The sequence below is a fragment of the Lampetra fluviatilis genome, chromosome 51, assembly GCF_964198595.1.
Source record: "Lampetra fluviatilis chromosome 51, kcLamFluv1.1, whole genome shotgun sequence".
NCBI lineage: Eukaryota > Metazoa > Chordata > Hyperoartia > Petromyzontiformes > Petromyzontidae > Lampetra > Lampetra fluviatilis.
The window spans coordinates 3,608,790-3,752,968 of record NC_136325.1 but is presented as its reverse complement, the minus strand read 5'-3'; the positions used below and the strand labels follow the sequence as shown (position 1 = coordinate 3,752,968).

Genomic DNA, 144,179 nt, shown 5'->3' with positions numbered 1-144,179 from the left:
ACACGTCACGTAAATAACCCGAGTTTAATTGAATACAAATGCATGCGTGTGAGTTGACCAACCTGTTACATAACAATGGAATGGCTTCTATGCTGGCGTCGTGTGTTGCCATTTATAGCATGCTGCGTCTTGCGGTTATGTTTCCGAGTATAACTGTATGTGATGGGATACAATGTCACAGCTGATTCCGACTTAAAACTCGGTCAAAGAACCTGTGCATTTGTGCTGTACAAGAAGCATTTAGAGATCCATTATTGGGATACATCGATACTCCATTTCCACTGGCATGCATCCGAGTCGAGCCAGACAGGGGCCCTCAGGGTATGTATGGGTGGTTGGTTTTCCAGAACCCGTCACGTATCTCCCCACAGCCTATAACACCTGTTCACTATGAGACCTCCTTTACCAGTGGCAAAATATAGTAATATGTTTTTACCCTTTCAACTGGTACAAAAACTGACACCTTTATACAAGGCATCATGTTTGCAATAACCACAACACAAGCAGGCTCTAAGAAAAGCTGTCTCGGGTGTGGACCAATCAACTTCAAGGACAGTACATATCATTATCATCATCAGAGTTGTTTCTTTTTGTTTGCATTTTAACTGCTTGTGTTGTGGTTCTTGCAAACATGATGCCTTGTATAAAGGTGTCAGTTTTTGTACCAGTTGAAAGGATAAAAACCTATTACTATAACACCTGTTATCCATGGGAGTTACCCATCCAAACACAATGCAGGCTTAGCTCCTGCGATCTTACGAGAGCCAAACACATTCCGGGTGATTGGTTCATGGGTTCAGGTGATCACGTAAAACACCGGCCAAACGTGAACATTTGCCACATCAGGAGCTGTGGGGCCATTTCGTTGATCTGTAAGCACATCGCTCAACTGTACTGCACAGTTACTTTACTTAGTTGAAAATTGCTTACGCGATTAGAAAATCAACATCACCATCATCGCCCCCTGATGGAAGACTCACGGTCACCCGCATGCCAGTGCTGCGTTCGCAACTGCTAAAAACAACTGCGTGCTCTGAGACGTGTGTTAAGCCAGTCCCTCCAGAAAAACGCGGAGTTTTTTGGTGATTGTTGCGGGCAAAAATCGTTGATTATGCGGCACGTTTTCTTAAAGAATGCGATGGAATATGCGGGATATTTATGCTATTTTATGCGATTAAATTGCGGGAACTTGCAAAAATTGCGGGAACTTGCAAACATTGCGGGAACTTGCAAAAACTGCGGTTTGATGAAAAAGAGAAAAAAAAAGTGATTCCCCCAACACCCTATTCACTAGGCTACTACTTTAATGTAAAGAGTCATTTCTTATTACTTCCTATGATAAGCAAGCATACTACATCACAGAAAGTGCTGGGAATATTTAAGTTCTCATTTTGTTTTATTTAAGACCTTAACAAACAGATGGCTCAAACTTACAAAACATTGAGTCGAACAAGTTCTGTAGCTTTACAAAATGAATATGCTACAACTTCTGTAAAAATGAATAAATAAAATATTAAAAAATAAAATGTGTGCTTCCTGTTTTACAGAGGTAGCTATGCAAAATAATTTGCCCCCACTGTCATGTAACACACTGGGGAACTGCTTTGCGCGGTCTTTTGCGCTTATGTTTGTTGGCAAATGAGAAAGATTTGCGGGCTTCATCATGGTTTCATTGGCATCGCGGGGTTTGCAGCTTTTCAATGATGTCGCGTAATGAGTGACGTCACTTCATAACGTTCCCATGGCAACAGGGGAAATGGCTGCGCTTGTGTGAAGTAAACGCAACATTTTTCAACTTTCTGCTAAGATATATGTGACTTTTTGCAACGAAAATGCGGGGATTATGAAATCATGCAAGCCCGCATATTTTGCGCGCGGAAATCTGCAATTTATGCGGCGAAAGTGCGGCGTATTTGAAAAAACGCGCCCCCCGCATAAATATGCGGACTTTGGCTGATTTTGCGTGAAATCTTGCGATCGCATAATCGCGTTTTTCTGGAGGGACTGTTAAGCGATGGACGCGCAATCTATATATCTCTAAATCAGCTCAAGCCATGGCTGTCAACCCATACGGTTTACCCGTATTCTTGTACAGGGAAGCTGAGTTTTAGATTTGAAGTTTTCGTGACTGCAAGTATTCATATTCTTAGGTTTTCGGTAAAGTCACGTAGGTAAATTTTTTTAATTAATATATTAATTTTCATATATTAATATATTAATTTAGAATAGGGAGGCTGAGTTTTCAGGTCCATACGGCATACAGCCGTTTCAATCCGGGCCACGTTTTTGTTGTCTATTTGTTTGTGTTTCTCCCTTGTTCATGGGACTTTGTAGGATGAACGTCGAGATTTATAAGAGCACGGGGTGACCAATGGTGTCTGAATTTGTCTGTAATAAGGTAAGGGCACTGATAAGGGGTTGACAGGTATGTGATGATTACTGGAAACCACGTGACTTCTTTGTGGGCCACCCCTACGCTGAACCCCTCCCCTCTCCCCGCCCGCTATGAAAACAGACGCTCTTCCGCGTAAGGGGCCATCCATTGAGTAGGTACGCAAAAATCTGTCCAAACTTGACCACTTCCCCCCCTCCCTGTACGCATGCGTACTTTTAACACCCCCCCCCCCCCCACCGAATCCTATAGAACGGCCGATATTTAATCCACGCAGAAACGATCGAGGATCAATAATATTAACGCGTTTAAGCAAACAGTCCACCGCCGGACGATCTAACTCATTTGGAGGCCAATGTCAACAAATTATTATCGAGGCTTCACCCCCCCCCCCCCCCCCGTTTCCTATGCGTACACTGTCAGTAGACCCCCCATACGCAAGCGTACGCATTTGGGTTAACCCCCCTGCCCCCTCCATGCGTACGGACTAAATGGATGGCCCCTAACAGCTTCGATGCCATGATGCAGCATCGTCCTCCTCCTGCTCCATATTCTCATCTCCCCTGGAGCCTTTGGCGCCCGTTTCTCCGCTCCATTTCCATCCATCTTCCTCTTATTTCTCCCCATTCTCTTCCCTTAGGGGCCGTCAATAAATGACGTCACGCGATTTTGGACGATTTTTGACCCCCCTCCCCTTTGTCACACGTACAGAGTGGTCCAGATGTGTTGTGACCCCCCCCCCCCCCCCAATTAAATGACCCCAAACATTTTTCTCCCTTTACATATTAATTATAATTTTTTTAAATATAAACTTTACTTTCAAAAATATATATTACATTTTGGAGAATTAAATGTGCGGGTCACATGACATCTGGACCGCCGTGGACTGCGTTCCCTCGTTATTCGCGAGGGACGCGTTCCGAAGATGTTGGTGAATAGCAAACTTCGCGGATAATGACATTGGCCTACGAGTCTCGTACGCGCAACGTCTGCAGATGCTTCCAACGCTTCAAGATGTTCTCTCTCTCTCTCTAAAATTGGTTCTGATATCATAAATTAAATAAAAAAAAATAAAGTATTAAATCATCGTTTAAAAATGAACTTACCGCCAATGGTCGCTATTTCTCATCAGTGTCTTGTCTCATCACTGTATCTCGTAGTTTTATTTCAGTCCTGTGGAGTTCGAGATGCGATTCGCGGATAGCTAAGATCGCGGATTGCAAGTTAGCGAATAGCGAGGGAATATTGTACAGTGTAGCCGTTAAAAGGTTGGAAAGACCGAATTGAAAGCCACTGGTCACTAGGTGGCATCAAAGGCCGTTAAAATATACACACGCGAGAGTACTCGTGTCCAACAACCTTCATAAACCCGCTCATCATAGTTGAGGGGCCGTCCATAAATGGCGTCACGCGATTTTGAACGATTTTTGACCCCCTCCCCTTCGTCACACGACGTCAAAAAAAGTCAGACCCCCCCCCTCAAATATGACGTCACAAAGCTCTGCCCCCCCCCCCAAAAAGTAAAATATACTTCAAATCGCTTTCAACTATTGTCATTGTAGTGCGTATTTAATGTTGTCTATATTTACTTAAAGTTGCGCATTTTGATGTGACGTCACATTTCTCAAACCCCCCCTTCGTCACACATCGTCACATATGTCTGACCCCCCCCACCCCCCAGGTGCGTGACGTCATTTATGGACGGCCCCTGAACTAAAAACATGTAAACTGTGTTTTTTTGCTACGAATTAACAACACCGCGACTGGACGGAGTGGCATTCCTTTTGTGCACCTCTTAATGACCAAACCACATGGAAATACGCGTGATCTCCAAGCCAGGCCATTGTTGTTCTGCACTCCCACCCCCCACCTTCAGTAATCCCCACTGACCAGCGCGGTGAAGTATGGTCAAAATATCCACACAAGGCATGGGAAAAAAACCCTAACACCTTATTGGCAGTGGATTAACAAAAACTAGCTTCACATGTGGTTGCTAATGCTTACTCAGCAAGGGTAAACACATGAGCGTGCTGGCATGGATTTTACTCCGGGTTCCTCCGGTTTTTTACCTCCACCACGTTTAGAATCAACAACACCGCCACGCGTTTTAGAGTATTTTGTGCTGCTGTAAATTTCCACACGACGATGAGCCACTTCTTGAGCGATCATTTGTAATGGCCAGGTCGCTCATGAAAAAGAGCTACATATCTTCTTGGTTCTTTCGGTAAAGTCACGTAGAAGGGAAGTAATAAAATAATAAAAATGCATTTCCGATAAATATGCTAAATTCCTCTTGATATGCAAATTATTTTGTCAAGGCGCACTTCCCCCCTTCCAACCCAGCTTAAATAGACGCTCCAAGCGTGGTGCTGTTTCATTCAGACGCTGTCTCCCCGACAGACCTGGTCTTCACCTGAGGACGGCTGCTTGCGTTGTGGCCGAAACGTCGTGAGAATTATTTTATTATGTTTTATTTGTATTATTTTATTACTTCCCTTCTACGTGACTTTACCGAAAGAACCAAGAAGATGAATCCCTGCAGTCACGAAAGCTTCAAATCGAAAAAGAGCTACACAGATCAGTGGGCCTTAGCTGTTAAAATAAACATAGCTTAGTAAGGTGCTGGCAATTACAGGTGCAAATATAAACCAATAATGATCATAATAAAAAAGAATTGCCCGATGAAGCTGGATGTAATTACCAGCGAAACGTCGAACTACTCAAATTGTAAATGATGTTGATTCACTCTTCAACACACCGGTGGGCTAAGATAGTGAATTTTTTGTCCTTTGAAAACGTGACACATTTTTTTACTGTTTGGCCGTGTCGGGTGGTGGAAGGTTACGACACATTTATAAATAACGCGATCTAACCCAAAAACCTTTATTATGAATAATATTGGTCGCGAAAGCCTACGTGTTGAACCAATAATGATCAGTTTACAGTAAAAAAATCAATACATTAATTATTACTTAACTGCAACAGATCGTTTTGATGGCTGTAAAACCACCTTCATTTGCGCAAAAAAATTCAAGCATAACCCAAACGCAACGTAACATCATCACGTCTTGGTTGCCCTGTATAGGGTTGCAGGGACCTGGAAAACTTCATCGTTTTCACTGCGACTCAAACCCGCCGTGGCAATTCTATTAATAGGCGATACTAATCTCCACTTGCGGGGAGCCACCTTTAAATGCTCTCAGAGCCCAAGAGATTTTTTTTTGTCATGGACTTGTTGAGAAATGCCAACGAAGCACCAGAGTGTGAAATACCCAATTAATTTCATCGATCCTGGGAATTGGCAATTGTGCACGTCTTATTTTGTGGAAATTAAAACAGTTGCATTGGAAAACGGGCCCTATGTTGAAGCCAGATGAGCTTAGTTCGTGGAATAGCATTGTCAGGCCTGTGAAGCCTCCCATAACGCGGAGGCGTGCGACGTGCATTTCATTTCCCGAACACACGCCCGTATGTGTATAAAGACAAAGATCGCAAATTGCTGTTAGCGAGCAGCACCTATGAAGGCCGACACGGCACACGAGGGGGTGGTTAGCCAGCACCACGCGCGGCCGCCATTGTCTCCCCAGTGGCGATGTTTACTACACACCGCACCAGGTTCTCATTTGAGGCTGTGTTGACCTACGTGAACACCCACACGTCATCATGGGACCTCCTTTGCCAGTACCAAAATATGATAACAGGTTTTCCCCTTTTTTCTGGCAACAAAACAGCTGTTAAGATGTTAAAACACCAAACTGAAACCTTTTACAAGGAATCATGTCTGCATTAACCACAATACTTGTGGTCAGAATGCAAACAAAAAACATACTCTGATAATTGATGCATTGTTTTTAAAACTGATTGGTCCACACCAGAGACAGCTTTCTAGGCTAAGGCCCACTGATCTATCCAATTTGGTGAGTGAGATAGTGTAGGGATGCATGTTGAACTTCTTTCGCACCGTACGGAGCCAACGGAGCTAATCGGAGGTGGACGGCCTCGTGGGGCCAATCTGAAGCGCTGCCGGCGAAAGGTAGACGCGAGCAAGTCGATGCAACACACATGGCACATGGTTTGAGATTAGCGACAGTGATAGCACACTGGGAACACCCCCCCCCCCCATATCCAAATTTGCTCAAAATGTCCCCCCCCCCCCAATATATTGATATAAAAATGTGTTTTAATAATTATTGCTATGCTACGACAGGCAACCACGCACCGCCGTCCGAAAACACATTCTTGCGGAGGGAGCTGGTAGGAACGTTGGGTTGTTCGGTCAATGGCCAGGGTCAACGGCGGCGTGGTGTATTCCGCAAATATGCCCGACTGTGAGGGCGGGCACAAGCCGACGTGAGTAGGTTAAATGTTGAGTTTTATAAGGGCACCACGGGGTGACCAGCCGCTCCCCACCCAACCCCACCCCTCCCCACCCAGCCCCACCCCACCCTCCCCCCACCCAGCCCCGCCCCGCCCCGCCCTCCCCACCCAGCCCCTCCCCATCCTCCCCACCCAGCCCCTCCCCACCCTCCCCTCCCCAACCAGCCCCTCCCCACCCAGTCCCACCCTCTCCACCCAGCCCCTCCCCACCCTCCCCTCCCCAACCAGCCCCTCCCTTCCCACCAAGCCCCTCCCCACCCTCCCCTCTCCACCCAGCCCCACCCCTCCCATTTTGGATGCACGACGGACGGACACAATAATCCCCTGTGGGCTGGTGTAACCAGGAGGTTCCTACCAGTATAATCATTAGCAAATGTAATCATAATCATAACTAAACTTAACAAATTGCCATTATTATTACGACTGGTTCGAGTATCACGGTGTACTGCAGTTCTGCGTGTGGTTTTATCCAAGTTGTGTTGCCGTACCCCAGGTTATGGTTGCACTTTATTAATCCCTAATCTCTGCCATTACATACAATGAAACAAGAAAAGGTAAAAAAAGGAAAAACAGAGCAATGTAATGCAGTACACTATTAGACATTATTCTAAAAAATAAATAAAAAGTCCATCCCATGTGTTAGTGAATACTTTAATATTTTAGGCAGGAAATTAGTTTTCAAATTAATATTTTTTTTCGGGGGGGGCTCCAGACCCCCTGGAAGATGTGGTCCCCCCAATGTTGACCCCATGGCTACGGCCTTGATCTTAATTGCTCGCCGAGCGTGAAACATAACAGGACCTCTTCCTGAATTTAGTTTTAAACCTCTGGGTAAACGAATTTTATACTTCTACTACTAACAATAATACATACACAATGGGCACTATTCAATGTCCGCTGCCGGAAACAAGACGACCCGGTCACGTTCACCGGCAGCTGCTGCTTAGCTCAGTATTCGCGTCCTTATTCGTGCAACAACAGTCAACATGAACAGGTCCATCCAGAACAAACAAACAAAAAACAACCCCACACAGCAGGAGCGACATCGCGTGATGCGTTGCAACCGGACCGAGTTTCAGTTTGTGGAGGCCTATTTCATCGTTCAATTCGCTCGATTCTATTATTGCAAACTCGCACAACCGTGTGTATATATATAGTTTACACAACAAAGGCTCATTCCTAACAGCGTGCTTCAGCCGCACCGAACCTCACAAACAAAATATTCAGGGCCCACCTTGGCTCCTCCCACCCTCAACCAGTATATATACAAGGACTGTTTTCTTGGAATTTCTCTCGTTTGATACAGCTATCGTGCTGTGACGGTTCCACCTGAAGACGGAGGCTTGTGTTGCCTCCGAAACGTCGTGATTTTTATTTTATTTTTTATTTTACTTTTATTTAAAAAAATGTACCTACGTGACTTTACCGAAAAAAACCTAAGAATATACATATATACTACAACGAATCCCAGGAGTGCCAATGGGGTGGAGCCGAGCACTTTTTAATTTCCCCGGCGCAGCGCTTGCAAACACAGGGCTACGCATTTCTTTCCAAGGCTCCCAACTCGATCCTCTCGCAGCAGTGATTATTGGATACACCAAGTCGTCGGCAGAGCCCACGCGTTGGTGCGAAAAGGCGTGGGTGCTCTCACCTCTTCCATTCAAACCCCCCCCCCACACCAACCGACTGCACTAGACATTAACCAAACAAGAACATTGTGCATAACAAGACAATTTATGAAGCTCACCCGCAGGGGAACCCTATTTCTACTATGCACATGTCACTTTTGTCATCTGCACAGCGATTTTACTTCGTTTTTAATACATTTGTAGTGACATCGCGGATGTCACTGTGTGGTGCCGGCTTTAGCGAGGCACGGAGTGCCATGCATCGTCATCGCGGACACCCCGTAGGTGGGTGCAGTACCAGCCCTAGAGGGGGTTCGGTGAGTGCTGGGAAGCGCTCAGTGGCACCACGCGTGGCGTGCAGTGCTGACCCCTACAGGAGGGAGTGTGAGAGTGTCAGCCAGGGGATGAGGCTACCCCAGGCCATGGCACTCTGGTTGACCCTGTAAGTCACGTGACCGGTAAGATCTACACAGGGGCCCCAGGTGGGGGCTAGGGGGTGGTCACGTGTCAGGGTGAGATCCTACGGGAAGGGTCGAGAAACGACGAGAGGGTTCTCGAAGGTGGGCGTGGCCAAGGGCGGGGCCAGCCACGACCCGGGAGAATATACACCGGGTCCCCGAAGGGACCGGGGTTCAGCATTGCTGTTGTCATCTGAAGATCTACGATCTGCGTCCAAGAAGAAGTCAAAAACACGTGGACAAGGACCCAAGGCAAGGGTCCTGTCCGTTGTAGCTACTCCCAGTAGCTAGCGTAGTTAGCCTGGTGGTACACCACCATAGGTTATCTGCTAAAGGGGCAGTAACCCCTTTGTGTTAATGTGTTAGTGTTAAAAAATATGTGTTGCCTCCAAAGAGTACGTCTGCGACTCAGTTGAATCCACTACACATTTTAAATATATATTTTAAAATATTGTTGCTGCTGTTTACATTGTTGTTAATTTGCACAAGCTGAGAGAGCGACACGGGGACAAATAATCTCACTGCCATGTACCTCACGTATGAATGGGTCAATAAGGCTGACTTGACTTCCAAGTCTTCCTTGCCAGCGTGGATGGGGCGAGTTTATTGAATGTTGTACCACCACGCCCCCCGGCCCACCCATCGCTCTCCACCCAGCAGTATTAAATGGTTAGGGGCCGTCCATAAATGACGTCACGCACCTAGGGGGGGGGGGGATCAGACATTTGTGACGATGTGCGACGAGGGGAGGGGGGGTTGAGAAATGTGACGTCACATCAAAATAATGCGCAACTTTAAATAAATATAGACAACACGTTCTACTTAATTAAATAGACTTTTTAATAAATGTTTTTTCTCCTACAACATCAGAGTGCAGCGCCATATTAAATACGCACTACAATGACAATAGTTTAAAGCGATTTGAAGCATGTTTTATTTTTGGGGGGGGGAGGGCAGAGCTTTGTAACGTCATATTTGAGGGGGGGGTCTGACTTTTTGTGACGTCGTTTGACGAGGGGGGAGGGGGGGTCAAAAATCGTGCAAATCGCGTGACGTAATTTATGGACGGCCCCTTAGACCAGAGTTTGTCAATCGGCAGGTCCGCCTGTAGTGGGGTGAAGTGCGGGTACTCTCAACTATTCAGAGACGTCTGGCAGGTGTGGAAGAGTAGGCCAAAATAAATATTGACATAAAGCTTTCGTGACCGGAGGAATTCATATTGTTTGGGTCTTTCGGTAAAGTCACGTCGCTTGATTTTCTTTGAGCCTATCCCCGTGACTTTACCTAAAGACCAAAAGAATACACATTCTTAGGTTTTTTTTCGGTAAAGTCACGTAGGTAAAAAATTACAATTAATAAAAGTAAAATAAAAATCACGACGTTTCGGAGGCAACACAAGCTTCCGTCTTCAGGTGGAACCGTCACAGCACGATAGCTGTATCAAGTGAGAGAAATTCCAAGAAACAGTATTGGTATATATACTGGTTGAGGGTGGGAGGAGCCAAGGTAGGCCCTGAATGTTATTTTTTTTGTGAGGTTCGGTGCGGCTGAAGCACGCTGTTAGGAATGAGCCTTTGTTGTGTAAAAACCTAAGAATATGAATCCTTGCAGTCACGAAAGCTTCAAATTTAGAACCCAAAGAATAGCCCAAAATACCCTCCAGAGTGGCTCTCCATATCTAGTGGAGGCCCTTCCACCAGCAGTGACGTAAGGCAAGACATTGCAGGGCTGCACCTTTACCCCCGTTTTTACTGTTGGTAATAATTGAACAGCACCGCACAAATGTTTAAGACGCGTGAACTCGGGCATCGGACTCCCCTGGTGCCAAGCACTGGTGACCACCAATTAAACATGTGCAGCGAGTCAGCCTCACTGCGGACAGCTGGATGAACAAACGTTCAGTGGGAGGTGCTTCGTCCGGAGCAAAGCGAGCAGCTGTCAGCAGCAGCTCACGAGACTGGCCCACGGCAGAGGTCGCAACCGGGCACCCGATACCCGTACCCTACCCGATACCCGGCTACCCGGCCGGGTACGGGTACAGGTTCCCGTTTGCGACCCTGGTGCGGCCGGGTACGGGTACGGGTAGGACGTGAGTCACTGGTGAGTAACCGTTTGTCACTCATTTCCCAACGTCTTGTCCTTTCTCACAATTCAAGTTCCTAGAATCAACCCACCCGCGCCTGCAACATGGCTTCATCCCAGAGGTCGCAATCGGGTACCCGTACCCTACCCGATACCCGGCCGGGTACGGGTAGCCGGGTATCGGGTAGGGTACGGGTACCCGTTTGCGACCCTGGTGCGGCCGGGTACGGGTAAGGAATCAAAACCCATTTACGGCCTCTGGCTCACGGTGCTTCGTGCCATCCCTCCTCTGCCCCGCCGCCGATGATCAACTCCCCTGGCACAGAATTCCGCCCAGCTCAAGAGCCATCGGGGGACTCTTGCGCAGAGCGTGGAGACAGATTTGCGGGTAAATCGATCGGAGTGTGTGCAAAATTGCCACCGACATTCCCCGTCAATAGCCCAACTTCAGCAGCTGTGCTTACGATAACTGCAGTAATTTCCGGCCACGTAAGACTCTTAGATTGGTCGTTTTCCGTGAGAAATTACTCAGTTACAGGTGCTAATTCCCAGCAGTATAGATGGCAGTAAATGCCCCTACTGGCAGTATGTAAATCGTGTCCAAATATATGACTGGATGGTGTCGTGGTGTCATGGCTAGCACACCGGACTTGCAATCCGGAGGTCGTTTGGATAAGCGTGGGCTCTTGCCACCTCTTCGAAGGCACCTGGCGAGAGTGGAGGAGTTGGCTCCAATACCCTCCAAATGGGGTTTCTAGAGCTCCATCTGGTGGAGGTGCCCTTCCACCTTGGAGTGGCGTGAGCCAAACCTTGCAGGGGGGGATGTACCCTCGAGAGAAGAACCCGTCACTCTGCGATGGGAAAATAACAGACAGCTGTCGTTTTCACGCTCTTCTTGCAATGTTGCCTTTTTACGTCATAAAATGTCAAGATAATACATATTGATTTGAAGCTTTGGTGACTGCAGGAATCCATACTCTTTGGTTGTTTCGGTAAAGTCACATAGGTATTTATTTTATACCTATTTTATACCTACGTGACTTTACCGAAAGAACCAAAGAGTATAATATGTATTGAGTTTTTTTTTTTATTATCGAGGATTTATAGAATATTCTGGCGAAATAATTGCGTTAATAGGAGTATAAATTTAAAAGTTAGAGCAATTTTTAATTCACCTTGTAAGTCGTCTGTATTCGTTGCTCCCACCTCTTCAGGTGTTGGTATCTGTGATGCGTCTTCTACCATTTCAATTCAATTCAATACTATTTGGTTATTTCGGTAAAGTCACGAAGGTATAAAATAAAATAAATCACGACGTTTCGGGCGCAACACAAGCGTCCGTCATCAGGTGGTAAAGCATAGTCTGCTGCTGATGCAGACTGTTTTAAAAAGGTTTGAAATGGGTGTAGCCCAAGGGTCATAGAGAAGTGACTGGGTCTAGTGATGTTAATGTGAGAAATTAACATGATGTTAAAGTGAGAAATTAGCATGTAACTAGGTACGGAAGTGGCTATGTTAATATGAGAGATTAGCATTATTTTAATGTGAGAACTTAGCATGTAACTGGGCACGGAAGTGGCTATGTTAATGTGAGAGATTAGCATGATGTTAAAGTGAGAAATTGGCATGTAACTGGGCACAGAAGTGGCTATGTTAATATTTGTGACACGGAAATCCCGTGTAGCCAGTTACCCGGATAGTTTCTGTGGCAACGGCCCGCAGCCACTAACAACAGAGTTCTAGGTGGGATGGAGGGGAGCCCAGCCAGTAGCCAGCCAGGAAATTCAAGGCATACAATATTTTGAATAGTAGAATGATACTACTTTATTGGAATAAAATCGGGAGAAAAAAAACATGACAACATTTTTTTTTACATATGTTCATTTAATAGCTTTTAAATGAAGTTGTTTTAATGTAATAAGATTTCACCTCAAAACATGACATGGTATAAAAACAATTGGCCATTGAAACATTGCAATTTACAAATTCAAGATTCAGATTATTAACAAAAAAATAAAGGCAGGACCATGTTAAAAACAATTACTACAGAAGCACATTAGATTAAGATTAGGAGCTTATAAATATGAAACGAGCAAGTTAGATTGTCAATAGAAAAAAATACATGATCTGTATCATTCGTAGATTTAAAGTGTCATGCCAAAAATATTACATTATTACTGCGTGAGCAAGTACTGGAGGAATGGTCGTTTGCGTTCGTGCGTGTCTGCGCACATGTATGTGCGTGTAACAATCACATGATTTACAATACTGCAATTAGGCCTTTGCCACAATGCTTAATAGGCGACGACACGCCTTTCACGTTACGTTTGGGTTTGTGAAAAAGCCATTGACGACCTCTAAGATGAATTAAATGTAAGCGCTGCCTTCAGCAGGAGTTGGTGTACTAGCTGCACAATTGTTACATTATATGTTTATTCGACAGCCGTTAGAATTTTTTATATATAAAAAAAATAATCATGAGCATCATCTAGAGTATTGTGTAATACAACTTAAGAGTTAAGGAATTTATTTGCCAGTGGTGTACAATCACAAGAAAACTCACCGATGTCAATCAATAACATTGTCTTATGACACAAAACTATCCAGGGTGCTTAAGAAAATATGTTAACACTTACATGGGACGGAAAAAGAACGGATAATACACTGTAACATGATAACAAATGTATGTTTATAGCTTCAAAAAGTCAGTCTCCCACTTGTTCGCCATCATTGTCAACACGTTGCCTGGAATCTTCTCCAGGTGGTCTCCAGAGCTCGGAGGCACACTTCTTCTGGTGTTGTTGCAAATTCTCAGAAGTGTCAACATTTGATTGAAGCACCCTGTATAATGGGCGAACATTGAGGACAACGGGACTTCGTATTTACTCTGTAATTCCAAAGCCATTTGGTGGAAGAAAAAAAAAGTCACCGATTTCCCTGCTCAAACGATCATTGAGGCATTGGTGATCATCTCCTGTTCACAACCGAATCAGGGGGTGGATATTTTGCATTCCTATGGTGGGAGCGAGTCGATTAATAGGACAACCACTGTTGTGACTTTCCACGGTGGTACTCGTTTTATCGACCCCAGAGGGATGGTGGGCCGAGTCAACCTTCAACCAGGATTTGAACTTGCAATCTTTAGATTGTTAGCCACTCACTCTACTGCTGAACCACGTGGCTGGGTAACTGTTGAAAATGTTAATCTATTGGATTTGTCCCCATTAGAAATATTCAATGTTGGAACATTGCTAATATGTATTTTTACCACAATTGATCAAACCATGACACTAAACTCTTTTTATTTTACCACTAGATATTTTTAAGAAGAACCTGGCCACAAATTATCGGTGAACGAAGTGGCTTATGCGGGAATTGATAGCAGCCAAATAGTCTGAACGCATGTTTCTAAATGTGGAGGGAAGAACCGGAGGACCCAGAGAAAAATCCACGCGACCACGGGGAGAGATACATGCACGCTCCAAATACACAGCGGGCGTCAGGGCCGGGATCGAACTCACGACCTCCTGCATACCAGGCAAGGTAGCTAACATCTCTCTACCATGGCACCGAATCCACTGCCGAATGAAGGCCTCTCCATGGAGTGTCATTCACGAAGGTTGTTTGATCATCGCTGCAGGCTGGTCAGCGCGGAATTATGAAGAGGGCCCTCGGGACGCGTTCAGGCGGAACTTGACGTGCATATAAGAGATGGCAAGGATACATTTCGATTTAAAGCTTTCGTGACTGCAGGGATTCATCTTCTTGGTTCTTTCGGTAAAGTCACGTAGAATGGAAATAATAAAATAATAAAAATAAAACATAATAAAGTAATTCTCACGACGTTTCGGCCACAACGCAAGCAGCCGTCCTCAGGTGGAGAGCAGGTCTTTCGAGTAGGCAGACTCAGGTGGAGAGCAGGTCTGTCGAGTAGACAGAGTCTGAAGGACCTCCTCTCCACCTGAGGACGGCTGCTTGCGTTGTGGCCGAAACGTCGTGAGAATTATTTGATTATGTTTTATTTTTATTATTTTATTATTTCCATTCTACGTGACTTTACCGAAAGAACCAAGAAGATGATGGCAAGGAGTCGAACAGAAGTCGCCAAGCGCATAGCGCAGTTCATTCACCGCCATTGCCAAACCTCCATAATTGTCCGTCATGGGTGGCCATTTAATAAAAAAAAATTCGTTCGGATGCAACAATCCACACATATTTTGCTAAGGGGGGGGTGGCACTGGTGGTCGTCTTGCAAAACAATTGCCCCTCTGAAAAAGCCATGGAAGTACAGAACCAAAACCTCCGCAGAAGCGCCCGGTGTTGGGATGCCGTGGCAGTGTGGTGTGCTCGTGGTGTGAGATAGTGTTCTCTGGTTTGACACGGTAACTTGAACACCATTCACGCCGACGTTTAATTAGAACGGTGGGCATTGTGGTCACTTGTGAAATTGATATTCTGTTATAAAATGCTGCCAGTATATATATGTGTGTGTGTACGTAGAGCAATCTCTGGCATTGTCTTAATTGTATTTTCGATTGGCGCTCGAGCTGGCAAACCTTTGGGTTGCAAGTCCAGTGTTAACCATGACAGCACGAAAGCACCCCATTAATTATGGGTAACGCACAATAAATAATTCAAACAGACTGTAGTCTGCTTCACCACCAAAGAATAAAAAAATGTCACATCAGCCTAGAATCCTGAATCAATGTTTCCCCGCAGCATTTGTTTCAACGGGAAAAACTGTGGACTGTTTTTTGACATTCTAGATTTTAAGTTTTCGTGACTGCAAGGATCCATACTTTTTGTTTTTTTTCGGTAAAGTCACGTAGGTAAAAAATTAAATAAATTAAAATGATAACAACTAAATTAAACGTCGTGATTTAATTAAGTTGTTTTCATTTTTATTTATTCATTTTTTTACCTACGTGACTTTACCAAAAAAAACTAAAAGTATGGTTTTTGACATTTCGAGTTTCATCAGTAAGCCGGGTACGTGACCTGCTGAGTTGATTTCATGGGCGAGAGCCAATCATAAGCACCACGGATCCATTCCATGCAATACAGCAACAACGTATAACATGTATTCCACACTGCCTTTGTGAATTGTGGTTATCAATGCCTTACGCTGGCTATATCTAGTATAGCCTAAAACCCTGTCTAAACTGGCGATTACATTTCTTGCTAATCATTATTATGAAATTAATCAAGTGCCCATTTCATATTCACATTAACCTTCATCGTTTGTAGACTAACAGTTTTGTTATGATGCGGTAAAGACAGCACGGTATTCAATGGCGCCCGACGCATGTTGAACCTCTTTCGCACCGTACGTAATATTGTACAGGGTGATCCGCTTATAGTCAACCCACTGGTTTCCAACGACCTATTCGCTTTCTTCTCAAACAGGTGATGGCCGACTGCGCTTGCGAAATAGATGGCCCCATATCTCACGCACAAGAGCGACAGAGAAAGGCTGAAGGTGGGAGCATGGGATGAAAATTCAAAGATCCGTCACACACACGCACACACAGCGTCGTCCATTGTAGGAAATACCCGGACGTAATGCCCACCCACCGCAAAGGAAGCCGGTTTTGCATACTGCAAATGCAATTTCTCTGAAACGCGTTGAGCATTAAAATCATCCGAGTAGAAATAAAGGAACGCGGACTGCACGAGCCGAGCAGAACACGCTGCGTGTACGAGGTTGCTCACGCTTAACAGCCCCCAATCGTACATTTACGATTGCGGAATTCATCCCTGTTGTGTACGTGTGGGGTATCTCGAAATGGATCAGCGTGCACAAACCGAGCAAAACGAAAAGTTAGCGAAACGAAGCAAACCCTGGTGTCGCATAAGTCGTGACCCTTAACGGTTCCGAGATTAAGCGTTCTTATTACCCGAAACATTCCTGGGGAAGTTTGTCTAAATCAACATCAGCTGTCTCTATTCCTCTCATGTCACTTGGCAATTGCCACGCTGGCACGCTTGTGTGTGTGTGTTTGTGTGCACCACGTCGCCCTTTATAACCTGCCCTGACATGCAGCGCAGGCTATGCAGGGGATCTTTGTCTTTATTTGTTTAGCACCATGCAACTATGATTCCAGAACAACCCGAGTTCCATATTCCTGGTTTACGGTTAACATCAGTGGCGAATATTTGAACCGGTCATGGGCCTCCCCTAGGTCCACTCAGCCTAAAAAAACGAGTACACAGTGCCGCGTGTAAACTTCGGCAATGTTGAGGCAAGGGAGACGGCGCGGGTGGTGATCTGAGGCCACACCGACCCCTTCGTGCCGGCCTTCGTCGGCGTGCTCGCGAACATCACTTTGCCACAGTCATCCTTGTGTAAACCATTACCGGGGATACGTCTTTGTTTTGTGTTGTTGTTTGTTGTTGTTGCTGCTGCTGCATGTGCACGGAAACAAGGAGGGTTTCAGAGCTCGTTCCCGCAGCAGTATAATAACGGCTGTCGGGCGCATTCCATCAACAACAACAACAACAGAATTGGACCGTGCCCGAACAACTTCACGCGCTTGTGACCGCAGCGCCAAGGCAAAGCGTTCGGGAACGAGTGGCACGGACTTCAGCGCGTCCGTCCCAATTCCCTCCGTGCTTTATTAAACGCCGCGTGCACACGCCCAGCTGCGCACCCTGTGCCATTACGCAGAAGCCACTCGGGAAAGAATCGACGAGTGAGCCTGCTGCTTAAAAAAAAGGAATATATAAGAAAAATGCCAATGAGGTTTCGACTGCTCCACCCGCTGATTTTTTTTTTTTACAGTTCTGTGCACAACGCAAAAAATGAACGGCGGCAGAAAATAAAACCCTCCGATGCCATCATCGCCGCCGTCGTGACGCACACATCACCTGGCATGTACCCCCTCGGCGCACGTTTTACCGCGGTGCTGACTAAGAGAGAGGGGGGGGGGGATATCAATTGGTAACGATTTCTGTCGGCTCTGAAAGTAAGACGGCCAACCATTAACGACAGCCCCGCAAACGGCCGAAGACTTTTACATACACACACTGCGCCGTTGCTTAACCTCAACCTAAGTACTTTATACGGTCGATTTCACCTCCCTCTCAGCACTTTCCACCATACGAGTTGCCACCTCGGGAGGTACAAATAAAACCGGAGCGTATCATGCGAAGACGAATATCTCACACGATAAATTAATAGGGGAGAGGCTGCAGGTGGATACGTGGCCTTGAGTTACGCAACTGACAAAATAACTCCAGGGCTTTTAATATGTAGGTGCATTCTTTGGGTCTTTCGGTAAAAGTCACGTAAATAGGTTCTAGACCCAAAGAATATAAATTCCTGCAGTCACGAAAGCTTTAATGTCAATATATGTTGGTGTGTTGAACGTATTTCGCACCGTGCGTACCCAAACGTGATACGTGCGGGATATCCCAGCAAGATTTTAAATATGTATTCGGGGAACTAGCTTCAAAATAGTGGGATCCTGGAAAAGAGATTGCTAATGGCTTCTGGCAACCTGCTCGAAATTGTCTGTAGCCGGATGAGGTGGTGCTGGCTTGGAACTTGAAGGTGAAGATGAGATGCAGAAATAGTGATAATTGCTGCAAGCGTAACGACTTCACACTTAACGCGCAATCACACACGCACGGAAATAATATGGCACATTACACTGAACAGAGCATTGAATAAAGTCGCGTGCAGGTAATGTATTAAACGACGCCGGTATTTAGAAGTTAAGCGTGCGGTTAACGTGGTGCGTAATGCGGCAAGGGCAGTGGCGAAGAATGATTGATTCATTAACTCCTTGCTGATCGTACAGCAAGGTCCGTAAAGCAGCACACCTCTCTCCCAGTCTCACACGAGAATTTTAGGAGGCGATTGCCAACACTACCAATGCAGGCCCCCCATGATTTGCTGTGAGATAATGGTAGCGTGAAATTGACCACCGGATCAATATTCACAATTGCACATTTAAAAAAATGCGGATAAAGGAATTTTGTGAATAAAGGAATACTACATTATTTTTTTACCAGTAGCATCTCCATCATCACTGCCATCAGATTGAGGCACAGAACAATGGCCGCATGTGAATGCTTGCTCTTAGGTGGGCACATATCTCATTCACACGCCCACGGGTAATCCAACACCCATCCCATTAAATGTTGACTTAAAGCTTTCGTGACTGCAGGAATTCATATTATTTGGGTATTTCGGTAAAGCCACGTAGATAGGTGCAAAAATAATTTTAAAAAATAACAACAAAAAACTACGTTTCGATCGCAACACAAGCGGCCGTCATCAGGAAGATGACATCACTTGTGTTGTGATCGAAACGTCGTAGTTTTTTTGTAATTTGTTATTTTCTTTGAACCTATCTACGCGATTTTACCGAAAGACCCAAAGAATACCCAGCCCGTTGTCTTGAACTTCTGTGACACAAACACCATGGAAATTCCACAGCAGGTATCCGTCCGACTTGACCCCTTGCAAAGAGCAACAACAGTTGTCATTTCCACTCTGTAACCATGATGCTGCCATGGTGATCGTGCCAGGCTAGGTGCACTTTGAGGCCACATGAAGTGGTGAAGGCTCTATGGCATGACACAGGGCAGGGCCAGGTGTTGTGGGTTGACAGATGACTGGCAGATGCACGACTTACGCCCCCCCCCCTCTGTGCCCAACTAGTCGCATTTCATCCGCATGGCACTCCTCTCACTGTTCTGAGCACCGCTCCTCCGCCCTCTGTTGTTGTTTGAGGGCAACTGCCCCGAACTGTGCAAAAAAACACATTTCACGAGCTTCCTCCACAGAGGCTGATCTTGACACCGCTTGTACCAGTCCTCGACAAGTCCCATTAACTGCACGTCCTCCGGTACTACATCAGTACATTTCCTCTCCTCTTGGGTCTTTCAAACGTGACTTTACAGAAAGATCCCAAGAATATGAATTCCTGCAGTCACGAAAGCTTTCAGTCCTCTCCAATCCTTGCCACACCTCGTTTGTCCTCCTCGACATGACCAAACACAAGCTGCTTGGGCAAACGGTGGCTGGGCATGCCGGCAACATGACCCAGCAAATGCAACGCCGTTTACTGAATTCACAGGCACACACCCACACACAGTTGCCACATCAATAAGGTAAGCCAGAGAATCGAAGAACTGTAATCTGAGCTGCAAAAATCAATGCACAGACTTGTTCACCCTAGCGTGGGAGGAGGAAAGGAAGACGTAATGGTTCGAGACGACGCAACTCCCCATGCAAAGGTAAAGGATATGGTTTTAGTTATCGTGTTTGTAGATTAATGCAATATGATGCAGACAGATAATGTGCGCGCGCTTGCACGTGCGTCCGTGTTTGTCCGAGTGAAATTATATCCGGCCAGATGGCAAATTGGTCGTAGCATTCACACCCGTGATTGGTCGGCGACACCCCTCATCATCCTTCCGGGGCCAAATGCAATAGCGAAGTGTCTGTGGGGAATCAAAATGCGTCTGCCATACGAATGTGGAATTTTCACCAATGGCACAGGGACACCATCGGAGAGAAACTCTAACCACCCCCCCCCCCTGGTTCATTTGGGCAGCGAGACATTTTTTTTTACTTGAGTTCATGTCGGTCATCTTCGGACTCACAATGGCCAGCTCCGTATAAGCCGTGCTGCTGTGCAACGTTTGAAATACAATTATGCCGATGACCGTAGTGGCCACGAGGAGCTTCACCGTAATTATGCCGGTCATTGTACCAGGCATAGGTCAAGTGTTCATGGAAAAATGACGGCACAAGCTCTCTAACGGCCACTGTCACTTTAAGATGTCCTTTGTTCGTGTTTTTGTTTGTTGCGGTTGCACCCGAGTCAAGAGCCGCAAGGCTCACAGGGCTTTACTTAATAACTGCAACTAAACTGAAACTGTGAAGCAAGGTGGCGCGTCAGATTATTATGAAAATACCCCGCAGTATTAATCAGGGCGGCCGCTGGAGTTGAACCGTTGGATCCCTCTGCAACGAGCGGCGAACTCGCTTACCGCTTGTCCGCATCACCGTCCGCGTTGTGGTGCTGATGGTATTGGTGGTGTGAATACGAACAAACAGAAATGCGTATGCCTATACGCGATAATAATAATAAAAATCACACGAGGTTTTAATATGGTGGATGTAAACTCGCGAAATGAAAACAGAAGAATGAACAAGGTTCATGACAAGCGCCGTTAATTGCAATGTCGCCGTTCAATCACTGCGATCATCGTTATTGAACAGTTCACAATAAGGCTCACAAAGGTCGTCAATTTGTGCAAACAAAAAGAGTTAAAAGCTTTACGGCTGTATGCCAAACAATTGTATCTGTTTTATAACATATTCATGTGGAACATTTCCCGTGGGTGGGATTATGGCTCATTCACAAATTAGGGGCCGTCCATAAATGACGTCACGCGATTTTGAACGATTTCCCCCCCCCCTCGTCACATGGCGTCACAAAAAGTCAGACCTCAAATATGACGTCACAATGCTCTGCCCCCCCCCCCCAAAACCATATTTCCATTTTGAAAATAAAACATGCTTCAAATCGCTTTAAACTATTGTCATTGTAGTGCGTATTTAATGTGGCGCTGCACTCTGATGTTGTAGGAGTCTTGTTATAACAATTCTATATTTATTTAAAGTTGCGTATTTTGATGTGACGTCACATTTCTCAACCCCCCCCCCCTTCGTCACACATCGTCACAAAAATCTGACCCCTCCCCCCCCCCAGGTGCGTGACGTCATTTATGGACGGCCCCTTATGACAAATTCTCAACGTGGCACGCAACACAATCCGTGGCAAGTGACTGCGCACAGGCCACACGGCTGTCCACTGTCACAACGAACGCATTTGGACTCCAACGTCCGTTCGTTGTACGCAATGCCTCGAGGAGAATCAAACAAAAAAAGGTGAAAATATTTAACTCGCGTAAGTTTTTTTGGAAAAAAAAAGTACGTCATCATTGCGTCCGTGAAATTGTCATTTTTCTGCTTTTCTTTGTCGCCTGCCATTATTCACTTCGGCACCCCCCGCACCCCCATCTAAATTTCGAGCGCGGCCCTCTTCGTGGCTAGTCTGTCTCAAGCATCGCGTTTCATTAACGCCACGTGACAGTTTCCTAACTAAAGCCGCGCACAGCAGCTGCTGCTGTCGTTACGTTTGTCCCCCCACCCCCGCACCTCCGATTAGCACGGTTGGGCTACGTATGTACCGGCGCTAAAGAAGGTCAACGCACGTACAAACAACACACTGCCACAATCACGATGCCACCATTTCACTGCCAGCCAAGAGAATGCGCAGTTTCTGTCGACTCCCGGAATGCCGATGCCCTCCGTGGAACGCCCAGACACCCAACTCCTGATTTACACGTGTGGTGTACTTCTCTGCAAACAAACAAACAATCGGGATTTTTCACAGCGCTGCCACGTGGAGACGATGCAACTGCAGTGCTGGGCAGCCAGCATCAGCTAGGCCTCCTGTGCAACAACCCTCGTCAGATTAAATCAGCAGTTCTTGAGCCCCCATCTCGAAGCCACGAATCTATCATTTAATTGGCACTTTACTTCTCATTATTGCTTGGGAGAGGGGAGGGGGGTTTCGTTGTTTAAGCGTTCGCTACTCAGGACATCGATCATCGGATCAATCCTCCAGGTTCAAGCTACTCCTCGTCCCTGGTTACAGGGGGCGTCTTGTGAAGTGGCACGAAATTAAATCAAATAAAAAAAATGACCCCGTCGAATTTGAATACGGAGCACAAAAAGCAACACTGCCAGTTTCGCCGCTGTCATCAACGCTGTTGCTGTTTCTCAGTTAGACCTCTTGTCCTGTTGCGGGGGGGGGGGGAGAGTGCAGCCCTCAACTGTGCAGGTCAGAGGTCCCTTGAAGGGGCATTTCAGAGGTAGCTCTGTGAAACCCGCTTCCGTGAACCGTTCTCTCACACGGAGGAGGGTTTCGAACTGCCCTGCGACAGGTCCGAATTGGGCCCTCCGTGTCATCACGTGACCACCGGGTGCATGGCTTTGATCTGCCGAGAAAACTACGGTGCTCCATCAACCGCTTCAGAACAACAACTTCTCCTCCTCGACACGTGGAGAATTAAAGGCAACCCACACAGTGTGACTGTGGCCATCCGAACCGGAACGATGGAACCACCGTACCGTGAACAACTTCACCCGACGCCCGCTCTCCGGCGGTTCGAGCAGGGCTCGTAGACTTAAACAACTTGGACGCGTGATCTTGCACGCACTTGCCACAACGCTGAGAAGAAGACCGTGAGCATGATGAGGATAAAATTGGACAACAAGAACTAATATCATTTTAGTCCGTCTAAACCTATGACCGTGCTGTCGGTGGCACGGCAATATTCCTGTGAGCTGTAAAACAGAGCGAGGAAAGTGCTGGGAAAGGTGATTTTTTTTTGTTTGCAACCGCTAAATTTATTGCATCGTGTCCGACCGATATATTTACTTTCACAGAGATCGATGATACGGGCCTGAGAAACCTAACGGGAATGTCTACGCGGGAGGGGCAATAAGGATATGTCAAAAGAGAGAGAGAGAGAGCAAAAAAAAGACGATCATGAATTTTTAAAAGGCTGAGGGAATTTGGAGTGGTGAACTTGCAATGGCGGTTTTTAAACTGTGGCTTTTAAACTGTCAATCAGAACCAGTACTTTGATTTCTTTATTGGAAAAAAAAAGAATCAGGCAACGGGTTCACTCGAGGGACCTCATATAATGTTCAGGCGAAATCTCCCGAAACAAAAGTTGAAATATGACAATATAAGAAATGAAGGTGGATAAGCTCTCAATTCTCATATCAGCCGTGCTCATTCGCACGTTGAAGCGAGCGCTGGTCTAATCGTCCACTGCTCGCGTCAGCAAAGTAAAACGATTACTTAAAGAAGCAAAAAGAATGGCACATCATACATCTTCACCCCCCCCCCTCCCGACAACCATTACCCCAGATAATTCATAGTTGACTGTAACAAAACCTTGCGGCACACCAAACAGATCTAAAGAAACTTTAAAAAGATGAGGAAGCTGTGTACGTATGCATGTTGACCTTTTTTCGCACCGTACGTAGCCAGCCGTGTTCATCGGAGGTGCAGGGGAAGGACACCAAACTATGGGTCTCTGCGTGAGTATATGGGACTCTGTCCGAGTAGTCTAAGTATGCATGTTGAACTTCTTCCACACTGTACATAGCCAATCGTGCTCAACGGAGGTGCGGGGGAAGGACAGCAAACTAAACACAAAAAAAGAAATGGGTTTTCAATTCAGAGGCTACACCAGGCAAGCAAGCAGTATGCTGGCTGACCTCAACAGTGTATCTATTGTCCAGTGGAGACACTGACCCTGTCCATGCCACCAACTCATCCGGTGGGAGAAACAATCAAAGCCTTCTTGTTCACGATCCGCTTAAAGATGCAAAACGCGAGTGCGGGTGGGATGGCGCCCGCATCTCACACTGCGCTCGCAGTCAAACGAAAACAAAGGAAATCGGGAGGGGGAGGCTCCCGAAAGAGTTCAACTTGGGGGTTGACTTGGGGGCGGGGGGGGGGATGTGGAAGCTGGACAAAAAAAACCCGAGGGGGTGCCTACGGAACGAGCGACTTTCCCGGCGACGACTCGTGGCAAAAAACGGAACGCTGCGAAACAAAAAATCATCGACGTCGCCAACCGCATGAGTGCATGGCCCAAAACAACAAACGGCCACCTGTATTCTAAGGGGATTAGCAATTAAAAGACGCTCTCCAGAAAGTAAAGACACGCTCGAAACGTGTTGCCGCATGTCAATAGAGTTACACAAATCTGGCACGCACGCACGCACGCGACTACCGGATTATAAGACGAAAACACCCCGACTGTTGCTTTAAAATACAGAGGGGGGGGGGAGAGAAGCGGGTGATAAGCAGAATTCGACGCGTAAAATATTACCGACAACAGCCAGGCTAAATAAAATACCGTTAAATTCTTGCCGTTTGTCATTCATGAAAAATTATGTTTTATTGTTTCCCCCCCCCCTCCCCCTCTCATATGCATTCAAATCGTCTTGCAAGTTTCATCTTTTGCGTGGGGAGCAACGTGTGTGTGTGTGGGGGGGGGGGGAGGTTGTGTGTGTGTGTGTGTGTTTAGGGGGCGGTGTGGGGAAAAACCCCCCCGAACAAATGGTGACAAGGTTTTCTCATCATCAACGGAAGCTTCCACTTCCTCGGCATTTGAGCAGCCCGGCAAGCGAGCGCAGGAAGCGAGGTCGTGACGACGAGCTGGAGGTGGAGTGAGGCCGGAAATAAAATGTTCGCCGTCGACACACACGGCCACACTTGTGAAGGGTTCCCCTCCTCCTCCTCCTCCTCTTCCCCACATGCCGCTCCTCTGCCGATGGGTTTGGCTCGTCCAAACTGGTCCCGTTTACTTCCCTGCCTGCATCGCACGCACACACACGTACACACGCACACGTACACACGCATGTACAGGTCGAAATTAACACAGGCACAGGGACGCGGGCATGTGCAAGTACACGCAAGGTAGACATGGACACGCGCAGATTGGCACGCAAATACAAACACGCGTATGTACGTTGAACTTTTTTTTCGATTTAAAGCTTTCGTGACTGCAGGGATTCATTTTCTTGGTTCTTTCGGTAAAGTCACGTAGAAGGGAAATAATAAAATAATAAAAATAAAACATAAAGTATTTTATTATGTTTTATTTTTATTATTTTGCGTTGAACTTCTTTTGCACAGTACGTAGCCAAACGTGCTAATCGGAGGTGCTGGGCGGGAGAAGGACAACAGCGCTTAACACACAAAGCAGCTCTGCTAATGAAATCAGTTTTCAATTTAGAACAAACAGCCCTGCTACGATCCGTGTGTGACTGCCCAAGTCAGTTGGCGACGGTGCGTTGGCGGTGGTGCAGACGCGCATTTAACCGAGGTGCACATGCAACAACAGCTGCCCATTCACCAAGTAAGTGACGCTGATGTCACCACAGCCTTGCGCCAGGCGAGCTGCACTCTAAGGTCACGTGAAGGGTCAAAGGTTCGCCCACAGGTCACGGGACAGACTCGGCTGTTATGGGTTGACTGGCGGATGGCACATAGAGGTCGCCAGATCTGACCACACACCCATGGTCAGATGCACGCACACGTGCATAGACACAGAGTGACATACCTATACAAGTGTATATATATACACACACAAAAGCAAATATCCCGCCCCCTGTAGCATTTTAAGACTGTCAGGATAAAGTGCTGTAAATGAGTCACTTGTTAAGGCCAGCACCGGGCACAAAGGAGTGGTGTGGCCTAAACCATGCCCGGCTGCCTGTATCTCCCCCGATGCTGATATGTAAACACTGCCACATACTCCATTGAAACTGTGTTGACATAAGGGAGTCCTAGGACCACAGAGTTTGGCTGTGAGAATCGAACTTGGGTCACTGGGTTCGTAACGCAGTGCACTAACCACTACACTACCACTCGCCACATGTTTAAAACGCATACAATGACAGATGCAAAGACAAAGATGCCCCATATAGCCTTTAACAGACTTCGGGCAAGTGCTGCTCGTGGCACACGAGGGGTTGGGTGGCTAATACCACTGCCGGCTGCCTTCGACTCCCCAGTGGCGATGTTTACACACCACACCAGGTACCTAGGTCAGGCCCAGGAACCATTCCTATAATCGTTACTGGTGTTGTAGCGCAGCGCGCTATAGCCGCTACACTAGCGCACACACACACACGCAGTCCCATGCGTGTGTGCAACAACAACCGCCGTTCACCACTAAGTGATGGCGATGTCACCACGTCGCTTGTGCCATAGACATGTGGCTATACAACCTAGACGCACGTGCATACAGCAGCACACACAAAAAAGCCAGCACACATATACCACGTAAGAAAATAATGACAATTATACATCAAAATGTACCCCTTCAGGCACTCTGGGCTGCCTTAAAATCAGAATGTACATCAGGGCAAGATCGTGGGGATCTCCAAGAAGATGCCTGGAGGCTTTGGCCAGAGAGCGAACGGGTGCGAGAGAAAGTGGGTGGGTGAGTAACAAGAGACTCAGTGTAACCTAATTCTAGATTTGAAGCTTTCGTGACTGCAAGGAATCATATTCTTAGGTTTTTTTTCGGTAAAGTCACGTAGGTAAAACATCAAAATTAATGAAAATAAAATAAAATAAAAACAAAAATCACGACGTTTCGGAGGCAACACAAGTCTCCGTCATCAGGTGGGACCGTCACAGCCGAATTAGCTGCAGTGTAACCTACTTACTAACCTACTTTGTGTCGAAGGCCTCTTACGAGCTCAACTGTAATATCCCTTAACCCGAACCGCACAGTTCAAGTGAAACAAAACAAATCCATCTTCTTGGTTCTTTCGGTAAAGTCACGAAAGCTTTAAATCGAAAAACAAATCCAGTCGGCGTCCCGTGCGCGCTCCCGGCTCCGCTTCGCTCCGCGCTGCCCGTCTCCCAAGGGGTGAGAGGCAGGGCCGGATGAAGATTTTGAAGCCCTCTGGGCTCCAGCTACTGTGAGGCCCCCCAGTAATATTTTAAAAAATGAAAACAAAGTTAAAGAAATAATTTTCTTATTTTTACAAGGCTAACAACAAATAAAATTCAGCATTCACAAACGAAATAACTTTTCACTTCATCTCTGGAGGCGCCTGGGCTACAGTCCTTTGACCCGGCCGTGGCGTGAGGCTTTCGAGGAGTGGCCCAGCAGCAATGTGAGAGAAACGTCGGTGGGCCATTGAATGCGAATTAAAATGGATTCGGGCTCAAAGCACAGGGCACAGTCGCGTGCTGGCAGCGGTGTGCGGAAAGCAAAAGGGGTGAAAACAGCTAAAGGTGCAGCCCTGCAATCGCTTGCTCACGGCACTGTTGGCAGAAGGCGCCTCCACTGCAGGGGACTCTACAGAGAGTCGTTATAACGGTGTGTGTGGTACCTTGGCCTACTCTTTCTACACTGGGTAGATGTGTGGGAGGCGGTGGAGGCACTCGCGTTTTACCTCACCACACGTGACCCACTGATGGACTAACTGTGTTGTACCCATTTATACTTCTGGGTGGGCAGAGCTGGAAGAAGGGTGGGATTTATAATACTTGCCCCACTGTTTCAACTGTAAAATTGGTGTAATAAACTAAATTATTATTTTACCAGGTAAAGCTCACCGAGCTATGTAACTCTTTTTCATAACCGATCCGGCTACAATTGATAGCTCAAAGATGTGGCTTATCACATGGGCATTTATATAAGCCATATACTCTTAAACGCATGTTGGTTCTAAATGTAGAGGAAAGAAAACGGAGGACCCAGAGAAAAATCCAAACGACCACGGGGAGAAAGACACGCAAACTCCAAATATACAGCAGGCGTCAGGGTCGGGATCGAACCCACGACCTCCTACATACCAGGCGAGGTAATCATCTCTCGTAGCAGTGCAGAAGAAGAATATTTGACTAACATCTTAAACAAACATTGTGTGGTTGGCATGGGCCCTGGTACAAGGAATTTAATATATTCGCCACGAAAATAACAGGAGAGAATCTTGAGAGAATACATTTCATTCCAAAATCTCTGCGCACCTCCCGATCAATCGCAATACACCTTATTAAAATCTCTTAACACTCCCCTCTGTAATATTTGGAGCCATTGCTTTCACAAAATTAGTCTCTTGAGAAGAAAGTAAAATAGGGTCTTACGAGTGGTAAATAATTACAGTCTGTTCTCCTATGCCGCGTGCTTTCATAACGCGAATTGGATAACGCGATTAATGTATTAGGGAACACATTTTTTCATAACGCGGATGTGAATTGTATATAACGCGACTGAGCGAACAGAACTACGTCGCACGAGTAGGAATAAGCGGTCGTGCGGCGTCATCGCACGAGACGGGATGCTGCTGGATGCTTCTAGATGCTACCCACGCGCCCCAGTCTTTGTTCAGCCTGCGTGCACATCTCCTCGTGATATCGCGGACTGTGCTGTGCCCTACATTATGTTTTACTCATCATTTTTAGATCTTTACAGAACGCGGTGTTCTTCAGGAAGGCAACAAACTACCGCGCTATCGGAGATCAGACTTTGATGGGATAACCTTGCAAGTTGCGCACTGGTCTGGGACTGTTCGTTGACACGAGGCGGTGGTTCTCAGTGCAATAACTCCAAGTGGAAATATCTCCATGTCGTATAGCATGACGGCGACAGCACAATTGCAATAATAAATTGGAGAGAAAAAAAACAGCCAACGCTGTTCAAAATATAAATCGTCGAGTCACAATGACCTTTTCCCATGCACGAGTAGTGTACTTTAAAGGGCAGGGCGTGTGTGTGTGTGTGAAACTGCTTTCGATTGAGCATACGTTTAATTTTTTGCTCTCCTGCTCTGGGGCATCTCAACCACGAAGTTCACGATGGCACCGTTGCCCACTTGGGAGCTGGGGGATCGCAAATGATTTCATGCACAAACAGGTCATTTTACGCCTTCTCCACGGAGGATAATTTAATTTACTGCGACATCTACACACAGCTGTGTTTTTTGTGGGCTCAACGAAGTGGAACGAGGGAAAGAGTTCGAGAAAAGGTCGATGTTATGCCCCCGTCTCAGCTTCTGCAACGTGGCGGTCATCTCCTCTAGGTCCACTCAGCCCGAAATGAGCTCACGGAACTGTTAACAAAACTGGATAGGCATGCTGCTGACTCCTCACCCAGGCAAGTGCACCTACACCAGATGTTCCTGCTTATCCTCTTCGTACCTGTTTACCAATCTGGCGAAGCAGACGTCGACCAATATTCACTTTCACGACGTTTTGGGACGTAGGACAACATTTATTCGCGGCTCCTGCGCTGTACGCACATTCCGCAGACTTGGCTCGCGAAGCCGAGCATTGCGCTGCATCTCAGCGAGAGAAACCCCAGCGCAAACCTGCCTTTGTGGGACTTAATGTCACCCGGCAAGTAATGAGCACGACGCCGCGGACACAAAGGGGCTTACAGATAATGTTCTCGGAATGCGTTCGCTCGAAAAAGACGCGGAAGAGGTGTTGGCGATGGTCGCGACGGCGGCAGTCGAAGTGATGAAGGGGTTTGGAATGAACTCCGCTCGTCGTCATTGACCCTCCGAGATCGGTAAACGGCGTGCCGCTTGGTGGAAAGTGAAAGATGGAAAGATGGCTGGTCTCCAGCAAAGGACTGTGGAATTTCAGCCACTCTCTGAGGAATACCGACAGAGGTTAGCGGCCCCAAATGTTCGTTTGAACATCGAGGCACACTTTGACTTTGATGTTGATGACCCTAATAAGTTAAGTGGGCTTGTGTTGGTGATGATGATTATGATGATGTTGATGTTAGTGTTGGTAAAAATGATGCTGTTGTTGACCGTGGCAATAATACAAATAACATTTATGTAGTGGCTTTTCATCAAGGATCTCAAAGCGCTGTTCAGGACACAGCAGCAGCAGCAGACCCTCGGCATAAAAATAATATTATGAATACATTTGAAAAATCCTGATTCCGAAATTGATGCTTGTGTTGTCGACGGTGGTAATGATGATGACGGTACCGTAGCAAGCATTAAGCAATATCCATCCGCCGCACCTCCGATTAGCACGCGGTTGGCTACGTACGGTGTGAAAGAAGTTCAACATACGTACACATCACAACGGAGAGTGACCTGGGGTTTGAAGTTGGGCCAGACACAGCCAGCCGAGTTGATAAATCATCACCAGATGGCCTCTGGTCTTCAAGGTACGCTGGAATTTTCGCGAGCCAATTCTGGAATGTGGTGGGCCATACCTGGACTCTGTTCAAATAACCAAGTGGCACCATATTCTTTATTTATATTTTTCAACTTTGTTTTCAAAGCCAACCAAACTGATTGGCGAAGGGGTTTTATGGCACTTCTCTTTCAAGAGTGACTTTAAACTGGAACACGAAAAACTCCTCGGTGCGCAGGAAGCCTGCGACTTTACAACCCACGTTGTTTGTACATGTGGTCACACCATGCTGCTATGCGCGAGCATATATACCGCATGTGCCGATGTATAGCTATGTAACGTATATAAATAATACATATACTTACGTATATAATTTAATAAGGAAAAATAATGAACGTCCCTTTATCAATCCACTGCTGGATGAAGGCCTCCCCTGATTGTGTCGGCTCAAGGGGTTGTTTGACCATACTTCACCATGCTGGTCAGTGTGTGGGGCCGGGTAAACGGTCAGTCAACCCATGGCACCTGGGTCTGTCCCGTGACCTCCTCCCGCCAGCGAGCCTTGGACACTTCACGTGGCCTCACAGTCCACCTGGCCTGGCACAGGCGCCGTGGTGACGTCACCGCCACTTCGGAGCGAATGGCACATGTACCAGTTCAGATGTCACCAGCGACGTTAATCATGGCCGGGAATCGAACTGAAGGTGGCCAGGCTCAGAGCACAATGCGATATCCACTGCGACACCGTTCCGCCCAATACAATACCAATATAAGCCTCGCGTAGATTAAAGTAACGTTTCAGTAGTGTTTCTGATACCTTCATGTATGCAACACAAAGTTTCTGTGCGGTTTCATGGAATTCTATCGACGCATATGTATGGAAGCGTATCTGTACGTTGGAATTCAAATGCAACTTCATATATTCCATTCAGTAAGTGAACTAATTCACCGCAACCCAAACCAAATCTGAATTACAAATTCAAAGTGTATTAATAAATGAACGACAACAAATTGAACGACAACAAATTACCGCCGATTTACTTCAGAGAAAAGTACGACTTCATAAACTAACGCAATCAGTCACTTGAACAGAAGAAAGAATGAAATGCATGAATGACCCGAGACGGGGAAGGAACTCCGTTTAAATGTGAGGTCAAGCCACAGAAGGCGTGTTCGGGAATCGAGTGAGCTCTGCTGAGAAGTAGCAAACACGTCCCACGTATGGTTTCCTGCCCGAAAACAAATACACGTAGCATAGCCAACACTCACCAATTAACCATCCACACCCAGTGCAGTATCTGCCGTGGGTTATGACCGTGTTTCTCTAGAAGTTCACATTTCCCAACTATGTCACGTCCTGCAATGCATTCTTAACCTCGCCTACCCTCACACAGTCAACCTTGTTCCCTGTATATATATATGTTGAACTTCTTTCGCACCGTACGTAGCCAACCGTGCTAATCGGAGGTGCGGGGGGAAGGACAACAAACTAAACACGAAAAACAGCTCTAAAGAAAGAAGCGTGCAAAGCAGTTCGAGTTTAATTTTTGCCCAGGAACCTATTCCGGGCATCGTGTAACCGTCATGGTATACTGGATGTTGTACTGTACCTCGGTCCCCAGTCGGCTGTGCATGTGACGCACTTTCATTATGTATGTTTGGTGAACTTCTTTCGCACCGTACGAAGCGAATCCTGCTAATCGGAGGTGTGGGGGAAGGGCAAAAAACTAAACAAATTTTTTTCCGTTTTCAGTCAAAACGTACAATCCTTGCTTTCGTTTTAGAACATTCAGGAGACAATCAAGATAAAGGGATTGTCACGGCCAAAGCCATCGATGCCACCACCACACCTCCCCATCGCTTCCTTCCCTCCTGCCCAATTCCCCAGCTGTTGGGCCCAGTCGACATCCAGCCACCACCAAGGTCTGCTTCGAAATTATCAGCGCCACCATCTGGCTTGCAGGTCTTCCTCAAACTCCCAGACTATGACCATTTTGGAACAACAAGAGGAAGAGCGCTGGTATGCGGGGGGACAAAAAAATAAAATAAATAACGGGACGGTCACCAACGCGACATGACCGGGCAGATCGTTTATAAAAGCCGGGGAGTCTGAAGCGGTAATTGCTGCGTTTATTTGTTTCCTCCCTAAATATGGGAGGCGAGATTATTTCAGACCGCGCGAGATCGTTCGTGTAACTCAGAGGGGATCCGGGAGCCGAGCGTTTTGGTTTTATCACACACACACTTTACGCAGCGTGTGCTACCCAGATCAAGCAAAACGGTAACAGGGTGCAAGTCAAGAAAATAGCTTGCTTAAGCCACTACCGGTGGCATAAGCAAGCTAATTTCCTCCACGACGGTGGCTAGGAGATGTTAACTACCTCGCCTGGTATGCAGGAGGTCGTGGGTTCGATCCCAACCCTGACGCCTGTGGTCGCGTGGAATGTTTCTCCGGGTCCTCCGGTTTTTCCCTCCACTTTTAGAAACACGCGTTTCGAGCATTTTGCTGCTGTAAATTTCCACGTGATAAGCCACTTCGTTGAGTTGCCATTTGTGGCCAGGTCGCTTCTGAAAAAAGATCTATACAGCTCAGTGGGCCTTCAGTGGTAAAATAAAATAAAATATCGATTTAAAGCTTTCGTGACTGCAGGGATTCATCTTCTTGGTTTTTTCGGTAAAGTCACATAGAAGGGAAGGAATAAAATAATAAAAAAATAAAAATAAAACATAATAAAATAATTATTATGTTTTATTTTTATTATTTTATTACTTCCCTTCTACGTGACTTTACCGAAAAAAACCAAGAAGATAAAATAAAATAGTTTAAAGGGAGCCTTAGAAAGCCACTCTGGAGGGTATTTTGGCCTACCCTCCCACACTGGGCAGACTTCTTGGAAGAGATGGGAGTACCCACACTTTACCCCACCACGTGGAGGCTGCTGATCGCTTCACTGTGGTGCACTTATTTATACTGCCGGGTGGACAGAGGGGGTGGGATTCAAGAAAAATGTTTAATTGTTTTAACTGCCGTGCCAGGAGAAATAACTCTTGATCTCTGGATTGCTAGTGTGCTAACCATTTACACCATGGCAACGTACCAGTGCTACAGTACAGTATTAAAATTATATCCCAGTCATTGAATTGAATCACCAGTTACTGTGCATTCCCAGTCATTATCAAATGCAATTATTCATAGTTGGGCATGTAATCAATGTGTCAGCTCGGTTGATTAACATATCTTCATGCTCGAGATACATGCACCAAATCTTGTGCGTACTTACCAACGATTTTCGAGTCAGTTTTGCCGAAATAACAAGATATTTCCACCACGGAAACAAAAATGTGACGGTGCAACGGTTGACGGAGTTGCACTAGATGTGCACAGATGGCTCCGATACAAACGCGATGGCGGAGGCAACAGAGAGAACAAATGAGGGCGCACAGCACAACGAGGCGTTGCAACACAGTCGGCTAAAGGAGACTCCCCACATGAGCGCTGTGTCACAAACGGAAAGAAACAGGAAGGGAAAGTCAACTGCGGCCATTGCAAAGCGGGGCGGAAGAAGGGTGGCACAGTGCTAACGCTCGCGGCCACCACGCGGCAAGAAACATGGGTTCGATATCCAACCCGGGCACCACCTCTCTCCATGGAGTTTGTATGTTCTCCACCATGTTCTGCGAGGGTTAGGGTCCGTCCATAAATGACGTCACGCGATTTTGGACGATTTTTGACCCCCCCCCCGCCTCGTCACACGACGTCACAAAAAGTCAGACCCCCCCCCCTCCAATATGACGTCACAAAGCTCTGGCCCCACCCCTCCCCCAAAGCCATATTTACATTTTGAAAATAAAACATGATGCTTCAAATCGCTTTAAACTATTGTCATTGTAGTGCGTATTTAATGTGGCGCTGCACTCTGATGTTGTAGGAGTTGTTATAACAATTAGTGTTGTTATAACAATTCTATATTTATTTAAAGTTGCGCATTTTGATGTGACGTCACATTTCTCAACCCACCCCCCCTCTCGTCACACATCGTCACAAATGTCTGACCCCCCCTAGGTGCGTGACGTCATTTATGGACCACCCCTTAAGTCCGGGTTTCTCCAGTTTCCTCCCATAGTTAAAAGTAAAAAATCACACGAAATCACTGAAAATGGCCAAACATCCCAATGCTGAAACACGCCCTGTAAATTACTCAATTCGCATTACACGGAGTTATTTTAAAACGTAGGCTGACTAACGCAACCGAGAATAGGTATCCATTATAATTTATATGAATACATTAACCCCCCCCCCACCCCGCGCTCTGGTATTCGCATCTGATTGGCTTCCAAGTGATGACGTCACATTTCTCCACAATTCTGGCTGACGCCTGATGCAGTTGGTTGTAATTACCAGCGAAACGTCACAGTACTGGAATTGTAGATGTTGTGAGTTCAACCACAGCGGTGTACTGAACTAGTAACTAATTTGGTATATTTTGTTTAAGTGATAAACCTTAGTAATTGGCTGTGTCGGGTGGTGGCGGGTTGAACGACACATTTGAATTTACGCGAACTAACCAAAAAAAACCTCCATTATGGACATGGAGTTATGTCAACCCCCCAACTGTGAAAATATGTCTGGGCCCTGCTGACAAAGTCTTGAAATTCAGTGAGGCTTTCCTGCATTCACAAGCTTGAATAATGATACAAAATAAAAATGACAAAAAATAAATGAGTTGCTGAATGGAATCACACACCATGACAACGTGAAATTAAGCATGAAGGCAAGAGGAGTTATAACTGTACGAGTCCTCTAAGGATATGATCAAATAAAAACAATCATCGATAACCTCACACTGCCAGTACAGCATCATATCGCGCCAAGGGACAGGGCCCTGGAAGGTTACATCCCGAAGCCACTTCAGTCACAATGCAACATGCCAAGCACTACTTGATGGTGCACTTGTTTTTAATACAGTGAAGCCTTAATATTCGCGAGGATACGTTCGTGGCGAATGGTGCAGATGTGAATACTTGAAGCGTATAAAGGAAAATAGGGATTTGTGGGGTGTAAACATACATTACGTTTAAACATATAAACTGTACGAATGTTTGTACGAATGGAAACATATATTGCATAGTATTAATCTGTGGATGAACGTACGTTTAATTATGACGGGCATGAAAGTATTCGAAAGCGAAAATATCAATAAATGTCGACCATACGAGCACGTGATGAAAACAACATTTGTCACGTGGGCAACTGTCGCGCTCGTCACTTGTCCACGTCGCGCCCGTGACGTCACGAATTCTTGTCGAATCGTCGCCAGCCACAAGCCACGAATATACAAATAAACACAACCTCGCGAATTTGAAATAGCACTGCAATGAGAAGTAAATGTTATTCCTCGCAGTTGAGATTCGCTGACGTGAATTGAAAATGAATAATAATAATAAAAACCGGATGGCTTCGAGGTCAGTGCTGAGCTGGCACCAATGAGATTATGGATATATTGAAACACGCGTTTAGATTGTTTAGATTACTTTGCTGCTATACATTTCCACGAGATAAGCCACTTTGTTGCGCTATCATTTGTGGCCAGGTCGCTTCTGAAAAACAAGTGAATGCTTCAATGAGTTTAATCAAGTAACATAAAAAATGTTTAGCTTAATTTGCTTATACTCTTAGGTTTTTTCGGTAAAGTCACGTATAGGTAAAATAAATAATAAAAATAATAGAAATAATAGATACAGTAAATTGAGCTGTGACGGTCCCACCTGATGACGGAGACTTGTGTTGCCTCCGAAACGTCGTGATTTATAATTGTATTTCTATTATTATTGCTATTAATTTTATTATTTATTTTTACCTACGTGACTTTACCGAAAAAAGCTAAGAGTATGAATCCATGCAGTCACGAAAGCTTCAAATCTAGAATTTAATTTGTTTATTGCGATTTGTTTACCGTTTGCACTCCTAAAGTGGCTTTTGCATTGCTTGTTGTCGTCACGTTCTGACCCGTCCCTACTGGACATCTGTGAATAAAGAGCTTCATAGCTCATCGGATTCCTCCCGTATAAATAAATATTCTGATTCTAATGAATCCAATCAGCCCACCTGTGATTAAACCGAGTTCTCAAGTGTCGTGAGTTGAAACTCTCAGCCCAGTAACCAATTACTGCACACACACAAAAAAACCTCATCACGTTAAATATGGCACTTCACATAATTAGCCTAAATTGCAGCTCTGGAAAAATTATAATATAATCGGTTTTACTGCCATGCGAGTATTGATATGCAGAATGGCTGGGAAAGCGCTGCCTACCCTTGACTATATGGACCCAAAGGTCACTGCAAGGAACCACAACGGTGGCTCTGTTATAACCGCTTCCGTGGGTCGTTCTCTCACACAAGGGGTTGCACTGCTGTGTGAGAGATACGAATTATCATTTCTTATTCAGATATGATGCCGATGATAGCACCATCGAGGCAAATAAATGTACAGTCTGTTCTCCTGTAAGACATGTTTTCAAAACGCGAATTGGATATAACGCAATCAATGTAATAGGGAACACACTTTTTGACAACGCGGATGTGAATTGGATAACACATTCCTGCGGAGGGAGCTGGTAGGAACGTTGGGTTGCTCGGTCAATGGCCAGGGTCAACGGCGGCGTGGTGTATTCCGCAAATATGCCCGACTGTGAGGGCGGGCACAAGCCGGCGTGAGTAGGTTAAACGTTGAGTTTTATAAGGGCACCACGGGGTGACCAGCCCCTCCCCTCCCCACCCCCACCCTCCCCACCCAGCCCCTAACCACCCAGCCCCTCCCCACCCAGCCCCTCCCCACCCTCCCCCTCCCTCCCCACCCAGCCCCTCTCTGCACGACGGACGGACACAATAATCCCCTGTGGGCTGGTGTAACCAGGAGGTTCCTACCAGTATAACGCGATTGAGTGAACGGGATGCTTGCTGCTGGATGCTTCTAGATGCTACCCACGCGCCTCAATCTTTGTTCAGCCTGCATGCGCATCTCACGTGTTGTCGCGGACTGCGATTTACCCTATATTGTAATTTATTATATGGCGATTTTCCCATAATGCGGTGTCCTTCAGGAACGAAACTACCGCGTTATAGGTGAACAGACTGCACTGGCTATACTACTCACTACAATGAGAAGCTGGCTTAATCGTTGCGTGGCTTAAACCCGGATTCAAACTCACAATCTCAGCAGTGCCGATTGAAGCGTCCTGGCAGGACCATTACGAGCTTGCGAGAAGATATTCACAGTTACGTGGAGCGGAGAGTTCTGCTTCAATTTGCACGTACTGTGTGGCAAAAAAAATATCTCAGATTATAAGGAGCCGATTAGACAATCCGTGTTGTGCCACACGTACATTTTTGTTTAAATGACAATAGGAAGTGTGTGTCTTGTATGAATCTGGCATGGTTGCAGAGTGAAGATTTCGCATCCAAACGGGCATTAAGCATTGCTTATTTAATTACAGCTCCTATTTTTTTCCCCTCAGCAGCCCAGCCAGTCTGTGGCCAGGATTTGATGTTATCTGGATACAGTGCAACCCCAAGCAACACTTACCACCTTGAAATGTTACATAAAGTTTTAAGGACTCCATTCTAAAGACTCGATAATGGCTCAGATCCTTCGAGAAGTAACCCACGAGAAACACGTGCGTTCAAAATAAAAATTTACGGAAACTGATATTGTGACAATTGTCATTTGGGCAAAACGTACAGGGTGCTTCATAAAAAGTTAACACATATGGGCCTATCGTTTTTAATGGAAAAAAGAACAGATAATACACTGTAACATAACTAATGTATGTTTATAGCTTCATTGTCAACACATACATGGCATCTTCTCCAGGTGCTCTCCAGAGCCCGAAGGCTCATTTCTTGTGGTGTTGTTGCAAATTCAGAAGTGTTCACATTAAGCACATTTTTTTAAGCACCCTGTATATCTTGGCAACCCCCTACTGTTAACCAAGATCACATTGAAACTCACCGAGATCCCACGCACTTGTGAACCCTGTATAATACAGGCATACATCCGACAGCGCCCAGGATGCGCTGTATGAAACAGCGCTATAGGAAGTCACTTTAACACAGCTCCAATGGAGATGCGTTTTCGACCGCGAAAATTATTTTGGCCTCTGAACGGATATGAGGGCATCATTTGGGGTATTGCTAATACAGTTAATAATGATACTGTACACATACATTTATTCACAAATTTTATAAATAAAAGTGTTGACTCTTAATGATGACATTTTAAAAAATATACAAAAAGTGATGTAGTTTCCAGTGGATTCGTTCGGAGCTTGTGTAAGAGAAACCACCGTCTGCCGTAAAGACGCGTTCTGCTGGAAGCCACACTAGCCAATGAGATTACTCGATCCACGGACAGCTTGCCAATGAGTCGCTGCCGTGATTAACCCTCGATGAAACGCTAATTAATCTACTGTGGCTGCTGGATCGACTGAGCTGAATCTATACAATAGACACCTCAATCCAGGTTCCACAAGACCATATATGGGCAGAGACATGCCCCTTACGGGCAATGCCAATGCCTACTTATTTACATATAAGGGAGGGCTTCATCTGTATAGGAATTTTCCTCCAGGACAAAGAGCGTTATAAGGAAATGGCGTTATCGGAGGCGGTGCTACAGTTGGTATGCATTTAATGAAAACCTGGATGGGTGGCTCAAAAACAGCCATTCATGGGCTACAGACTCGGCATCCCACATTCGTGTCAACAAAACCCGTTTCCAGTCCAAATTTGATTCATACGCACACCTGTCAACCCATACGGGTTGCCCGTATTCTTGTACAGGGAAATTGAGTTTTTGGGTCCATACAACGTACAGCCGTTTCAATACGGACACATTTTTTGTGTCTATTTGTTGGGATTTTGTAGGATGAACGTTGAGATTTATAAGGGCACGGGGTGACCAATAAGGTCTGAATTGGTCTGTAATAAGGTAGGCACTGATAAGGGGTTGACAGATATGCGTACATGTTTATTTATACTACTACTACACTGGATTCCCACCATGGCAATGTTCTGTTAGCGAGTAGCACCTATGAAGGTAGGCACGGCACGGCACACGAGGGGGTGGGTGGCCAGCCTAACCCTCGGCTGCCTTTGTCTCCCCAGTGGCGATGTTTACTACACACCGCACCAGATGCTCATTTGAGGCGGAGTCGAACTAACACAATACAAACTACACAGTAATACAGTGCACCACGGAATACACAGCGACTACTTTTTGCTGTATATCGTAAAATCCACACGCACTGGACACGGACACATGTAACACATACACACGGGGCTTTAATTATATGGAATGCCATTAGGTTTAGCAGCGGAGCTGGACTCTCCAAGGGCTACTACCCCTGCACTAGTCCGGCTAGCCGAGGTTCGTCTGTCCTCCCTTGTGGCACGGCGAGTGGGGGACGTGCCACTCCCCTACCGTGAGAACCGAGAGGTGTCACCTGAAGGGATCTCAATACTAGTTCTGTGATATCCATTTCCGTAGTCCCATTCTCTGCCGAAAAGAGGGGGCTCGGTGGTTGCAATACTCCTCCTGTCAGATATCTCAACGGACACAATGTCCATCAGTGAAAATTGTGGAAAACAAAACTTAATTTGGTTTAACACGTAGGCTTTCGCGACCAATATTATTCATAATCAACGTTTTTGGGTTAAATGATGACGTCACCCTGCTGCTGCTCCATTTAAGACCGGGAGCAAGAGCAGAGCCTCACCATTCTGGCGAATTGCCCGATGATGCTGGATGCAATTACCAGCGAAACGTCGTACTCAAAAATTATAAATGTTGTGGTTTCACTCTTCAACACACCGGTGGGCTAAAGTAGTGAACTATTTGTCTTTTGTCAACGTGACACTTTTTTACTGATTGGCCGTGTCGGGTGGTGGAGGGTTACGACACATTTATAAATAACGCGATCTAACCCAAAAACGTTATGAATAACAAAACTGAATGCAAAACATACATACACACGTTTGCGTGAAAACACGCAGTTGCTTGAAACATCCCACTACTTACTACGAGTTCGCCGAAGATGAAGACGTTTAAAAAAGTGGCAACTCTTGCAGTGGGGAGTTTGTGCGCGCGTACATCCCAACCCCTCTAATCGGACCACATCGTTTCCGCTCGTCGAGCGTTGAAGGCCGCAGACGGAAATGCCCATTTTATCAAAAACTCTCAGCAGCCAAATACAGTTTTGGGTTTTTTTTCTCTCTCTCAGCCACCCACAGAGTGGCAGCAATGGCAACTCGGCTGTGGGATGCACGGGCAGCAGAAGAAGTGTTGTTTGTTGTTGTTGACCGAGCGCCGATGATGACCTCACACCGCAACTTCATTCTTTTTAAAAACGGAGATAAATTAACAAGTCGACCAAGTCACTCGGTCCGTATCGAACTTGGGTAGTCGTTGAAATGTTCTAGAAACGCTAAAGCAAGGATTGTATGCCCAGGCTGATTCATTTGAAAACGGCGTGCACACACACACACACTGCACTGTATCTGTTTGAGGAAACAAATGCAATATTTTTCCATAAGAGAGGTTTTTGTGGAATAGATCACGTAAATATAAATGTGTCGTGAAACCCGCCATCACCTGACACAGCCAATGAGTAAGGTTTGTCAAGTAAACAAATCGTACCAATTCGTTCCTAGTCCAGCCCACCGGTGTGTTGGAGAAACATTTACAATATTTTTCCATTCGTACCTTTCAGTGCCTGTGACCAAATCGTCTGTAACGCGTCCTCAACCACGCCAGCCCGCGCTGCCTAAGCAGGGTTTAACACGTGGGTGTAATGCTCGGATGGGCGACCACCACGTTTGTACGGTAGGTGCAGTTAAGCGCTATGGGGCAGTAGAGTATAACCCCACTTAACTCTCTCTCTGTAATGCCCCCCCCCCCCACCGCACCAATCTTCACCAACTCAGACTGGCCGGAGCGGTGAAGTATGGTGAAATCACCCTCACTGCCTGCACGGTGTAGCGGATTGTAATACGCGTGCTCAAGCACGTGGTAGGCGGGAGAAAGCAAATATCGTGCAGTCAAAAGTCGATCAGTCTCCCGGCTCACACATGCGAGGGGGGGGGGGGAGGTGCCCCCGTTTTTGCTGGTAGCTGCGATCTCGTGGTGGAAATTGTACGTTCCATTGGTGGCGGCGAGGTCGTCCGTAGAATGACCACTGTTGACATCCCACGAAACGATATTCATTTCTTCTGACGGGAGGCAATTTGTACCACGCCGTGTTTCACGTGCCACCCTGCAACATCCACGGTGATCCATTTAGAGATACGGCATGCTTTTACTGGTAGGAACCTCCTGGTTACACCAGTCTACAGGGGATTATTGTGTCCGTCCGTCGTGCATCCAAAAATGGGAGGGGTGGGGCTGGGTGGAGAAGGGAGGGTGAGGAGAGGCTGGGTGGGGAGGGGCTGAGAGGGGAGGGTGGGGAGGGGCTGGGTAGGGAGGGTGGGGCTGGGTGGGGGGTGGGAGGGGTGGGGCTGGGTGGGGAGGGGCTGGTCACCCCGTGGTGCCCTTATAAATCTCAACGTTTAACCTACTCACGCCGGCTTGTGCCCGCCCTCACAATCGGCCATATTTGCGGAATACACCACGCCGCCGTTGACCCTGGCCATTGACTGAGCAACCCAACGTTCCTACCAGCTCCCTCCGCAGGAATGTGTTATAGTCACTCACTTACAGCAACCGGTCGTGTGCATTGTGTTCAACCAGTTGAGTGAACATTGTACGAGCGATGTTGAGCCCAGGTGTCAGGAGAGTATTGCTCAGGAGTGTTCTGAGATTGGTGGGAGTTTTGTAGAGGTTTTGAATGAAAGCGGTGGTTTTATCTCGTTTCTCCCGATTATTTCCGTGGGTTATCTATACATGGATCACAGGCATTGCTGGGTTCATCTGATTTGACCAAGCCCGGCTTGGCTTCAAATTTGGCAAAAAACTTCCATCCATATTTACACACGTGGCTGTTTATTATGGAACTTAGTTATCGAAACAGGAGGGGGATTTCTCCACAACTCCGGCTCTCGCCTGATGATGCTGGTTGTAATTACTGGTGAAACATCACGATACTCCAACACACCGGTGTGCTGTACTAGTAACAAACTGGCACGTTTTGTTTACGTGACAAACCTTACTAATCGGCTGTGTCGGGTTTAACGACACACTTATATATACGCGGTCTAACCCAAAAACATCGTTATGAAGTTAGTTACCTTTTGACTCTTTCTCCTTAGCTAAAGAATCGATTTCTTCAGTATAGTTTTTTTCTTAAAACTAACAATCAGCTACATTATTAGCCCTCTGATATACTGTATATGCATTCTCTTTTCCTGTAACAATAGTGACAAGACTAGAGTCCATGAACAGGTCTTTTGTCCAACGGAATGACGGATTGGTCACTGATAGGGGGGTCTTTGTATATAATAGACGGACGGACAAAACCGGTCTCTGATCGTTTTTTTTTAGACAATAGATCGACCTAGGGGAGGGCCCCAGGGACAGCTACAGATCATTTGTTAACTGGTGGTGGCCACGAGCAGGAATTGGAACTCAAGACCACCGGGGTTTGTAGCGCTACGCCGCTGGCTCCACACAATTAAACAACTTTCAGCGTTGTTTTCTTTTTCCCGACTCCCAATTTCTATTTGCTCCAACGCAGTACTTTATTTCAATTGCTCTCTTGCTTTGGCCACGTCGGTGACCCGGGTCCCTCTTGCGCTAACCGCTACACTACCGTGGGGGAGCGGGAGTGCTGCGGTTAGCGCTACGCTGCGCTACGAACCCAGCAAGCCAAGTTCGAATCCTGCTCATGGCCAATACCAGCGACGATTATCTGAAACGGTCCTGAGCCTCCCCTAGGTCGACTCGGCCTCAAATGAGTAGCTGGTGCGGTGTGTAAAATCGCTACTGGGGGGACAAAGATGGCCGGGCGTGGTGTTGGCCACCCACCGCCTCGTGCGCCGTTCCAGCCTTCATAGGTGCTCGCTAACAGCACTTGCCCCAACAGTCTGTTAAGGCTACACGGGGGATCTTTGTCTTGTCTTGCTCATGAGACTATCCTGGTCTCTTGAGTCCTCACCCTGCTTAAACTGAAATGAACTTGAACTTGTAGAATACTTACACGTTTCAACCGTCCACAAGGTACTGGATAACGCACTGCATTGAGACCTGGGTGGGCTATATTTTGAATGGCAGTGGAAGAATGAAGGTATTGGATGAATGGCGAGCGGTGAGAATTGGTCTCCTTTGTGGCTCGGGCCAGTTTGAACCAGGATATTCCCCTAAAAGCTTGCAAAATAAATAAATATAAGAGGACGTTTTAAAAAAAATTGAAAAACACACACACTGTGCGTACGTAACTTAAATTGGTATTGACTGAAAAGCCAAACAGAAATCGTTCGTGCGTTGAGCGCCACGATGTTCGCTGTTCGTGTCCTGTGAAGTTTTCGTTTCCACAGGCGCCCGCGGACGTGTGGCAAATGTAAAATGTTATGACACCGCACACACACGCCACCACCACCACCATTCGCTCGGTTGGAATTTTGGTGCAACGATGCCTTGGGTCCACTTAGCGAGCAAAAACCTTTTTTTGTTACAGGTTTGCAGGTCTGCGATTTAAGCACACAGAGTCACTGGCTAGAGTAAGCAATGTGGCTTTTACTCCACCTGAGTTGATAGTGGGAACATTACCCTTTATTGAATTTTTATTTTAGTGTGCTCACGAATTTACTCTCCTGACCACGGTTTTTTGTAAAGAATAGTTCGTGTTGCTTGTGTGCGGTTGCGTTTGCGACGCGCGCATGCTTGTGCGCGTGGACGATGTGTGCGCACGCGTGTGTGCGTGCGTGTGTGCGCACATTTCCGAGAAGCGCGTAAATTATTAATCGTGAAAGGAAGTGTGCTTTGTGGCACAGCAATTAGCAAAAGCAAAATATCATCACCAAAAAATGCCCTTTACTTTGTTGAAGACCTGCTTGGCTCTCCCTCTGGGATGTCGATAAACACTCATGAAGCCCCAAGTGTTTGTTTTTGCTAAGGGCCCTGCCCCCTTATTATTTTGTCACGCAAACAAGGAAGTTCCATGCCCCCTGATGTAAGAATTCCCTCTCTTCTACCGAGCTGTCATCACAACGAGGAGAGACTGTAATTGACTGCTCGCAATGGATTGTGGGGGCGGGGGGCATCAGGCCGACATCCTGCAAATGATAAATAAATAAAATACAACTGAAAGATAATTCCATGAAAAAAAGGTTAGCAAATGCCTATCAAAGTGGCCAACGTGGCACAGTTATGAAGGGAGTGGTGTGTGGGCAGCAGTGTGCACGCCTGGCTAATTTCAGACTGCGTGTCAGTCATCCGATATTTTTGTAAACTTTCAACCTCAAAGCCAGGTTACGCTGAATTAAGTTAAATGGATTTTTGTGCAGTTTCTGGTGACTGGACAACATCAAACTCATTGCAGGTGGACCAGAAGGTTTATATAAACGCCCATATCAGACCCTTGACCTAGGGGCGAGATCGAATCTAGGTTACAGGCAGCCTTATTTAAAGTGGGTTTCTCAAGTGTACTTAGCTGATGGTCTCTCAGCCTGGCCACCAATGACAATACAATTCAAAACAAAGCATGATAGAACATTTATTTTTTTATTCCTTCAGTAAATCTCAACCTCTGTTGACTGCCACGTGGAGAACATTTCTATTAGAAGGGCATTTTCAGAAGGTGCAAGGTAGTCCCATTCAAGTGACTTCAAAACTTAATTCTGTGAATTTGAACTTTCATGGCGATTGTTTGACACGAGGTTGTGTACCGCAAACTGTGACAGTTTTTAATGTGAATCACTTTACCTTCTCTTTACACGAACGCGCGTTTCCCAATTGATAAATAACTGGAAAATAAACCCCTCGCAAAATAAAATCCAACAACTGATTCTTATTATTATTATATTTTTTGACATTGTGACAAATGCAGTGGGCACCAGTGGCTGCGTGCGTGTCATATGAACCCCGGTACATACAACGTAGGATTGTGCCGTGGAGTAATGGTTATTATGACACTCAACTTGCAATTCAGAGGCCGTTGGTTCGGTCTCCCGGCTTGGCGGTTCAAACAATGCTGGAAAGTTTCTTAATTCCCTTGCCTCAGCCCACCCGGCATCGTAAACGCGATGCAACAGCAGAATCCGTCAACTTTTTCCACGATGTTTGCAGAACCAGTGTGGAAGAGGAGGCCAAAATAGGCCCTAAGGGGGCACACCTATTGGAGATTTCCTTCTCTTAGAGGGCCCTTCTGCCAACAGCGGCACGAGCAAGAAACTGCAGGGCTGCCCCTTCCCCTCTGTACGGTGCGAAAGAAGTTCAATGTACGCACGCACAACGTGGATTTCAATTGAAAATAAACACCATCCATTTTTTGCACGAGCATTGACGTGTCGTCGCGCCCCCCTGCATTAGCCGTGCTCTCGCCACGCACGTGCGGGGAATGTGGCGCTGGCCACAGTGCCGTGTGAGTGGCGAGGGACGACGGGAGGTATTGATTTGCCTCTAGGGCTGCGTTCGGTGAGAAAGAAACCCACTTTTCAGTTTGCCTGCTCGCATCCCTGGACACCGTCAAAATGGGTTTATGTCTCAGGCAGCTTTATTGTTTTTTTTCCTCTCTCCTCTCTCCCCTGCTGCCCGCAACCCATAAAGTCTTGGTGGCAGGAAGCAAAGGGAGAATGGACAAAAGGGGCTGGGTCGGAAAAATAAATGCACTTCCATATCAGTTGAGAGCCAGGCGCATTAAGCCAAGGCATTCACAGTCCACACACTCATCGCTCTGTGGTCCTGATACATTTCCACCTCGTAGGCACCAAAATAATGTTTGTTTAAAATGTGTAACCATTGTGCCCGGTTATTGCCAACGGCTATGCAAATGTGGAATTTCAACAATGGTCTTCCTGGCAAAGCTTTCGTGACTGCAGGAATTCATATTCTTTGGGGTCTTTCGGTAAAGTCACGTAGATAGGTTCAAAGAAAATAACAAAAATAACAAAAACGTATTCATGTTATTTTCTTTGAACCGATCTACGTGACTTTACCGAAAGACCCCAAAAAAATGGTCTTCCTATAGAGAGCCTAACTGTCCCCCACCATGGCAATGTGGAATTTCCTCCACTAGCTAAAAGCTGCCAACAGAGATGAGTGCCGCTCCCCTTTTTTTTTTCTTTAAGTGAAAGCTGTCACAGAATCTAAATTCAGAAGCTCCCAGCATGCAAAGCAACGCGCGATACAGCCCCGAGTGCCCTCTTCAATCCGTGCTTATTAACTCCGTGAGCAATGCAGGACTACTCGCCTTACACCTTTCGCAAGGCGCGACGTAGCGAAATACGTCACGTCGATTGCGATTTACCCCACCATGCAAATGCCTGCCAAAAAAACCCAAAACAAATCAGACGTGGAACTCAAATGGGGTGAGTTCTGATCGTGATCGACACACACGGCGACAACAGCACAACTACCGCCCCCCCACGTCCCCACCCCCCCAACTGAAAAAGGCCGCGGACCTGAACGTTGCTCCTACGTTAGTAAGGGCCGTGTTCCCAGCCACCTTTCCCCTGCCCCGAGGGCACCTGGCGGCCTCAGGGGCTTGTCGTTCGCGGAACATCTGTAACTCCCATTGCCCGTCGTCGCTCGCACTCTGTAGCGGGCTCTTGTTTACTGCTTTTTGTGTTTAGTTTGTTCTGCTTCCACCGCACCTCGAGCATACTGCTATATACTACACTATACACTACAGACTATACACCACGCTGCTACACACTACAACATTATATTGGTAGGAACCTCCTGGTTACACCAGCCCACAGGGGATTATTGTGTCCATCCGTCTGTCGTGCAGGGAGGGGCTGGGTGGGGAGGGGAGGGTGGGGAGGGGTTGGGTGGGGAGGGTGGGGCTGGGTGGGGGGTGGGAGGGGTGGGGCTGGGTGGGGAGGGGCTGGTCACCCCGTGGTGCCCTTATAAAACTCAACGTTTAACCTACTCACGCCGGCTTGTGCCCGCCCTCACAGTCGGGCATATTTGCGGAATACACCACGCCGCCGTTGACCCTGGCCATTGACCGAGCAACCCAACGTTCCTACCAGCTCCCTCCGCAGGAATGTGTTACTAAATAAAAAAACAAATTTCTTTAGAACTGCTTTTTGTGTTTAGTTTGTTGTCCTTCCCTTGCACCTCCGATGATCACGGTTGGCTACGTATGGTGCGAAAGAAGTTCAACATACATACGTACATAACATCAGTGGTGATTGTTTTGAACTCGTCCTGCATACCCCCCCCATCCACTCCACCAACCCACACTGAGGAACTTAAGCAGCATGGTGGAGTATAGTCATACAAAATATAACCATAAAACATACGAATGTGTGCGAGTCTATGGGTGTCTGTATGTATGTACGTTGAACTTCAATTGCCCCGTACGTAGCCAACCGTGCTAATCGGAGGTGCTTGGGGAAGGACAACAAACTAAACACACAAAAGGAGTTCTAAAGAAATGAGTTTTCAATCTACAGGGTGGCCCAGGTGTCTTGTGACACCCACTTAATTCTATAAAACATTTAAAATGTGGGGTCACAAGACAGCTGGAGCACCCTGTATATTTAAAAGTGTATTGCTCCAATGTGTGCGAAAGAAGTTCAACATACCTCCATACAAAAAACTATAAACTATTTTTATTTTATTAGGTAAGGCCCACTGAGCTACATAGCTCTTTGTCAGAAGCGACTTGGCCACAAATGATAGCTCAACAAAGTGGCTTATCATGTAAACATTTATCACAGCTAAATACTCTGAACGCGACCACGGCGGAGAACATCAGGGTCAGGATTGAAGCCACGAACCTCCTGCATACCAGGCGAGGGATTTCACATCTCGCCACCGTGACGCCCCGCAAAAAAAAGAAAAAAATCGGTGAGAAAAAACAAGAACTGAAAAAAAAAGTCCGCCACCACCAACCTGCAGGTGTGTGTGAGCGCACGCACGCACGCGCCCTCCCCGCGCGTGCGTGCGCCCGCCCGCGCCCCGGCGCGTGCCGCTACTGCAGCGAGCACTGCGCGCAGCGCGCCCGCGACTCGGACTCGCCCACGCAGCTCATCTCGCGCACCACCTCGGCGAACAGCTCGTCCACGCCCTGCCGCGTCTTGGCCGACGCCTCGAGGAAGGGGCAGCCCCACTCGCGCGCCAGCGCGCGCCCGTCCGCCTCGGCCACCTCGCGCTCGCCGCCGGGGCCCGCCAGGTCCGCCTTGTTGCCCACGAGCACCAGCGGCACGCGCTGCTGCGACCGCTTGACGCGGCCGATCTGCTCGCGCAGGCCTCGTACGTCCTGCGGCGGCGGTGGGGGGAGGGAGAGACGGGAGGGGGGGCATCGTCCAGTGTGATTGTGATGTTGCGCTCGCGATGAGCTGTGGATGTTATTGACCCTTTCCACACTGAAGGTGGAGACTCGGTTTGCAACGGCGTACGCGTACGTACGGGAATCGGAAGAAAAGTCGAAATGAAATTATTTTATATCAGTACAGGTCGGAAGACGTACCGAGGCTCCCACAAGATCATGCGGAAGGGCGCGTGATTGGAAATGTTCCACTCGCGTTGAACTGGGGATGTTATTAACCCTTAAAAAAAACTTCTTATTTTATTTAGTTCCGATGACGTACTTGTACGTACGGAATCAGAAGAAAAACTAAAATAAAATAAAGGGAACCGATCGGTTACTGATTGTTAGGTCAGTTAACCCTTTCTCAATCTGATAAGAAAAAACTCAGACAAAATAACTTTATCGATACCGAAGCTCCCACAAGGAGATGCGGGAGGGCGTGGCACAGTTTGGCGCCAGCTATCGTAGAGTGCGGTCGTGTCGCTACAGTTCTCCGTGGTGATTGCAATGTCTTTTAAAAGCAACGGCGCTACGACGCCTCTCTAAATAAAATGAACGCCGAGCCGCTCGCACGTTCCGGGATCCAGCGGTGAACAGGACCCCACCCTGCAACTTGCAGACGTCTCCTCGTGGGGGAAAGGGCGAACATGGGAACTGCCCATTGAGGCCTCGGGATACCTGTGGGAATCACGCGTGCGAGGTCCTCGCCGTGGCGAATGCGGAATTTCCACCACTGGCTTAAGAGCGACCAACGAGGATGACCACTGCCCCACAGCTCAATGAACGTGGAGCATTACCGTCAACGAACGCTGCTGTGTGCATAGCAATTTCGCAAAATATTCGCCCGTTACACAATAGCCGTCGCCATCGAGCACGTAACGTGGTGCGTCTGCACCGGTGGCCCACGTGCTGGGGCACATTGCGCAACCCCCCCGCCCCCCCCCCCACATTGAATTCCTTGCACCAGGGGCCCATGCCAACCACACTCCAGCACCAGAGGACTTGCAATGATGGTGGATTGACCATGGCCGATGATGATGATGATGACAATGGTGATCAAGGTATTTCCAATGCGAGCAAAGCCGACGGGAATAGTGCAGAGTGGTTGTGCATTGCAAGGGCATTAAAGTGATGGATTGTTATTACATATTGTGGCGGTGATAATGGTAGTTATCGCAGTGGAGGGAGTGCTGATGGTGCTTGCGGTGGTGATAATTGTCGTGGCGGCAGCGATGATGATCGTGGTGGTGGTGGTGGCGTGATTTAAAGTGATGGTGAATATGATGATGATGGCAGCGTTGACAATTGCGGTTGTTTACGTGGTCCTGACCATGATAGTGGACAACATTTATTATTAATGCGACTTTAAAATGATAGATTGATATAAAAAAAGATGATAAAGCAAGGGATGAATAACGAAAGGCAATGGGGGGTTACACATTCGTCGACAAATTATAACGAACAACACGACCACAAAACGCAGTCACGCAGGGCGGACGAGACATTTTGATCGCACAAACGAGCGGCCACTGTTACTTTTTGCCGAGCGAGCGCGGCACACGCTGTCCCCGGGCTCTTGAAAAATTGCTCGCAGGAGCCACACAACCACCAATTCGCCCCCCCCTACCCACCCCACCACCGGCTCATCGCAGCCCACACGAATATCAAATTCACACATTCAAGCCACCCACTCGGTTCGCCCACACAAAGAAGGGCGGGGCGTGGGGGGGGGCGTCGGGGGTGGTCGATGCGCTCGCCGCATCGTCATCATCGTCGTCTGCCGCTCGAGTGAAAAAAAACATTATCATGCGGACCCCAACGCCCGTTGACCACGGGGCATCCAAAATTTGAATGCGCAGCGGCGAGTTGGGGTTTCATCTTCAAAATAGTCGTGTTGCTTATTTCAAAGCTTTTTTTTACATAGGCACAATGATACATTGTCAGCACAATGGGGCTACCAGCTAAAGTGCTCCCACGCACGCAAATGTGCTCGGCCCCCCAATGCCCGCCCGCCCGCACGAAGGAACACAGGGCGAACAGGCTCAGGTTTAAACGATGGTAGGTGCCGCTGAGATGCGGTGTTGCAGATGAATGGTAAAGAGTAAGCTGGCATGAGAATAAAGAGTAAGAATGAAGATGTTCTCAAAAAGAATTGCGACGGGCTGGAATTACTGAGAGGTCCAACGAGAAGAAATGTGCCTTGTGTGGGGCATATCCTAAGAAGGTTACAACTGGAGATATCACAAAGATGATCCTACAATGGAAAATGTTAGGGAAGAGGGTCGTGGAATAAGAATATGGATAATTTGGGCAGAGAATGCAAGCGGCTGGTCAGGACTCTTTTAGAGACCACGAAGATCATGAAAGATGAAAAGCATCTATCATGGACATCGACCCTCAATTATGAAAAAGACACTTGAGTTTCACGATGACAAATTTGCATTTTTTTTTTTAAAGAGACACACGGGCAGAGCAGAAGTGAGAACGCACAGCTGCGTGAATTCCCCGGTGAGATTAATAAACACATCCAAAATCGGGCAGCTTTATTCTTAAAACATTGCCAAGAACCGGCGGTGCGTTGGGGGTGAAAGCAGATTTTTTTTTATTGTCTCGTTTTCCACACGATGAATAAATCAGAAAAACATAATAACCAAGCGGGGCAGACAGGACTGAGTGGGAATCTTGACCTCTGCACAATGCCAATGTCTCCTACGCTATCCATAGCGTTTGACAGTTTCTCATTTTTCCATGTGTTTCACTAAGGAAGCGAATGCTTTTCCATTAACAGCACCCGGGGTCATATCCTCTTATCGTTACTGATGAAGACAGCACCCACACCACCACCGGCTCCCTATGGTGCCAAGATGAAACTATTCCACAATAACTATTTTTTTTTATTTTACCAGGTAAGGCCCACTGAGCTATAATAGCTCTTTTTCAGAAGCGACCTGGCCACAAATGATAGCTCAACAAAGTGGCTTATGAATGTGGAAATAAATATCAGTCAAATACTCTAAATGCATGTTTCTAACTCCAAATATAGAGGCATCAGGGTCAGGATCGAACCCACGACCTTCTCCATCTCACCACCATGGCACCTCAAGCTGCCCAGTCTAAATAAACATTCTGATTCTGAGTATTGTCCCCCTGTATGCCTGGGTATGTTCTGGGCGCACACCGGTTACCCACCCATCGGCCAAAACACGCAAACATGGAAATTGCCAAACATCCAGAAATGCAGGACCCTATTGAAAAGGACTCTCCATGCCGTGCTAGTCATTGCGGTTGTATGACCGTACTTCACCACACACTAGCCAGTGTGGAGAGGCAACAGGGTGGGAGATTCAAGAGAGGTTCAGATTTGACTTTCCACCGATGTTCGCCATGGCTGGCAATGTAACCCAGGCTGGCGGGTTCAGTGGTGCAGAGCACTAACCACGGCACCACCGCCGTGCCTCCATCAGTGCCGGTGTTCCCTCGTTATTCGCATCGAGGGATACGTGCCGGAGATGCTCTTGAATTAGCAATACTCGAAGGATAATGATATTGGCCTACGAAAACCTATATATTGTTTTATGCATTGCCATAAATAAATAAGCTATTAAAACACATGAAAATGATAATAACGCAACTACATAAAAATTGGTAGCAATAATCATAAAGTAAATAAAAATTAATATTAAAGCATTAAATAATAGTTTATAAATGAATTTACTTTAAATTCTCACTTTATCTCATCACATTCTCGCTCTCTCTCTCTCTCGATGCAGTCGTGCAGAGTTTCAGATGTGATTCGCGGATCGCAAGTCAGTGAACAATGGATAAATTCCACGTTCCCATGACGAGGCCACATCTCTCCACAGGGTGAATCATTTCTGACATCTCACAAAGTAGTCATTGCCTTTCGGACCCATTTGGGGGAAGCTGATGATGGGCCACAAACCGGAATCTGAATATGCAACATTCTACTGCGGACACGTTTGTGCGTTTGTGCCGCAACCGCTGTCCCGCGTGCTTTGAGCTTGAATCACTTGTGGCCGGCACGATGTCCGACAATTCGCACAACTTGCTGGGAGCGAAATGTCAGACATCACCGACACGAAAACGCATCGGAGAGCTATGCAACCTTCCGACTGTTCCACCGCCTTGCCAAGTACATTATGATATAAGGGCTTAATAACCCACAGTAATAATACCAGGTCGTTGCCAGTGGGCCTTGAATGGGGTTAAGGGTGTGAAAAGGCACTACCCAGAGGAATTGGAAGGATGGGGCCCAAGTTGTTATGGATAGTGTGTGCAGGAACACCCTAATGCAACTCTGATGAAACAGCTTAATCATTAGTGTCCACACAGCAGTACTGCTCTTCGTACTGTGTGCTATTACCAACGGCACTTAAAAACATGTCAACACGTTTTCATTATCACCAACTTATAGTTTTATCATCCCCATCATATTCCAATTATTATCCTCTAATAGTTTCAAAGTATCTTTCGTCATCATCAGAAATTATTGTAATATTTCCAGCTTCATTGTATCATATCACATCGAATGCGCATCACAATCTTCATTGTCATTATCTCATATTCATCATCGTCATCCAAATGTATCATCGCCATAATCCTTCGCCTCATCAACACCACATTCAAGTGGGTGGTGCACGTACGAACGCATTAAGTTGTCAGCGCTTGCCTGCTTGTGCAATTTTTTTGTCGTTTTTGCTGCGTGCGCGCGCGCGAGCGTTTTTACGTCCATACGTATGCAGCAGAGCAGCACACGAAACTGAAAGACCCTCAGAGCTGCCCTAAGCTTTTGCCTTTATTAAAACCACTTCAACAGCACGCGAATGAGAGCCATGCATTTATGCTAAGGAGCGCATGGGTGCACGTGTTGGACAGCAGCCTTTTGTGTGCCCTTTGTTCCTGCACGTCTGTCTCCTGCCTGCCTATCTGTCTCCCACCCAGCTCTCCCTCCCTCTCTCTCTCTCCCCCTAAACCCTATCATTACACGCGGGAAGGGAGCCTTCATTTTTCCACAGGAACGTTTGTGCAATGACTCACGCTGTTAATATATTATTAATCTTTTCGCAGGTTTTCTCGCGTGTTTTTTTTCGTCTTCATCCCAATTTTATTACATTTGTGCTACTGGTGCTATCAGCACTACGCCAAAATAAGAGGCTTTTTTGATAGATGGTGCACCACCGGCCCCCCCCCACCACCACCATGTAGAAGAATAGCCCGCTTAAGGAGACACCAAAGAACCACTTCTGAAATCCCTTCTCGCGACTTCTTATCCACACAAGGGGCCAATGCAGTTTGCCCAGATCAATGCTGCGGCAGAGAAATGCTCCAGAAATTGCAGCCAAACATCTTTTGTGTTGCACACATTCGAAATCCTGGGGTTCCGAGGGTGTACATTTCTGCAAGAATGACACGAATGACAGCGAGCAGCCGTGCGATCCCGCCATTACTCTCCGCCGCCACGGCCGCTGGAAGGAGAGATCTCCCGCGGTTTGCAGTTGTGTTCGAGCAGTCACCTGTCTGCATGCGTGTGCGTCTTCTTCGAGGCCGGGTGGCATCGCCGCGCTTTCGCCGTTTCGTTTTAGGGGTTACATTTCCACGTGCAAGTTTCGTGCGGCGCGCTTTTTGGTGACCTGACGATTCGTGGCTCGAGTGGTTTATTTGTGGTCCTTTGAGTCGAGTTGAGTGCTGTGGTGTGTGGGTTGTCTGAGCGGTCGTTCACGGTTTTGTGGTCGTTGGCGTGCTTATTTGGGACGGACAGTTTGTTGATTGTTTTCGACGGCTGCTGTGGCGTACGGTTGCGGTCGCTTGAGTGGTTGTTGACATTCACGTCATCTAACGATACGATAAACTATCATAACATTAACGGTGCATTCCACGATATCAACTTTTATGCAATTTTGAACACGAATAACATTATTTATAATGGCGACTCCGCCCCTGCTTCCCTCTCCCCACTGCAAATACGACGCTCTCGATCGCACCTCCGATTAGCACGGTTGGCTTACCTACGGTGTGAAAGAAGTTCAACATACATACATCAAATAGGGACTCAACTTCAGTACGATATCGTCGTTTTGCTAGTAGGGTCCGACACCATTGCTCACTGGCCAACATTTCTTCGGAACTGCTCTTTGTGTTTAGATTGTTGTCCTTCTCCCCGCACCTCCGATTGGAAAGGTTGGCTACGTATGGTGCAAAAAAAGTTCAACATAGACACACACGTTAATATTGGCGAGTTCATAGCGCAGAACATTAACCACTTCACCATTGCTCCAGCGAACCAGGCTGCATTCTGAAAACAATTCATGACAATGAAAATGAAGAACTTGACAACTTCACGTTTTGCGTAACGTTTCCCAACACCGCACTGTACCCAAGGTTCGCTCAATCGATGTTGAATGTCACGGTACAGCGTCGGCCGTGCATTCACGCATGCGTTGCGATAGAAGCCTTTTGCATGACAAACCGATGGCAAAGACCGTGGCATGCATCTCGCATGTCTCTCTACACAGATAGCCACACGTTGCCCCCCACGATGAAAGGGGGGGGGCACAGAGAGCCCCCAAGAGCCCTCCGCGATCGTGACCTCCGCTCCCTCTCGGATGTCTGCGTTGGTTTTTTTTGGAGGGAGGGGGGGGGTTCTTGAATAGTGTAAATAATAATAATAAACACACATTATTTATAGCGATGCAATAAATTACGATGACGTTAACAACATTGCTGTGCTCACCTCCGCCACGCGCTCTCTCTCTCTCCTGCGTGGCTGCTGCTGCTGCCGCCGCCGCTAAGCGCTGGAGTTCAGCGTGTACAGCGCCCACGTAATTCAGAAACATGCAATGGTGATTATTGAGATGATTTTGCTGCTATGAAAGTCCAAACGATAAAGCCACTTTGTTGAGCTTTTATTTGCGGCCAGGTCACTTGTGAAAAAGGCGTTAATGCCTCGGTGGAGCTTTCCCTGGTAGGATTGGGATGGTGAAGTTGTCTTTGTGCGTGTGTGTGGGTGATTCGTTTACCTTCATTGCACTCCAATCGTATTTTTCTATCGCTTGTTGTTGAAGCATTTATTCCTGCCCCAACCCGACATCTGCGAAAAAGAGCTTTATAGCTCATCGGATTTCTCAAGTATGAATTAATATTCCGATATAAACGAGCGTTTTCCACTTTCAAGCTTCCTGCCCTCCCTGAGAAGACGAGAAACGGAGCCCCCTTCCGCTGCTCCGCCCGCGTCTGCCAAACGCCTCCTCGCCACGAAATACATTGGCGGGGGCACGAACGGTACATCGCTTCCTGCCTAGATTCACGCAGTTTTTTTTTCTGTACTCCGGGGTCCCTGGCGGGGTGTTATTTTTAAAGCAGCCATTAGCATGTTCCATCCACCGTGGACTTGGCCGCACCGCCGCAGGCGTTCACCCGTATTCTGTCGATGGTAACAAAAAAAAACTGCTCTGGGGGCCACCACCTGCCACTCCCGGAGCCCCCCACCACGCCCCTGCATTACCACGCATGTGACTTGTTCCCGTACCAGAAGCCCCCATCGGTGATAATATAACTCGGAATTATTATTTTTTAAAACCAGAAATATTTATCCTGGGGAAATTCGATGAGCTACGAAGTTTTTTTCACACATGTCCACATAGGTGGGAGTTTGACTTCTATATTTGGGAGGGGGGGGGGCAAGGGTTCGCTTTGTCCCGCACATTAGGAATCACGGGTGCATATAATCAACTTGTTTATTTTTTTTCTTAATCGTACACTACTGAAAATAAATTAATAAGGGTGTTCAGTTTTGGCGGGGGGGGGGGCATTGCTCCTCCCGTGCCCCCCCACCCTGCACACTTCACCCATGGATGTCCAGTAGACCGACCAAGATGCCCGATTGGCCATAGACGCGGGCCGATGCCATCGCACCTCGCCAATCTTCCTTCTGCCAGATCCCGTGGCTGCTGCTGCTGCACAGAGGACACGCGACAACCTCCAAAGCTCTGCCCACACAGTATCCCCGGCAATGTCGATGCTTATAACAAGACAAACAATCCTGCCTTCTCCCGGGGCAAACAACGCGAGCGAGACGGACGCGATGAACGCAACACAAACAATCTGACCAACATCCTGTAGTCGAGTGGGAACATGCCGATTGGGACGAGTGCGAACGCAGCTGTACACTTCGGTAGACGTCACAACGTCGCCCCGTACATCACGGACCGGTAACAAGAGCAGTTCGGGAGATGGGAGCCACACAGCCACCTCTGTTCGCTATATGAAGAGGACGGAGTCTCGATAACGTGGATCCTGCCATTGTAATCACCCAGCTCAAACTGAATGTAACGGCGCTGCAATCCTTCAGTGAGTCGCCAACCTCATTCGCTGTAGTCACAGTGCCCATCCCCCCCGTAAAGAGAACTTCCCCCATGGTGCGTTACGAGACGATGCTAAAAATCCTGCGTGGGACCAGCCACTTGCGTGCACAATACCACAGACGTTAACACCCGACTTCACACCCAGCACGGAAACACTCACCACACCACAGTTTGCGCACACACAAGCATTATGGCAATGTGTTGTTGTTGTAGTCAAAGTGCTTCTTATTCGTACACACGTGGAGAGGGGAAGGAATTTCACGTTCCTGTGACAGGTGCAAGTCAATCATCAGCACAACTCTTTGTCTTCGCACGAAGCGATTCAGATTGTATCATCGGCAGCAGGGTGATGATGGGCTGAGTTGATATGAAATGGTGATCTGTTAACTGTGTGATGTGCATTGTATAAGGGTATAGTATTCAGGGTTGTTGTATTTAAAGTATACAGTACTGTACACGTCTGTGCTAAATACAAAAAGCAATTCTAAAGAAATGAGTATTCAATCTAGATGATTTAAAAGTGCATAGCTCCAGTGGCTTCCTAATGTCGGAAGAGCGTTCCAGACGGTCGCAGAAGTGCATCTGAAAGGGCGCGATGCAGTGACCGTCTTTGTTTGACGGGTCAGCCAGAAGCCGCCGCTGCTGCTGCGAGGGTGATCGGAGTTCGCGTGATGATGGTTGATTTTCTTTGACGAGATCAGCGGGGTAAACGACAGTTACACGACTTGCCATTCTAAAGTGCCGCACTATACATGAAGTTGGTCCAATGCACATTTAAATATATAAATGCAAATATATAAATATATCAATGCTGATGAGCGTGACTGACGAGTGGAAACACCTACGGTGCTCTGGAAGAGTGCAACGATGCATCGATTGAAATCCAGTTTCCTGAGCTCAAAATACACGCAATGTATTTTGAATCTGAACAGGGATCTTGGTCACCAACAGTAACGTTTAACGGGTTACACCGGCCGCATAACTCAAAGATGCTCAAGTGAACCTTATGGCAGGACCCCGGGGTCCCATAAGCCCCCGGCTCTCACACAAACTGCGTTGCGACGTCATTTCATGTCCGTTGAAGGCGAACGATACGGCAATCTATTCCTCTCGACGAAGCTCTACACGATACGCTAATCAAAGTTTTGTTTCTTCTGCGTATTCATCCTCGCAGCTGCGCTTTGACGACACGACAGCAGAATGATCCGCGCCAGGTGGGTCGCGGCGTTTACGTGCGCTGTGGGATGGAGTCGCCAAAAACAAATAAATTATTACGATTTTGACTTCTGTTTATTCGGGACCCCAGAGTCCCGCGATAAGGTTCAAGAGCTCTAAACTAGAAACTAAACTTTCTACTTTACCAGGTGAGGTTCACTGAGCTACCAAACACGGTCGTCTTACCCACATTGTGTTCAACCACCACAATGCAAGCGACAACGCTTTACTTTTTGCGTCTATGTTTTTACTTTATCAGGTAAGGGGCCCACTGAGATACAATAGTTATTTTTTTAAAGTGAACTGGCCACAAATGATAGCTCAACAAAGCAGCGTATCATCGTGTGGACACTTATAGCGGCCAATCACTCGAAGGCGCACGTCGATTGTCAATGTGGAGGGGGGGAAACTGGAGAAATATCCACTCGACCACGGCGAGGGAGAACATGCAAACTCTACACATACAGGGGTCGGGATCGTACCCACGACCACCTGCATTGCAGGCGAGGTAGTTAACATCTCGCCACCGCAGGGCTCTTATGGTGGTCAGAGGTCGCCGGTTCGATCTCCAGGCACAACAGTTCAAACAATGGGGCAAGTTTCATTAAATTCCCCCCCCCCTCAATCTCTGTCCACCCAGCACGACAAATGGTTACACCAGAGACTGTCGACCGGCAGTTCACGTGTGGTGTTGGGGTAAACGGTGGGGTAGTCTCAACTCTTCCAAGGCGTCTATAACCCCGTCTGGAAGAGTAGGCCAAGCACCCTAGAGAGTGGCTCTCTAGGGCTCCCTCGAGCGGAGGCCCTTCCACAGAGGTCGCAACTGGGTACCCGATACCCGTACCCTACCCGATACCCGGCTGGGTACGGGTACGGGTACCCGTTTGCGACCCTGGTGCGGCCGGGTACGGGTAGGCCGTGAGTCACTGGTGAGTAGCCGTTTATCACTCATTTTGGGTAGGGTACGGGTACGGGTAGGGAACGGGTACCCGTACCCGGCCCTGGTGCGGCCGGGTACGGGTACGGGTAAGGAATCAAAACCCGTTTGCGACCTCTGCCCTTCCACCAGCAGTGTTGTCGAGCAAAATTAATTAGCAAGGCCGCACCTTGACCTGTTACTGCCATCTGTGATTCACCCGCAGGGGCAGCGCTGCGCATGTGGTCATCTTTGTAGCAGCATTGCTCAAAAAAGCTTTGGCATGTTTGCGACGCAAGGGTGATGGCGTTGTATTATTTTTATGATCATCACATTCACAGAGCGAGTGAGTCACGCCGCTGAGCGTCGCTTTGTGGGGGGAGAATGCCGATTACGCTGCGAGTCCAGGCTGACGGCCCCAAGGCTTAAAACGCCACCCTGGCAGGTTTTTTTTAAATGGTTTATTTTTTTTAGGTGTGGCACAGAATAACTCCAGAAGTCCTGTTGCGCGCAAAATGAATCTACGTAGAGAATTTGTTTTCTCCCTCTCTCTTTTCTTACCTCGATAGTTTTGTAATTTCTCTCGAATTTAACTCCACGGCGTGTAGGATGTTATCGGTGTTGATGGAAACCGTTTGACATTGTCATTCTACTTCCTACGTACAGTGCCCTGTTCAATGGTGCACCCCCCCCAAGGGTCACCAGTCTCTGTTCTATACTTGTGCGAGGCGTGACATCGGGCAATACATAATGATGATGATGATAACTGTAAAAGGAATGGTGCTTTGAGAGAAGTTAAGAGCGGTTGTCATTGGAGAAATTGGCCCACACATGGGAATGGCATTTCCACCACAGAATGGGCGCCGCAGTGGCGAGATGTTAACTACCTCGCCTGTGATACAGGAGGTCGTGGGTTCGATCCCGACACTGACGCCTGCGGCATATTCGGAGTTTGCGTGTTTTTCCCGTGGTCGCGTGGATTTTTCTCCGAATCCTGTGGGTTCTCCCTCCACATTTATAAACGTGTGCTTAAAGTATTCAGCTGCTAGACATTTCCACGTGATAAGCCACTTCGTTGAGCTATCATTTGTGGCCCGGTCGTTGCTGAACAAGAGCTACGGAGCTCCTCCGATTAGCACGGTTGGCTACGTACAGTGAGAAAGAAGTTCAACATGTATTCAGTGGGACACAAAGTTTATTTTAGTTTAAAAGAGCATCACCTATTGTTTGCGCAAGTGGAAAGTCACTGACTTCATCTTGTTTTTGCGTATCACAGCAGAAAATGTAAAAAAAAATGTTGAACTATCCCCATTTTTTTTATGTTAAAACAGGTGTTCCCCGCGAACTGATACAAAGGGCTTGCTTCATAAAAAATTTATGTTCTTAAATGCAGCGATTGTGTTAACTTCCATTTTTATAGAGCGACAGGTGGATTTAGACGATGCCTATTGCCGATACGACACACCGACACCATTCATTCATCCCGCAGCACTCGTGCAAAATATCTTCCGCCTAAAAAAAACAACACTTCCTCTGTTCTGATGAATGGACACTTCCGAAAGCATCATCCGCTTTCATTATGTCCCACACTTTTCAATAAAGAGCTCAAGATGTAATCGGCATCGGAAGATTGCGATGAGCGCGATATGTGTGCGGGGCCGCAGGAGGGCTGGCTACCGAGACAGACATTGGATTGGTTAACCACAGGCTGGTGACTCAGAGGAAAACCCCAAAGCCAGACGGTGGTGGTCGTGCTGATTGGACTTTGATAGGAAGTAACGATGAGGCATAGTGACATCGTTCGTACCACTAGAATCTCTCTTCACCTATTTAATTTTAGCAGGTAAGGCCCACCCCCGAGCTGTATAGCTTTCTTTTTCAGAAGCAACCTGGCCACAAATGATCGCTCAACGAAGCGGCTCATCGCCATGTGGAATTTTTTTAGCAACCAAATACTCTAAACGCACGGTGATTCTAAATGTGGAGGGGAATATCGGGAAAAGCCGGAGACAAATCCACGTGACCACGGGGAGAACATGCAAACTCCAAATATACAGACGTCAGGGTCAGGATAGAACCCACAATCTCCTGCATACCAGGTGAGGTAGTCAACATCTTGCCACTGTGGTGCCATCTTGGATCCCATACCTAACACAGCTCTAACAGGGAAGGTGTTCCAATAATTTCGGTCTGTATTTCAAGCTTCTAACCCCTGCTAACATTGGCATACCCATTTAGAAACAATTAAATTGCATACGCGTTTAGAAACAATTCTTTTTTTTCATCCAGATTTGACGACGTTCTCCAACCTACATTCTTGGCTGCTAATTTACAATCTACTCGTAATCTACACCGGGCATTTATTTTCGACAGAAAATGTCTTCTCCACCAATGACACGATTCTGGTGGTGGAACGTTGGTGCAGTGGTTCGCGCACTGCACTAAAGAACACAGCGACCCGAGTTCGATTCCCTGCCACGGCTCACATAACTGGCCCCCCTTCACCCAATCCTCTCACAAACCGGCACTGACCAAGGCAGTGAGGTATGGAGACTCCATGGTGGCAAGATGTTAACTCCCTCGCCTGGTATACAGGAGGTTGTGGGTTTGATCCCGACCGTGAAGCCTGTATATTTGGATTGTGCATGTTCTCCCCGTGGTCGCGTGGATTTTTCTCGGGGTTCCCCGGTTTTTCACTCCACATGTAGAAACATGCGTTTCGAGTACAGTTAGACCTTGGATTGCGAGCATAATTCGTTCCGGAAACGTGCTTGTAATCCAAAGCACTCGTATATCAAAGCACTCGTAAATCAGTTGTGATCACGTGACACTCGGCAGACAAAGCATATACACGTACTACTCGTATTGCAAGACCTCGCTCGTTTATGAAATTAATATTTCTATTAAAAATGTGCTTGTCTTGCAAAACACTTGCAGACCAAGATACTCGCAATCCAAGGTTTTACTGTATTTGGCAGCGATAAATTTCCAAATGATAAAACACTTTGTTGAGCTATCATTTGTGGCCAGGTCGCTTCTGAAAAAAAGCTATATAGCTCAGTGGACCATACCTAGTAAAATTAAAATCGTTTAGTTTAGTATTCAGTTTATGGTCTAACAACTTCTATGACTGAGACTGCGTGGGGAGGCCTGCATTCAATTAGAAAACAGGTCTGTCCGTTTGTACATCACGACAATTCACAAGCACCTGGTAAAAAAACGTCGGAATGTATATACTCGTAAACATTCGTATTAAATAAAGCACTAACCGATTTCGTTCCGATGACGTGTGGGAGGGCGTGGCACAGTTTGGCGCCAGCCATCATAGTGTGTGGTCGTGTCGCTAGAGTTCTCTACGGTGAGTACAACGTCTTTAAAAACAACAGCGCTATGCCCCTCTAAAGAAAATTTACGCTAACCTCTTGCGCGTTTCGAGATTCAGCGGTGAGCGGAACCCACCCTGCAACTTGCAGATGTCTCGGAACGGGAAAGGGTTAAGATTAAGCACAGAGCCGGTGTGTAATTGGATGTGTGACGTTCCTCGCAAAGTTATCCATGCGATGCGCGGACCTGCAATAGGAAGGTCGCGGGGTCGGCAGTAACGTCGTCACACGGGACCTCACTGGCGGCAGAAGAAAAAAAAAAGCACACGCAATTTTCGTGCTATTTCTCCCTGGCCGGGAGCTGTCTAAAAAAGGTCATCCGAGACGGTTAAATAAATACTTTTGGAAAGCCAATCACCAGGAACCTCTGCCGAAGCACTTGTGGCTATTTGTTGTGGAGAGATGTAAGATGCAGGCCACGGTCTTTACCATCTGTTTGTCATACAAAAGGCTTCTAATGCTAGGCCTGCATGACTACACAGCCAAGGCTGTATAGTGAGATTCGGCATCGATTACGCAAACCTTAAATACAGTGCGGCGTTGGGAAACATTACGCATAACGTGAAATTGTCAAGCTCATCATTTCCATTATTTTGAACTATTTTCTAAATACAGCCTTGTTCGCTGGAGCAATGGTGAAGTGGTTAATGCTCTGCGTTATGAACTCGCCAAAATTAACGTGTTTGTACGTTGAACTTCTTTTGCACCGTACGTAGCCAACCGTGCTAATCGAAGGTGCGGGGAGAAGGACAACAAACTAAATGCAAAAAGCAGTTCCAAAGAAATTATTTCCCAATCGACATAGCTCCAGTGGCTTCCTTATACCGGAAGGAGGAGCGTTCCAGACGGCCGCAGAAGCGCACCCGAAAGCGCGCGATGCGGTGACCACCGCCTTCGTTCATTGGCCATCACCAGCAGGCGACCGATATCTGAACCTGGGCCCCCCTGCTTCACCAACATGTGCCGGCCAACGCGGCGAAGTGACCTTCATCCAGCAGTGGACTGACCAAGGGCCGTAAATTGTCTTTGTGTGTTATTACACAGCCTTGTGAACACGAAGGGTCCTCAATTGTTCACGAGTGCCGTCGGGCGAAAACCACAGCCATGATCTGGTGTTTGCCCTGTGGGGTGGTGGTGTTGGCTTTTTGTTAAACATCACCAAAGTCACCGTGACCACAACCCGGGCACAACGACCTGTCCCTCAACAAATTGCGTTACGTGATGCGCGTTCCCAATAGGCAGGCATGCAAAGGTAAAGGTGCAGCCCTGCATTTTGAATGCGATTCAGAAGCACGCCATTTAATTTCATGCATATTCAGGTTATCATACGTTGATTAGCTGTGACTCTAATGCAAACAGTAATATGTACTGCATATTCTCAGACGAACATAATCCATTGTAGTTTCTATGATTACAATAACCCCACTCTGATCTTCACACCTCATCGTGATGACATCACCCTACTCGAGTTTAAGACTGGAAACGGCAATTCTGGCAAATCGCCCGATGAAGTTGGTTGTAATCACCAACGAAACTTCGTACTCAAATTGTAAATGTTGCGGCTTTACTCTCCAACACACCAGTGTGCTGAAAGAATAACTATCCACAACAGAGGTTTAAGGGTTAGATTGCGTAAATATAAATGCGTCGTTAAACCCGCCACCACCCGACACAGCCAATCAGTAAGGTTTGTCATGTGAACAAAACACGCCAATTTGTTACTAGTTCAGCACACCGGTGTGTTGGAGAGTAAACCCACAACATTTACAATTCGGAATAACGAATGGGAAAGTTTTGTGTACGTGACAAACCTTTACGAATTGGCCGTGTCCGTTGGTGGCGGGTTTAACGACACGTTTACACTGACGCCATCTAACCCAAAACACTTTACTATGCATGCTCTTGCCACTGTTGCCGGAAGGACCTTCCCCCAACCCCCACCCCCAGATGGTATTTTAACTTATTCTTGCACACTGGCCAGATCGACGTGTCTTGGGAAGAGGTGGGAGTTCCCCCACTGTTTCACGTGCCACGTCGGGAAATCCTATTGAGTCAGCGACCTCTGGATGGCTGGGTCCAGTGTGCCGACCATCGCTCCGTGGCAGCGCTGTGGCAGGAAAATCCATTCCGTGTAACATTTCATGAGCCGGGTCTCTTTGAGAAAGACACTGTCGCAACATTTGTCAAATCCACCGCTGGACGAAGCGGGGAGCGGGGGACGGAGGGCCCCTCCCCAAACTTTGCAACCTCGAGGGTGTGTTATGGCCATGCTTCACCACGCTGGCCAGTTCGGGTTGGTGAAGGTGGGGAGCGTGGGAACATAGACGTACGGTATAACAATGGCTGTTGCTGCATTCTCCTCCAGCGTGGGATACAACCTTGGGATTGGGATACAGCCTTGGGATTTGAACCCCGCCAACCCCCACCAACGCCCCCCCCCTACCTCCCACCCCACCACCACAACCCCCACCCCACCACCACAACCCCCCCCACCACCACCACAACCCCCCCCCCCCACCACCACAACCCCCACCCACCACCACCCCCCCACCAGCACCACAACCCCCCCCACCAGCACCACCCCCACCACCCCCTCCACAACCACCCCCCCCCCCCCCACCGTGGAAGCGGTAACATGTTAAATATCCCAGCTCGTACTGTGACCTGACGTAGTGGCAGTGCAACTGTAAAGCAAAAGGGGGGGGGGAGGGGTGTTTTAATGCTGCTCTTGTGACTCGGCGAATGCAAAAAGTGCCCCGGCGTTAATATTTTAAAAGCAGCGCCCGATAGCGTTAACAAGACGATTAGCACAGCGGCTCATGCGCTCGCAGCAACAACAGCAGCAGCAGCAAAGGCAAACATAACAAGTACACGCCACGCACCGACCTGCCCGAACGTGAACACGGCGTCCTGGGAAGAAAGGAAAAACCTCGGACTGGCCGTACTTTCGGTGGAAATGTAAATATTTATTTTTTAAAATGTTTTAATAATAGGAAATGGGCCCTTAGATTTGTGATCGCTGTTTCGCTGTGCTCCACTCGTTCGTGTTTACATTGGTGGCAAATTAAAGTAGGAATTAATAAGAAGAAAATTGGGCTTGCGAGTCTCTGCGTGTGCGTATGCTATTTGATTAGTATTTGAAATGTAAGCAAATTCACATTCCTCTCCCTGTTCAAACTATCACCGGAGCAGCAGTGCTAAACTCCGAAGGTGGGAAACCCCCTGCAGGCCACGCCCAGTGTGATCCAACTGACAATTCTGAGATGTCACCAAGCATCGCCCATAACCTCCCGTCCAGTGGCACAGTTGGTAAGACCAACTATATACACGTCATCCAATTCGTTGAGTTATGAAATGAATACAAATTATAGTAATTTATTACTCTTAGGTTTTTTCGGTAAAGTCACGTAGGTAAAAATAAATAATAAAAATGATAATAGAAATAAAATAATGTGATCTATTATTAAAAATGATAATAGAAATAAAATAATGTGATTCATCATTTTATTTCTATTATAATTTTTATTATTTATTTGTAATATAAATCAAATGTGCTTTATTATTTTATTTCTATTATCATTTTTATCATTTTCATTATTTATTTTTTATTTTTACCTACGTGACAATACCGAAAAAACCTAAGAGTATGAATCCTTGCAGTCACGAAAGCTTCAAATCTAGAATTATAGTAATTTATTACTTAAATAATCATTTCGCTCAGCTATCTGATTCTTTAAGACCCAACTTACGGAAATGCTCCCATAAATCACATGTAAAAAAAGTATATGTGGAAACGTTTGCATTAGTTACGTAAGCGCAAATAGTGCAGCACGGTGAGATTGCGGATGAATACGGCAGAGCGAGGTGTGAGGCGGCCCACCAAAACGCCGCCTTCACCGAGCCCAAGCTTTACGCGGATGAAGGTAAATGGAATTTTTCGTAGCGTTAATTATTTTCCTTTTGTAGCATTACATAATTGTTTGTTTTCTACACTTAGAACACATTTTTTTCCCCCACGCTTCTATTGCTAGTTTTCTTCACTTTAAGTTGATTTCATGAGTTATTTTACTCAGCCTTAAATGAATACCTGGTGCGGTGTGTAAACATCGCCACTGGGGAGACAAAGGCGGTCGGGCGTGGTGCTGGCCACCCACCTCCTCGTGTACCATTCCAGCCTTCATAGGTGCTCGCTAACAGCACTTGCCCCTACAGTCTGTTAAGGCTATACGGGGGATCTTTGTAGACGAGGCTACTACACCTTTGTGTGCGTGTGTGTGTGTGTATGTCAAGGCGAGGCCAAGCCTAATTCATGGTAAACGAGCATTCGGAAGGGACTGCTTTCTGTCAACAATTAATGTTAAAATGTTTCGTGGTATTCATAAACGATTGGATACAGTATATGTTCCATTGGTGGAATTATGGGTCGTGTTAGGGTAGATATTTGATGAAATTAAAGAATCGTAGGAAGTGCATACAGTTAGCGATATAAAATGGATGACAGCGCTCAGTTTCCGAAATACGGAAAATTCGTGTTACGGATCGTTATCGGGAACCTAACCCTTCCGTAACCCGGGGAATGCCTGTACCTGAAACTATTTATACACCGAGACCATTGCTTATATTTTTATCAGTTGGAATATTTTATATTTCAGTGCCCAGTAAATGTGAGATGATTCACGTAGGTGGCTGACGAAATATAGATGTTATATTTGAGAAATATTAAATCAGCAATTCTACACAACGCACAGAGGCCCTGTGATTAGTCCATCACTTACAGCTCGTTGCTCCGGTGACAACTTGTTATTTAAAATTAACCAGAAAAAACTCGTCTAAACTTAGAAAAATATATTAATATATAGAGTTTGGTGCGTACATGTGTAGAAAAGCAGGCATATTGTCAAGGCTATGATAGAATGAAGCGTGTTGGCTGAGAAGTCCGTGTAATACAAAGAGGAGGCATTAAAATTCCGTGACAGCGTTCTTGCCTACAATCAAATTGTGCCCGATCTTGTCAAATCTCAGAACCCAAGCAGGCCCAAGCCTGGTGAGGACTTTGCTGGGTTAACAGCGTGCACAACACAGGTTGCCATGGGCGACTGTGGGCCTGTGCTACATATGGTGGTCCGTAGATTGTCAAGTTCTGAGCCAAATTTAGCAAACCACAATTAATTGATGGTATTTTTTTTTTATCAAGTTTTCTGTGTTATTATTTTGAAATTTGGGAATTTGCTGTGTTTTTACACTTATTTAAACCCATGAAGAGAGACCCTGGCTTTAAATGGGCTCTTACGTACATATATACACAAAGGTCACCTATCTATCATCTATCTATTCACTTGTCAAGATGAAAAATGTCTGTGCTTAAGCAAGCTCTTCCCTTGGGGCCAAGTGGCCTCAGGGAAATAATTGGCATACAAATGATGACCAATTTTAATGACAATGAATGATGCCATCATTGCTTGCCCGGTTAAAAATAATTTGACCGTAACAAAAATACATTTTCTTTCTCTTCATTTAACAAAGGAAATCCCAAAAGCTCACTTTTAAGCAGGGTCCTGGCTTTGATATTCACATTTTATTCCATTCAGTATTTGTTTTGTTTATGCCGTAATATGAAGGGACTAGATGCAAGATTGCAACACAAGCTCGTTGCGAATCTACTCGCCGTGCTTGCCTTGCAAAGCTTCGCCGAGCCCGGCGTCAAAGTCACAGGATGTGGTACATATCAGGCAGGTAAAACGAAACTCAGAAAAACACGTAACTATTTTTATTTGACCAGGTAAGTCCCACTGAGCTGTATAGCTCTTTTTCAGAAGTGGCCACAAATGATGGCTCAGCGAAGTGGCTTATGTGTGGAAATGTAAAGCCGCCAAAATACTCTTAAATGCACGTTGATTCTATCTGTGGAGGGAAAAACCGGAGGACCTGGAAAAAAACCACGCGACCACGGGGAGAGAAACATGCAAACTCCAAATATACAGCAAGCGTCAGGGCATGGATCGAGCCCAGTTATGATTCACCCCCCTCCCCCGTGCAAGCGGATGAATATTCATGATTAAAGGCCACGATTAAATAAAAAAAATCGATTAATTCACATCTAGTTCACATTTTTTCCATCTCAAGTGCAGTTTTTTTTACTTTCCATAAAACAGGAATAATCAACTCTCACACGTAATAACGAACGAGTGTAAAAATGCATTCGAATCGAGGAATTGTTGCGTTGTTACATAGCGTACAAGATGACAGATGGTCTATTAACGTGAATGTACAGGCACTAAGAAGATGCCCATGGAGATTAGTTGACTTTTGATGCAAGTGGTGTTAGTGAACACCTATTAAGATCTGCATGGCACATGAGAAAGTCGCGTGGTAAGGACCAAAGCATGTCTCCCCAGAGCCAATGTGGGGAAAACTTCATCCAGCAGTGGATAATCACTGGCTTATAACGATGAAGCACCTCCGATTAGCACGATTGGCTACGTACGGCGTGAAATAAGTTCGGCATAGATACATCCCAAGCCTCGTTCGACGACGTGTCAAATTTCAGCTTTTCGCCCCTCGTGCTGAAAATCATTACAATTTGCATCATTCGCTCAGCCACTCAATCTCTCACTCACGACGGGCTCCGTATACATCATTGTGGGGGGGGGGGGGGTGAAGCACGGGGGGGGGGGGGGGGCTCTCCTCTGCCTGTGTTCGCGTGAGACTGCAGCCCAAGCGACCGCCGCTGCAAATCCACCCGGCGCAGTGGAGGCCAAGGTAAAACAAACATCGCCGTGGGAATTGAATGGCCTTGTGGCACGATGTGGTTTTGGCGATGAACATCGATTGGCAGACAAATGCAATCCTGCTGTTGTCATTTTCTACGCTGCGATCAATTGGGAGGCGGAAAGTATTTTTTTTTCAAACAACATTGTCTTATATGTAATAATATACGCATGTATTTTTATTCCAAGGTGGCTCATATTCCAAAACTAACTGCTTACAGTTTCAGTTTTTTTTATATTTATGCTACGTTAACAGATCCTGATATGTAATTGGATAATGCATAATGCACATGTGCAAGTGTGTGCACATGTGTTTGTGTGTGCAAGTGTGTGATGTGGTACAGGAGGACGTGGAGCTGAGTGGACTTGCCGATGACTGGTACCAGCGGTGTCAAGATCGGCCTCAGTGGAGGAGGCTCGTGAAGGACGCTACTGGGCAGTTGGAGGCAGTCGCCCTCCAACAACAACGGAGGGCGGAGGAGCGACGCTCACAACAACGAGCGGAGCGCCGGGTGGCTAAAGCACAGCAAGTTGGTACAGTAGGGGGCACAGGTGGTGCATCAGCCAGTCATCTCGGTCAACTCGGTCAGTCGACCCGTGGCACCTGCTGGGTCTGCCCCGTGACCTCCTGTCAGCGGGCGTTCGACACTTCACGTGGCCTCAAGGTGCACTTGGCCTGGCACAAGCGTCGTGGTGACGTCACTGCCACTTAGTGGCGAATGGCGGTTGTTGTGTGTCAGGAACGTGAGCATAATGGTTTGGGCATTGTGGAGGATACTCTGCCGTCCGAGTTCGATTCCTGGCCACAGCTAACATGGGTGGTGATACATCTGAACTGGTCCTGGGCATCCCCTGTGTCGACTCAGTCTTAAATGAGTACCTGGTGCAGTGTCAACAACATCAGTACTGGGGAGACAAAGGTGGCTAGGGGTAGTCCTGGCCACACCACCCCTTCATCTGTGCACCATGCTCACCCATCAAAGGTGCTCACCAACAGCACTGCCACAACAACCTGTGTAGACCACGTGGTGCGTCTTTGCCTTTGTGGGTGCGTGTTCAGGTGGGCAGCAGGACAGGACCTCTGATTTGTGCAACCGCATTACAACCCTGCCAACATAACTTCAAGTCCCAGCCATGGATAACATCTCTGGCAAATGTCGAGCGTAAACATTTTGACCGTCTTAACACCTGTATTTACTTCGCAAAGAGTAAAAAATAAAAGCCTTTTTTATCATTCGGTATCTTGATACTGGCAAACGGGTCCCAGAGTTGGAAATGTCCACATTGGGAAAATAAAAGGTTGCTTGGGAGTATGGTGTTGGCCCCACCACCTCTTCATGTGCCATGCCAGTCGAAGTCGGTGCCCTCAAACAGCACTTGGCCCCGTAGTCTGGAAGGCTCAATGGGGAATGTTTGTCCCGTAGCATTAAGAGCGATGGCACAAATATTCAAGAGACAAGAAGTCTAATGCCTGGCCATGACTGAATACAGTCAAAGGTACGGACGGGGTGGACATCACGAATGGGGAAGCAATAGACTGAATTCTAAAACTAAATCTGAGCATTTTTTTTTATTTTACCAGGTAAGGGCCACTAAGCTATAAAACTCGTTATTCAGAAGCGACCTGGCCACAAATGATAGGTTAACAAAGTGGCTCATGAATGTGGAAATAAATATCGGTCAAATACTCTAAATGCCTGTTTATAAACGTGGAGGGAAAAACCGGAGGACCCGGAGGACCACAAGGAGCGAGAGACACACAAACTCCAAATATAGAGGAGGCATCAGGGTCAGGATCGAACCCACGACCTCCTGCATACCAGGCGAGGGAGTTAACATCTCGACGAAGTGGCTTATAAGCAGGACCCTCCTGAAAAAAGTATCATGAGACCAGGTGGGCCTTTTCTAGACAAGAGATCTACAAATATTAATATTCCTAACAAGGTACCACTTTATTTGAAAGTCAAAATCGGCAATTCTAATAGCGGCCATGCTCCCGGTCATGGAAATGTGGAATTTCCAACATTGACTTAACAGACACCCGATGGAGGGGAGTGCCTCCCAAATTCGTATGAGCGTGGAGGCAAAGTTGTGTGTCTTAAGCGAACGTGGAGAGGCTGGGTTAAAATGAATAGTGCTAATTATAATAATAATACGATCATGAACCGGTGCCCTTTTCCACCCGCCCGAGAAATACAAACTCTCACTGGATTTGCGAAGTGCACAACCCGCCGCGGCCGTGTCAATGCAACCACAGCCGCGTACAGTCAGAGCAAAGGCTGCGCGAGTGAGGGGGTAAATATAGAATGTCTTGTTTGTGCTGCAGGAAGGGATGCTATAAACATCACACAGATCCCCCAGGAACAGTCCTCTCCGTTGTTTAATGGTCTCATTCACGTACCCGTCGTTGGCCCGAATGGTTCGACATCCTATTTGAAGGGCTTACAAAAGGAAAATTAACTGTGGCTTCACATCACAGTTTATAATGTAGCAGAGGATTTCGACTCATGGTCTCTGCCCATTTAACAGTCAACAAAAATTGAAATACTGCGTGAACGTATGTATGTTGAACTTCTTTCGCACCGTACGTAGCCAACCGTGCTAACCGGAATACAAATATAAATACTGTTCTATCAATGGGAAGGTATCGTGGTGCAAAGATTAGCACACTGGCCTTGCAATCCAGAGGTTGCCGATTATATTCCATCTCCCTCTGTACGGTAGTTGAGACAATGGTTCATGTTTCATAAATCCCCCAAGGGGAGACGTTACAGAATACCACCATTGATGAGTGCATGACCAAGAATCGAACCCACGTCACGGGGAGTTTTGCCGCAAAGCACAAACCACTTGCACAAACTCAATCACAATGACCGCCATTCACCACCATGCATTGCCAATATCGCCATGGTGCTTCTGCCTGGCTAGGTGCACTGTGAGGCCACGTGATATGGTGAAAACTCACTGGCAGGACATGGGACAGAGCCAGATGTTTCGTGTTAATTGACTGAGAGGACTGGCAAATGGACAACATGCACTTCAAACCCCGTGCCTGCTCGCTGTGTTTTATCTAATCAACACTCTGCTCGGTTTAGCAGTATCCAATTGGATTTGTATGTATGTATGTTGAACTTCTTTCGCACTGTACCGTGATAATCTGAGATGTGCCACATCACAGGGAAACCCTTAATATGAGAGAACGACCAATGGAAGCAGATATCAGTGCTCTGAGATTTCTTCAAAAGTTGGCCTCTGGTACACACAGTAGGAGGGGGAAGCTCCTTCCCACCCAAATCTGTACACGAGAGGTCAGTTTGCCGCATGACACTCAAACCGATGTTTAATTCTTAGCCGAAATTTGTCCATATTAAGTGCCGAACCAAATTTGACGCGACGGTTTGCTTTTTTTGTGTGCAGTCATTGGTGGCCGAGCCGAGACCATCAACCCCTCACTACACTTTGAGCACAGGCGGCTGACGGGGTTTCTACCCAGGTTCTCAGCGGTGTCAGCTCAGTGCCCTGACCTCCGAACCACCCAGCAACCTCCAGCATTCCACTTTGTTGTTGTGGGCGTCAATCAATCACACTCTCTCACTCACTCACAAAGGGGAGGGGGGTAACATCTCCCGTCTAGCCTACATCCAGTGTTGTTGGCGTGCACCTATGAAAGGCCAGTACGTTGCACAAGTGAGTGGGGTTGATGTGGCCACCACCACGTATGGCCACTCTATCTCCCCAGTGCTGATGTTTCACACAGCCACCCCGCTCACTCAGTTTAGGTCGATTCAACCAAGGAGGGCCCGCGGAAAGTTCTCAATACACGACGTCGGCCGTGGCCCGGAATCCTACTTACGCCCTCCACAAACACATGTACCCACACAGACACGGCAATGACAACCACAGCCGCGATTCATCACCAAGTGGCGGTGACGTCGTCACACCGCTTGTCCCAGGCTAGGTACACTTTGAGGCCAAGTGCCAAAGGCTTGCTGGCAGGATGTCACGTGGGACATAGCCAAGTGTTACGGGTAAAATTAATGAGATGACGAGCAGATGCCACCACCTGTGCTCCCCACTGTGTTGGCAAAAGACAAAGAATTCCTGTATAGCCTGTATTAGGCTGTTGGGTCAAGTGCTGTTAGCTAGCACCTATGAAGGCTGCCACAGAACACGAGGAGGTTGATGGCCAACACCACGCCCGGCCGCCTTTGTCTCCCCAGTGACGATGTTTACACACGGCACCATGTACTAATTTGAGGCTGAGTCGACCTAGGGGAGGCCCAGGACCGGTTCAGATAAGCGTCACCGGTGTTGGCCATGAGCGGGAATCGAACTCGGGTTGCTGGTTTGTAGCGCAGTGCGCTAACCACTCCACTACCGTATACATACAAAGACAAAGATCCCCCCCCCCCGTATAGCCTTAACAGTCTGTTGGGGCAAGTGCTGCGAGCGAACACCTATGAAGGCCGGAACGGCACACGAGGGGGTGGGTGGTCAACACCACGCCCGGCCCCATTTGTCTCCCCAGTGGCGATGTTTACACACCGCACCAGGTACTCATTTGAGGCCGAGCCGACCTAGGGGAGACCGAGGACCGGTTCAGATAATCGCCACCGGTGTTGTTGGCCGTGAGCGGGAATTGAACTCGGGTCGCCGGGTTCGTACCGCGGCGCGCGAACCGCTGCACTACCGCACACATGCACACACACACGCGCACACACACACACAATCGTGCGTGCGCTGGTTGTGACTGACCTGGAAGGACTGGTGGTTGAGAAGGCTGTATACGAGGATGAAGCCCTGGCCGTTCTTGATGTAGAGGTCGCGCATGGAGGCGAACTGCTCCGTGCCGGCCGTGTCCAGAATCTCCAGCACGGAGGGCGACGAGTCCACCTCAATCTCCTTGCGGTAGAAGTCCTCGATGGTTGGGTCATAGCGCTCGGGGAAGCTGCCCGTCACGAATCGCACCGTGAGCGCCGACTTGCCGACCCCGCCGCTGCCCAGCACCACCACCTTGTATTCCCGCATGGTGGGGGCAAAGGGGCTCCGGCTACATCATGGTCTCTCCCCACCCACCGGCTAGTGTGGCTGGGATGACTCGAGCAGCGGTGACCGACGTCCCATCGTCCCTGGAGACGAGAAGAGGAACGGTGGGCTCAGAGGGGGGTTATCGGTGAGCAGTGGCGGCCGTGCTGGGAGCAAGCGAAACTAAGCAAAGGCTGAGTGTCCCCAAAGAGCTCAAGGCCCCCCCCCCCCCCCACAGATTACAGACCTTGCAATATCAGCTTGAAATGTAAAATCCTCATAAACATAACAACAGTCGCCGTTCGCCACTAAGTGGCGGTGATGTCACCACGGCGCTTGTGCGAGGCTAAACGTAACAAGCTCATAAACATAGCAAGCTAATTCGCATGCGAATACGATTTCATCTCCGTTTCTCTCATCTCACTCCGTGTCAATTTGTGTCCCCGTCTACATGAGGAGCAGGAGACGAGGACATTAGAATCGACAGGCAGCAAGAACATTATGTAGACCTGAAAAAGTCCATCAAATGGAAGTGGGGAATGACAAATCCAGGAATTTGAAGCAAAATTCCATTGACAACGCCCAGATAATCGGAGATTTCTGAGCACAGCAACATTTAACAAAGGAAGTGATAAGAGGTTGATGAGATGCAAGTGGCACTTCAAGTGTCATCAAAGAGAGGGCAAGCACAGGGCAATTTAACATCAACGATGTAATTCACTCTGAGTGAATGGAATTTTGACAGGTCCGAAGGCAAACCCGTTCAAATTTCCGAGAGATGCAAAACGATTGGATGGATGTTACCACGTTGAATGACAGATAAACAGCACTGACGTTTTCGTTAACGGTACACTCAAAGTAGGGGTGGCAAACGTTTTGGAAATGGGGGACAAAGTTACCCGAAAGCACAAAACACACGGAGAAAAAAACGAAGGGAGATTAAAAGGTGTTTAAAAAAAGGTGTTCATAAAACACTACACTAAACACAGATTTACTCGGAATTGTAACACCCATGAGGAAATTAATCACACAACAAAAAAATATGATGCAAGATATCGTGACAAGCTATGTGGGGGGGAGAGAGAAGCGGAAGCTCGTTGGTAAATTACCAAAAAAAATGTTAAATCACAAACGGTGCAATTGGTCAACCACGAATAGTTGACGGGACCACGATGCATTATGGGAGGCAGAATAATAACACTCGGACAGGGGTGAACTATATGCTTAGTTTTATAGCATTAAAAATCATTTATAACGCAGGAAACTAAAAAAAGCTGAGTTGAGAAGGATGTTCCAGATGTCACACCTGAAGCTATAACCGCCACCATCACCACCACCCTTTGCAGTTATGACAAAAAAAAGTTGGGGATCTCCCAGACGAGATGGGCGCCATGATGGCTAGGAGATGTTAACTACCTCGCCTGGTACACAGGAGGTTGTGGGTTCGATCCCGACCCTGACGCCTGCTGCATATTTTGAGTTTGCATGTTTCTCTCCCCGTGGTCGCGTGGATTTTTCTCCGGGTCCTCCGGTTTTTCCCTCCACATTTAGAATCATGACTTTTAGAGTATTTGGCTGCTATAAATTTCCACTTGATAAGCCACTTCGTTGAGCTGTCATTTGTGGCCAAGGTCACTTTTGAAATAGAGCTCTATTGCTCAGTGGGCCTTACCCTTGTAAAATATTTATTGTTTAACGTGTAGTTTAGGTGGAGTAACTGTGGACTTCATCGAAATAGTGAGACCAGCATGTTGGTTCAAACTTAGCAGATCTATTTCGGAAATGTTTCACGCAGAAATAAAATACCTCAATCGTGGGAATTACGTCTCATTAATCACTCTGCAAAGGAGGGATAGAGACCCCTGCATCCTCTCATAACACACACACACGGATATATAAATTGCTCAGCAAATCATAGAGGACCCATTAAATTGACAATTTAGAGACCATCCCCTCCACGGTAAGAAAACTTCATTCGGCGTTTCGTTCACTGACGACGTTACCGAGTTTCAAATTGCGGAAAACGACGACGCCTACTGAGGAGGGTTCCTGCAATACGAAAACGGGGACGGACTTTGGGCCAAATTCCACAAACAAGCGGTCGCAAGCCCAATTAGCAACATGCACTCAACAAATCCGCACAGATGGATTCTCGAATCCATTGCTGTCAAATCTCCCGATCGCCCTGCCACACACGACGTTATACCCGCGCTGCTTTGCACGTGCGAGGCACTAAGCTGTGTTAATACTTTGTATGAACACAGCTTAGCGTATTAGGCGATGTTACGTATCACGTACACCCCCTTGCTCAGTCTGCTGCTGGATGACAGATTCCCCATCGTGGCGTGTGCTGTGACCATGCTTCAAGCCGGTCAGTGCGATTCGATCATAAGACGTGAGTAGCATAGGACAGTACAATACAACAATGGACTTCGATGCACTGCCCTCTAGAGCCGGGAGCAGTCTACGACTCAGTCGTCGCGTTTTACGCACTGTGGGTCGCCCATCCGAGCAATATCCTGGCTCAACACCTGCTTAGCTTAGCGAGACGTGTTGGCAAGGTCACAGGGCATTCAATGGTAAATATCTCGAGGTCCCACCCAGTAATGATTACAGCCCGGTGCTGTTATATCAGTGACACGTTCTTATACACACACACTGAATATTGTTGTAACTTCCTGACCCGCCCCTACTGGAAATCAGTAAGAGAGAGTGAGTGAGTGCTTTATAGCTCATCGGATTTAAAAAAAAATCGTATTCTGAATGACTTTTCAGCGGCTTGCGGGAGAGGTCTCTGCGTACACGCGCAGGCAATGCAGAAGCGCTGCTGCGTTATTGTACTTCGCTTCACTATTCCACACGCAACACACGAGTGAGTGTAACACACACACACACTCCGGGCTGCGTGGTGTGTGTTTATCTGCAGCGTGTAACACCCCACGGCGGCAGTGTTGTTGCTGTTGTGCACAGCGCACAAGTTCACGAGCCCACTGTAGTCTCGCTGTGCGCTCGCTATTGTACTCGCAGGCGTTTAGGCGGTGTACACGAAACAACGACGCGGTGGCCTTCAGATGTGTCAAGTCTCTAACACCGCAGGCTCTGTGCGTGTGTGCGGTGCAAGGTGTGTACTCATGCGGTGTGTTGTAATTTGCGTGTCGGTTATATCTCTGTTAACATTGGCAACGTTGGCCACCGACGTTCAGCCAACGTTGGCCACCGACGTTCAACCGACGTTCAAACGACGTTGGCCACCGACGTTCAAACGACGTTGGCCTCCGACGTTCAACCGACGTTGGCCACAAACGTTCAACCGACGTTGGCCACCGACGTTCAACCAACGTTGACCCCCAACGTTCAATCAACATTGCCCACCAACGTTCAACCAACATTGGCCAACAATGTTGAACGTTGGCCACCAACGTTCAACCAACGTTGGCCACCGACGTTCAACCAACGTTGTCCACCGACGTTCAACCAACGTTGGCCACCAAAGTTCAACCAACGTTGGCCACCGACGTTTCGTGTTTATATCTCAGCAATGTGGCCTCACCGGTTTGACAGATGGCTTGTTAATTTACGAGAGGCGCTTTATTGAAGCGTCGTCCTGGCTGCTGCCGATGTCCTTTTGCTGCCGAAGACGACGATTGATCGTCCTGCCGCTGCTGTTGACTATATTCTTTGCTGCTACTGCTGCTGTTGAAGACGATGATGATGATGGTGATACTGCTGGCGTTGCTAACTGCTGCAGCTGATGATGATAATCGGCAAAGCGATGTCTTTACTGATGATGATGCTTGCTTGCAATGATTGTTCTTAAGCAACCGTCTCGCGAATTCACAACCCGTCCAAAATACACACGCTACATACACATAGTCTATATACACAACACACACAATGGTATACAGTCTATATGTATAGTCAACGTCACACACACACACACGGCAAGATTAGAAAACAGCGCTTACCTGCAGTGTTTAACCTTGAACAGGGACGAGCTATCCGTGTGTGTAAGACCGCTGGATTACAAACACACACAGCGCAGCGCGCACTACAGCTGATCTTGTATTGTCCAGACGCGGACGTTTGCGCGAGCGAGCCGTATCTCACCCGATGTAATCCGCCGGCGAAAACAAAACACAAAGACGTCCGCCACGTCTGCGAGAGCCGATCTCACAGAGGGCTGGGTGGGTGGGTGGGAGCTGAAGCTAAGCGAGCGAGCCGCACGGAGAGAGGGAGATTTGTCGCAGGCACAAGCCGCACGACTCGTCCCGTTCGAGCGCTCTGACGGAGACTCAGATGAGAGCCACGCGAATTGGAGCCGCACGGAGAGGAGGAGGAAACGTGCCAAGTGGGAACCGCCCCACCGAGCCCCTGCAATTCCCTCCCCCCACCACCAATCAGCATGGCCCGACCCACCAGACCCACCCACTCACCCATCAGACCCACCCACTCACCACCAGAGCCACCCACTCACCATCAGACCCACCCACTCACCATCAGACCCACCCACTCACCATCAGAGCCACCCACTCACCATCAGACCCACCCACTCACCATCAGACCCACCCACTCACCATCAGACCCACCCACTCACCATCAGACCCACCCACTCACCACCAGAGCCACCCACTCACCATCAGACCCACCCACTCACCATCAGACCCACCCACTCACCATCAGACCCACCCACTCACCACCAGAGCCACCCACTCACCATCAGACCCACTCACTCACCATCAGACCCACCCACTCGCCATCAGAGCCACCCACTCACCATCAGACCCATCCACTCACCATCAGACCCACCCACTCACCATCAGAGCCACCCACTCACCATCAGACCCACCCACTCACCACCAGACCCACCCACTCACCATCAGAGCCACCCACTCACCATCAGACCCACCCACTCACCATCAGACCCACCCACTCACCATCAGACCCACTCACTCACCATCAGACCCACCCACTCACCACTAGACCCACCCACTCACCATCAGACCCACCCACTCACAATCAGAGCCACCCACTCACCATCAGACCCACCCACTCGCCATCAGACCCACCCACTCACCATCAGACCCACCCACTCACCACCAGACCCACCCACTCACCATCAGACCCACCCACTCACCATCAGACCCACCCACTCACCATCAGACCCACCCACTCACCACCAGAGCCACTCACCATCAGACCCACCCACTCACCATCAGACCCACCCACTCACCATCAGACCCATCCACTCACCATCAGACCCACACACTCACCATCAGAGCCACCCACTCACCACCAGACCCACTCACCATCAGACCCACCCACTCACAATCAGACCCACCCACTCACCATCAGACCCACCCACTCACCATCAGACCCACCCACTCACCATCAGAGCCACCCACTCACCATCAGACCCACCCACTCACCATCAGACCCACCCACTCACTATCAGAGCCACCCACTCACCATCAGAGCCACCCACTCACCATCAGACCCACCCACTCACAATCAGACCCACCCACTCACCATCAGACCCACCCACTCACCATCAGAGCCACCCACTCACCACCAGACCCACTCACCATCAGACCCACCCACTCACAATCAGACCCATCCACTCACCATCAGCCCCACCCACTCACCATCAGAGCCACCCACTCACCATCAGACCCACCCACTCACCATCAGACCCACCCACTCACCATCAGACCCACCCACTCACCACCAGAGCCACCCACTCACCATCAGACCCACTCACTCACCATCAGACCCACCCACTCGCCATCAGAGCCACCCACTCACCATCAGACCCATCCACTCACCATCAGACCCACCCACTCACCATCAGAGCCACCCACTCACCATCAGACCCACCCACTCACCACCAGACCCACCCACTCACCATCAGAGCCACCCACTCACCATCAGACCCACCCACTCACCATCAGACCCACCCACTCACCATCAGACCCACTCACTCACCATCAGACCCACCCACTCACCACTAGACCCACCCACTCACCATCAGACCCACCCACTCACAATCAGAGCCACCCACTCACCATCAGACCCACCCACTCGCCATCAGACCCACCCACTCACCATCAGACCCACCCACTCACCACCAGACCCACCCACTCACCATCAGACCCACCCACTCACCATCAGACCCACCCACTCACCATCAGACCCACCCACTCACCACCAGAGCCACTCACCATCAGACCCACCCACTCACCATCAGACCCACCCACTCACCATCAGACCCATCCACTCACCATCAGACCCACACACTCACCATCAGAGCCACCCACTCACCACCAGACCCACTCACCATCAGACCCACCCACTCACAATCAGACCCACCCACTCACCATCAGACCCACCCACTCACCATCAGACCCACCCACTCACCATCAGAGCCACCCACTCACCATCAGACCCACCCACTCACCATCAGACCCACCCACTCACTATCAGAGCCACCCACTCACCATCAGAGCCACCCACTCACCATCAGACCCACCCACTCACAATCAGACCCACCCACTCACCATCAGACCCACCCACTCACCATCAGAGCCACCCACTCACCACCAGACCCACTCACCATCAGACCCACCCACTCACAATCAGACCCATCCACTCACCATCAGCCCCACCCACTCACCATCAGAGCCACCCACTCACCATCAGAGCCACCCACTCACCATCAGACCCACCCACTCACAATCAGACCCACCCACTCACCATCAGACCCACCCACTCACCACCAGATCCACCCACTCACCATCAGAGCCACCCACTCACCCACCAGAGCCACCCACTCACCATCAGCCCCACCCACTCACCCATCAGACCCACCCACTCACAATCAGACCCACCCACTCACCATCAGACCCACCCACTCACCACCAGACCCACCCACTCACCCATCAGACCCACTCACTCACCATCAGACCCACCCACTCACCATCAGAGCCACCCACTCACCATCAGACCCACCCACTCACCATCAGACCCACCCACTCACCCATCAGAGCCACCCACTCACCATCAGACCCACCCACTCACCCATCAAGGCCACCCACTCACCATCAGACCCACCCACTCACCATCACACCCACCCACTCACCCATCAGACCCACCCACTCACCATCAGAGCCACCCACCCACTCGGGCTGAACAATTTGGGGAAAATTTCTAACTGCGATTTTTCTGACATTGCGATTTGATTTGCAATTACACTTTTTTAAGTCAAGCTTCAGTTCAATATTCACTGTGTAATAGATTTAAAACATGTGATGGAGCATTATCACATCATGCAATCAAAATATGAATTGCTCTATACTAACACAAGGATGAGAACTTAAAATATACGAATTGCTTCCAACATGTATTTATTAAAAATGTTTAATTGAAATAGAACAATCAAACATAGAACAATTGTTAAGTTATAGAAATAAAGTTATAATAAAACAATTCCAATAAGAAAGTAATAGGACTTTTCAAATCGCAAAAAAACGCAGCCTTTGCAATTTGCTAATCGCATTGTTTCAAATTACGATTTTCATTTGAAATCGATTAATCGTTCAGCCCTACCACCCACCCACTGACCCACCCACCGACCCACCCACCAGATCCACCTACCCAGTGAGTTTAACACGTAGGCTTTCGCGACCAATATCATCTATAATGTATTTTTGGGACGCATTTATATTTACGCAATCTAACCCCCCCCCCCCACCCAAAAAAAAACTACCGAGTTAGTGTTGCTCTCCTGCCCAGACTGGTGTTTAAAACGATGTGAATGATGTTCTCGCCAACAACCACGTTTGGCAATTGGTACAAGTGTATGCTTAATTATTTTAAAATATATAACCCACAACATCTAAATTGTACTTCCACCCCCACCCACCCCTTCCATATCCACGGGAAACAAATCAAATGTGTTATATTTTATTTTTACTTTTTAGTTTTGTTCAAGCCTGGCATTGCCAAAGTATGACTCAATTGCTCACTCCCGCTGTATTCATTCACACGTACAATAATAATACACACATACTTTGACCAGGGACTACTGATATACACGTAGTGATGTTCGAGAAGGGAATAACACATTCCTGCGGAGGGAGCTGGTAGGAACGTTGGGTTGCTCGGTCAATGGCCAGGGTCAACGGCGGCGTGGTGTATTCCGCAAATATGGCCGACTGTGAGGGCGGGCACAAGCCGGCGTGAGTAGGTTAAACGTTGAGTTTTATAAGGACACCACGGGGTGACCAGCCCCTCCCCACCCAGCCCCACCCCTCCCCCCCCACCCAGCCCCACCCTTCCCACCCAGCCCCTCCCACCCTCCCCACCCAGCCCCTCCCACCCTCCGCTCCCCACCCAGCACCTCCCCACCCTCCCCTCTCCACCCAGCCCCACCCCTCCCATTTTTGGATGCACGACGGACGGACACAATAATCCCCTGTGGGCTGGTGGAACCAGGAGGTTCCTACCAGTATTACAAAATAAAGCTAACATTTGGCACATACGAGGTGCGGTGAAGTGTAGTTGACCCGATGCTTGTTAACACAACATCATAAACTGTAAATTTTAGGGGGGAAAACCTTTTTGTTCTTGAATATAGACATGCAAAAGTTTATATATGTGAAGTATTGGAAAATGACGGCAGGAAACTCCTTGACGGGAACACACTTCTTTTATTAAATCTTGACTTGTAACGATACAACGCGTGGCCTCTCTTCTTCACAATGCGGTCACCATACAACGGTACAACTCGTGACCTCTTCTCTCCGCCCTACGCTTCTCTTGACTCTCTTAGATTCTGTGCTGCTGGCTCTCTGTGCCTCGTGTAGACTCCGCGCCTCGGCTACACTCTTCTCTCGTCTCGTGTAGACTCTGCGCCTCTGCTACACTCTCCACTCGCCTCGTGTAGACTCCGCATCTCTCTCTGGCTACACCGTATGCATACTCGGCTCGTGTAGGCCTTTCTCTCTCTCTGGCTACACCGTATGCATACTCGGCTCGTGTAGACCTTTCTCTCTCTCTGGCTACACACTATACATTACTCAGCTCGTGTAGACCGTTCTCTCTCTCTGGCTACACACTATACATTACTCAGCTCGTGTAGACCGTTCTCTCTCTCTGGCTACACACTATACATTACTCAGCTCGTGTAGACCGTTCTCTCTCTCTGGCTACACACTATACATTACTCAGCTCGTGTAGACCGTTCTCTCTCTCTGGCTACACACTTATACCTTACTCTCCTCTACTCTCCATTACTCTCCTCTCCGGGCTCTATCTCTGCACCTTCGTCTTCATTCTTAGATGGTTCCACTTCTGCCTCCTACTCCTCTGTGCATCACCTTATATATCTCTTCCTCCCGGGAGACGGAGCGGATGCGGACCTCAACGTCGGCACCGCTCCTCAGTTACCCAATCACCACGCGCTATCTCCACGATCCGTTTTCGCCCAGCGCGTGTTTCCACTCCCCGACCAATCACACCGCGCTGCCACCCGATCACTCCCTCTCAGCGCGTCACCGGCACACAGCCAATCAGCAGCACTACCCCCACCCGCGCACTGACGCCTGCTCCTCCCCGTCAGCGCGCGTCACCACACACACACCCGTACATACGCGCTGGCACACGACGTATACACCCAGCGCGTATCACCACTACATATGTTTAAGAATACTCGATGTGTTCACATGGAGGTTTTGAAGGGCACTGAATCCAAAAGAAAATCCGATTAAAAAATCTAAAACCCAAAATGTTCACATTTGGGCCCCAAGTAATTTTTAGTACAATAAACTAAAACATTGTTCTTTTGGAACCACGGTCGATGAAAATGAGTATTTCGTGTTTTTTTTTATAGCTGACGATTCCAAATATGACAGCTTTATAGGTACGGTACTCTTTGTGAAGTGTCACACTCAAGCCGACTGAAGTGGACAAAGGCTGCTTGCTTTCAGTTACTTAGCAAAAACACACACATACATTTTTATAAATTCCTCTTGATATGCAAATTATTTTGTCAAGACGCTTTTCGCTCCTCCATCCGAGCATAAATAGTCGCTCCAAGCCTGGAGCGTGCCATTCAGACTCTGTCTACTTGACAGACCTGTTCTCCACCTGAGGACGGCTGCTTGCGTTGTGGCCGAAACGTCGTGAGAATTATTTTATTATGTTTTATTTTTATTATTTTATTACTCCCCTTCTACGTGACTTTACAGAAAGAACCAAGAAGAACACACACATACATATACACAAATAGGGATCCATTCCCGATGTTCAGATTAAACTGAAAAAAATCCAAACATCAGGCCTGGATATGACATTTTAGAGGATCCATAATTCTTTTTTGCTTCTTATTGATCTGAAAATGTGAGGTAACGAGTAATGATTTCACTTCAAAGGTACATCTGTTGTGCATATCTGGCCAAAAGGTGCCTTCACATGATGTCATTTGTATAATATGCGACGTTACTCGCACTTACATTACTAAAATAAAAAAAATAGTGTTAAATTGCTGTTTTACTAATGGGATTTTACGTTCGAAATTTAAATGAAATGATGAATATTTGACATCATTCAGGTGATTTGGCTTAATAAATAAATACACAAATAAATAAATGAACGTTAGTCGTACAACTTTGATGAATGTAAATTTGAAAATAGAAAAGATAATCCGACACTGGGCCAAAAAAAATCCTCACAATAATTATAGAACAAATATAACTATCAAAAACTCTCAAATACACACAACATACAGCAACTCAAATATGCATTCGCTCTCAGGGTACGCTATCTGTTTAACATGTAACTGCAAAACAAGTGGAAAATCCGCTTCTGGCCTGCAGATGTAATCAGGGAAAAGGCGGCTGTTGATGGGTGGCACACGTGTGCTGGATGGAGGGAAGCAGGCTACCACAGGGCACGCTATTGGAGTGGCAACACAGAGGTCAATGACCCGAAGCCATGCGGTGGGCAAACTGTAAGAGCAGATGGAGGTTGAAAAAGCCCTTAGGAATCTTGTTGGGCGATGTAGGTTGCAAATAGATGCCTAACGGCCAGATCGAGCTTCACAGTGAATTAAAGGTAACACAGCAGTACGGAATATTATAGAACACTCCTTCCCCTGATGCAGTTTGTTGAAGAGTGGAAATTCAACAAGCCTGTGTAGGGAAATGCAGAGCCAAAGCTTTTTAATAAACACGCATCGGTGAAGTTCGAAGGGAAGAGGCATTGGCACTAAGTAAAATACATGTATGTTGAACTTCTTTTGCACCGTACGTAGCCACCCGTGCTAATAGAGGCTGCACAACCCTCAATCAGTCCCTTCATTTGTGGTAACTGGAGATGTACAGAATCTACAGATCAATGATACTTGTAGGAACCGCCAGGTTACACCAGCCCACAGGGGATTATTGTGTCCGTCGTGCATCCAAAAATGGGAGGGGTGGGGCTGGGTGGAGAGAGGAGGGTGGGGAGGGGCTGGGTGGGGAGGGTGGGGCTGGGTGGGGAGGGTGGGGCTGGGTGGGGAGGGGAGGGTGGGGAGGGGCTGGGTGGGGAGGGGCTGGGTGGGGAGGGGAGGGTGGGGCTGGGTGGGGGGTGGGAGCGGTGGGGCTGGGTGGGGAGGGGCTGGTCACCCCGTGGTGCCCTTATAAAACTCAACGTTTAACCTACTCACGCCGGCTTGTGCCCGCCCTCACAGGCGGCCATATTTGCGGAATACACCACGCCGCCGTTGACCCTGGCCATTGACCGAGCAACCCAACGTTCCTACCAGCTCCCTCCGCAGCAATGTGTTTAAACGGTCCTCCCACTCATGTACCCATCGCTGATTGAGCCTTTGGCTTTTTTGACGATGTTTCTTTTAACTCTGCTGCTGGCATCGCACGTGGTGATTTGAGATCGCTATCAATTTATACATTGTGGCGGTTTCAATTTTGGCTCTAATATCTAACCAATTTTCGGTACATAAACATGATTCCACTTCTCCGGATCCCGGTATGTGGCCCGCAAAGTGTTTTCAATCTGCCGTGGTGCACCGCAGATGACGAGAGTACAGATACCGTCGTCGCGAACTGCCAATAATCCACGAATTACAGGGATTTGAAAGTTATAGGACCTCTGCTGGACAGTAAAGGCAGTCGCCGAGACACAAACGTCCGACTTATGAACAAAACCGCCATGAGAATGTCATTATTGTAAACCAGGGGTGGGGAACCTTTTTTCTGACAAGTGCCATTTGGATATTTACAACATCATTCGCGGGCCATACAAAATTATCAACTTAAAAATTTGTCTGTGATATTTGGTCAAACATTTAATTAACTCACCCCTAATTTGATGGCTGTAACTGCTTCTCTTTGGTGAGGCGTGGTGATGTTAGCTGGTATTGATGATGTTGCTACTCGCAACTGCTTTTCCAGGTTTGCTCCTAGATTTATTGAATTTCGAGTTCCGCCTGCGGTTGCCTTGGCAGGGCCAGACCCAAATGATTTCGCGGGCCTCATACGTCCCGCGGGCCGGACGTTCCCCACCCCTGGTTTAAACCATCCGACTTGCGAACGATCGACCGTGCTTATGAACCGAAGCATGGAACTATTTTGTTCGGCGGAGCGATCTTCTGCGAGGCGTGACGAGTCCCAGCATCCCACCAGATGCACACCCCCCCACCCCCCACTTTCGACAAGCACACCAGCATCATAACTCAAAGTAATTTACACTATGGGACATCTACTTTACCAGTGGCAAAATATAGTGATAGGTTTTTACCCTTTCAACTGGTACAAAAACTGACACCTTTATACAAGGCATCATGTTTGCAATAACCACAACACAAGCAGTAAAAATGCAAACAAAAAGAAACAACTCTGATAATGATAAGCAAACAGGATGCCTTGTATAAAGGTGTCAGTTTTTGTACCAGTTGAAAGGGTAAAACTCTATCACTAAACTCAAAGGAAGTGAACATAAAATTTAACACGTAGGCTTTCGCGACCAATATTATTCATAATAAAGGTTTTTGAAATGCTGTTGATTCTCTCTTCAACACACCGGGGGGGCTAAAGAAGTGAATTATTTTGTCCTTTGAAAAACGTGACACATTTTTTACTGTTTGGCCGTGTCGGGTGGTGGAGGGTTACGACACATTTATAAATAACGCGATTTGACCCAAAAACCTTTATTATGAAGATAAAATGTTACTTTATTTTATGTTAAATTCATTATAAAGTATATATTACGATATTAAATGCAAATGTACAATGTTTGTATTTATTCATGAGTTTAACAAAGTTTCCCGTGTTTGTACAATCGTTTTATAACACTGTATATACAACTGACTGTTGAATTCCGAGATACGAACAAATCGACTTACGAACGTAACCCGTTCACAAGTCGAGGACTGCCCGTATCCCTAATTGGATAGGAGGGGATTGCACTCCACAACATCATGCACTAATGCATGTCATTGGGTATGTTCTGGCGATGCGTGAAATGCATAATTTAATGTTTTAAGTGTTATGCGGGGAATTTGAGCATATTAAAAACTAAAGTGCTGTACAGTGCTATGAAGTACTGTAGTTATATTGAAGCTTTATTTTATTTGATCCAAAATGAATACTGCACACGGCACACTATTCCACTGGTATGTTTGAAGAGTATCCAACACTTAATTGATTAAACCGTTCATTCCCTGCGGTGGTGGAGGTGTTTCAGAGGTCAGAACGTTGAGCTGGTGTTGCTAAAAAAATTTATCTGGGTTTTAATCTGAACAGGGCGCCCCCACGCTATTGTGGGTGGATTCAATTGCTGGCGGTGTGGTGCGTTGTTGTTGTTGGGGGTGGGATTGGAGAGTCGATTATCGATTATCTGCCGCGCAATTATCCTGCTTCCAACATTATCCGGCGGTTCCAGGACAATCCGGCAAAGCTCCATCACAGCTGATGGGGGGAGTTGGATTCAGACTGAATAACTACCTTTTACCCTAACTACACATATTTGTACCATCTTATTTGACAGGTACTATTCTACTTTACCGAGTGTTGACATCCCCAGCGTTTACCAGTGTTGCTTACTGTTATGCTTATTATTATCAGCTAACACCGGTCACAACCATGAGCCGATGTGCACCATTGTTCTCTCTTAGCCCCGTTCTCGAGGACCATCAGGCCATCCCCTGGCTACCACATTCAGACACCCCCCCCTACCCCCCTTAACTTGTATTTAAGGACTTGTCTCTTGGATTTTTCCTCACTTAATACAGTAAATTCAGCTGTGACGGTCCCACCTGATGACGGAGACTTGTGTTGCCTCCGAAACGCCGTGATTTATTATTTAATTTCTATTATTATTTCTTTTTTTTTCCTACGTGACTTTACCGAAAAAACCTAAGAGTATGAATAACTACCTACAATTCTACACCCACCCCCCGCTATCATAACCCAATGCAGAGTATTCGAGATTGGAATGGTAAGTACGGTAGAATAAATACAGTAACTTTTTTACAGGGGGATATTTATTTGTGTCTATTTGTATGCTGATTTCAGATAGTAAACACATTTAAACCACTAAAAAATACATATACACAACACCTAAAAACAATGTTATGCAAGTGTTACACAAAAATACACAACACCGAAAAACATGTTACACGAGAATGTGCAAAAATAAGCTATTTTAAAGAATGATGCAGTGATTTTAATGATGCAGTGATTATAATCAGTAATTATACTCACTGCATCATTATTTAAAATAGCTTCATTCTCAACAGCTGGTAGAACTCCGCTTGTTTTGAATTGGCTGCTGAGATCCCAGAATATGCATCTCATTGGGGTGTAATACCAGTCGCCAATAGGTTGTAAATACCTTAAAAGCTCAGAAAATTACTTACATTGCCAACATAAAAATTACTTGTAACTATTCTTAATCTTAAACATATATTCAGTATACTTGAAAAATTCAATGTTTTCTATTTGTTTTGTCATATGGGATGTTGCCCCAAGCACCATAGCAAACAAGCTACTACTCGTCAAATGTAGTGAACTGGTGGAATGTATCTCATGCCTAAGGCCTGCACAACAAAAATCATGTTAAATATGGTTTTGCATTTGCTTTGCCAAGATTCTGAACACGATTGCTTTGACTCTCATGCGATGATACATTCTTGGCATACTATGTGGCCCAACTTGTTGTCATGAGAACTTCCCGTTATACCACCACCAGGTACTATTCTACTATTCTACTTTACCGAGTGTTGACATCCCCAGCGTACTGCTATTTTGTATTTGGATTGTCAGCTAACACCGGTTGCAACCCCGAGTCGAGGTGCACCAATTGTTCCCTTTTAGCCCCCCCCGCCACCGTTCCATTCCCTGGCTACCACATTCAGATAAGCCCCCTCCCTCCCCCCTTAGCTTGTATTTAAGGGCTTGTTTCTTGGATTTTTCCTCACTTAATACAGTAAATCTAGCTGTGACGGTCCCACCTGATGACGGAGACTTGTGTTGCCTCCGAAACGTCGTCATTTATTATTTAATTTATATTATTATTTCTATTTTTTTCCTACGTGACATTACCGAAAAAACCTAAGAGTATGAATAACTACCTACAATTCTACACCCACCCCCCGCTATCATAACCCATTGCAGAGTCTTCGAGATTTGAATGGTAAGTACGGTAGAATAAATACAGTAACTTTTTTACAGGGGGATATTTATTTGTGTCTTTGTATGCCGATTTCAGATAGTAAACACATTTAAACCACTAAAAAATACATATACACAACACCTAAAAACAATGTTATGCAAGTGTTACACAAAAATACACAACACCGAAAAACAATGTTAGACGAGAATGTGCAAAAATAAGCTATTTTAAAGAATGATGCGGTGATTTTAATGATGCAGTGATTATAATTAGTAATTATACTCACTGCATCATTATTTAAAAGAGCATCATTCTCAACAGCTGGTAGAACTCCGCTTGTTTTGAATTGGCTGCTGAGATCCCAGAATATGCATCTCATTGGGGTGTAATACCAGTCGCCAATAGGTTGTAAATACCTTAAAACCTCAGAAAATGACTTACATTGCCAACATAAAAATTACTTTTAACTATTCTTTATCTTAAACATATATTCAGTATACTTGAAAAATTCAATGTTTTCTATTTGTTTTGTCATATGGGATGTTGCCCCAAGCCCCATAACAAACAAGCTACTACTCGTTGTCAAATGTAGTGAACTGGTGGAATGTATCTCATGCCTAAGGCCTGCACAACAAAAATCATGTTAAATATGGTTTTGCATTTGCTTTGCCTAGATTCTGAACACGATTGCTTTGACTCTCATGCGATGATACATTCTTGGCATACTATGTGGCCCAACTTGTTGTCATGAGAACTTCCCGTTATACCACCACCAGGTACTATTCTACTATTCTACTTTACCGAGTGTTGACATCCCCAGCGTTTAACAGTACTGCTGCTATTTTGTATTTGGATTGTCAGCTAACACCGGTTACAACCCCGAGTCGAGGTTCACCAATTGTTCCCTTTTAGCCCCCAACCCACCGTTCCATTCCCTGGCTACCACATTCAGATAAGCCCCTCCCCCCCCTCCCCCTTGACTTGTATTTAGGGGCTTGTCTCTTGGAATTTTCCTCACTTGATACAGCAAATTGAGCTGACGGTCCCACCTGATGACGGAGACTTGTGTTGCCTCCGAAACGTCGAGATTTATTCTATTTCTATTAATTTTATTATTTTTATTATTTATTTTATATTTTTGCCTACGTGACTTTACCGAAAAAACCTAGGCGTATACCACCACCACTCCGTGTGAGCCCAGGTGCTTTCTGACCACCCCTCTCTATAGTTTATTGGATGTGCTGGCTTTGCTGATAGATATAAAGCTGCTGTTTGGGTCGCCCTTCTGCCAAACTCGCTTTTGCTCAACTTATTTACAACATGCATACAGTACAACGTCACATATTTGACTGTCAAATATCCTCCCTTACCAAATAACCGCCCAGACCAAACTGCCAGGATCTGTGCACAGAGTAACTTTTGTTTTCCCGAGTTGTTCACATTTTTCTATGGGCCGATGCGGTGTGGTGTGTTAACCTCTGTAGCATTGCATCCCGATGTCATTAAAATCAAGCGTTATAAAATTAAGCACACACCTATTGATTAGGTTTTTTTGCTTAGCCTGACATTGAGAATCCTGATTTGTACGTAATATTCAGTAAATGCAACACTGTATAATGCTTGATTGTATTTTGTGTCGCGCTAATGAGGTCTTCCTTTAAATATTCATGTGTTATTTGAATTGCTATGGAAACAATACCAAACGTATCACAGCTTCTTCCCAAAACATTTGACTCTGGCTTGGGTTGCTTTTGTCTTTGTACTACGTGTTTCATGTGGAGCCCCTGCGTGTCAATCCACTGCTGGATGAGAGCTCCTACCAAGGAATTCCATCTCCAGACGCAAGCACGTCAGTTGTAGTCTTGGGTCTTTTCGGTAAAGTCACGTAGGTAAAAAAATAAAATTAATTAAAGTCAAATAAGAATAAAATAAAAATCATGACGTTTCGGAGGCAACACAAGCCTCCGTCTTCAGGTGGAACCGTTACAGCACGATAGCTGCATCAAGTGAATGAGGCTTATGTTGCCCCTGAAACGTCGTGATTTTTTAAATTCTACTTTTATTCATTTTAATTTTTTACCTACGTGACTTTACCTAAAAAACCCAAGAATATGAATCCTTGTAGTCACGAAAACTTCAAATCTAGAATAACGTCAGTTGTGTTAATGGAGGAGATTAGATTCCAGCTCAGACCCTGCCTGCTTGCCCATCGCCACATAAACAACCTCTTGTTGTAACAGCTCTCTCGCTGGTTTAGCAGTTTCACTGCTGGATTATTTTTTCCGCCTGAGACTTGTGTTGCGATCGAAACGTGTGTTGCGATCGAAACGTCGTGATTTTTTTTTTGCCTACGTGACTTTACCGAAAGAACCAAAGAGTATGGATTCCTGCAGCCACGAAAGCTTCAAATCAATATATGAAATACTTCTTTTAAATAATAAGCCCAAGCATCCGAGTTTGTATCCCTCCTTGGTCGTGAGACTCTGTGAAGCTTGCCAGAATAAATGGCATTTCCAGTGATGTGCAAAGATACAGAGACTGATAACGATTTTCATGATACTGTATCGACATACTAAGTGTAGTATCTGAGAATACGAATGGCCATTGAGTTCTTTCAACGAAATATTTAGCTTTGGCGCTTTTAGCCACAGGCATGTATGTTCAGTTGCACAATCTCGAGTCTGAAAAAACGTCCACAATGGAACGATTGAATTGGCTTTACGAGTTTTTGAATTGTCCACACGCCCTAAGTCTATGATTAAACCACACATAATCTACTCGTGAATGGTACAAATAAAATGGGGTGACATTTGAATTCATGTATATTTAAAGCTCATGGGTATTGTAATTAAAATGAGTGGTAAGCCATCCGTGGTTGATGATAGGCTGGCCTAGCCACATGAATGTAGAATGTCCACCAATGGCTAAGGCAGTGGTTCTTAACCTCGGATTGCAAGCGCCCCCTGGGGATGCGAGATGCCCTTTCTGCGGGTGCGAGACACGGCTAGAATTTTTTTAAAGGTAAATAATCGAAACACAAATTGAGCATGGGCACGTAACTACCTTGTTTCATCAACCCCTATGTATTTGTGGAGGAGTAAAATGGGGACGTGACGTCAGGTGTGCCGTTCAGTGCGATGACGTCACGTCTCCTAGGGTACTTAAGGGAGACCCCGTGACGAGAGCGGGGTCACTGTGGGAACGGGTAGAGTAAGCAGGGTGAAGAGGGAACCAGTGGGTAGAGACGGATCGAGTGGTGAGTCTGGGGAGAAGCCGGTGGTAGCCGTAGAGGTGCTTCTCTCTCCGCTCGGTGGAGTCGGCAGAGTCCACGATCCGACACGAGAGAGAGAGAGACCGGAGCTAGCCGGCAGGGACCCGGACTCAGAGTAGGACCCCTAGCCCCTGGGAGTTGTGTACCCTGTGTAATATTGATAAGCTTTAATAAACCCTGGCGGAAGCCCTTAACTTACCTCCGTCTATGATTACGTCCGTCGGAACTACTCAACATATGTATTAACATTGTACAATGTTGTAACGGTTGAGAACCCAAGGAGTGCAAGGCTGCGGTAAAGGTTAATAACCACTGGGTTAAGGGATGTCAATGGAAATGAATAAATGAACAGCGGGATGCTTTGACCTCGTGTCATCTTAAGCAAGGCAAAAGTGGTTAAAGGTACAGCCCTGGAATTACTCGCTCCACCCCAATGCTGACGAAAGGGCGTCAACTAGGGTCTAGATAATATTTGGCCTACTCTACCATGCTGTTCGGATGTTAATGGGAGAAGTGGGAGGACCCAAATATTGTACAGTAACTGCACGTGGAACATGAAAGAGAATAATCGCATTATACTGGTAGGAACCTCCTGGTTACACCAGCCCACATGGAATTATTGTGTCCGTCCGTTCGTCGTGGATCCAAAAATGGGAGGGGTGGGGCTAGGTGGAGAGGGGAAGGTGGGGAGGGGCTGGGTGGGGAGGGTGGGGCTGGGTGGGGGTGGGAGGGGTGGGGCTGGGTGGGGAGGGGCTGGTCACCCCGTGGTGCCCTTATAAAACTCAACGTTTAACCTACTCACGCCAGCTTGTGCCCGCCCTCACAGTCGGCCATATTTGCGGAATACACCACGCCCCCGATGACCCTGGCCATTGACCGAGCAACCCAACGTTCCTACCAGCTCACTTCGCAGGAATGTGTTCAAGTTGTTTCAGTGAGAATAAAATCTCGCCGTGTAATTTTGATTGCGGTACTGTTTTAAAAAATTGCCTTTGATCGGATCACATGGTATGCACCGGATCTCACCGGATCACAAAAGCTAAGCGGGTTTGGGCCTGGAGAGTGTTTAGATGGGCGAACACGATGGGCAAAAGGCGATGCGGGTGGAAGCATATCTTGAGTAAATTTACTGATAACTTTAATGTACATTGTCTTATGGTTGTTATTGCTTGACTTGCATCCCACTGGGATTTTTGCACACATCGTTCAAATACGGTGCTTTTTCTGGAAGGCTTTGCTGTTTTTCCCTGGATTTTTCTGTTGCGCGCAGTCACTTTAAGATGTTTCTTGTTCATGTTGTTGTTTTGTTGCGGTTGCACCCGAGTCAAGAGCAGCATGGCTCACAGGGTTATACCTCATAAATGAAACTGAAAAAGTGAAAAACTGTAAACGAATACTTCCCTGGGTGTGAGTGGTTAATTGGTCAGGCTGGATATCTACTTATGTATTTATTTTGTTAGTGATTCGCTTCCCTTTCGTTTTTTTTGTATTGTTTGTTGTTGTAACCGTCTGACCCGCCCCTACGAGGCATCTGTGAAAAAAAGCTTCATGGCTCATCGGATTTCTCCAGGGTAATTAAACATTCTGATGTATGTTATTGTGTCCAATGGCAGCTGATTATGACCATAGGAATCCAGGTATCTATGGGGTTGCAGTTGATCCGCGTATGACGGATGATCTTTGAACCAAGTCGGAAAAGAACAGAACCCGCATGTTAATCGAAGTGTTCTTTGGTTCTTTTCGGTTAAGTCACGTCTAAAAATAAAATAAAAAATAAAAATAAAACAACACATTACGACGTTTCGATTGCAACACAAGCAATCATCATCAGGCATAAAAGAAAATAGCAACAAAAATCTAACTAGAAAACTATAGACCGACATACAAGCAGACAGACATCACAACGGCACACATAGAGAGGAGTATACAGGCACACGAAAATTAAATAACCTAGTAAAATATTACTAGGTTATTTAAAAAAAAGAAAATTTTACTAGGTTATTTAATTTTCGTGTGCCTGTATACTCCTCTCTATGTGTGCCGTTGTGATGTCTGTCTGCTTGTATGTCGGTCTATAGTTTTCTAGTTAGATTTTTGTTGCTATTTTCTTTTATGCCTGATGATGATTGCTTGTGTTGCAATCGAAACGTCGTAATGTGTTGTTTTATTTTGATTTATTATTTTATTTTTAGACGTGACTTAACCGAAAAGAACCAAAGAATAATTCCTGCAGTCACGAAAGCTCCCAAATTAAGATTAATCGAAGTGAGCGATGCGCCACCTGCCGTACAAACTGCGCTCTTGCAACTCTGTACCCTGACCGCCATCCATATAGTACACCATCGCATTATATACATGGAAGGGACAAAAAGGTCCAACCCATTTAGTTGCTTTTCTCACGATACCGCTGGCGAAATTGTCTCCACTAGATGGAGCTCTCGCTAGCGGGAGAGATTTTCGATATTTAATTTCAACGCTGTCAATGTGTGTCGGGAGGGGTGGGGGAGTATGTATTGTGTGGTTAAGCTGTTGGGAAGCTGGCTGGCTAATCAACAAATCAGGCGTACTTAAGATGATGTTTAAAAACAACAACACTCGTGCATAATTTAGGAAGATTAACAGCAAATGGGATGGGCTCCGCTGTTTCTAATCGCGTCACTTGGCTGAAAACTTTGTGAGAAGCCCGCATTTACTATTCTGAACAATGAAGAGTTACCGCTAGGGATCTGCGAATTCTTAAATAATTCATGAGTTCAGCAATGCTCCATTAAAGGAAACCAGGGATGAGTGGTTACATTTAAGCACGAGCCTATATGTCTTTGGGGGTGGGGGGGGGGTATAATTGTAATACAATTTTGGAATACATTTTTAGTAATTGTTTTGTCTTGAATGATCAAGCACCATATGAGCGCATCATTGTTTTGCACATTTTCTGCACCACTGCTGATTGTGCTACTTTAACAATAGATCATTAAACCGCCCATCCCTTTTGTTAACAATAGATACACTTTAACAACAGATCATTAAATCCAAGGCCGTAGCCATGGAGTCAACATTGGGGAGGACCAAATCTTCCAGGGGGTCTGGGGGTCCCCCCCCCAGAAAAAAAGAATCGAAATTTGAAAACGAATTTCCTGCCTAAAATATGAACAAATTCACTAACACATGGGATTGACTTTTTATTTATTTTTAACAATAATGTCTACTAGTGTATTGTATTACATTGCTCAGTTTTTTTTACCTTTTCTCGTTTTATTGTATGTAATGGCAGAGATTAGGGATTTATAAAGTACAACCATAACCACAATCATATAAACAGAAATCTATTTTATAGCAATATATTGGGGGGTGATATTTTGAGCATATTTGAATATTGCGGAGGGGGGGATGTCCCCCCCCCCCCAATTTCTATTATAATTACGGCCTTTATTAAATCCCCCCCACCCATTTTGGGGCGCCGTGGTGGCGAGATGTTAACTCCCTCGCCTCGTATGCAGGAGGCCGTGGGTTCGACCCAACCTGTATATATATAGAGTTTGCATGTCCTCCCCGTGAAATTTTCTCCGAGTCCTCCGTTTCTTTTGCCTCTACATTTAGAAACATGCTTTCAGAGTATTTGGTTGCTAAGAAATTAGGGATTTCGACCGGATCATTGGGGGGGGGGGGGGCACGTGCCAACCCATCCCACTGGCTCCGCCAGTGCCACTGTGTGATGTCGCCACACCGTCATCATCACTTTTTGTTATTTGTACGGCGCCTCGAGGCGTCGGGAACAAATGGGCGTTTGTTTGAGATACCAACAAGAGAAGCACTTCGCAAGGAAGTGATTGCTGTCGGCCAAATACGAAAGATGCGATAACTCGGCAAAAAAAAAAATACACGGACGAACGAGAAATAACGCGATTGAAAGACCGTGCGTGAAGAGAAATCCTGGTCCCACAGCTTTTATTATGTGCTCTAGGGCGGTGTTTTTCAAACTTGTTTGGTGACAAAACGCATTCACTTCTCTCTCTAAATTAAACTATTCAACTATTTTGTTTTAACCAGGTAAGGCCCACTGAGCTACGTAGCTCTTTTCACAAGACACCTGGCCACAAATGATAACTCAACTAAGTGGCTTATCACGTGGACATTTATAGCAGCCAAATACTATTAAGGCATGTTTATAAATGTGGAGGAAAAAACCGGAGGATACCAGTAATACAATATGACTCATTACCGGAACCTAAACAAAAATAAACAAAGCTATAAGGTTTTTTTTTTAGGGGGGGACATTTAGGGCTTAGGAGTAGGGTCGTTTAATCAGGGTGGTTTACCTACACTTAATTTCTCACTTAAATATCATGAGTAAAATATGGATTCACGTCCGAACCACCTGGTTCCACCAGCCCAAAGGGGATTATTGTGTCCGTCCGTCGTGCATCCAAAAATGGGAGGGGTCGGGCTGGGTGGAGAGGGGAGGGTGGGGAGGGGCTGGGTGGGGAGGGGGGGTGGGGAGGGGCTGGGTGGGGAGGGTGGGGCTGGGTGGGGGGTGCGAGGTGTGGGGCTGGGTGGGGAGGGGCTGATCACCCCGTGGTGCCCTTATAAAACTCAACGTTTCACCTACTCACGCCGGCTTGTGCACGCCCTCACAGTCGGCCATATTTGCAGAATACACCACGCCGCCGTTGACCCTGGCCATTGACCGAGCAACCCAACGTTCCTACCAGCTCCCTGCACATGAATGTGTTTAATTCCGTATCAACCTGCATGTGCATCAAAGCCCCGCGGACAGCCTGGAGGATCGTCGCTTGCCACTCACCGGTCGTGCGTGCACCGCCACACTTCTCTACAACAGTGGCTCTCCTTCACCTGGAGGGCACGCAGCCCCCTAGGGGTGCGAGATGCCCTTTCTGGGGGGTGCGAAACGTGGCCAGATTTTAGTTAGAAGGCAAGTCATCGAAACACAAATTGAGCGCAGGCACATTAGGGGCCGTCCATAAATGACGTCACGCACCTAAGGGGGGGGGGGGTCAGACGTTTGTGACGATGTGTGACGAGGGGGGGCGGGGTTTGAGAAATGTGACGTCACATCAAAATGCGCAACTTGAAATAAATATAGACAACACGTTCTACTTTATAAAATAGACTTTTTGATAAATGTTTTCTCCTACAACATCAGAGTGCAGCGCCACATTAAATACGCACTACAATGACAATATTTTAAAGCGATTTGAAGCATGTTTTTTTTGGGGGGGGGCAGAGCTTTGTGACGTCATACTTGAGGGGGGGGTCTGACTTTTTATGACGCCGTGTGACGAGGGGGGGGGGAGGTTAAAAACCGTCCTAAATCGCGTGACGTAATTTATGGACGGCCCCTAAGTACAACTACTTTGTTTCATTCAACCCCTGTGTTTATTAACATTGTACATTTTTGTAACGATTGAGCACCAAAGGGGTGCAAGGCTGCAGTAAAGGCTAAGAACCACCGCTCCAGAGGCAAGGCTTAGTGGGTCTCATGGAATTTTATACTGGACCAGACCACCAATAGATTAATGTGTCCGTCCGTCCGTCCGACTGTCCGTCTGTCCGACAAGATGGCCGCCCGCTCCCCCTGCGATCCGTGAACTAAATGAACTAAACAAGATGGCCGTCGCATCCGGCGCAGCCAATGACATCGCCTGTTGCAATCCTTGCTCTGTGGGCGCGCGAGTCAGTGGGGAGGGGGGTGTGGACGTCATCGCTCACCCCCCATGCACAAATCATTTTCTTTTTAACTCCTCTATACCCGGTCGATATCCCTGTACCGGTATTAGTATTATTCCTACCAGCCCACCCCGCAGGGTCCTGTTTAAATTGACAAACTTGGTATGCTATGGCGTGGCCAGCAGATGGTAGCACAACAAGCTGGGCTGTGGATCTTTGAATTGATATACATGACTGTATGGGAGGTTTTTCTTCACTTGCTTGTGGGAGATCAACAGCGGTGATGCTATGAAAACATTGGCGCACATCGGGGGAATGTGGAATGCACCTCTATACATTAATAATAAACCCGTGGGCTGGAATAGTCTTTTAATGAAATGTGCTAATGTAGATTGTGTCCCACATTTCAATCATAAAGGGAGAATATTGGTCCTCAGTAAAAAAAGTGTCACGTTGACAAAAGACAAATAGTTCACTGCTTTAGCCCACCGGTGTGTTGAAGCGTGAACCCACAACATTAACGATTGCTCGATGATGCTGGATGCAATTACCAGCGAAACGTCACAGTACTCAAAATTGGTGGGCTAAAGCAGTGAACTATTTGTCTTTTGTCAACGTGACACTTTTTTACTGATTGGCCGTGTCGGGTGGTGGAGGGTTACGACACATTTATAAATAACGTGATCTGAACCCAAAAACGTTGATTATGAATAATATTGGTCGCGAAAGCCTACGTGTTAAACTGGTCCTCAGTAAGTAACGTAGAGGCGGATGCTTCTACATTCATAAAATAAAAAGCTGATCTCGTCAAGGAGCATGAGCCATCATCACGTGAACTGCGGTCATCCTCGCAGCAGCGGCGGCGGCGGCAGCCATCGAACAAAGTCGGTCACCGCATCGCGCGCTTTCAGATGCGCTTCCGCGGCCGTCTGGAACGCTCTTCCTTCCAGTATTAGAAAGCCACTGCGGCTATGCACTTTGAAGTCATCTAGATTGAACCGCTTTTCGTGTTTAGTTTGTGGTCCTTCCCCCGCACCTCCGATTAGCACGGTTTGCTACGTACGGTGCAAAAGAAGTGCAACGTACAAACATAGAGAGTGACGTAATGTTCTAATTACCATTCAAATACCACCTCCAGTGTGGCTGCTACTACCTGGATTTTTTTCATGGTTAAGGGAAGTCACGTGGCAAATTCATCCTATTATCTTGGGTGTTGTGAACCCCGTAGCGGAGGTAATAACTCTTATCTAAGATTCCCCCCCCCCCGCTCCACAGATAAGTAGCAGAATAGCCTCACGAGTAATAGGATTTGCCATATGGGTGCTCATATTGCCGCAGATTAGAGTTATCTTGGAAGGTCTAAGGCAGGGGTCGGCAACCTGCGGCTCCGGAGCCGCATGCGGCTCTTTTGAACCTTGACCGCGGCTCCGGGGCGGATGCTAGCGAGGGGAGGAGGCGCACTGTGACACCTGCTCTGGCGTTGCCGCTGCTGACAGGTCGCCGCTCCGCTCCACACTGCCCGCCCGGTGACAGGCAATAACGTTGCCGTTGCTTTGTCACATGTTTGGAAGAAGTAAAAACCTTCCTGGGCAGCAAAGAGCTCACCTTTGCTGAGCTGGAACAGCCAGAGTGGCTGGAAAAATTACATTTTATGGTAGACATGACAGCACATCTAAACACGCTAAATACAACCCTTCAGGGGAAAGGAGGCACAGCCCTGCACATGCTGGAGGAGGTTTTGGCATTCGAGCGCAAGTTGACAGTGTTTGTCAAAGATTTACAGAGAGGTACACTGTCTCACTTTCCCTCTTTGAGAGAGTTCAAACAAAGTCATGATACGATAAATTTGGAATATTTCAAGTCTGCAATCACCACAATGCAAAGTTCGTTTGGGAAACGATTCTGTGAGTTCAGAGAGGAAAAAACGACATTATCCTTCCCTGTCACTCCCCTGGCGATCGATCCATCCCTATTGAATATGACTGCATTTGCAGGTGTAAGTCAACCTGATCTTGAGATGGAACTGGCCGATATAGCCGACAAAGATATATGGGTGTCCAAGTTCAAATGCTTGACCGCTACTCTTGAGGATGTTGCCCGTCAGAAGGCCATTCTGGCTCAGAATCATAAATGGAGTGATATTGAAAACCTTCCCAAACAGGACAAACTTGTATTCGAAACATGGAATGCCATCCCCAACACTTATATAAACATGAAAAAGTATGCATTTGGAGTCCTGTCGATCTTCGGCTCCACATATGTATGTGAGCAGGTCTTCTCCAACATGAACTATATTAAAAACAAACATCGATCACGCCTCACAGATGACAGCTTGCAAGCCTGTGTGAAAATGAAGGTGACGTCTTACAGCCCTGATGTGCAGACACTGTGCACTGAGGTTCAGGAGCAAAAATCCCATTAACCAGGTAATTTAGCTATTAATTTGCAAAAATATATTTTACATTGTTAAGTGAAAAAGTCCTTTTTTTATTCAGATTGACAGCTGACTGCACGATCCTGTATATAGCAATAAGGTAAGAAACAATATATGCAGTGTTATATTTGTTTTAAATGTTGCAATGGTTTTGCGGCTCCCAGTTTATTTTTTCCTTCGGAAACGGGTCCAAGTGGCTCTTTATGTCTTAAAGGTTGCAGACCCCTGGTCTAAGGGAAGTCTGTCATTGTGCCAGTCTTAAGAAACCAGCCGATTCATGCTTTTATGTATGCGGTGGGGATTTCAACTTTTTTTTTACAATTAAAACGATCCGGACAATCTTATTGGTTCTTTCGGTAAAGTCACGTAGAAGGGAAATAATAAAATAATAAAAATACAACACATAACAATAACATTCTCACGACGTTTCGGCCACAACGCAAGCAGCCGTCCTGCGTTGTGGCCGAAACGTCGTGAGAATTGTATTTTATTATGTTTCATTTTTATTATTTTATTATTTCTCTTCTACGTGACTTTACCGAAAGAACCAAGAAGATGAATCCCTGCAGTCACGAAAGCTTTAAATCGAAAAGATCCGGACAATATTTCATAGAATACGGGGGGGGGGGGGGGCACATATCGCTCCTGGGAGCTCACGTAAAATTGGATCCCGTTCAGTCCCCATGAACGCAGTTACACAGGTGGTAAGACCTGCAGGAACATGTAAGTCTTACCTGCAAGCTCGCAGAAGGTTCAGATGGCAGGCGTGGTGAGAAACGTGCATGAAGCGGGCGTTAGGCGGTGATAATTTGGCGCGGTGGAAGAATGCGGATCCGGGATATGAATATGAATTGATTATATCGTCCGTCCGTCCGATGTCCGATTAGGTGTAGCAACATCGCCCCCTACTGCAAACACTTGGCAGGACCCTACAAAAACCTTTAGACTCAGTGAGGCTTTCCTGGCTAAACAAGTGTAACATTCCCTTATAATTCCCTGAGATAGTTTTTTAATTCCCTGCGATAGTTTTTAATTAAAACATTAAAATAAAAAATTAACTCATTCCCTGAGATAGTTTTTAATTAAAACATTTTAATTAAAAATTAACTCACAGCGGCCTAAAGCCTACAGCTAGGCCTAAAGCCTAGAACTAGGCCTCAAACTCTCCCTTCGTATCGTCCGATTAGGTGTAGCAGCATCGCCCCCTACTGCAAACACTTGGCAGGACCCTACAAAATCCTTAACACTCTCTGAGGCTTTCCTGGCTAAACAAGTGTCATAATACATTATGTTTATATTCTTTGGTTATTCGTTCCTACCAGCCCACCCCGCAGGGACCTGTTTAAAAATAACAAATATATTTTAATTAATTTTTTACATGTTATGTTTCGGCTTGGGTCTAATTGTCAAAGGTCAACTGACATTGTCTGTAAATCACCACGGTCCCTTACGTTATGGCAAGCTTCGGGGCCACTTCCTGGAGTCGTGGAGTTCTGCCATTACCAGTCCGGTACATTTAATAAAAGCGTGTTTTTAAAAAAGTTTTTTTTAAAAATTACTTATTATTTGTTTTTCGACAGAAAGACTGGTCGCTGTCAAGCTGAAACGGGCAGGCCGAGTCGTGAGCCCAATGAATGGGAGACGGAACAAAACACCAACGAACGAGTGGGGACTGCAGGAAGGTAGAAGGAGCGGAGGAAGACGGCGGTGAGGCAAAATAGAAGATGTCAAAGTGTTCTTCCGGACAGGAGCAACCAAGTCCACGTAATCGAAGAACATTTTGGGGAGGCTTTGTCCAGGAGTGAGCGGTTACAAGCCTACGACAATATACAGACAAATGGATTTTGGCACCATTGCCGTAGCCGCATAACTTAAGGACACTGAAACTAGAGTGTATGCAGATATGTCATTAGAAAACCTAATTCAATTAATCTTTAGTTTTTTTTTTCCGTCAGGCACTGGGCGCGATGTACGTGCGGTTGTGCATTTGGCATTTGGGAAGGGCACGGTGTGAGACTTTAGCCAAAGGGGACCGCTCTTTCAGCAAGGCCGTAGGTTGATGTCTTTAGCCAAGGAGACCGGTTGATGTTCTTGAGCCAAGGGGACTTGAGCCAAGGGGACAGCTCGTTCAGCAAGGCCATCGGTTTATGTCTTAAGCCAAGGGGACCTCACAGACGATGCAAATTTGAGTTCATTTTTAAGACGAAAAGGGGAAACCTTGCGCGCATTAACCGGACAGCTGCTGTCACGTGGCACAGCGGGCTCCTAGAGCCGAGCTCGTGGTTTTTAAAATGACAAGTTCGGCACCCCCCCACCCCTACCTTACACCTTCCTCCGTGATCCCCAGAGGACGGAGGTAACTTCAATTAGACGACACTCGTAGCATCTCGTTAAAGCTACTGTACTGCGTTAAAGTAACACCTCCAGGACAAAGATCCCCTATGTAGCCTTAACAGACTGTTGGGGCAAGTGCTGTTGGCGAGCACCTATAAACACACACACACATACCTTTAGACCAAGGCAAAGATTAAACTCAAATTATTTATTCAACGTCTTTATTTATTTGACTAGGTAAGGCCCACTGAGCTATATAGCTGTTTTTCAGAAGTGGCCTGGCCACAATATATTATAGCTCAACTAAGTGGCTTATCACGTGGACATTTAGAGCAGCCTAGTAATCTAAAAGCATTTTTCTAAATGTGGAGGAAAAAAACGGAGGACCCGGAGAAAACTCCACGCGTAGCCTTAACAGGCTGTTGGGGCAAGTGCTGTTTGCCCAGAACCTATGAAGGCCGGCACGGTACACCAGAGGCTGGGTGGCCATCATCGCACCTGGCCACCTTTGTCTTCCCAGTGGCGATGTTTACATCACACCAGATACTCATTGGAGGCTGAGTCGACCTAGGGGAGGCCCAGGACCGGTTCAAATAATCGTTACTGGTGTTGGACGTGAGCAGGAATTCGAACTCGGGTTGCTGGGTTCGTAGCGCGGCGCGCTAACCGCTACACTACCGCACGCCTATACAGCCTCTCACATCGCACCGCCGTAATGCTGTGTCGTTAAGTTGGGCCTCTCTCTTATCATTGTCAAAAATACGGGTTCCTTTTCGTGTATCTGCCGGTTTAAAGGAGTACAGTCATTGCTCTCGACCCTCCGCACGCCGCGCTTTTTCATTAGAGTAATTATGAAGAAAGAAGCGCCCAGCGTGTGATTAACGACACAATCATTGCTGCATTCACCATCAAGGGCTTTACTTAACAATACTTTGCGTTTAAACCTGGCAGGTGGCATGGGAATGCATCCATTTTACATGCCACACACACACACGCCAGATTAACGTATCATTGAACAGATACGCGGTTATTAGCGCAGGCATGGAGTTATACAAGGTGTTTTAAAAAGATGGACCTGAAGGTAAGGTCGGGTAAGGTCATGGCAGGCTGGGTGACCCGAGGAGGACACGTGACCGGACGGGATGACAGGGGGGCCTCGAAAGGGGGGGGGGTGTGAGGGTCACGTGATGGGGACCGAGGTTCCTCTGGAGGGTTCTGGAAAGGGGGCGTGGCCATGGGCGGAGCTCGGCCACGCAGCAGGGAACATAAGTCGACTCCCGTGAGCGATCGGGGCTGTCCATCCCGGGGAAGAAACCCTTCGTCTACGATCCTTGATCTTCGGTCTCCAAATATTCAGGCACGCGGACCAGGCATCTTGTGCCAATGCAGATCCCCCGGTAGAGGTCAAAGCTTTGGGCTCTTTTTTTACGTGCAGTTTGCTGCAGAACATGCGAGCGTGATGTACGAGTTGCTTGTGGTAACCGGAGACACCGGGCACCCTGAACTACATTTACGCCACTCTCATTGGCTCTGCGGGCCAGAGTAAGAGGCAGCAACTAAACCTGTGGAGGTTTGACTTCTGCCGTGGAGCGGTGAGTATCGCCTGCGATTCCTGTCTTTACTCAATGGCACCTGTAGGTTTTGTGAGATCTGCGGTGGGAGTAAACAATGGGCTACCGTAAAGTCTCATAAAATTATGTATAGATGTAGAACTTCTTTCGCACTTCACGTAGTCAACCGTGCTAATCGGAGGTGCAAATTATGCTGTACCACTTTGGGAATTAGCTTTTTAGTGGCCACCAGAACTATGTATTTGATGGACATTTAAAAAAAGAAAACGTGGTTAAAAACCTGGATTTTTTTTTCAACTGCATCACCCAATCATAAATTATTGTATTTTTTTACATTTTATCGTGCACTCACTAATCTCATCTTGTGCAACTGCTTGCTTTTTTCTTTAAGAAAAAAAAATTCCGTCTGTTTTGGCCATTGCCCTGGCAGGTTGATGTCTACACTATTCAGAGCAAGGTTGACCTTGGGAAAATCTTGATTGTGCGCTTGGACAAGGAGGCGTTCCTCATGAATGACCCGTGGTTGTGTCGCTACGTGGAGGTCCGGGCTCAAGGCAACCAGGTTCTGAGATGCCCTGCCTGGTTCGAGCACGGCTCCATGGATCTACTGGAGGGGACCGGTAAGGTGCAAGGGTTGTGGTGGTCGGCGGGAAGGCGACGGGTGTTCTAAAAAGGCTCCGGCCCTCTCCCGGGAACATGTGTGGGAGCGGATCACTCTATGTGCCACCTTAGATCAGTGGTTTTCACTGATTTTCAGAGGGGGCCCACTTTCGCCGTTAAGGCATCAGTGTTGAGGGCCGCCACACCGCCCGCAAGGGGTGTTCTCACGTGATGTGCATCGTCGGGGTCCACACGTCAGAGTCCGCGCTAAAGGCCACAAAAGGCTGCCAGTGGCCAGCATACCTCATGATAAGCTCAATCATCACGGGTAAGTTGTTTTAACTTCAGTCTTTTGTCGCATGCTTCCACCCCCCATTCCCACCCTTTCCCAGCCCCCTTTCTACCCCCCCCCCCCACTATGTTAGTTATCTCTCTCCCCCATCTCTCACCATCCCCATACAAAGTTTTCATATTCTACTCCCTACTTGGGTGGGGCAGAGAGCCCCGAATGCCCCCCCCCCTCCCTCGTTAAGCCCCCCTGGCATGCCGGTCTCGGGTTGTGTTTTTATGCTGGCGGAGTTTCTACCCCCCCCCCACCCCCTTATACTGTGACCGGTGCTTTGTATTGGGCTCGTGTTGAGTCGCAATAAAAGCAATAAGTGAAGCGATGCAGGGTTGGAATGAGCCATTGCAAGACCTGGGCATTTCCCCCGGTTAAGGCAGTCCTGGGCATTGATTGAACAACTGGGCAGCTATTGCAATGCGAGAGAATTGGCCCAATGGGATGAGAGGAGTAACCCAAAGGTGGAGGGACATCGTGGATGCTCCAATCATCTCCGGCATGAAAACACAAACGGGCTGCTGTGCTGGAGGTGATCTTGTAGTAGCAGTCCGAGCGTTGCTAGTGTAGTCCAAAATAGTTACATCGATCAGGACCGTTTGACTCTTCACTTCTGTATGGTCTTAGCTCTACGTTCAGAGAAATTGCGAATCTACCCTGATCTTGATCATGAACATTTGCTACATTTTAGGAACATTTTAATGCCATCAACAGAGGCTGATAAACGACCATTTCTGATATTGAAAACATTTATGAATTGCCCCTTATCAAAGTGGTGGAAGAGCAAATATTGTTTCCTCTTTTATACTCTTTGGTTTTTTCGGAAAAGTCATGTAGGTAAAAAATTTAAATAAATTAAATCACGACGTTTCGGGCACAACACAAGCATCCTTCTTCAGGTGGGGACAACTTAGCGAAAGCACAACCGCTTAAGTGTGTCTGGGGGCGTTCCCTCATTTGTCTTCTTCTGGGTTTAAATATCGTGTATTTATACATATTGGAGTTTTGGCATAAAGCTGCCGTTATAATCCAACAATAATGCACGGAGGTAAGTACTGGACATTAAAACCAATCCCATTTTAGAAAACTCACATCATTCAAATGAAACTTTGGTAAGTTATATTTTATCTTTCGATTTAAAGCTTTCGCGACTGCAGGGATTCATCTTCTTGGTTTTTTCGGTAAAGTCACGTAGAAGGGAAGTAATAAAATAATAAAAATAAAACATAATAAAATAATTATCACGACGTTTCGGCTACAACGCCGGCTGCTTGCGTTGTAGCCGAAACGTCGTGAGAATTATTTTATTATGTTTTATTTTTATATTTTATCTCTTTATTTCTTCTTCTTTTAACGTAAAAAAATTGCTGTTTTCTATCCTGCACTGTCCGGTGTTTTTGTCTTGAGACATTGCCGATACTGAAGGAATTTTGACGCACTAAACTAATTGATAAACAGAAAAAAATGCAGGTGCTTGAAGAGAAAAGTCCTTTGACGATGAGAATTTTTGCATCGCTCACATTATTTATTGGAAATTTAGGTTTTTTTGGTGTGATTGTGACTCAAAGATGCTGCGATCTATGCCCGGCGATTCCTAAAAGTGGATGATTTGGCAGCCTGGTCTTCCCCTTGGGGTAGACGCAGCATCCTTCGAGGACTTGCCCACCAATTCCCGTTTTAACACCCAGAAGATTGTCCACTTTGACGGGGTCTTCAATCGCACGTATGTAGCACCAGTGGCTTTTCGTGCTTTGAAGCTGTACGCTTCTCCAATTGTGTGTTTGGCTTATGCCAAACGGCGTACGGTGGTGGCATCATGTCCTGAGCGTTTTTCTCCTCATACCAAAAGATCCACGTGAATATTTTGCTAAGATGGCCACAATGTACACCACGTATGTTCATATAGTATGTTGAACTTCTTTCGCAAAGTACGTAAACCACTCTCTCATCTCTTGTTGTGCTCCCCCCACCCCCTCATGCTCTTCCTTCTCAATCTTCTGTCTGTATCTCTCTCTGCCCCTCCTTCTCCCTGTGTTCAATCTCGTTTTCGATCTTTATCCGTCCTTGCACCCTACCACTGGGAATAAACTTCCCTTGCAAATAAGCAGCACTGCAGAGCCTGAGCGACTGCCTCCAATTGCACAGTAGCGTCCTTCACGAGCCTCCTCCACCGAGGCCGATCTTGACACCGCTGTTCTCAGTCATCGGCAAGTTCACTCAGCATTATACTGGTAGGAACCGCCAGGTTACACTAGCCCACAGCGGATTATTGTGTCCGTCCGTCCGTCGTGAAGGGAGGGGCTGGGTGGGGATGGAGGGGCTGGGTGGGGAGGGGAGGGTGGGGAGGGGCTGGGTGGGGAGGGTGGGGAGGGGCTGGGTGGGGAGGGTGGGGTTGGGTGGGGGGTGGGGCTGGGTGGGGTGGGGCTGATCACCCCGTGGTGCCCTTATAAAACTCAACGTTTAACCTACTCACGCCGGCTTGTGCCCGCCCTCACAGTCGGGCATATTTGCGGAATACACCACGCCGCCATTGACCCTGGCCATTGACCGAGCAACCCACCGTTCCTACCAGCTCCCTCCGCAGAAATGTGTTACATCGTGTAGCACATCAGTCCACTTTCCTCGCCTATTTATCCCCCTCTATCTGGCCAATCAGCCGTTAGGGCATGCGGTGGTTGGGCATGCGGGCTCTATGTCCCAGCCAACGCAGCCTTCCCTGCCAGAGGAACTCACTGATGGGACAGCGTCCACATCTTACAAGGATTTATTTAGCTCCTCACAAAATCCAGCCTGGTTAAACCCAGGATTGATTGTAGGCAGGCCAATCTGAATGTTTATCAGCGGCACAGATGTTCCATTCGGGTGTGTCCGCTGTTGGCAAGCATAGAGAAGGGAGGGCATGACATACATACAATACATGCAGTGGATTGTTAATCATTTCCTTCGGTGGCCCTGAACCAACATACACTTCCATGGCAGGGTCCGGTTATAGGATTTCTCTTCAATCTCTTCACTGCTTCATCTCCAACCAACTCAACCCAACTGCCTCACACGTTCCCCTTTTATCCCCCTCCTCATTAAGTGCCCTCAGATGGCTCTCATTAAGCACGTGCTCTCCCCCTTATCGCCACTATCTCTCGCCTCCGTGGCGCCTACTCCGCGTTTGCATCCGCAGCCAGCCAATCACTGCCTCTTTCCCCAATTGCTGGCGTCTCTCCGTCTGCTGTCACCCAGGCCACCCGCCTGCACCTGCTTATCCTGAGCTGGCCTCACTGTTTGCATCCCCGTGCACGAATGCAACTGCTGTTTGCAAACCCTGCGCGCGTCACGCCACTACACTAGTGTAGAGGAGTACTGTGAGTAGCCATTGAGGGATGAGCGTAAGGAAGTGCCAGTTGGTGGAGAGTTATGCGAGGCGAAGGATGACGTAACGTCACGGGTTACGTAGGGGGACACGTGGTCGTCGTGGGGAGCCAGGGTAAGGATCGGCTGTAAGAGGTCTCTCTCTCTCCTCGTCGCGGGGCGGTGTTGGCTGATCCCCCGCCCCAGGCAGACGGGTGAGAGAGCCTAGGGGTAGCCGAAGTAGGCTTGACATATATAGTTATCCCAGGTCCAAGTGAAGGACTGAGAATAGAGTGCACCTACACTTATGTGAGTGTAGGATGCAGTGTGAGAGCGGGTATTAATAAACGGCAACCAGCCCTTATCGTATGCCTCGTCTCCGCGTGGTTGGACTGCACTACACCAGTACAGCGCACTGGTGTGATAGAGAGTCAAGCCACAAAAGTTACAATTTCAGATTGGTAATAATAGGGGTTTTCTCCTTTTTTCTGGCAACAAAACTGAAACCTTTTTACAAGGATGCATGTCTGCATTAACCAATGATGTAGATGCTTACCCCGAGCCCTCATTACTTTGATAGTGCGTTGTCTTTGAGCTGTACACTTTTTGGCGTAATCTGGTCGAGCACCAATTGAGACGAGGCTCAAAAGAAAGCTGTCTCTGGTGTGGACCAATCAGCTTTAAGGACAATGCATATATTATCAGAGTATGTGTTTTGTTTGCATTTTGACTGCAAGTATTGTGGTTAATGCAGACATGAATCCTCGTAAAAAGGTTTCAGTTTTGTTGCCAGAATAAAGGGGGAAATCCTATTATTATATTTTGGTACTGGAAAAGGAGGTCTAATGATTAAATTTCAGATAGATTTAACAATCTCTCAGCTTGTGCATGATTTACAATCTCAGATTATAAATGATGTGGATTGGCTCTCCAACACACCGGTGTGCTGTACTAGTGACGAATTGGCACGTTCTGTTTACGTGACAAACCTTACTAGTTGGCTGTGCCGGGTGGTGGCGGGTTTAATGACGCATTTATTTATTTACGCGATCTAACCCAAAAACATCTATATTATGGTGTATTATATAGTAGTGTAGTGTATAGTAGTGTAGTGTTTAGTAGTCTAGTGTGTAGAATAGTGTATAGTGTAGTATCTAGTGTATAGTGCAGTGTATATCGTAGTGTATAGTGTAGTGTGTGTATGTGGAACTTCTTTCGCATCGTATGTAGCCAACTGCGCTAATCGGAGGTTGTGGGGGACAAAGACAACACACACACTAAATGTAGTTCTCGGTTTGGTTTGTTGTCCTTCTCTCGCACACCCTGTTCCTTCCGCAGAGCTGACTAGGACTTCAAATCCCCTTGGTTGGCCATTCGTAGCAGGCCATACACACATTTACAGGCACCCCAGTAAGGCCCCTGCAGTAACAGGGTTTGACAGTGCACGAACGTCATAAGCACAGAGTTTGAACGTTAATGGTGGTCCCTTGCGGTGCCCAATTATTTTCAAGGTTTTATTTTGTGTGACCGTGTGAGAGAACGCAAGGCGCAAGGATAGCCTTCATCTTCAAGTGTGACCTTCGCTCACGAAAATAACTGCAAGCGGTAATGCAGAAACTATGTAAAAACAATGAAGTGCATATAAATAAGAACAAAAAACAGCGATGTCACAGAAAAAACGACCTCATAACAAAATAGACAAAAAACACCAGAGCACCAAACATAGTCGACTACATAAAATTTGATTTTCAGTCGCAAAAAGTTGGCTTAGACAAATTACTTTTAAAAACCATTCACGGTAAACATTAAGTTACAGATTCGTCGGCCGTAGGTTCGTGGCGACGAGTAATTAAAAGGGACATGCGGTTAACAAAACAAATTAACGGCGTTCAGCAATCGTCTGTTGTTTAATTTGACTTGGGTATGCAGCACGGGCAAAGAGAAGACAAGATAAATGCTTGCAAATCCCTTTTTTAGGTGGCAAACATGAAGCACGATGCATGCATTTAAATGTCACGTGTGCGTGTGGAGCGGCGTTGTATCTTGGCCTTTCGAGTAATTTGAAATTCATTGGAAATAATAATCCCACCCACTTTACTTTGCACCGCTGCACATGGCTGTATTGACGATCGAAATTGTACAATTTTCCTCCTTGATTATTATCAGTGCATATAGTTCATTGACAATAAACTTCCAGTCGTGGAAAGGTGATAATGAATATTGAACAGATTGGGGTTCCAGATTTTAACCGATTGGGAGAAAGCAAGTGTGAATAAAAGTGGGATAATGTAAATGTGCCGCATGGATGGATGTTCAAATCCCCGTCCTCAATACAGGGTGCTTAAAAAAATGTGAACACTGCCGAGAATTTGCAACAATGCCACGAGAAATGTGCCTCCGGGCTCTGGAGACCACCTGCAGAAGATTCCAGGCACGTGTTGACAATGACGGCGAACAAGTGGAGACTTTTTTACTTTTTTAAGCTATTAACAAACATTTGTTATCATATTACAGTGTATTATCCGTTCTTTTCTCATTAAAAACGATAGTATACCATATACGTGTTAACATTTTTTGAAGCACCATGTATTAACTGGGCAACGATCCGTTAAACCTCTCGGTGTATATTCACGCATTGAACGCAGGGTGAATTACCGTAACACGGGAGAAGGAAGCGCCGTCGTTTGCAAGTGTGTGCGATGTTGTACGCCATGTCAAATCGCTTCTCTTCTTTGATTCTTCCCGCACAACTTGCTCCACTTGGGAATTCCCCCCTCCCATCGTCGTCGTTTCTTTTTCAAGAGCTCCCGTCACCTTTTTTACAAGCTCCGCACCTCCGATTAGCACGGTGGGCTACGTACGGCGCGAAAGAAGTTCAATGTACGTATGTACACCTTGCACAATTCAAGGAAACATGTTAACTGTTATCTTACCCTTAGGTTTTTTCGGTAAAGTCACGTAGGTAAAAAATAAAATTAAAATTAATACAAGTAAAATAAAAAAAATCACGACGTTTCGGAGGCAACACAAGCTTCCGTCTTCAGGTGGAACCATCACAGCACGATTGCTGTATCAAGTAAAGAGGGAAATAAGTATTTGACCCCCTCTCAATCAGAAAGATTTCTGGCTCCCAGGTGTCTTTTATACAGGTAACGAGCTAAGATTAGGAGCACACTCTTAAAGGGAGTGCTCCTAATCTCAGCTTGTTACCTGTATAAATGACACCTGTTCAGCAATCAATCAGATTCCAAACTCTCCTACCAAGGCCAAGACCAAAGAGCTCTCCAAGGATGTCAGGGACATGATTGTAGACCTACACAAGGCTGGAATGGGCTACAAGACCATCGCCAAGCAGCTTGGTGAGAAGGTGACAACAGTTGGTGCGATTATTTGCAAATGGAAGAAACACAAAAGAACTGTCAATCTCCCTCGGCCTGGGGCTCCATGCAAGATCTCAAACTCACCTCGTGGAGTTGCAATGATCATGAGAATGGTGAGGAATCAGCCCAGAACATCACGGGAGGATCTTGTCAATGATCTCAAGGCAGTTGGGACCATAGTCACCAAGAAAACAATTGGTAACACACTACGCCGTGAAGGACTGAAATCCTGCAGCGCCCGCAAGGTCCCCCTTCTCAAGAAAGCACATATACATGCCCGTCTGAAGTTTGCCAATGAACATCTGAATGATTCAGAGGACAACTAGGTGAAAGTGTTGTGGTCAGATGAGACCAAAATGGAGCTCTTTGGCATCAACTCAACTCGCCGTTGTTTGGAGGAGGAGGAATGCTGCCTATGACCCCAAGAACACCATCCCTACCGTCAAACATGGAGGGGGAAACATTATGCTTTGGGGGTGTTTTTCTGCTATGGGGACAGGACAACTTCACCGCATCAAAGGGACGATGGACGGGGCCATGTACCGTCAAATCTTGAGTGAGAACCTCCTTCCCTCTGCCAGAGCATTGAAAATGGGTCGTGGATGGGTATTCCAGCATGACAATGACCCAAAATACACGGCCAAGGCAACAAAGGAGTGGCTCAAGAAGAAGCACATTAAGGTCCTGGAGTGGCCTAGCCAGTCACCAGACCTTAATCCCATAGAAAATCTGTGGAGGGAGCTGAAGGTTCGAGTTGCCAAACGTCAGCCTCGAAACCTTAATGACTTGGAGAAGATCTGCAAAGAGGAGTGGGACAAAATCCCTCCTGAGATGTGTGCAAACCTGGTGGCCAACTACAAGAAACGTCTGACCTCTGTGATTGCCAACAAGGGTTTTGCCACTAAGTACTAAGTCATGTTTTGCAGAGGGGTCAAATACTTATTTCCCTCATTAAAATGCAAATCAATTTATAACATTTTTAAATGCGTTTTTCTGGATTTTGTTGTTATTCTGTCTCTCACTGTTTAAATTAACCTACCATTAAATTATAGACTGATCATTTCTTTGTCAGTGGGCAAATGTACAAAATCAGCAGGGATCAAATACTTTTATCCCTCACTGTACGAACAAACCTGTCCGTATGTCCAGTTGCCTGTTCAGACGAAACGTTGTAAGGTCAACTGCCGCGCAATAGATGTCGGCAGTGGCATCTACATCTGCAGAACATGAAGAACCAGTGGTATCTACATCTGCAGAACATGAAGAACCAGTGGTATCTACATCTACAGAACGTGAAGAACCAGTGGCATCTACATCTACAGAACGTGAAGAACCAGTGGCATCTACATCTGCAGAACATGGAGAACCAGTGGCATCTACATCTGCAGAACATAAAGAATCAGTAAAATCTACATCAACAGAACGTGAAGAACCAGTGGCATCTACAGAACGTGAAGAACCAGTGGCATCTACATCTGCAGAACATGAAGAGCCAGTGGTGTGTACATCTACAGAACGTTAAGAACCAGTGGTATCTACATCTACAGAACATGAAGAACCAGTGGCATCTACATCTGCAGAACATAAAGAACCAGTGATATCTACATCGACAGAACATGAAGAACCAGTGGCATCTATAGAACGTGAAGAACCAGTGGTGTGTACATCTACAGAACGTGAAGAACCAGTGGTATCTACATCTACAGAACGTGAAGAACCAGTGGCATCTACATCTGCAGAACATGAAGAACCAGTGGCATCTACATCTACAGAACGTGAATAACCAGTGACATCTGCAGAACGTGAAGAACCAGTGGCATCTACATCTACAGAACATGAAGAACCAGTGGCATCTACATCTGCAGAACGTGAATAACCAGTGGCATCTACATCTGCAGAACGTGAAGAACCTGTGGCATCTACAGAACATGAAGAACCAGTGGCATCTACATCTGCAGAACGTGAAGAACCAGTGGTATCTACGTCTACAGGAGATTAAACAATGTTTAAAGCCATTTTAGTGTCCATGCCGTAAAACATGTTTGGAATCGACAGTAGTAAAGTTGGACTTACGAAGAAGCGGTGGAGTCCCTGTTTTATTATTTTCAAACGGTACTGATGTTGCGTTTGCTGTTCACGCACCTGTCATGTGCTCCTTACCTCCGCTGACATCTTTCACGCGGGGCAGTTCGACTTCTACGCATGGGTCCCGAACGCGCCCGGTGCCATGCGCAAGCCGCCACCAACCGCCAAGGCAGTGGTGGACTTGCCCTTCATCATGCACACTCTGCCAGACTGCACGCAATCTTGCATTGCCATGGCCATCACCCGGCACCTCAAGACGCATTTCCATACCGGTGGGTGCGGTCACCGTCAAAACTTCTTTGTTCGGTGTTCACGTGCAGCGCCTTAAGGCCACCATTGCACGTGGCGAGTCTACTCGCGTGTGTACGCACGTACGAATGTTGAACTTGATCATTGTTTTTTTTTACCCTTTTATCTGGCAACAAAACTGACACCTTTTTTTTACAAGGAGTTATGTTTGCATTGACCACAATACCTGCAGTCGAAATGCAAATAAAAAAACATAACTCTGATAATGTATGCACTGTCCTTGAAATTGGCGTCATCTGGTCCAGCACCATGTGAGACTAGGCTCTAAAGAAAGCTGTTTCGGGTGTGGACCAATCAATTTCAAGGACAGTGCATACATTATCAGAGTTATGTTTTTTTTTTGCATTTTGACTGCAGATATTGTGGTCAATGCAAACATGACTCCTTGTAAAAAAAAAAGGTGTCAGTTTTGTTGACAGATAAAGGGGTAAAAAAACAATTATCAGATTTTGCTACTGGCAAATGAGGTTCCAATGGTGAATGTTAAACTTATTTCGTGCCGCGCGTCGCCAGCTGTGCCACTCGGCGGTGCGGCGTGTGCGATGTAAGCAAGGGGTCGATGTGCGAGTGTCAGGAGCTGCAGGTCTCTTTCTAGTTGAGATGAAAACCTTCCAATCATCATCATCACCGGCAGCACGCCAGCAGGAATGTCACCATTGGCACGAGGAGCGGTTGGGGGTGCACGTGACTCGACCTTGGTGAAGGGAACGTTATTGTTCCAACTCACAACAAGTTCGTTCTTAGCTGCTTCTCCCCCCCTCCCACCAGCCAAAAACATCAACCAGCATACGTCAGCCCCCCCCCCTCCCCCCTATTTTTATTTATGGATTTTTTTGCACTTTCTGTACGCAGCATGGACGGGTTGTGCTTTTTCTGTAGGATTTTATTGTATACGTATGTGATGTTCAGATTTGTGTACAATGCATTTTGTTTGGTGTATCTTGTAATTTTATTGTTTGTTGCGGTTGAACCCAAATCAAGAGCCGAATGGCTTACAGGGTAAATCCTAAGAAATTAAACTGAAACTTTATAACATCATCATTCCTATTCATCATTCCTTCCTGGAACCTTCTAGAACAGGGCTCGGCAAAACCAACATAACAAAGAACCGGTTTTTTTTGTTCGAATCCGCTACAAAGCTCGATATTTCAAAGAGCCCGGCTATGCACGCGGTGAATGAGAGACGCTGTTGGTCCTTGATTGATAATGGTCACGGAGCGACAGGCCTTGAAGAGCCGCGCGCGGCGTAGGTCAAAACTTAAACCGGAGTGTGAATGGCTTGAACAAAAATGTCACTGAGAATGTTGGTGATGGTGATGATGCTGTTCGTGTGTGTATCTACGCAGGGAAAGGGATTGGGCTACTTTCATCCTCAAACTATTTTGTCGGTAAAGTCACGTAGATATAAAATATAATAAAATAAAAATACTATTAAAATATTTTTTTTAACCACGACGTTTCGATCACAACACAAGCGAGAGCGTCTTCAGGGGGAAAGAGACGATCGCTTGTGTTGTGATCAAAACGTCGTGGTTTATATATATATATTTTTTTCTATCTACGTGACTTTACCGATAGAATCAAAAAATATTGATTCCTGCAGTCAAAATTCATCCTCAAACTGTTTGGAAATATCTGCTAAATCATTTCCGGATCATTGAATTCTCCCCCCCCCAGGTAAATTCCCATATTCCTATAACCGGGGGGTCAGCTACCAAACTAACAAGAAGAGGCATTTCTTTCTAATTCGATCAAATATAAAAAACCCCACTAATTTCAACATCCCCAATGCACGCAGTGAATACCGCGACGGTGGTTTCCTTCCTAAATCCACGTCGCGACGGGGCCATCGAAGAACCGACCCCCTTCTCTAAAAGCTTCCTCAAATCTCCCTCCCACTTCCCCCCCCCCCCAAAAAAAAAATCCCGTCCCCTCGGTCTCCTCTTCTGCCGCGAATCCCTCTCGTCCACATCCTCAGTCAGTCCCATGCTCTCCCGAGCCCCGCTGCATTTTCACGGAATTGTTTTAGCAAAGGGTTGTCAAGCTTGATTTGAAGCTTTCGTGACTGCAGGAATTAGTCTTTGGTTCTGTAAAGGAGAGCCGACACAAGGTTGCAGGGGGTTCGTCTTTTAATCCTTTTCTCCCATCCACACCTGTCCCCAGCCGGCCCAATCTCGTACCCGCCAAAGGCCCCTTCTTTCCTGCCCGTTCTCCCCTTATATCTACTCGATTACCCCTCCCACTAACCCTCCTATTGGTGGGAATCCTTCCCCTGACACCCCTACAGTTCTTTCGGTAAAGTCACGTAGAAAGAAAATAAAAAAGGGTTGTCCCCTACGTGAGCTGTGCTTCACCTCCCCACCACGTGACCGTTACACGAGCATTGTCATCTTCATTGGAGGGCATTTTTTGAGTGATGTCGGGGGGGGGGGGTGCCGAAACGGTTGTAGGAGTGAGCGCACTGGATCTAATGATCAGCGGGGTTCCACCAGTTTGCATCTCCCAGGTGAGGCAGTTGACGCAGTGGGAAAAGCTTCTCAAAATGTTCCCCGCCTCTGTCCTCCCAACGGTGTGGATGAGAGAACACCGTAGTTCAGGGGTCCCCAACCCTCGGGCCTCGGACCGGTACCGGTCCGTGGCCTATTAGGAACCGGGCTGCACAGCAGGAGGTGAGCGTTTTGGAAAGGCCACAAGCTCTAGCCCCGAGCCAACATGAGTAAAAAACAAACGTCGCTGGAGAGCTTCTTTGAAAAGGGGGAAAGACCCAATGATGACCCCCCCTCCCCCCGGTCCGTGAAAAAAAAATTGTCTTCCACGAAACCAGTCCCTGGTGCCAAAAAGGTTGGGGACCGCTGCCGTAGTTGATGGGCAAGCTGCGGTCTGTTTGGCAAAGTGTGAGGACTCACGCCTCCTTTGAAGAACATCGGCCTGCGTGGAAGAGTAGGCCAAAAACACCGTCTTATCGAGCTCCCTCAAGCGAAGGCCCTTCCGACAGCAGTGGCATGAACGAGAAAAACGGGGGCTGCACCGTTTGAATGTACTTGCCTTTAATGTCACGTCCGCCAATGGACGTGTGCGTGTGTCTTTCCAGACGTTCCTTGAGCAGTTCCCTAACGATCCTTTCCCGACACCAGAAGCTCTGAAAGCGATTGACGAGTATCAGGAGGAGCTCGAGGTCCATCGCCGAGAGGAACGCGAAGCTGCTGCTCAAGTTTCCCTACCCGAGCCCTCATAAAATCGCCAACAGTGTCACCAACTAGCCCGTGCTACAGACGGGGCTATTTTCCCCATTGCAAAGCATGCAACCCATACGGTTTACCCCGTATTCTTGTGGAGGGAAATTTAGTTTTCAGGCCCTTACAGCGTACAACTTGTGATGTGACTTTGTAAGATGAACGTTGAGATTTGTAAGGCAAGGGGTGCCCATTAAGGTCTGAATTGGTCTGTAATAAGGTAGGGCACTGATAAGGGGTTGACAGGGATGCCATTGGCTGACATTCTCTCAACTGTTCTCACCTGAATTGTTTCTCCACCATTGGCTCTGCCGCTCCTCTTGATCACTCTCAACGCTCACCAGACACCTGCCACTACCCACGTGACACTATCACCAGATACTCACTATTCACCTGATACTGTCACAAAATACTCACTATTAATAGAGTAGACACGAATTCGACTATAGCCACTTAGACACACCAACGCTTGGGCACCATCTGGTGCCTCAATGTTCGCAGTGGAAGGTAAAACATGTTAGGGCTTTAGTGGTTTAATTCGGTATATCTCGAGTACGTTATGGCGAGGCACCACACGGTAAGACGGGATTGGGTATCGATACGCTGAGTACGTGAATAGCGAACGTAGGCAAAGCAGGAGGGCGTCAATCAGTGTGCTACTCTACACGCCTGGCTAAGAATTACCTCGAAAGGTGTGAAGCATAGGGAGAATGTACTGCATGGGTGTTTGCGTTGGTGGTGTATAAGCGAGCTCTTCGATGTGTTTTTGGGATTGTCCTGCGTGGTGTTTGGCATGGTGTTCGATGTTTGGCTCCCAAGTGGGCGATAATGTGGTGCAGTGGTAACATTCATGGGTTTGATTTTCCTGACTCTGGCACAATTCTGTGTAAAGTTTGTATGTTCTTGCCATGTTCTGCCTGGGTTTCCTCCGGGTTCTTTAATTTCCGTTCATCGATAAAATGTCCCAGTACAAATGGTAGTGGGTAAAAAAAAACATCGCAATGCTACCACATTCCTGCGGAGGGAACGTTGGGTTGCTCGGTCAATGGCCAGGGTCAATGGCGGCGTAGTGTATTCCGCAATTATGGCCGACTGTGAGGGCGGGCACAAGCCGGCGTGAGTAGGTTAAACGTTGAGTTGTATAAGGGCACCACGGGGTGACCAGCCCCTCCCCACCCAGCCCCACTCTCCCCACCCAGCCCCTCCCCACCCTCCCCTCCCCACCCGGCCCCTCCCCACCCTCCCCACCCAGCCCTTCCCCACCCTCCCCTCTCCACCCAGCCCCACCCCCCCCATTTTTGGATGCACGACGGACGGACGGACACAATAATCCCCTGTGGGCTGGTGGAACCAGTGGGTTCCTACCAGTAAAAACAGCCACTCAATTGGGTTGACACGGAGCGACGTCACTCCGAGCTACAAACAACAAACTCGTCAGGACTTTTATGAAGAGTCTTCAGACTGTGAGGCTTACCTGGCAAAAACTATCGTGATAATATAATGCGTCGGGTGTTTCTTCCGTTGCCGAATAATCCCCCAGCACTCGGGGCATGTCAGAAAGCACATTGGAGAGCTACAATGGGGAAGCTTGGAATAAAAAAAAAATGCAATGCTACTGGTTGGAACTTGTGTTATTTCTTGGCTTTGAATTGCTTCTGTAAGTGCGTTTGCATGATAGATAAATGCAATTGAATGTTTTGATGCGGTACAATGTGCCTGTTTTATTATGTTTACTGTTGTACATTGCAAAAAAAAAGTCGTGGTATGGTTTTGGCGAGGTAATGCCGCAGTCACGAAATTGAGTGTTTTGTCGCGAAGTGAAACGTGTTGAAGTTTGTGAGAATCACTCGAAGGATACATTGTCCGTTTTAAAGCACTCCCACTGAGAGCTGGAGCGCTCAGATTATGGGTTTAGGGGTCTGCATAATTGTATCGGGGCAAGGGCTGCTCAAACTTGTTTGCAATAACGGCCCACAGCATTCAAAACAAGTGGAGATAATTCTGCCCTTCACGGAACTGCCCAGAGCCATTCACGTTCACCAAACTCGACAAAGTACTACGTAGCAAGGCCGTAATTATAATATATATTGGGGGGGACACATCCCCTCAAATATTCAAATATTTAAATATGCTCAAAATGTCCCCCCAATAGATTGCTATACATTAAAAAAAGTAATAATTGCTATGCTATGTAAATAAATAAATAAAATTGCTAAACCTTGGCCACAATATCTGGACTTGTCTTCATATAAATCAATGCATAGATTTATGTTTATATGATTGTGGTTATGGTTGTACATTATTAATCCCTAATCTCAAACATTACATACAATGAAACAAGAAATGGTAAAAAAAAACTAAAACAGAGCAACGTAATATAATACACTATTAGACATTATTGTAAAAAATAAATAAAAAGTCCATCCCATGTGTTGGTGAATTTTTTAATATTTTTAGGCAGGCAAAGGCAGAAATTTTGTTTTAAAATTTAGATAATTTTTTTTGGGGGGGACCCCCAGACCCCTGGAAGATCTGGTCCCCCCAATGTTGACTCCATGGCTACGGCCTTGCTACGTAGTACAAACCTGGCACCACACTGCACGCTATGACACCTGTGAAACCAGTGGGCATCTGCGAAAAAGAGCTTCATTGGCTCATCGGATTTCTCCAGGATTAATAAAGATTCGTGATGATTAAAAAAAAAGATTACGATCCAATGACATTTCTTCGGAATTATTGAAAGTCTTCGCCCTTCGTGCCCCACTTGTGATTGGTGCAGATCTATACAAGGTGAATGGGACGCTGTAAAAGATGTGGTGCATACTGAAAATCATCACCTTCCAAAAAAACGTCATTCACATGCAAATCGCCTTTTGAAAAATTGAGGCTTTTTTATTTTTTGACCGAATTCGAAAAAAGAAACTGCTCTTCTTGTTATTTTGATTGCAGAAACCCTGGGCTAGCAAAAACTCAACGACTGTAATGACCCCTTTTAATGTGTGCACTTCCATATGGTGGCAGTAGAGTCTTGTGTGGCAGTGTCACATTTTGGAAATAAATTCGGCGGTGCACCACGAGTACCTTGTAATCAAGATGACAGGACTGTAATTTTCCACTGCTTGATGAAGGCATCCCCACACAATAGGGGGGTTGTCTGAGCATACTTCACCACATTGGTCAGTGCGGTTTGAAGGTGGGTAGGGGCAAAAACAATGGTTAAAATATATTCGCCACTAGCCATTTTTTGTAAGCATGTTGAACTTATTTTGCGCAGTACGTTGGCAACCGTGCTAACCGGAGGTGCGGAGGAAGGACAACAAACTAAACACAAATAGCAGTTCTAAAGAAATTAGTTTTCAATCTAGATTTTATGTGCATAGCTCCACAGTGGCTTACTAATATCGGTAGGAAGAGCGTTCCAGACGGGCACAGAAGCGCATCTGAAAGTGCGCGATGCAGTGACCGTCGTTGTACAATGGCCAGCAGCCAAAAGCTTCTGCTGCGAGGATGACCGGAGTTCACGTGATGTTTTATGCTCCTTGACGAAGTCAGCATGCACATCTTTCACGATTCTGTGATGCACTCCAATAATTTGCCGAGCATTTGCACACTAGCTGATGTTGTCATTCCATGTTCTCTAATAAATGTCCTCTCGAATATGTCCCATTCCTTGACTGTCACTCCATCATTATTGTTGGCCGTAGAATTATACACACTATACCTACCACGTATTGCAGTGGTGGTCTCGCTCTATTGAGTACATGGAGGTGAGTGTAAGTAGTGTTGGACATGCATCGGTAAATTGTGAATACACATCTCGAGTTGTCGTAAATGAAACAGAATACATTCATATCTACATTTGAGCAACTTCCAATTGAGATTGTATTCTTCTATCATTTTTTCTGAGCACAGGCCCAAAGCGGTCAGCAACAAGCAACGCTTGTTGTAAGAGATACATTTTTATTCAATTTGGACAAGGTTATCAAAATCTGGGAAATTGTTAGGCTCCCAAAATGTTCCCATTGGGTTCGGGCAGAGGTGTGGACTCGAGTCATGTGACTTGGACTCGAGTCAGACTCGAGTCATGAATTTGATGACTTGCGACTCGACTTGGACTTGCATAACAATGACTTTGTCCCACCTATGAGATGTGGACTCGAGTCATGTGACTTGGACTCGAGTCAGACTCGAGTCATGAATTTGATGACTTGCGACTCGACTTGGACTTGCATAACAATGACTTTGTCCCACCTCTGGGTTCGGGCCTATGTAGTCTTTACTTTTTGGCAAAACTTTAGTAGTGCCGATGTATGTGCCTAATAAAAGTGATTTATTAACCATTTCAAAAGGTCATCGCATAATTCACCGTTACTGGCCACATACATACAGTGGAACCACTAAATGTATGCCACCTTAGGTGGTGCCAACAAGGGACATCTTTTAGCCCCCCCCCTCCCGATACGTTCCATTCATTGGCTACCACATTCTGATAAGCTCCCCCCCCCCTCTCCTCCCCCTTAACTTGTATTTAAGTGCTTGCATCTTGAATCCCTGCCTCTCTTGATGCAGCAAATCTGGCTGTGACGGTCCCACCTGATGACGGAGACTTGTGTTGCCTCCGAAACGTCGTGATTTTATTATTTTCTTTTTTATTCATTTTAATTTCATTTTTTACCTACGTGACTTTACCGAAAGAACTAAGAGTATAACATGTTTGAGCTCATGTACTATATAATACTATTTACGGGGGTACCCTTATATTCGGTACAGCTCCTAGGACACACTGACTACAGCTTAAGCAGACTCAACTACTGGCTGGGAATCTCAACTAGACATCAAAACCGGGTAGAATACCTATACAATATTGATTTGAAGCAGGAATCCATACTCTTTGGTTCTTTCGGTAAAGTCACGCAGATAGAAAATGAATAGATCACGACGTTTTATCGCAACACAAGCGACCGTCTTCAAGACGTCGTCTTCAAGACGGCCGCTTGTGTTGCGATCGAAACGTCGTGATCTATAAAAAAAAATGTATCTACGTGAATTTACCGAAAGAACCAAATAGTATGAATACCTATACAGTTGTATGAGGTTGTCGTGCTTTGTTTCTTCGGCTGGTATTTAAGACACCTACCACCTGTAATGGATGGCAGACTCATAGGCAGAGGAGGTCTTGGGGACGCAAGTTGAGCAGAGACTGGAGTCCATAGCACGGACTACTGAGGGCAGAGATTTCCAAACGTTAGGGGGAGTAGGACAGAATCGGTGAGACATCCCATGAAGGGGAGATTGCTTGAGGCATTTACCCCAGAAAGGTTTTGGTTACTGCAGGGAGAGCACATCGAGGGGAGTAGAGTGAGTTGAGAGGTGTGAGGTAGGCCGAGGCGTGACCATGGAGAAGACCTTGTGAAAACGTGAGGCCATTTTTATGATGTAGTGGATTTATGAGATTAGGTTGAGAGCCAGTGGAGGGATTTGAGAAGTGGAATGATGTGGTCCTATGTTACATGCGCAAGGAGTTTCGTGGTGACATTCTGGGCCATTTGTAGCGTGGACGTGAGGGATTTGGGGAGATCGGTAGATGAGAGATTTTCATTAGCTCAGGTGAGAAGTAATGAAAACCGAGGCGAGGGTTTTAGCAGCAGCTGGGGAAAGAGAACTTGTCCAGGAAAACCTTCCTGAGTTTCATGATAAAGGAGGGACCTTCATTTGGAAATTCCTTGGCTTAATGAGGTAATAAGCAGACAACAGTTTGTCTCTTCACATCAAAATGTAATTGAGGTCCATCCTAAATGTATTCGGGACCAATGTATTCCAGCATTAAGTTGACAAACTCTGGACAGGTTTTTTTTGCTTTGCATCTCATCAGAATATTCGAGTCTGTTAAGACGAATGCTGTTTGGTTGGCTGATATAGGAAATATTCCTCCATATATGCCAACGGACCTTTTCAACACAAACCAGGAAACAGTAATTGCACAATGAGTGTTGTTAATGGGTGAAATCCAAAGTGTCCAGAAGAATCCTACGCATACAAGTGGAACACGCTCAGAGCTCCACTCAGATAGATTCATGAACCAAGTTGCTGTACTGCCATTTCCTGGCTACCTCACAGCCCAGCGGGTTTTGCTTCGCAGGAACGGGACATCATGCTTAGATTTAACCCATGCCATTTTGCAATGTAAAAAAAAAACTAAAAGATTTGTCATTAACACTGCCCGCTTAAAATCAAAGCATTACAATAGGATTACATTTAGGGCAGTAGACTTTCTTTATAGCAGAACGAAAGGGCATAGAGATAGACTTATACTTGAAAAACACACAATAAAAACTACTGCACATCTGTGGAAAACTACTGGGCATCTGTAAAAAGAGCTTCATAGCTCATCAGATTTCTCCCGGATGAACGAATAAAGACCATAATTCTGAACGTGCCGAGTTTTTAAAGCTTTCCAAGTGAGCTCGAAAGCGTCAATACATTAGCTCTGCCGATCTGTACATCTCTCTGTCCATCTAAATTGAAAACCAATTTCCTCTAGAACTGCTTTTTGTCTTTAGTTTGCCGTCCGTCCCCCGCACCTCCGCTTAGCGCGGTTGGCTACGTACGGCGCGAAATAAGTTCGACAAGCACACCCGGATCTGTGTTTCTGTCTGTAAAACTGGGGTCACGGTGACTCAGCAAGATGATACAATTAAATTAGACATTTTACGAGAAAGTTGCGTTGATATTTGGGACTTACCCTCGGGACAACGAACCAATTGTGTCCATTGGCTGTCGCTCCATCATCATTTTTGGCCATCGGCCACCATCTCATCTGGTGACGTGTCCTGCCCAAGCCCACTTACGTTTGTTCACGGTTTTCAATGACCGTGCCATTAGCCTGGGTGTGCGCTATAAAAGATGTGGTTAAATTTCGATTTAAAGCTTTCGTGACTGCAGGGATTCATCTTCTTGGTTCTTTCGGTAAAGTCACGTAGAAGGGAAATAATAAAATAACAAAAATAAAACATAATAAAATATTCTCACGACGTTTCGGCCACAACGCAAGCAGACGTCCTCAGGTGAAGAACAGGTCTGTCGGAAAGACAGCGTCATTCAGACTTTAACTTTTTCCCTTCTACGTGACTTTACCGAAAGAACCAAGAAGAAAAAAGATGTGGTTGTTTAAAAAAAAAAGACGTACGCGTGACAATTACTCCTCGCTTTTATTTGTCCTTCCCCCCCGCACATCCGATGAGCACGGTGGGCTACGTACGGTGCGAAAGAAGTTCAACACACACACACGCACATTTGTGCACCATTACCAATGGCAGTTTATTTTATTTGTTGTTCAATCATAGCACGTTGGTCTCCGTGCATCGGTGCAGCTTCTAGAGAGGAGAGCAGGTGCACAATTCACAGCAAATGGACGAGGCTGTATTCCCCTGGCATTGCCAGCTGTTACAGGGTGTGTGTGTGTGTGCGTGCACTCTTAAGTGGAACTTGCCCATTCGTGACATTGGGACGCTGGGATATTTGCCACCTGAGCCTAATTCTGATGGACAGCAAGATGTATCACAATGGTTCTGGCTGCTAAATATGCTGTGATAACAATTCTGTATTTCTACTTTATTTGGTTATCCAATAAAACAACGCTGGTCCCCCCAGAACTAATTTTGCTCCAGGGTCCTGTTTTGAATTTGTGGCAAATATCTTGGCATGCGTGCAATAATGCATCTATATTAAGCAACTATGATTTTTTTTTTCCATCTATTCTTATGCTCATGATGCGTGCATTTTATTCGGGTCACGTGCTCACATCAGATTTATGCTAATCGAGTGAACAAAGCTGTACGAGTGGGATGAAGCAAGCAAGCAATAATACCAATGACACCGCAAAGACAAGATTGGCAAAACACGACTCTTGATTTGAATTGTGAGTGCAGGGTTATGCCTGGATATTGTTTGTATGGATAACCACGATCCATGGTGGGTGCTATTGTGGACATCAGTGAGCAGTGCACAACAAAAGTAATCCTTGCTGGTCAGAGGTGTTGGAAGATGTGAGAGGAGTACCCACACTTTACCCCCCAACCACACATGAACTGATGATCAACTGAGTGGACGAAAATCATGGGAATTTATAGATATTTGCCCCATCGGTTTCAACTGCCTTGAAAACCGGCGACCATCTGCATTGAAAATCTAGTGGGATAAACATTTACACTGCCGCAGGATCACGCCACGCTTTATAACAGCGTGGGAATTATTTAGGCTGCACATCCTCATGCAGGACTCTCTTGATGAAGAATCTTGAGACTCAGTGAGCCGTTCCTGTATATATATAAAAAACAAACATTATTATGATCTGCAGCTGACTGGCTATGTGTGTATTTTGTATCTCTCTGTGTGGGGAGCGGTAGTGCAGCGGTTAGGGCGGCCAACACCAGCGATGGTCCGGCCCCTCCCCTAGGTCGACTCAGCCTCAAACGAGTACCTAGTGCGGTGTGTCAACACCGCCGCTGGGGAGACAAAGGCGGTCCCAGGCGTGATGCTGGCCACCCACCCCCTCGTGTGCCGTGTCGGCCTTCATAGGTGGTGGCGAACAGCACTTGCCCCTGTTTACAGGCTATGCGGTGGCTCTTTTGCCTTTTGTGTCCACGTCACTCCGCTTATCAGCGGCGACCCAGAGGCCAGGCTCACCGAGCCCGTCTGAGTCTGCTGCCGTGGTGACGGTTGCTATGGCGATGGGAAGAGCGAGAAGGGGGGCGGGGCGGGTGAGGAGGAGGAGGAGGAAGCATTACATCACCTGGCAACGGGGATGGTCGACGCCTAGCAACGAGGCGCCGGTTCCTGTAGCCGTGGGGGGTGGAGGGGAGGTCCATGCGGAGACGAATCTGGTGGGCAGTGGAGGTCATAGGCGCGGGCGGGTTGCGTGGCCAGAGATAGACGCACGGACCGGCGCTGAGACCGGAGGAGGGGAGAGCCCGACAGGCAGACAGACATACAGGCAGACACACAGACAGGCAGACAGACTTACAGGCAGACACACAGACAGGCAGACAGACATACTTACAGACAGACTTACAGGCAGACAGACTTACAGACAGACTTACAGACAGACATACTTACAGACAGACTTACAGACAGACAGACTTACAGGCAGACAGACATACAGACAGACAAACTTACAGGCAGAGAGGCAGACTTACAGGCAGACAAACTTACAGGCAGACAGACAGACTTACAGGCAGACAGACAGACATACAGGCAGACTTACAGGCAGACAAACATACAGACAGACAAACTTACAGGCAGACAGACTTACAGACAGACGGATGCACACTCACTGACTTGAAGACCGACACACCGGCATACACAGTACGTACTGTACATAAATAAACATATGAACTGGGAGATAAGAAGCCAGGTAGTCATATAAGCAGATAAGGGCCAGCGGGTACACCAGATGGACAGCGCTGAATGACTGACGCAAAAAATAAAACTAACGAGGAAATATGAACACACAGAGAACACAGCAGACAGACAGGCAGACACACACAGCAACGAAGAACGAGACCACTTGAGATCAGGCAGACATGTCGACTTGCAGACGGGTAAACGTTATAAGACAACAAAGACAAAGATCCCCCGTATAGCCTTAACAGACTGTAGGGGCAAGTGCTGTTAGCGAGCACCTATGAAGGCCGGAACGGTACACGAACGAGGGGGTGGGTGGCCAGCACCACGCCCGACCGCCTTTGTCTCCCCAGTGGCGATGTTTGCGACACTGCACCAGGTACTCATTTAAGGCTGTGTCGACCTAGGGGAGGCCCAGGACCGGTTCAGATAATCGTCACTGGTGTTAGCCGTGAGCGGGAATCGAACCCGGGTCGCCAGGTTGATAGCGCAGCGCGCTAACCGTTACACTACCGCTCCCCATTACACACGCACAGACAGACATGTCGACTTGCAGACGGGTGAACGTTATAAGACAACACACACACCGACGGACATGTAAGACACACGTGCATGTGAACGATAATGAGATGTGGCTACAAGCAATCTCGAGGCAGCATATGTTGGGGGGGGGGGTGGTTTGGTTACTGGGAGCGTGTTTTGGAGATTTGAATCTCGGTACGAGTTGGTAGAGAGTTGCGAATCGGCATCCCCTTTCCGGAGAAAAAAGATCCCCCGTATCGCCTCGTGTAGACGTCGCCACTGGGACACATGAATGGGTGAGTGGGCAGCACAACGCTTGGGTCACGTGTGACCTCCCACCGGTGGCGATGTGTGTACACATCGCACCAGGCACTCATTCGAGGCGGAATCGACCTAGGGGAGGCCCAGGAACAAGTTCAAGTGCATTTATAAGGTATAGCCCTGTGAGCCATTCGGCTCTTGAATCGGGTGCAACCGCAACAAACAAAAAACAAAAACATGAACATTAAAACATCTTAAAGTGACTCTGTGCAAACAGAAAATCCAAGAAAAGACAGCAAAATATTGCAGAAAAATCACCGTACATCAACGCTGTGTGCAAAAATCCCAGTGGGATGCAAGTCAAACAACAACAACAACCACAAGACAACTTAGATTCAGGCCATCAGTCTAACTCTGTAGTACAACACACAAACCTGGCCAAACCAAAAAACTTTTCGAAAATCACCAAAATAAAGCCATAAAAGCAATGAAACAGTGATCATAGGAACGACTCAAATACTCGTCACTGACGTTGGCCGTGAGCGTAAATCGAACGAGGGTCAACCGGTCCGTAGCACGGCGCGCTAACCACTACACCACCGCTCCCCACAAGTAGAGAGAGAGAGAGAGCCAGAGGAGAGACAAAGACAAAGATCCGCCGTATAGCCTTAACAGACTGTTGGGACAAGTGCTGTTAGAGACACACACACGGGAGCGACCAGTTCGTTCTCAGCTTCGGGGGTTCGCCGACGCCAACATTTCTCGTACGCCGTCGCAGCGGCGTGAAATGAGAATACAATCAGTGTGTCCTGTTCACCCCTCCCTCACTATCATCCCTCCCTCATCCCTCCCCTCCATTCCCTTCCCTACCGACAGAGCCCTCCCGACCACAACTGCACGCCCTTGGCACAACGCGCATGCACGCAACGCGGCGCCAGGTCTCTAGTGCCGCGCGCGCACACACACACACGTGTACACACACACGTGTGCACACACACACACGTGTACACACACACACGTGTGCACACACACACACACGTGTGCACACACACACACGTGTGCACAAACACACACACACACGTGTGCACAAACACGTGTGCGTGCGCGCTTTGCCCACTACGTATGGTCCAATGCCTGGCAACTTAGTGCCTTTAGCGAGCCGCAGTAAGCAGCAGCAGGAACAGCAGCAGCAGTAAGAGCAGCAGCAGGAACAGCCGTAGCAGCAACAGCAGCAGCAGGAACAGCAGCAGCAGGAGCAGCAGCAGCAGTAGCAGGAGCAGCATCAGTAGCAGGAACAGCAGCAGTAGGAGCAGCAGCAGTCAGCAGCAGCAGTAGTAGCGGGACAGCAGCAGCAGTAGAAGCAGTAGGAACAGCAGCAGGAACAGCAGCAGCAGCAGTAAGCAGCAACAGGAACAGCAGCAGCAGGAACAGCAGCAGCAGTAGGAGCAGCAGGAACAGCAGCAGCATTGGAGGTAGCAACGGTCGTAACCATCCGTGGGTGTCCCAAGGCAAGCACGCGTGGGGCTGGAGCGTGCGTGCGTGTGTGCGTACCGTCCTGCCTGCCTGCCCGAGCTAACCGGCATCATCCTCAAGGTCACTCGCTGCTGGACATCATCAGGGATGGAGATCACGGCACTGCAACTGCTGGTGCACAGGCTGCAGCTCGTCGCGCGCGCTGTGGGTGAGTCTTTACCGCGTTACTTTCTGTGCCCTTGGCAATCTTCTCTCTCTGTCTCTCTCCTTGTCTGGCCACGGCGCCCTGCACTGGACTTTAGTGGGGAGATTTGGGCTCAGCTGTCCTGTTGGCCGAGTCGTTTGATGTGTCTCTCCGTGTGTATTTGTATACAGAATCATCGTCATCATCATTGACTTATATATTATTGGTTCTTTCGGTAAAGTCACGTAGAAGGGAAATAATAAAATAATGTTAATATAAAACAATACAAATTCGCACGACGTTTTATTGTTTTGTATTTATATTATTTTATTATTTCCCTTCTACGTGACTTTACCGAAAGAACCAAGAATATGAATCCCTGCAGTCACGAAAGCTTTAAATCAAAATTGACTTGATAGTACCGTTGTCATTGTCAGCATTGGCACACCACAACTGGAAAGTGTCATCATCATCATCGACTTGGATTTGTCATCATCATCATTATCATCACGTTAATAACATGACTTTGACTGTCATCGTCGTAATAATGTCAGCTATATTGCATTTCCGTAATCATTGTCATAATTAGCACGCCAAACTTGAAAGTGTCGTCGTCATCGACTTGAATTCATCATAATAATGATGTACCTTAAATAATTATAATTATTGACCTTAGATTATTATGGTATCATTAGATTGACTGGATCATCATCATCATAATGTCAGCTGTATTCTATTGTAAACGCTGTGTATGTGATGCGTATGACACATCACTTGCACCATTTAATGGCGTGGACTTTAAAGTGACATCATCGTTAAGATCAAGTTGACACTCATTGCACATCCATAATTAGTGCCCACATGACGTGTGATCATCATCATCATCACCACCGCAACAACCACGGGTCACCATCTTCATCATGATCACAACCCACTATGATGATAATGGTGATCATCACCTTGATGCGACTGCTGCATGAAATTCTGTCTGTGTGATGTTGCCATTGTGGGGAGCGGTGGTGTAGTGGTTAGCGCTACGCTGCGCTACGAACCTGACCACCCGGGTTCGATTCCCGCTCACGGCCAACACACACAGTGACGATTATCTGAACCGGTCCTGGGCCTCCTCTAGGTCGACACAGCCTCATGAGTACCTGGTACGATGTGTAAACATTGCCACTAGGGAGACAAAGGCGGCCGGGCGTTGTTGTTGGCCACCCACCCCCTCGTCTGCTATGCCGGCCTTCACAGGTGCTCGCTAACAGTACTTGCCTCTACAGTCTGGTACAGGCTATACGGGGCGTCTTTTGTTGTTGTTGCCATTGGCGCTGTGCTTGTTGTGGTTTACATTCATCTCACTTCCACATGCGCGCCCTGACTTCATTACCCCAGCCTCACTCGCTCCTCCATCCGCTCTCTCTCCACTGACGTGGTGCCGTCACGTTCGTTCCCCACTCGTTGGAAGCTCTCTCAAGTGACACTGTCCAACCGAGACTGCGTGTTTTTTGTTATTTTACCCAATTGTGACTCTGCTTCCGAGGTTTCTTGGTTTTTGTTTTAGCCACGTGTCTTGCGTCGTGTCTCTCTTGGGCGGTACGATAGGCACCCACACCATTTGTGTCACTCTGCTTGGAGAGTTTTTCAGAAATTACGTGACATCTTCCCGTTTTAAAAAGGGATCACGTGCAGCCTTGCAGCTGCTTGCCCGCGCCAGTGCTGACAGTAGCGCCTTCACAGCAGGAAGCTCTCGGGAGCGCCTCTCGTATGGATGTTGGCCTACTCTTCCACGCTCGCCACTTGTCTTGGAAACGGTGGATTTGTACCCACGCTTCATCCCACTGCACGTGACCTACCCGACTGACTTATTGCGGTTGGTGCCCTTTATTCTGCCGGCTTGACAGGACCGGGAAGGATTTCGATTTTTGGCCCCGGTGTTTCATCTGCAGGGCCAGAAGATCGAATCGGTGGCCTCTGGATTGCCAAGTGCTGAGTGCGAACCATGAACAGATCACAGCAGAATCGCTCTTGTTTTTTTTTTCTGGGTACCTGTAATCTTCAGCAATAAAAGTCCAAAAATCGCTGCTCAAATGAGCATGAGGCAGTTCTCATCTCTGTCAATGATGTGCTAGAAGTTTAAATTCCACATTCCCGTGACGAGGTCCAGTGGGACGTAATAATTGTATTGACCAAATAGGGGAGGATGGGCCCAAGGGTATCCCCGAAGGAGATTTGAACTCAGGCCCAACTGATTGTGAGCCGAACGCTTTCATCATTAATTGCAGCACCGCCAGCACATGACATAAACAAACAGCAGTAGACAAATGCGAAATACGTGACCATTTCCAAATGCTCCTTCCTATTTCTTTTTGCCAGCAGATATTTGTAGCTGTCTGCTCGTACGCTTTGTCCTGTTGACATCACCCACTAATACAGCGTCATGCAGGGGTGGGGGGGGCATTGTGTTGGGATTACCGTAACGCTAAAGGGGCATTTGCCCTTCAAATGCCGCACACATCTGGTGTTAACGAGTGAGTGAATTGCAACAAGTCGACACATCTGTCAACGAGGAAAAACAAATACTAATTTTACTTGATACAGCTATCGTGCTGTGACGGTTCCACCTGAAGACAGAAGCTTGTGTTGCCTTCGAAACGTCGTGATTTTTATTTTTTATTTTATTTATATATATTTTTTATTTATTTTACTTTTATTAATTTAAATTTAAATGTTTTACCTACGTGACTTTATCGAAAAAACCTAAGAATAATAATTACCGACTTTTTTTTTTTAGGAAATAGCCACGACCTCGTAGCAGAGACAGACTTATTGAGGGACACGTTATGGGCAGATGCTGCGGCCAAAGGCCGTTCGGTGGTCATTGCGACACAAGGGACTCTGTGCATTTTTATTTTATTTATTTCCTTCCACTTGCCTCGTGCGGTGAAGGGGGAGCCTTGTGCGGTGAAGGATGAATGGTACAGTGTGATGAGACGCGACACGCTAGTCCGCGTTGTCTGTGTCTCGACTAAAATCTGTCTCGATTGTTCTTCTCGGTATTAAACCAAGAGTTCTCAACCTTTGCTGCCAGCCCCATTGGTTCCCAATCGTCAAAAAGTGTAATATTAATAAATACGTAGAGTTTGATGCTATCTTTGTGTTTCGATTATTTACCTTCTAAAAATAAAAATCTGGCCATGCCTCGCATCCCCAGAAAGGTCATCTCGCACCCCCCAGGGCGTGCGTGCACTCCAGGCTAAGAACCTCTGTTTTAAAGCCACGTGGTCAAAACACACTTGAGACCCAGGGGGAGGACAGGGGATCAAGCTCTTTCCTATTGTCCACATCTGTTCACGGATAAGAACAGCAGTCACTTTGGAAGTGGCGTGGACATATTTCCGATTTTCTTTTTTTTTATCTTCCGGTAACCGCGTGGATATAGGAGTTTATTTTTTCTTTCCGGATAGGCACAGATAATAGCATTCACAGTAGCTCCCCACACAACACGAGCCAGCTGAGTGGCACTGAGCTGAGGCAGATGCAGCACTTGTCGTAAAAAAATATTAAAAAATGATAATATTACAAATATTACATAGAAAACAAGAGGGGGGACATAGACATGGAGTAGGGAGAGAGAGGGGTAGAGAGAGGGAAGGGGTAAGGAGAGCAGAGCGTGAACATTTTTGTGAAATCTTCTCATTTAAAAAGGGGGAGGGGGGTGGTTTACATAAAGCAAAGAATAAAAAAAACAAAAAAAACGAAATGATGAACGAAGCAAAGTGCCGACCACACCGAGCATATTCTTGTTTCCTCTGATCGTGAAAATAAAGAGAGAGGGATTGATCCGCACACAGAAGGACGTTCGCCTTGTGCGTGCATTACCCTATCGACAACCCAACCGGTGATGGATATCCATTGTAATTGATATGCATACATGAACCCCACAAAGCTTCTGGTCTTCGCACCTGGTCGGCTCACAAGTGACGACATCGCATTATCCCCCTCGATTTAAGACCGAAACAGGAGGAATTCTCCACAACTCTGGCTTTCACCTGATGAGGCTGGTTGTAATTACTGGCGAAACGTCACGGTGCTCGAAATGTTCATGTTGGGGGTTTACTTTCCAACACACCGGTGTGCCGTACCAGTAACGAATTGGCGTGTTTTGTTTACGTGACAAACCTTACTAATTGGCCGTGTCGGGTGGTGGCGGGTTTAACGACACTTTTATATTTACGTGATCTAACCCAAAAACCTCTGTTATGGAGGAGGACACAACTTCAAATCCCGGCCGAAGGCTCGACCCAGCCTACCATCTCCGTGCGGTGAATAAAATTTAGTATCGTTTTTTTCTTTTTTGGAAAGACAACAGTGCAGATATTCCACACGGTGAGGTTGGACCCAGAAGTCGCAACCGGGTACCCGAATACCCGTACCCTACCCGATACCCGGCTACCCGTACCCGGCCGGGTATGGGTACGGGTGCCCGTTTGCGACCCTGGTGCGGCCGGGTACGGGTACGGGTAGACCGTGAGTCACTGGTGAGTAAATGTTTGTCACTCATTTCCCAACGTCTTGTCTCTTCTCACAATTCAAATTCCTAGAATCAACCCACCCGCGCCTGCAACATGGCTTCATCCCAGAGGTCGCAATCAGGTACCCGATACCCGTACCCTACCGGTACCCGGCTGGGTACGGGTAGGGTACGGGTACGGCCGGGTACGGGTACTCATTTGCGGCCCTGGTGCGGCCGGGTACGGGTTACGGGTAAGGAATCAAAACCTGTTTGCGACCTCTGGTTGGACCTCACCATAATAACGTGGAATTGTCGGCTCTTTCGCCTAGGGCCACCAGTGGAGATGAGCAACCGCCCCATTGCCCGCTTGAGCAGCGAGACACTTTAAATTCGTTCTAGATTTGAAGCTTTCGTGACTGCAAGGAATCATCTTCTTAGGTTTTTTCGGTAAAGTCACGTAGAAAGTAAAATAAAATAAAAATAAAAACAAAAATCACTGTGATTTTTGTTTTTATTTTATTTTACTTTCTACGTGACTTTACCGAAAAAACCTAAGAAGACTTTAAATTCGTGTTGTCCCGAGAGCATCACGCCTCGTTGCTGTGGGACTCTTCCTTCCAATCTAGAGTCGGGACGAATAGTCAATTCAGCTGATTGATCAACTAAAAGGTGTCGGCAGCTACTTGTGTTGTGGTCGACTACTCGGGCCTCTTTAAAGATGGCAACGTCCATGCTTCTTGAAGGTGGGAAACCCCCACAAGCCACGCCCAGAGAAACGAGGATGACGATACCGATGATGTCACGTGGCCCTACCCGTCATCACCACGTCGGGGAAGAGAAGCGCGGCTTGTTTATTTCTCCCCCCAATTTGTGTGTTATCGAATTAATCGAGTAGTCGGTATGGTAATCGAGTAATTAAATTACCGGAGAGCCCATCTCTGCTTGCAAAGTTCACGTGATGCTGTGTAAAAAATAAATATGTCAGCAGGGATTTGTATTCGTGAGATGGCTTAAGACACCAGCTGTTAATCCTGGCGATTGCACGAGAGTGGAAATCCACAGAGTGCCTCTCAATGAAAGTCACCGTTTCCTTACTGTTTGCTGAGTGCTGGAACATATGGCAATAATGCCCCCGAGGTGGCTGGTGTTCTTAGCAGTGCTCCCCACGCTGTTGCGTGCGAGCGTCCAGGTTGCATGGGGAGGGATGTGACTGCACTGCTTCGTACAATGGGTGATGACGCACCGCGCTGCAATCCCAGCAGCCAAAGTTTGATTCAAGCCCATGGCGAACATCAGCGGCGAGTAATATCGGAGAACATTCTGTGCCTTAAATGATTCAAGTTCAAGTTTATTTATTAGGTATAGCCCTGTGAGCCATTCGGCTCTTGAATCGGGTGCAACCGCAACAAACAAAAACATGAGCAAAAAACATCTTAAAGTGAATATGTGACTAAGTGCAAACAGAAAATCCAAGAAAAGACAGCAAAATATTGCAGAAAAAAATCACCGTACACCAAGGCTGTGTGCAAAAATCCCAGTGGGATGCAAGTCAAACAACCAACAACAACCACAAGACAACTTAGATTAAGGCCATCAGTCTAACTCTGTACGACAACAAACAAACATGGCTAAACCAATACACTTTTCGAAATCACCAAAATAAAGCCATGAAGTGAGTAGTGTGTAAACATCAGTACTGGGGAGACAAAGGCGTCTGGGCATCGTACTGGCCACATCAACCCGGCCGTGGACAATGCTTCCCTTAAGCGGTGCTCTATAACAGCACCTGCCCTAAACAGTCTGCGAAAGGCTAAACGGGAAATCTTTATCGAAGCTCCAAAAGTAACCATATTGGTGTGCCCATAAACTAATGCGAGAGCTGTGGGCCACATCTAGTCTCACAGTGCACCTAGCCTGGCATAAGTTGAGTATATTTGGAATATTGGAAATGGTACTATGGATATCATATGTGCTCGAAGTTTAGTTTAATGCACCTAAAACCTATCATCCATCCTCAGACGCATACGTAAAAACAGTCATCACTAAGTGGCGGTGACATCACCACCACAATTGTACCAGACGAGGTGCACTTATTGTGTATTGTGTCATGAGGCAATCAAAGTTTTATTTGGAAATTGCACATTGAACATTTTAAAGTTAAGTGAATGGATGCGTCTAATGATGCGGTATGTGGCCCTTATTACCACCACACATCCACTGCCACAAATTACCCTATTATCCAGATTATAGGGCACATAATTGTCCTATCTTCCACGCTATATTTGTAGGGTGCCACGGTGGTGAGATGTTATCTACTTCTCGTGGCATACAGGAGGTCATGGGTTTGATCCCAACCCTGACGCCTGTATAATTGGAGTTTGCATGTTCTCCCCGGAGTTGCGTGTATTTTTTTCTCCGTGTCGTCCAGTTTTTCCCTCCACACTTAGAAACGTGCGTTTTGAGTATTTGGCTGCAATCAATTTCCACACGATGATTAGCCACTTCGGTGAGGTTTCATTTGCGGCCAGGTCACTTCTGATAAAGAGCTGTACAGCTCAGTGGGCCTTACCTGGTAAAAGGTTTTTAGTTAAGTAGTTTAACCCTATAGTGACACCTTTGTACAAGAGATCATGTTTGCAATAACTACAACACTTGCGGTCAAAATCCCTGCAGTCACGAAAGCTTTAAATCGAAATTTAAATCGAAAAAAGAGACAACTCTGATAATGATATGCACTGTCCTTGAAATTGATTGGTCCACACCCGAGACGGCTTTTCTTAGAGCCTAGTCTCAACTGGTGTAGGACCAGATGACGCCAAAAGGCACACAACTCAAAAACAGCGCACTATCAAAGTATTGAGAGCTCGGAGGTAAGCATTTACATTATGAGACCTCCTTTGCCAGTAGTGTCTCTTTTTGTTTGCATTTTGACTGCTTGTGTTGTGGTTATTGCAAACATGATCCCTTGTATAAAGGTGTCAGTTTTGGTGCTAGATAAAAGGGTAAAAACCTATTACTATATCTTGCTACTGGCAAAGGAGGTCTCATAATGTAGTTTAACCCTATAGTGTATTTTACACCCCTGTTTCCCGAATTTAGGGGACGACTTTTGCTCCCTAATTTTTTTTTTTTTTCAAATAACCTCGAACTTTGGGTTGTGTTTTTGCTCTCTGGAGCATCATCTTATGATACGGAGAACACCATGCGGTGTTTCTAGAGCAGGCAACGCAAAGCTGTGGGTGCTGTGTTCAGTGCTCACTGTTCTGAATGACCCCAAAATTGGCCTGCGCGAGAGATAAATCAATCATCGCACTTCCTCCAAACAACAGGCCGCTCACATCCTCAAACAACAAATTGACCCACATTCAACCTATGCCCGATCAAATATTGGTTAATGCGCTGAACATAATCAATCGAAAGTTCAGTGTGAAGGGGTTGGTTGTGGCTCGCTGCGTCAGATCACTGAACCAGCATTACTCTGAGGTCCTGGTTTCGAATGTATGTCCGTTTGTTGAACTTCTTTCACACCGTACGTAGCCAACCGTGATAATAATCACGGTTATAATCACAGGTGTGGGGGGGGGGGGGAAGGACAACACACTATGGGTCTCTTTGTGGGTCTATGAGTCCTTGTGTGAGTCTATGTACATTGAATTCTTTCACACCGTACATAGCCTATCGTGCTAATTGGAGGTCTGCGTGCAGGACAACAAACTAAACTAAACAAAAAAACTGTTCTAAAGAAATCAGTTTTCAATCGAGATGATTTCAAAGTGCATTGCTCCCAGTGACTTCCTAAAAGTGACAAACTAAATCCTTTGAGATGCGCCCCAACGTGTGAATGTTGTGATGACTTAGAGGCAAGTTCCGTGGTGTCATCATCCAGGATTGTTCTCTGACTCAAGAGTGGCGGTACAGCGGGTGCTCATCGTGCAATGAAATACTGCAGCTTTGTCGTGTGTCGGTGGCTGTTGATAGCACAGTGACAATGTGATAGGCGCTAGAGAAGGGCGAGGCCCTAACAATCGTTTGCTCACGCCATTTGCCGGTGGCATGGCCTCCACTAACAGCATTTTGGCCTACTCTTCCACGATGGCCAAACGTTTTGTCAAGGGGTCAGTATACCTACCCACACTTTACCCCACCACACGTGACCTGCCGATACACCCAGGGCCGTCCAAAGGGGGGTGTGGGGGGGTGTGTGCGGAGCGCGGGGCAACTCACATTGTATGGGTACCCTGACGCCTTCAAATACTATAACCTGTCAACCCCTTATCAGTGCCCTACCTTATTATAGAACAATTTAGACCTTGTTGGTCACCCCGTGCCCTTATACATCCCACTGTTCATCCTACAAAGTCCCATCACAAGGGAGAAACACAAACAAATAGACAACAACATTTTTTTTGCTCGCGTTGAAACGGCTGTACGACGTGTGGACCTGAAAACTCAATTTGCCTGTGCAAGAATATGGGATGAAACCGCGTGGGTTGACACGGTATGACATCGGGGGGTGTGGGGTTCGGGGCAAGTCACGCTGTATGGGTAACCCTGACGCCTTCGAACTAAACTGGAAGTATTACCGCCGTGATGTCGTCGAACCGCTGGACGCCCCCCCCCCCCCAAAGCCTGGGGCCCGGGGCAGTCGCCCGAGGGACGTTTATACCGCCGGGTATGAAGGACAGAGAGAGAGGTGAGGGCGTTCACAATCTAACCCATTATTCTTGGTTCTTTCGGTAAAGTCACGTAGAAGGGAAATAATAAAATAATAAAAATAAAACATAATAAAATATAAAATAATATAATATTTTATTATCTTATATTATTTTACTATATTATATTATTATGTTTTATTATTATTATTATTTTATTATTTCCCTTCTACGTGGCTTTACTGAAAGAACCAAGAAGATGAATCCCTGCAGACACGAAAGCTTTAAATATAAATTTAACCCATTGTTGTTATGTTGCCATTCTGTAGATATTGAACCGACAACCTATTTGATGAAGTCCAGGGTGCGAACGATTCCACCTTCTGCACCATTCCCTTGTCAACGTTGAAATCGGTCAAAACTAAACACATGCCTCGGTATGTTAATATAATACGGGGGGGTAAAAAAAATATATAATCACGAATTAAACTGAAATTGAACCGTTGCGCGTTATGACGAGTTAAGCCGTGCTTAGCTCACGTCTCCTGTGTCATTGGGGCTTAACCCACCAGCTGCCGTATGAGTCTTGGTGAGCACAGCTGTACCGATGCCGAATACATACAACGGCGAAATTATGGATGTGAGTACAGATGGTCGTGCGACAGTGATCAAAAGGGTACAACTTTACACGTACGGAGCGATTTGTCATTCCACTGCTGGAATAGGCCCCCACTACCGACGCCACGCAGGGCAGGGAGGGTTACTTGACCATACTTCACCACTTTGGTCGTTGTGGGTTGGCGACGTGCTGGTAGAGTCTATATGGTGCTGCTAGTGCCCTCTGCCGTCCACATCGCCCACTACAGCCGCCTCTTGTCTCGGTGGTCACACATCCAAGCGCTATCCAGGCTCAAATTCCCCACTTAGCTTTTCTGAAAATAACGAACTCCCTGTCATTGTGTCAGGCATCTGCAGGTACAAATGCTCATTAGCATAGGCAAGGCTCAGGGTGGGTGGATGAGGCGTGGTGACACACAGCACTGTGGATTATGCGTCAGCGTTGTCCTCTACAAGCGAATGTTCTTGTGCGTGCGTGAACGTGTGTGTTTGTGAGTGGGGAGCAGGCTTTGCTTTGCGATGGTGAACGCACCGTGCCGCGAACCGGGTTTACGTGAGTTTGATTCCTGACCACAGCTGACCTAGCTGATGTAAGTGGTATCCGAGCTTGTCCTCGGCCTTCCCCTAGGTCAACTCGGCCTCAAGTTAGTTCCCGGCGGAGTGTGTTTATCATCAGCACTGGGGAGACATTGATGGCCGGTGTGATGTGTTATCATCAGCACTAGCTACAAATGAGGTTTTTGGGTTAGAGCGTGTAAAGTATAAATGTGTCGTGAACCCGCCATCACCAGACACAGCCAACCAGTAAGGTTTGTCACGACAACAAAACATGCGAATTCGTTACTAGTTCAGCACACCGGTGTGTTGGAAAGTAAACCCACAAGATTTACAATTCGAGGACGACGTTTTGCCGACACAGCCAATTAGTAAGGCTGTCCGCCTGATGATGCTGGTTGTAATGACCGGCGAAACGTCGTACTCGAATTGTACGTGTTGTGTGCTTACTCTAATATGATGATGAGATAACAGTTCGGTTATTGTCGCTCCATCTTCCTTATTGTTACATCCTCCCTTCTCTCGAACAGCTGGAGGTAGGGGCTGCTGTGTACGGATAACGGGAATTGATTTGCCCCCAGATTTGGTGGTATTGTGTTGAACTATATTACAGTGAACTGCAGAGTTATAATAGATCGAGGCTGAGTGAGAATTGTGTCTGGATTTGGACTGTGGAAAAAGGTGGTAACTCTAGCCGGAGGGAAGCAGAAAAATCATGAATTTAACTCGATTTAACAAATATTCGAGTCAGTTTATACTACCCCAAGCTAAAACAGGTTACTTTTGTAACGTTAAATCATTAGAAAAGAAATAAGTAATATTTAAAAATAGTTTTTTACAAACACGCTTTAATGAAATGTACCGTACTCGTAATGGCAGAACTCCACGACTCCAGGAAGTGGCTCCGAGGCTTGTCATAACGTAAATGACCGTGGTGATTTACAGCCAACGTCAGTTGAGCGTGGACAATTAGACCCAAGCCGAAACATAACATATACAAAATAATGTTTAAAAATATTTTCATTTAATTTTAATGATAGAATATAGCAGAGGTGTGGACTGACTCGAGTCATGTGACTTGGACTCGAGTCAGACTCGAGTCATGAATTTGATGACTTGCGACTCGACTTGGACTTGCATAACAATGACTTTGTCCCACCTATGAGATGTGGACTCGAGTCATGTGACTTGGACTCGAGTCAGACTCGAGTCATGAATTTGATGACTTGCGACTCGACTTGGACTTGCATAACAATGACTTTGTCCCACCTCTGGAATATAGTATTGTCATCAGTATGACATAAGTACACCTAGTTTGCAGACGATACCACATTGGGAAGTGGGTTAAAATTGAGTTACAAGATTTTAGGATACAACAACAACAGACAGAGTGAGTTCATATAAAGCGTGTAAAAAGATCGCTTAAAATGTTCTTGTTTATTTTTTATGACAGAATATAGTATTGTCATCAGTATGACATAAGTATTCCAAGTTTGCAGTCGATACCACATTGGGAAGTGGGTTAAAATTGAGTTACAAGATTTGAGGATACGACAACAACAACAACAACAGACAGAGTGAGTTAATAGAAAGCGTGTAAAAATTATAAAAAATAAAAACATAGCCCTGAAGTCGACCGACGCGAGAGATGCTGCTCACTGCGCGCCTCTCTTCCGTGTTTAGGTTGTCACGTGCCAACTGGTCCAGAGGGCATTCTCGGCCAAGAGCGCAGAGCTTCCCGTTCTAGTAGCCAGGGAGCCGAGCTGCCCAATAACAGCGGCTTGCTGAACCCGCTCTGCAGTTGTTGTGGCAGAGCGGCATTGGTGGGTCATGGGCAGAGGTCGCATATGGGTTTTGATTCCTTACCCGTCCGTACCCGGCCGCACCAGGGTCGCAAATGGGTACCCGTACCCGGCCGGGTACGGGTACCCGTTCCCTACCCGTACCCTACCCGAAATGAGTGACAAACGGTTACTCACCAGTGACTCACGGCCTACCCGTACCCGGCCGCACCAGGTATCGGGTAGGGTACGGGTATCGGGTACCCGGTTGCGACCTCTGGTCATGGGGCTTTAAGTACAGGGATGCTGCACATTTACTCAGCCCTGATTGAATATATTCCCGTTTAATAGGTCGCCGGGCGACTCAGAGCGCACTGCTTGGTTCGATGCCTGGGTTTCAAATCGCACGTGATTAAGCCGGTTTCCAAGTGTAGCGAGTTGGTGGTCTCAGCTCAGCCACCGACGAGAGCACGAAACAAAGACGTCGTGTTCCATTTGCTCGTGCACTTCTGTGGCACGAAATCCCAGCTCTGAAATTGTACGTTGGGGTTCGACTATCGCGTAACGAGAATTCTTCGCTGCGTCCGGATTGGTGGGGAAAAGGTGCCCCCTGGTGCGGGCAAGGGGGGGGGGTGGTCACAAAAAAGATATTTCATGCGCAGTTCATGATGCTTAGAGAACATTTGATGAAAAATAAAATATTCAGCAATATACGGTGCACTTATGTCTCGCTTAGTATGCATATTGACGATTGTGACTGATGTAATTTATGAAGATGATGATCCTTAAGGGCGAGACGGTGACAGTTTGCGCCAACATAGCCTCATTGAGAAAAGCCTCACGGAATCTCAAGGCCAAGGTCACCCTTAAAACTGGAGACATCCGATCTCAAAGTGCTGTTAGTTGCTTTAAAATTGTATGCAGCGAATGCTTTTGCACATGACCTTCACACAAATAGAGCACCAGATACGCAATAAATGCATTTTTTATAATAAATACATATGGATGTCGATGTTCTGTGTGCGTGTGTGCCAGCCCTTGTAGACACAGAGCCATGTGACGGCCTCCTTCTCCAGCACGTGCAGATCTGGCCACAAATAACACTGGTCAACAAAAAAAAAAGTTTTTTTCTGGCCT

At 46.8% G+C, this 144,179-nt stretch overlaps 2 protein-coding genes across 9 annotated transcripts in view; one reads left to right on the top strand and one right to left on the bottom strand.

Annotated features, from left to right (window-relative positions):
• Positions 1 to 23,347: 23,347 nt before the first annotated feature.
• On the bottom strand, positions 23,348 to 79,187 carry LOC144948868 (ras-related protein Rap-2b-like). 3 transcript variants are annotated; one of them, XM_078878562.1, is made up of 4 exons: positions 78,797 to 79,187; positions 74,562 to 74,935; positions 48,727 to 49,093; positions 23,348 to 25,361 (listed from the first exon to the last, which is right to left on the bottom strand). In XM_078878562.1, the coding sequence occupies exons 2-3, from the start codon at positions 74,832 to 74,834 to the stop codon at positions 48,806 to 48,808; spliced, it is 561 nt and encodes a 186-aa protein (XP_078734688.1). In that variant the 5' UTR covers positions 74,835 to 74,935; positions 78,797 to 79,187; the 3' UTR covers positions 23,348 to 25,361; positions 48,727 to 48,805. The 3 variants fall into 3 exon arrangements, with proteins under 3 accessions (XP_078734688.1, XP_078734690.1, XP_078734689.1); XM_078878564.1 differs by having other exon boundaries at positions 48,875 to 49,093; XM_078878563.1 differs by having other exon boundaries at positions 78,939 to 79,187.
• A 50,966-nt stretch (positions 79,188 to 130,153) lies between these two features.
• Positions 130,154 to 144,179, top strand: part of MCF2L2 (MCF.2 cell line derived transforming sequence-like 2) — a 209,917-nt gene continuing 195,891 nt past the window's right edge. For all 6 annotated transcript variants that reach the window (XM_078878577.1, XM_078878580.1, XM_078878579.1 and 3 more), the window contains exon 1: positions 130,154 to 130,947. In XM_078878577.1, the coding sequence (XP_078734703.1) occupies positions 130,887 to 130,947 (61 nt within the window). In that variant the 5' untranslated portion in view covers positions 130,154 to 130,886. The remainder of the gene's footprint in view (positions 130,948 to 144,179) is intronic.

Bases quoted from the DNA above. Each gene is read 5' to 3' on its own strand.
- LOC144948868 (XM_078878562.1), bottom strand. From the start codon at position 74,834: ATGCGGGAATACAAGGTGGTGGTGCTGGGCAGCGGCGGGGTCGGCAAG. The intron at 49,094-74,561 runs GTCAGTCACAAC...CCGCCGCCGCAG, and splicing joins TCAACCACCAGTCCTTCCAG to GACGTACGAGGCCTGCGCGA.